Source organism: Eutrigla gurnardus (assembly GCF_963514095.1).
Source record: "Eutrigla gurnardus genome assembly, chromosome: 8".
Classification (NCBI taxonomy): domain Eukaryota; kingdom Metazoa; phylum Chordata; class Actinopteri; order Perciformes; family Triglidae; genus Eutrigla; species Eutrigla gurnardus.
Genome location: NC_139922.1, coordinates 10704704 through 10847027, shown reverse-complemented (window position 1 = coordinate 10847027; position 142324 = coordinate 10704704). Strand labels below are relative to the sequence as shown.

At 42.3% G+C, this 142324-nt stretch overlaps 10 protein-coding genes across 21 annotated transcripts; 5 read left to right on the top strand and 5 right to left on the bottom strand.

The window, feature by feature from the left end:
- Positions 1–14560: 14560 nt before the first annotated feature.
- slco4a1 (solute carrier organic anion transporter family, member 4A1) lies at positions 14561–37075 on the bottom strand. 3 transcript variants are annotated; one of them, XM_084015192.1, is made up of 13 exons: positions 36957–37075; positions 22625–22858; positions 21762–22593; positions 20473–20563; positions 20114–20235; positions 19913–20024; positions 18649–18803; positions 17973–18243; positions 17188–17350; positions 16163–16338; positions 15441–15505; positions 15185–15333; positions 14561–14746 (listed from the first exon to the last, which is right to left on the bottom strand). In XM_084015192.1, exons 3-13 carry the CDS (start codon positions 22561–22563, stop codon positions 14576–14578), a joined length of 2277 nt encoding a protein of 758 aa, XP_083871318.1. In that variant the 5' UTR covers positions 22564–22593; positions 22625–22858; positions 36957–37075; the 3' UTR covers positions 14561–14575. The 3 variants fall into 3 exon arrangements, with proteins under 3 accessions (XP_083871318.1, XP_083871316.1, XP_083871317.1); XM_084015190.1 differs by having other exon boundaries at positions 21762–22858; XM_084015191.1 differs by lacking the exon at positions 36957–37075 and adding an exon at positions 24496–24615 and having other exon boundaries at positions 21762–22858.
- Positions 37076–43306: 6231 nt separating this feature from the next.
- dennd2c (DENN/MADD domain containing 2C) lies at positions 43307–62514 on the bottom strand. Of its 2 annotated transcripts, none has more exons than XM_084014643.1 (19): positions 62254–62514; positions 58354–59450; positions 55579–55703; positions 54747–54820; positions 54403–54561; positions 53224–53302; positions 52860–52904; positions 52189–52376; positions 51577–51686; positions 50833–50902; positions 50126–50203; positions 49592–49732; positions 48980–49128; positions 48036–48213; positions 47751–47792; positions 46594–46702; positions 45926–46168; positions 44204–44290; positions 43307–44128 (listed from the first exon to the last, which is right to left on the bottom strand). In XM_084014643.1, exons 2-19 carry the CDS (start codon positions 59235–59237, stop codon positions 44097–44099), a joined length of 2793 nt encoding a protein of 930 aa, XP_083870769.1. In that variant the 5' UTR covers positions 59238–59450; positions 62254–62514; the 3' UTR covers positions 43307–44096. The 2 variants fall into 2 exon arrangements, with proteins under 2 accessions (XP_083870769.1, XP_083870770.1); XM_084014644.1 differs by having other exon boundaries at positions 52189–52373; positions 62254–62513.
- Positions 62515–64122: 1608 nt separating this feature from the next.
- On the bottom strand, positions 64123–76170 carry ampd1 (adenosine monophosphate deaminase 1 (isoform M)). 2 transcript variants are annotated; one of them, XM_084016539.1, is made up of 15 exons: positions 76134–76170; positions 73113–73278; positions 72745–72907; positions 71661–71826; positions 71334–71553; positions 70867–70996; positions 69445–69639; positions 68992–69123; positions 68342–68505; positions 68029–68155; positions 66464–66627; positions 66196–66316; positions 65509–65682; positions 65134–65244; positions 64123–64526 (listed from the first exon to the last, which is right to left on the bottom strand). In XM_084016539.1, exons 1-15 carry the CDS (start codon positions 76153–76155, stop codon positions 64371–64373), a joined length of 2211 nt encoding a protein of 736 aa, XP_083872665.1. In that variant the 5' UTR covers positions 76156–76170; the 3' UTR covers positions 64123–64370. The 2 variants fall into 2 exon arrangements, with proteins under 2 accessions (XP_083872665.1, XP_083872666.1); XM_084016540.1 differs by lacking the exon at positions 76134–76170 and adding an exon at positions 73997–74015.
- Positions 76171–81524: 5354 nt separating this feature from the next.
- On the top strand, positions 81525–83712 carry rassf11 (Ras association domain family member 11). Its single transcript, XM_084015465.1, has 3 exons — positions 81525–81588; positions 81832–81944; positions 82026–83712. The coding sequence occupies exons 2-3, from the start codon at positions 81842–81844 to the stop codon at positions 83333–83335; spliced, it is 1413 nt and encodes a 470-aa protein (XP_083871591.1). The 5' UTR covers positions 81525–81588; positions 81832–81841; the 3' UTR covers positions 83336–83712.
- A 95-nt stretch (positions 83713–83807) lies between these two features.
- On the bottom strand, positions 83808–99599 carry csde1 (cold shock domain containing E1, RNA-binding). 8 transcript variants are annotated; one of them, XM_084015456.1, is made up of 22 exons: positions 99443–99599; positions 96205–96888; positions 94936–95192; positions 93579–93767; positions 92728–92926; positions 92435–92601; positions 91536–91622; positions 90992–91089; positions 90825–90906; positions 90255–90383; positions 89968–90093; positions 89630–89845; positions 89312–89482; positions 89062–89226; positions 87651–87758; positions 87226–87404; positions 86832–86944; positions 86431–86550; positions 86147–86325; positions 85861–86024; positions 85621–85753; positions 83808–85376 (listed from the first exon to the last, which is right to left on the bottom strand). In XM_084015456.1, the coding sequence occupies exons 3-22, from the start codon at positions 95059–95061 to the stop codon at positions 85329–85331; spliced, it is 2799 nt and encodes a 932-aa protein (XP_083871582.1). In that variant the 5' UTR covers positions 95062–95192; positions 96205–96888; positions 99443–99599; the 3' UTR covers positions 83808–85328. The 8 variants fall into 8 exon arrangements, with proteins under 8 accessions (XP_083871582.1, XP_083871583.1, XP_083871584.1 ...); XM_084015457.1 differs by having other exon boundaries at positions 89342–89482; XM_084015458.1 differs by having other exon boundaries at positions 92492–92601.
- A 797-nt stretch (positions 99600–100396) lies between these two features.
- Positions 100397–103908, top strand: sike1 (suppressor of IKBKE 1). Its single transcript, XM_084015291.1, has 5 exons — positions 100397–100785; positions 101459–101564; positions 101905–102047; positions 102183–102296; positions 102843–103908. Exons 1-5 carry the CDS (start codon positions 100627–100629, stop codon positions 102972–102974), a joined length of 654 nt encoding a protein of 217 aa, XP_083871417.1. The 5' UTR covers positions 100397–100626; the 3' UTR covers positions 102975–103908.
- A 404-nt stretch (positions 103909–104312) lies between these two features.
- On the top strand, positions 104313–107678 carry micos10 (mitochondrial contact site and cristae organizing system subunit 10; the record flags this gene model as incomplete). Its single annotated transcript, XM_084015339.1, has 4 exons — positions 104313–104376; positions 105703–105750; positions 106133–106239; positions 106358–107678. 4 exons carry the CDS (start codon positions 104313–104315, stop codon positions 106367–106369), a joined length of 231 nt encoding a protein of 76 aa, XP_083871465.1. The 3' UTR covers positions 106370–107678.
- A 1559-nt stretch (positions 107679–109237) lies between these two features.
- Positions 109238–113955, top strand: htr6 (5-hydroxytryptamine (serotonin) receptor 6; the record flags this gene model as incomplete). Its single annotated transcript, XM_084015943.1, has 3 exons — positions 109238–110152; positions 111806–111940; positions 113599–113955. The coding sequence occupies 3 exons, from the start codon at positions 109238–109240 to the stop codon at positions 113953–113955; spliced, it is 1407 nt and encodes a 468-aa protein (XP_083872069.1).
- Positions 113956–114098: 143 nt separating this feature from the next.
- On the bottom strand, positions 114099–122168 carry tmco4 (transmembrane and coiled-coil domains 4). The gene is made up of 14 exons (XM_084015942.1): positions 122078–122168; positions 121319–121469; positions 120948–121122; positions 120827–120854; positions 120598–120727; positions 120338–120435; positions 119919–120062; positions 119648–119767; positions 118425–118589; positions 118186–118322; positions 116947–117031; positions 116607–116724; positions 116292–116409; positions 114099–115593 (listed from the first exon to the last, which is right to left on the bottom strand). Exons 1-14 carry the CDS (start codon positions 122118–122120, stop codon positions 115075–115077), a joined length of 2031 nt encoding a protein of 676 aa, XP_083872068.1. The 5' UTR covers positions 122121–122168; the 3' UTR covers positions 114099–115074.
- An 11297-nt stretch (positions 122169–133465) lies between these two features.
- vwa1 (von Willebrand factor A domain containing 1) lies at positions 133466–142137 on the top strand. Its single transcript, XM_084015944.1, has 6 exons — positions 133466–133805; positions 136958–137515; positions 138957–139283; positions 139908–140183; positions 140479–140754; positions 141154–142137. Exons 1-6 carry the CDS (start codon positions 133721–133723, stop codon positions 141180–141182), a joined length of 1551 nt encoding a protein of 516 aa, XP_083872070.1. The 5' UTR covers positions 133466–133720; the 3' UTR covers positions 141183–142137.
- Positions 142138–142324: the final 187 nt, after the last annotated feature.

Genomic DNA, 142324 nt, shown 5'->3' with positions numbered 1-142324 from the left:
TTTTTTTTTTTCCCCCGACAGTGGCCCTAATACGCCGTCGTAGAATCATGTAGTTGATGAATCAAAATTAAGAAATTTACTTAAGAAACATTCTAGTAGTTCTAATTCCTTGTTTTTCAGAGAGCATACATATGTGCATAATGCTGGATGAAGACATGTGCCCGTTAATTACACTAAAACACAGTAGAGACTCTCTGTTACGGCTGGAGACGGGTCGGACCCGGAAGCAGAGATGCGTAGGCGCTTTAGAGGAACAGAACAAAGACAGCGTCTCAAAACAACTGGTAAGAGGCCGGCACGGCCGTGGGGTAACTCCAGAGGAAATGTGCAGAAGTAACAGGCGCTGAGGCGAACAGCTCGAGGATCCCGGGTGACGAGGCAGCAGGAAAAGCGAACTGAAAAACACGAGAGAAGGTACGTATCAAAAACACGATCAAACAGTACGGAAACTGGACTGTGTGGGAACGTAAGTCAGCACTACCGACGAGACGGAATTATCTGGCACCGGAGCAGTGTGCGGACCAAAGGCTTTATGGAAGATGATGATGAGATGAGTGGACGCAGGTGTGCCTCGTCAGCCCCGCCTACCCAGCCCTGCAGAGGGGAAGAAGGAAAAAGGAGGCGGGGAAAACACAAACAGCAACAAAACACACTAAACCCTCACACTCCCAACATTTTTTTCCCCTTTTTCAGCTTAGGTGCGACGACAAACATTTATAATGTTAGCGAAAACATACATTTTTATAAATTGTATCCAGAGTTTGACAAATTCCACAGAATTCCACGTTCAACAGTTGATTCCATTTTCATTGTCATCGCGATTCCATCCGCATTTTGAACAACATGAACAACAAGATGCTTCAACCATATTTTAACATACATGAAGAGTGTCTTGCACTAGGAAGAACCCCGGACCCACTGTAGCCTACCAGGAGAAACCCAGGACCCACTGCGCCAGGAGGAACTCAGGACCCACTGCGCCAGGAGGAACTCAGGACCCACTGCGCCAGGAGGAACTCAGGACCCACTGCGCCAGGAGGAACCCAGGACCCACTGCACCAGGAGGAACCCAGGACCCACTGCACCAGGAGGAACTCAGGACCCACTGCACCAGGAGGAATCAGAGACCATCTGCAACAAGAGGAACTTGGGACCCACTGCACCAGGTGCTGAGCTGGAAGACCAGGTCCAACTAGGATGGCAGGCCCTCATGCCACCTTCATTGAGTCGGTTTTTGTGACCATTTGGTCAGAAACATGGACTCCAACGTGACATTTCTGACAAACACGCAAAGGGATGACCAATCACAACAGAGCTTTTAATTGTTCTATTGGGGAGGGAGAGGAGCGCAAACAGAGCAACACTGAGGAGAGCTGCTGCAAGGATGGACAAGGATGGACAAAGTTTTTGAGCATTGAAGCATCCAAACATCTTCTTGCAACCTGAAATACAAGTGTTTGTTACGGGTCCCAAGGTTGGTACCACAGCAACACAATACAGATCTGTAAAACACAGAAAGTTTTAAGAATTAAGACACGGAAAACACGGAGCATACTATTTTTTTTTTTTTACCTGTAAACATTTAGTGTGTGAGCTTGGGTTTAAAAAAAAAAGAAAACGATACTAATCGACACAAAAGTGGTCACTATTTTTGTGTGTACCACATATGCACTAGAAAAGGAGCACAATAGAACTTAAATATTCACTCCAGCTAGGTTTCAGCACGCTCAAAATCACCATCTATGAGAAAAGTCAAGACAGCCAATAAGTATCAAAGGGGCCTAAAGACCAGAATTCCTGCCAAAATGAGGTTTGCATTATGTCAAGGAAGGATCTGAATACCAGGGGTGTGAAATTTCCTGCTTCAATTAGGTGCACCAAGCTGCTCTCAGTTCCTAATTAAGAGCCAGTCCCCACATCCTGAGCAACAGGTGCTGTGAATAACACTCCAATCAACTCAGTGGAACTCAGCTGATATAAATTGGAAAATGGAAATGACAGCACACAGCCTAAAGGTATGTTCACACCAACCGCAAAGTTTTTTTTTTTTTTTGCAAAGATGCAAATAAATGTGAATACGCACCGGGCAGTGCAAATGCCATGAATGGCGTGAGTGACTAATGACTAATCTTTGTGAACAAGCAGTTTCCTTTAAAGACTTTTATTTTGCATCTATTGTAATTGAAGTTCTCCACATTAGAGTTATTAATTGTCATTCGTTAAAAGAGGAGATGCATTTTTGAGTTTGGTTGTGTGTTTTTCTGTTCCTTTTTAAATGTAAAAATGTGTTTAATGCAGCTATCTTATGTGGAACAGTCAGCAGGTTCCTGCCTGAGGATCTCGGGTATCATACGGGTTAGCAAGGGGCTTGAAGTTCAGCCGTACTTTCTGGGGCCATGAAGGGCTTTAAACGTAATACGTAGCATTTTAAAATCAAGAGTGAAACAAATGACTCATTAAAAATTGGAGTAACAGTAGTCTTCTCGTTTCTTGGTTTGTCTTAGGAGCCTCGCTGATGCACAAATGTGTAGAGTCTAGCGATACAAGGCCAGATCATTCACGAGTATCAAGTGCTCTTAAAAGACCATTAGTCACTCTAATGCGCACAGTCTCAGTACTGTGATGCAAACCTGACTGAAATGTTCCATAAATGTAGTTTTGCCTCAACACTTGGAGGAGTTGTAAAGGAGTTCTGCAATAAAAGGACATTTTTAAATTCTGGGTTGTAATCGATGCATTATGATGGATCAAGGCCGGGTAATCTTAATGAGGGGTTGCAGAGGGGCAGTCTTCCAATATTGTGAGACGCAGCCAAAGGATAAAGAACTGTTAATTATTGAGAGCAACCAAGGGCCACATGCATTACTTCACAGAGAAATGTAGGAGGCGTTATATGTTTGGGGCTTGAGGAGCGTTTGAGAGTGATCAAGAAGAGACTGGCTTAAAACTGAATGAAGTCACACGGTTGGGGCAGGGGCATCAATAAATGACTTTTTTTTTTAAATTGCTAGGGTGCACAGATTAACAAGTATAGGATTTTAAAGATGTTCCACATTGAAAGAGCCCTGGGTCTGTGCTTATTGTGAATTGTAGAACTCAGGCAGGCCACTGTTATTTCTGGAGAGGAAACACGCATATTGGACACACTCACAGCATGGTTGCTATATAATTTGGTCCCCACTGAAAGCTGTTTTTGCAATCTGTGTATCAAATGTCAGCATTTCAACCCCACAGAAAGGAGATAAGGCCATTCAGCGAAACTAGAGGCCAAACGCGCAGCCCACAAGTCCCCATTACATTAGGACACAATCAATGCATTAATTACAATTCGCTTACCCCTCATCTGCCACATTTTCCACTTGCTTTGTACTTTATTTATTCTCTTAATTTCTTATCTGTAGCCTCATTCGTTCCTGTGTATATAAAGATTCTTTATGTGAGATTTATTGACATGTGTCTCTGAAGCCAGTACATACTCATGCTTTAACGCGTTATACTTTTACTCTCACGTTTATGTTGTTTGCATACTGAAATATCTTTGTCTGCCAAGGATTAACATATAAAATGACAATGACATTAATAACATTGAAATAAAGGGTCTGTATTCCGGACATCATATTCTGGAGAGGAACGTGTTTTTCAAGCAGCCTGTTAAATGTCTTTCTCCCTGACTCTTGTTTCTCCCTCCACCCTGAAGCACTGTGCTGAGCAGCATTTGCAACAACACACAGGAGACCTGTTAAATATCAGCATGCTTTAAAACCTACGCCATCATCCCCGTCGCCCCAAAAACCAGGATCACAGGACATAATGACTACTGTCCCGACACCCTGTCTTCTGTGGTTATTTTGGTACATTTTTGATATTTCTAATATTTAATATTGCACTGTGTTAATTGTTATACAGAAGGTCCATAATGATGTTGCTCTAGGTGCATCACAGTGTAAAGCAAACAACAGGGGAAGTGGCAAGGGTTTCAAACTGACACTTCCCTTGTGGTTGTGCAGCTGCAGAAAATTCTGCTAATGCGTCTTCCATTTGGCAGGCTTCAGGACACTCCTAGTAGGCCTCCTGATGTTGTCATACTGGAACATCTGGAGCTGCAAAGCCTTGCATATCTATGAAAGTCAAAAAATATTTTTGGGAAATGTTCATTGAAAATGTTCACAAAAGCAATACTCTTCCAGTTGGACAAAAGATGCACCAGTGAAACGTGGCTGCTGATATCTGAAAGGTTGCCAACTGGGAAACTTCCAACAAAGGGTTGGCTATGCCACTGATTATACTTTCGGCAAAGCCGAGTGTGTGAATGCCACATAAGTACCCATTTGATGTCGCTGCCCATCATAGTTTGGTTTCAGCCCTGGACAGGTGGTCAAGAGCTCTCTGAGGCAGGTCAAACAATGGAGACCTTGAAACAAACATAAGTATAACATCAATTATTATAGCTTTCCAAAATCCTTTTTCAAACTTCTGATGAGTCTTAGTACCATGCAGCCAACTTATTAAACTTTCAAAATGTCTGATTCCTCGATGACAACAGAGTCAGCAGGACACATTAAGTCCCGAGCTTCAGCTTAGAACCTGAGGAACAGAAAAGGGGTCTCCTGAATCAAGACAAGATCTCTTGCTTGGTCTGAAACCAGGGCCCTTTATACGTATTGAAGTCTTTGAAACATCTGGGTTGCTGGACACTGTTGACCTGGGTGCCTAATGATGGGATCACACTGAACTCAAAGCAAATGGCATGGTGCGAGCACACAACATTTGTGTCATATAGAAATATATCAACTCGAGCAAGAACTCGGGTGACGCTGTGTTCCTAAAGTCTCATTACAAATGGAGGAATAAAATGCAGTAATCTGTGGTCACCCAGAGCTCTGCTACCTCATATGTGACCTCAGATTGTAGATTTCTGGACATTTGTAATCTTGCTTTAAAAATCCTTAAATTCATCATCCCTCCCCACTGCTTATACCTTGCTGTGAATATTCCTGTCCCACCGGGTCTCTCCTAAACACAAAATATCAATATCTCAATATTGGCAGATGGTGGGTTTGTTACTACTTGGTCACCTTGCTTTTTTCCCTGTTCCCTTTAAATAAGACAATTTCCACATGGCAAGGCTTTCCACATAAATGGAGAACAACTCATTAACCTTTTCTATGCCAACCCCCCCCCCCCCCCCCCCCCCAACACACACACACACACACACACACACGCACAGCACAGATCCATTGTCAAACTCTCCATTGCCTCTGGTTTACACGGACACGGCCTCCTTGCTCCTCTGTGAAAGGATCACATTCACCTCGACTGGTTTTGTAATAAGAAACAAAGGAAAATCACTATTCTCATTATTACAGTATAGATTAACATGGCTCCGTTGCCATGGTTGTTGCACTCTGCCTTTGTACCTCGGTTTGTTGTGGTCTGTACTCCAGACTGCCAAGTTGGTCCAAATTGTAAACACTCTCACGTTGAATCCAAGGTGAGAAGGTCCGACTCATGAAAGGTCAAACGCTATATATGCCAGGAATGATGAAGTACTGATTAAGTGTATAGGCCTATATGTGTTTGTGCGAGACAGAGAGAGAGACACACACACACATAGAGACTTCTGAGTGGTGGATATTACACTTGTCATGGTAACTCAACCTCTGGCTGACTCTCTCTAATGAAGCTCGTCTTCAATCTACCCAAATTCTCCCATGTGACCCCCCTCCTCCGTGACCTCCATTGGCTCCCTGTTGCATCCAATTCAAAACAATGACAAATGTCGCTCAGCAAAGTCCCGACTCTTCCCTGTTCATGACGCAGTTCCAGCCCCCCCCCCCCCTTACCCATAGCACTTTGATCATAGCATTGTTGTACTTGCTACTTTAGCTACTACTTTACTTAGATGAGGACCTAACACTTGTTTCTACTTTTTCGCTCTATCGGCATATGTTGTGGTTACTTTCTTTAGACAAACGTACTTACTGTAAGTCACTTTGGACAAAAGCGTCTGCTAAATGCCCTAAATATAAATATAGTGCAAGTTCAATCATCAAACTGAGGCTATTTTATTTATTTACACTTTTTACTGACTCTTTCAGTTAAACCAATCAGATTTGCCACAATATATCAATAAAAACAGCTACTCTTCCTGAATCCCTTGGTCAATAGATGCATAAAGCTCTCAACGGATAGTGTTAAAAGAGGCCGCATCTCCCCCGCAAAAGTTGGTGAAAGGCAAGCAGATCCAGCGTGGAGCAGCTGTAAGAAGATTCGCAAAAAAAAATCACAGGAAAGTGAATAAAGTCACAGATACGTACCCCATTCCCACAATCCAGGAAATACTGAAGAGTCTCTCAGGTGCTGCTGTCATCTCTCCTCTTCTCTGGACTCAATTAGCAGGTACTGTTTATCATTCCATAACATCACAAACATTAAGTGCTGATTGCCGGGTGGAGATGGACCCTGAGGTGTGAGAAGTCACAGCCTTCATCAGCTCTCTGGGTCTGTTCCCATTTCAAATCATGCTGTTTCGACTGAATACCCCAGCGACATTCCAAAGGCTAATGGAGAAAGCACTAGAAGGATTAAAAGGGGTCATCTGTGTGTATACCCATATGAAACCATCAACGTCTCTCAGTCCTGGGAACAGCATTTCTATGATCACCATGACACAAAATACTGGTTGTGTGTGGGACATACTTTGGATACCACTGGAGTTTGTGTTGATTGAGACAAAACTGAAGCTGTACAACTTCCCATTTACCACCAACCTGACGACCATACAGAGGTTCCTACCGTTGGGTATCAATGCTTTGTTCCAAATTCCCAAGCAGATTGCTGAGCCACGAAATACCTTAAAGAAAAAAGTAGTGCATTCCCTCTACATGTTTTGATACACTGGTCAATCCATTGACTTTGAGTAGTACTGGTCCAGCAGTCTGACATCTCACATGAGAAAATCTGTAAGATCGTCTTTTCACCTTGGTGACAGATCACACCACTCTTCTGTGGGTGTTTGAAACTACCATCCATCCATCATCAACCATGTATCCTGTATTCAGGGCTTCCGGGGACACCTACATGTCTTTGGACTGTGGGACAAAGCCAGAGAACCCGGAGAGAATACACAGGGAGAACATGCAAACTCCACAAAGAAGGAACCCGAACCCAAACAGGGAATCAGTTCCTTATGGGACCCTCTTGCTGTGATGTGACAGTGCTACCCACTACACTATTGTGCAGCCCTGTTTGAAACTACCAAATCACCAAATTACCTTCCAAAGATTAATGACTGCGGTAACAAAGATTTATCTAATGCACAATGTATCGATCACAAAAGCCAGCAGCCTTGTAAACATTATTGTCCTTTTTATTGGGCCCCATATTCAGCAAATCTGCAATGATTCTTTTGCTTACTTCTTGCACGTCGGACACTGCACGTCGGACAATATGGTCAGCAGCACCGGAGCACCACAGGGGACTGTGTTCTCTCCCGTCCTCTTCACCTTGTACACATCTGACTTACAGTACAACTCTGGGCTCTGCCACATGCAGAAATATTCAGATGGCACTGCGATAGTTGGCTGTATCAAGGATGGACAGGAGGGGGAGTACAGGAGCCTGGTTGAGGACTTTGTGAAGTGGTGCAGGTCCAACCACCTGCAGCTGAACACCTCCAAGGAGATGTTGGTGGACTTCAGAAGGAAGAAACCACATCTCCAACCTGTGTCCATCGAGGGGGTCGATGTGGAGGTGGTCAAGACATACAAATATCTGGGGCTGCAGCTGGACGACAGATTGGACTGGACAGCAAACATGGACTCTGTCCACAGGAAAGGACAGAGCCGTCTGTACTTCCTGAGAAGGCTGGGGTCCTTCAACATCTGTAAAAAACTGCTGCGGATGTTCTACCAGTCTGTGGTGGCCAGCGTCCTCTTCTACGCTGTGGTTTGCTGGGGAGGAAGCAGCAAGAAGAGAGACGCAGCCCGACTGGACAGACTGGTGAGGAGAGCTGGCTCAGTGGTGGGCACAGAGCTGGACTCTCTGGTGACAGTGGCAGAGAGAAGGACCCTGGACAAACTGCTGTCCATACTGGACAACACCCACCACCCTCTGCACAACACCTTCATCAGGCAGAGAAGTGTGTTCAGTGGTAGACTACTGTCCCAATCCTGCTCCACCAACAGACTTAAGAACTCTTTCGTCGCCCTGGCCATCAGACTATACAACAGCTCTCAGTGATGGCAGGAGGCACAATAGACAATAGACAATGGTCACTTGGTCACTGTAATATAGTTTATAGTTGTATAAAACATTTTATTCCTAGTCACTTTCTATTTTATATAGCTTTTGTATAGATTCTAATGTATGTTTAATGTATGCTCTGTATGTTATTGCTACTGGATGCTTGAATTTCCTTCGGGATCTATCTATCTATCTATCTATCTATCTATCTATCTATCTATCTATCTATCTATCTATCTATCTATCTATCTAGATTTCTTTACAATGAGGGATGGAGAGAAAGGTCAAGTCACTTATGTCTAACTGTCCAAAGAATAGGATACATGCAGCCACCTCCTACCACGTGTCCACAAGATGTTTCAGATCTTTATATCCACTTATTATCTTGTTCATTAAGTGGAAATAAGGAGGATATTCAGAATATCACTATGGTAACCTTGGCTACAAAAGGGAACCATTGTTCTTCCATGGTTCCTTTGATGTAGACTTCCGGCATATATGTTTACATATCTGATTATTTTGATAAAAGGTCTTCTGGTGACTGAAATTGAGGTTATTTGAAATCAGAGGCCTGAATAATAATTCATACATAACGGATAATATGATGTCAATCACATTTTTAACAGCCATTTCCCTGCGTTTGAACATTTTCAAGTAAAATTTTGAACATCTTCCATTTGCTTGAACAATGAGGAAAAAGTACAAACAAGCAGGACATCAAACAGGATTTTCGAGTGAAATTTTGAACATCTTCCATTTGCTTGAACAATAAGGAAAAAGTACAAACAAGCAAAACATTAAACACACTGATAGGATAGTGGCTGCTGAAACATTGTGAGTTACTTCCACCTAGTGGTAAGGATTGAACAATGACGAAAACTGGACTGAATGAACGTTAGTAATATCACTCTAATGAGAGCAACCATCAAAAATCAGTACTTTTACTTTGATAATACTGCCACAGCAACATGTGAAACCGTGCTGAGCTGAGACTCATCTGTCAGTTTTCTTATCCGTCTCTTATCTCCTATGATTCTCACCATTAAGCCTACCATTCAATTCAATTGTAGACTTATAGCTGATTTTGTAACACATTTTCTATATGACGTATTTGTTGTTTTTCTTATTTATAATATACTAATGTTTCTATATGGTGTACAGGAATTATACTTTAGTTTCTAACCATGAACAACATGTTTTGGCAGTACTGTATTTAATTATGGTAATGTCCATAATAATTGTAATAACAAAAGGAGAACACATAGAGCCCATATCACAAGTATATAATAATATAGGAGTTCTGCATCTCATGATATATTATCTCACAATTCAGATCTCAAAATTCTTTAAAAAAGCTCAAATTCAATGACCCACCCTAAAGCATTTATGGTCTATTTGACTCTAAATGGACCATCATTTACAAAATGAACATCATGCTGTATTGAAGGAGACTTGACACTATGGATTGAGATCATAAACTCATGTTTAACATGAGTTTATGGTCTCAATCAGTAATACTGAAATAATACATCAAGTGAGAAGTAGGGTCATTTTCTCAGACTTCCATGTAATCAAACTTCTTTTTGCAACCAGAGTCGCCACCCCGTGATGGCCAGCATAGTGAATGCACGATTAAGGCACTTCAGCCTGGGCTTCACTTTTGAGGAACTGGAGGTTTCTGCCTAAAACGACCACACAGAGACGGAGAGTGACTTCATTCTCTGCTCAGATAGACATTTCTCCACTATATCTTTACAAAGCATATTATTTGTTTGGTGCATTAGCACAACTGAATTCCAAATGTAGCACCTTTTTAAAAACGATCTCGGGGAAAATAATGCAGAAAAGAAATGTATGCAGTACATTTCTGTAGAATATATACTGTTTGAAAGCTTCAATGAAATTAACTGGCCAGCCTTTTTATTGTTCCTCTGTCATGTCTCATCCGTTTGCACTGTTTAAACCAAATATTTGCTCTTGTCATCTTCTGATGACCCACAGTTCAAGTGTGTGGCTTAATAATGCCTGCATGTTTGTGGCAGGCAGGCTTCATAAAACACGTCAGCAAGGAACCAGAGCAACAGTGGAACTTACGAGTCGTGATGCGTCAGTAGTCAGGGAAACGCATCCTCTTTATCCAGTCAGCTTCAGTTTTGGAGTGCCTTTTGCTGCTGGAGCACAAGGCAATAGTGTGGGCAATTTAGATTGGCAATGATCCAGGCAACGGAACAAGGGAGGGAGGGAGAAGACAAATGAGTATATAATATTGCATCAACTTTCAACACTTTAACATATTAGCCTATTTTAACTTATTCTCTTTAAATTCTCTTAAAATATCACATTTTTCCCCCCATAATGTAGGACATTGTTCTTCTCTCCACCAGATGTTCTTGGGGAGATCATGTGCAATCAGGTTTTATACGTATGTGTGTCTTTCTACTGGACATAGCAGCCTAATATTTTCTGTGCTTTATGACTGCATGCTCAAGGAATAATAACACTCCCATGGCTGATGTGATTCTAAATTTCCATACAAAACTTTTATACCGTTATTGAACGCGGAGTCCTCACTCCTGTAGTTCACCATTTATGGCAAGTAGCTGGTCCAAAAACAAGCTTGCAGGGCACATTTTTGGGCTTTGTTGTGGCTCAAAAACTGACATTAACAGAAAAGTGTGGACTCATTATGAATCATCATCTGCTGATTACTTCCATACCTAATGTGTTATGATCCACTAAAATATGGCATGATACCAGATGAATAATTCCCCTTTTGCTTTTTTTTTTTATATCTGTGTCGCCATCTTGGGGAAGAAGGAAGGAAAGAACCCAAAAGTTTTAAATACATTTTGTGGGTTTGAACAATGCTCGGCCACCTACAGTTTGTTCTGTGTTCTTTTCTTTCTTGTTTTGTTTGTTGTTTTTCCCGTATCGTGTTGTCATGTAATTTATCCGTTTCTGTCCTCAGAAGTATTTCTCACACACACACACACACACACACACACGACGTAATCCACTGTCCAGCCATTGTTATTAGAAAACACTTGACATCTTTGAATCATTCCATAAAAAGATAATTGATTTCAAGTCCACTGCTTTTTTAAAAAAAAAAGAAAAAAATACATACAGTACCAAAAACAAAATAAAAAAGAATAAAAATCATTTAACAGAGTGGTTCGTCAAAGCTGGGGATTGGTTAAAAAGCACAACTAGTAGGATTTACACTTCCACTTGGAGATCAAACTCGCCAACATCAGCTGGAGGGTTTCAAGGTCAATTGTTACATGAGCAGAGTACATGACAACAACAGGCAACATACAGTAGGCTGTCAACTTGCGTTTCACGATCACAAAAACAATAAAGACAAGAGAAGGAGTTTTTGTGGACAAAGGACGGCTGGAAAGCCAGGGGCAGCATTCCTTTTATCATCGCACGGTGAATACAAAAACAAAAACACAAATATAAGTGCGGAAATATTATAAATAAATTATTTGCATAAATAAGATCAATGATGAAAAAAAGGTGTTAGACAAGGCTGCTTTGGCACATTTTGTACTTACAGTACTCAGATAATTAGGTCCAAATCACGGCTAATATGTTTACTATGCCAATTGTTTGTTGCCCTTGGCAACTCCAACTTACAAGCTTCTTCCCATAGTATCCCTCTAAAAGGCAAAGTAGCACCAGTATTTCACATTAGCAGAATACCGTCACTTAATTCCTGTGGAATCGCATTTTGAATCTCATTTCATCTGGCTGTAAAGGTTGATGCCGCAAGTCATGTTTCCAATCACCGATCATAGTTGTTTTCTAACGCGATACTTTGAAATGCGTGTATGTATATATATATATATACATATATTGCCAAAAGTATTCACTCAGCCATCCAAATAATTGAAATCAGGTGTTCCAATCACTTCCATGGCCACAGGTGTATAAAAGCAAGCACCTAGGCATGCAGACTGTTTCTACAAACTGTTTCTACAAATGTAAAAAAAATTTGTGGAAGAATGGGTCGCTCTCAGGAGCTCAGTGAATTCCAGCGTGGTTCTGTGATAGGATGACACCTGTGTCCAGTCGTGAAACTTCCTCACTCCTAAATATTCCAAAGTCAACTGTCAGTGGGATTATAACAAAGTGGAAGTGATTGGGAACGACAGCAACTCAGCCAAGAAGGGCAAGGCCACGTAAAATGAAGGAGCGAGGTCAGCGGATACTGAGGCACATAGTCCACAGAGGTCACCAACTTTCAACAGTCAATTGCTACAGACCTCCAAACTTCATGTGGTCTTCATATTAGCTCAAGAACAGCATAGAGAGCTTCATGGAATGGGTTTCCATGGCCGAGAAGCTGCATCCAAGCCATACATCAGCAAGTGCAATGCAAAGCGTCGGATGCAGTGGTGTAAAGCACGCCACCACTGGACTGTAGAGCAGTGGAGACACCTTCTCTAGAGTGACGAATCACGCTTCTCCACCTGGCAATCTGATGGACAAGTCTGGGTTTGGTGGTTGCCAGGACAATGGTACATGTCTGGCTGCATTGTGCCACGTGTTAAGTTTGGTGGAGGGGGATTATGGTGTGGGGTTGTTTTTCAGGAGCTGGGCTTGGCCCCTTAGTTCCAGTGAAAGGAACTCTGAATGCTTCAGCATACCAAGAGATGTTGGACAATTCCATGCTCCCAACTTTGTGGAACAGTTTGGGGATGAACCCTTCCTGTTCCAACATGACTGTGCACAAGGCAAGGTCCATAAAGACATGGATGAGAGAGTCTGGTGTGGATGAATTTGACTGGTCTGCACAGAGTCCTGACCTCAACCCGATAGAACACCTTTGGGATGAATTTAGTGTGGAGACTGAGAGCCAGGCCTTCCCGTCCAACATCAGTGTGTGACCTCACACATGCTCTTCTGGAAGAATGGTTAAACATTCCCATAAACGCCTTCCAGAAGAGTTGAAGCTTTTATAGCTGCAAAGGGTGGACCGACGTCATTAAGAATGGGATGTCACTTAAGTTCATATGCGAGTCAAGGCAGGTGAGCGAATACTTTTGACAATATAGTGTATGTTAATGGGAAGATGGTTACAGCCGATGAGCTACAACTGCTTCGTCCACTTGGGACTTTCTCCATTCCATCGCAGCACCGTAGAGACAGCTTGAATTATTCATGGCTCAAATTCTAATGAGTGCAGATTTCCTTCAACCCTACACGCTGATTTCAGCGATTCTAAAGAAAGTCGTTCAATGCGTGGCAAACTTTTGCCATGTTAAACATTGATGTTACCAGGCCTTTTTTTTTTTCTCTCAACACATACTTTCAAATCTTCTCAGTGCTTTGGTGTTGTATTCGTTTTAAAGTGCAGCTATGCAATTGCTATGGAAGAGAAGCATCAAAGCACTTTCTACTAAACTTCGGCAACTAGAGCCCATATACAGTATTATTAGATCTATTTCATGTAGATCATCGATGCATTGCGCTACTATAGTAATTTTAAATGCGAGCCAGTTAATGGTCACACATCTTGTGTCCAAATGGCAATCAAAAATACACATGTGCTTTTCTAATTGAAAATATATTTGTGCTGCTTTACTGTGACCAATAGACTATATTGACATCATTTTAATATAAGTGCCTTTGGATACTCTCGGCTTAAAATATGACATATGAAATGAGTTGGCTTCATTATTACTGGCCAGGAGATCTCCCACAGTATACATGGCTTCATCTCTGGGTGGAAAATAAAGCAGTGTAACAATCTCTACCCCTGTAATGGGAGGCGAACAGAAGGATAGGATGGATATAAATATCCCCCACATCATAAATGCTTCATACGAATGGCACATAATATACCACATAGGTCTCAGCTTTTTCATGGTCTTTTGAAGGAAAATTACATAAAATATGGAACATAAATGTCATCAGACTTACATTCTAAAATGTCATTCGAACTGATTCAACACAGCATTGAGATATCGGTAGAAATGCTTGTGTAAAAACAGATACACACACGTGTCGTCACAGCGAGATGTTCTTCCAAGAGAGCAGCAGGTTGGAAGTCATCATGTACTTTAGAAGGTTGTATGCTTTGTGTGTGATGTGCATGAAGGCATCCTGTTTGTGTGCGTGTATTACAGTAATCTTAGTCTGTTTGATTGAATGTTTCGTCATGCATGCATGTGTATGTTAGGGTTGGCGTCATTATGGCTGAGAGAAGGCTGTTGGTATAAAGGAAGAACCCCCCCCATTCACCACCCAAACACACATTCACATCTACACGCACACAAACACACACACAGTCAGACGGGACTCAGCAGTCGGGGGGGTCTCGTCATAACCTAGCGTGTAGGTTGACGATGACGCCGTCTTCAGGCAGGTCTTTGACAGGCAGGTCGCTCATGTCTCCTGCTCCATGGTCGGTGCTCTCACAGCTGCTCTGAGGCGACTCAGGAGGAGGCTGGTACAGGATGCTGGCTAACAGGAAAAAGATTGTCCCCAAAACCTAAACAAAAAAGAAGGGGGGGGGGGGGGTGATAGTAGTGAGGAGGGAACGTCAAAAATCCAGATAAATTGTATAAAACAGGCCTCCAGCCAGGAGGGAAATTCCGATTCATTCACTCCACTGACATTTTTAGACACATTCTTATAAAGAGTTTTAAACCTGCAACTAAGTCAAGCAGTTATGAGATGACTCGTCACCATAAAACATTTGATTCAGAGGAACAACAAAAAAATGGAAAAAAACATATATATATATATATATATATATACATCCTTTCACAATCATACAGCTTATGGTAAGTCTACCTTTAATGCTTACAACATTATGGCTAATAATCTAAATCCTCGATTCATTTCCATCTTAAATCTCCATATTTTTCGAAGTACAAAAAGTAAGGCCCTAAAGTAAATGTCCTGTTACCCTGAGTGTCGGTTTTACCTTATAGATGATACCAGCTACTAGTGTGTACTGGCTCATGGCTGAGTTTTGATAGAGGTAGCAGGAGCCCTGCTCTCCACACTTGTCCTGCCACAGTAAGCAGGAGATGTCAATGACAGAGCCGAACGCTATGGGTCCTGGTATACCACCTGTGGGGGAACAGCAGCACAGATAAGATTGTGATCTCTGTGTGGAGAGAAGTAAGTGACTGGGTTGTCATTCAGGAGAAAAATAAAAAGTAAACTTAGTGACTTACCAAGTGTGCGCACCACAATCCACTGGATTCCTAGTCCAAAGGATCTTTGGCTGTCTGGCACACACCTACACAGAACACAGATGGTCAGATATGGATAAAGCATCTCCAAGTTCACTATGATATAAATGTATATATTCTTCAGCTACGACAGTGCTATGATGATCTAGCGGGGCATCCGGCGATCTGGGGAGATACTGTCAAATGGTTAGATTACATTTTTTTTTAACTTAACATTGGTCATTTTTTGTTCTTCAAAGAAAAATACATTATTAAAATTGATGATTCTATAGTGGCCAGCGGAGTTGACATGGTCACTCATTTCTTCACATCTACTAAGAATATTATAAAAAGGACTTTCAAAGCATTTCTTCTGGTTGGATAAGAATAATACATTGTCCTCAAATTAAACAAACATTATGTTGCTATTATTGGAAGTTAAAAACACTGCATTGGCCAGAGGTGAAACCGAGGATGGATTGTATCAGTGTGAACACTTTCCACCATAGGATTTAGTGGACTAGCATTTAGGTTGAAGGCTAATAATATCAGAAAATATCAAGTCATTCACAGTGTGTGTGTGTGTGTGTGTGTGTGTGTGTGTGCACACAAAGTATTTTTCACCAGCTGTGTATGTGTAATAAAGTTAATATCAGTCCCACTGACTGCTCTACAGCAATGCAGTGAGTAGGAAGTATGACTCAGGTTTCACTGTGGCCACTCACCTGAGCGTGGCGGTGAGTGCTGGGATGCTACAGAGGAAGGTGAAGGAGATGATGATGAAGAGGAAGGAGAGGAAGGCTGGCATGTGGTGGCAGGAGCTGCCACACTTCCCTGTCAGAGCGAACCCCTCCTCACCCCAGGACACATTACCCACCACACAGCTACAACCAGAGTACACCTTAAAACACACAGACACATGTTTTAACCATTAACAATAATAGCTCTTATGGCAGAATGGGTAAAAAATGTTTTTATTCCACTGTGATTTCCCCTCGATGACGATGTAAGCATGGTCATAGTTTTGGACAGTGGAAACATCCCCCTCGCCTTTATTATAATGAAACATCTTGGACAACTGTGATCCAGTCGTCCTTTGATGGCGGGGTTGCCTGCAGCCTCTTCCGTGTGATGGCTTTCTTGCTTGCAACCAAAAGTACTATGAATAAGATATATTCATCCTGGGCCATGTGTTTTTCCAGGATTTTGATCAGATTTAATGTGACAAAAGAGTTATTGACTTCCATGTCAAAAAGGCTTTTAATTTCATTGTCAATCTCCTGCCAATATGGATGGATTAGAGAGCAGGCCCAAACTATATGAAAGTAGTTTGCTATTGGTTGACCACACTGCCTCCAACATACTGGCCTTGAGAACCCTGCTGTGGAAATTTAAATGTTGTCTTTAGTTGACAGAGGAGGTGTAGAATTGTGGTAACACTGCAGTTTATACTAACGCTGATAATGTAAATGACTAGAGCTGCATTTAATCAATCTGAATGCACCGTTGCATCTTGACACCTTGGGTTGTGAAGTTTATGAAAAACATCTTGAGACCCAGAGGTAAGTATTTTTTTTACAAGAGGGAAAGCTTCAGCATACTGGAGGATATATGGGAGCTGCTGTCCCCTGTATTTGGCACTTTCTTCCTTCATTGCACTTGAGTGCCCAAATGTCATCAGATCAAAGTAAATCAAGTGTAATCCCCCTCTAGTCAGGGCCAAATGACAGGGCCAGTGTGTGTGCCGTACCTGTTTGCCTGTGGAGAGTTCAGTGTGGTTGATGGAGCTGCAGCCAGCGTGGCAGGGGGAGTAATACATCACTCCGTCGGCCCCACACACCGGGTTGTAGAGCTCCCTGACACAGCTACAGCCTGCATTACAGCCCACTGTCAGGTTCTCCTCTAACGAAGAGCTGCAGACACGAGGTAGAGGAAGACGAAAATAATTACTGAAATGAAATGTTAGATGAGCACTTCCAATCACGTTCAATTCAGCCCCGATTCAAACGCGAGTGTTATGTATAAAGGACTAACAAAAGGACAACTGTGAGCCCCACCTGCTGTGTTAATGCAAACAATGATGAAAACTTTTCTTCCAGATTAATTATTACCATAACTGAAAGTCTTGATACATCTGCAGAAACACACATCCTTAGCAATGCAATGCTTGCTAAAGTTACCGGTTTAGCAGGGAAACAAATAAAAGATTGATCTCATAATTTCCTCTACAATCCCACTGAAAATTAGACACAGCATGGACAAATCACATAAACAAGGCCTGCACATTTCTAAAATTGTCAAAATGATAAGCTAACGTTAACACCAAAGCTAACACAACTTTATAAAGGGCTGTGGGTGTAACATCAATGTTACTTACAGGCTGTTGGTGGGAACGACCAAAGGAATATATTAGTGAAAGTAATATTGTTGTATCTTTTCTGAAACAAAAGTCAAACATGTAACTAAAACTAATACATTTTAGTCAAAACACAAAGAAAAACTAACATTAGGCGCCATCATATAAATCCCGCTCACCTGTTTTTGAAGCGCAGCTTGCTGGGCGTGTCATACAGCTCTTTATACTGGTCCAGTTGCTGTTTCTCCCTCAGATCGTACTGGTATGATGCGGTGACGCCGGCCATGGGCACGTTGGGGCAGTGGACGAGGAAGATGAAGATGGCCAACAGACTGACCATCGCACACATCATGCAGAAACGGATTATGCCTCGACAGCGCAGGTTTAATCTCTTCACGATGTAGCCCCCCAGGAAGGTGCCGCCGCCTCCAGCTGGTACCACCATGTACCCTGGGAGGGGGAGAAGAACGGCACAGTTAGTCCTCCTAATCTAATGTCCATCCATCCATCCATCGTCTACTGCTTATCCTGTATTCAGGTTCGCTGGGGGGCTGGAGGTGAACCCAGCAGACATTGGGCGAAGGCAGAGTACACCCTGGACAAGTAACCAGTCTATCACAGGGCTGACATGTAGAGACAGACAGGTAACCAGTCTATCACAGGGCTGACATGTAGAGACAGACAGGTAACCAGTCTATCACAGGGCTGACATGTAGAGACAGACAGGTAACCAGTCTATCACAGTATTGTAGAGGATGGCATGGAAATATAAGGTCAATGGAATTAAAGAGGATAGCAATAGTCTGTCTTGGCATCATTTGTTGCATGAGTTTTACCTCCCTGTCAGTCACTCACCGAACCATGTGGCAGCTTCAGATGCACTGAGGCTGAACTGGGACTCCAAGAACTTTGGACCGAAGGTGGACATGCCAGCGATGAGCGTGGCCTCCGTAGCCCCAGCCAGACACAGGAACAGGAAGGTGGGATTCTTCAAGAGGAGCAGCACAGACCTGGAGACAGAAAGAGAGCATAGAGTGAAGGGCGACGGCTAAACTTTAGCTCCCTTTTTAATTAAACCAAGCGGCTCTAATCTCGCCCGCCTGGAGACGCTCCTAATACAGATAAACACTGGATCCAAAGACACATCGTCATGTTACATAACATGCCGTGATTATCGGCGTACTCTGACCGCGTAATCCCAAGTGCTCCAAAGCAGACGTACTCTGGGTTGCCGAGCTCATAGTAAACACAGTTGTGAAGTGAAAAGAGGCAGGGCTCTAACTGTGAGTCGTATCGCGCCCGTCTAAATAGAGCTTGTATTTTGTTCCGGCACGTCTTTCGTTTAAAGACATGAATGGCGGTTCTGGCTAGCCAACATCCTGCATTAAACTCCAATGAGAAATGACAGCTGCCAATTTTACAATCTAGTTTGGAGCGGGACGGTGAAATGATTTCAGATTTGACATTGTCATAGTCAGGGTCATCCTGGACAGGATTACACAGGAAATGTCAGCGCATCCCTGAAGCAAAACATTGATTTAATTTATGACCGTTTAAAAATGGGGACATTTTCGATACAACATTATCCTTTTGAGCTGCTTTTCTCTGTAAAATAATGAATATATGTCAGCAGAAATCCTAAAATGTTTGGTTGGTGATGGTTTTATTTGGTATATAAAAAGGAAGAAATTATTGCTGATACCTCATAATTTGAGTCTTCCTTTCATCCTTTTTGATACCGTAACAGCACTAATAGACGTGCATTATTAGCATTAAAAAAATGTTCCCACTCCTTGCCATTACGTTAAGAGCATCTCCATACTCTAAGGATATAACAAACACTGCCAGGTTGTGTTCAGGTCTTCATGTGATATTTTTGAAAACGTTTCTATTTTCTATCTAATAATAATACCAATTTTAAAAATACCAATTTCATTTACTTTTCTTCACATAAATTAATGAAACGCTTAGCTGTAGGCCAGCTCCTGAGCATACAGGCAGCTCAGGAGTTTTTTTAGTAATTGTGAGACAGCAGGTGAACAGAGTTGTCGGAATCCCATAGTTACATTCGTTAAGCTTCCTGTCCTCGTCCTAACCCTTATGGAAGTAAGTGCACTACCTTGGCATGTCTTTGACTGATTTGCCAAACTGAGGGTCTGATGCTGTGGTGTGGCTTCCGTCCTTGAGCTGGTGGGCCTCAGACACCCGCATGGCCACGTAGTCCTGAGAACCTGCAGGAAGTTACAAGGTTTTACCAACACTGGGTGTCTAGTGTTGCAAGACGAGTGTGTGCACGTGTGTGTGTGTGTCTGTGTGTTACCCGGTAGCTGTCGTGGGTAGCCCAGGATGGGGAATGCTACCAGTAGAGCTGCTGCTCCTCCTATCAGGAAGCCGATCCACCAAGCCCCGACCCACAGAGGGTTCTCTGGAGTCATCTCTGTCCTGTGACGGCACACGCACACACACAAAAAAATGTTTTAGTGTGTTCTATTATATTATACATACGCCTGTCTGTTCTTTTCTATGATATTCTATTCAAGTATATTTTGTATTATTATACTCTATTTTAAAATACCCCAGTCTACTCTATTCTGGTCTGTTCTATTCTTATATACTATATGTTCATTCTGGTGTATTCTAGTCCATTCTAATCCATTCTGCCATCCAAAGCAGACTCACGTCAGGTGGATCTCGGAGTAAATGTTGAGGAAGTATCCCCCCAGCAAGTAGCCTGCTGCCGGACCCACAATGGCCGCTGTGTAGAAGATCCCTGGGGAGAGAGAGAGCACAGGCACAGAACCAGACCATGGGTGTGTCAGTACAGTGTCTACTTCCTGTTTCCTACAGGTTAAAAGGGCCCCATTGTTCTTCACACTGTGTCCACAAAGGTAATGTTTCATGAGAAAAAAAAGGGACTAGATGTCATAGACTGTGCATATGTTTGTGTATTTCGGCGGGTGCGCTTCCTTGAGTAGTTTACACTGTGCTTGGTATGCGAAATGGGCTTAATGATGCATAATGATGGTGAAGATGGCTGATGACTAGAAACCCAGACAGTCATAATGACAGGGCTGGCACTCGGTTTCTGTTGATGGCAACACAATGATGAATACCATGACAAGTTGGATGTGCTAACCAAATAACCTTTCATGTGTGTGTGTGTGTGTGTGTGTGTGTGTGTGTGTGTGTGTGTATGAGGTGTAACGATTCATTCGATGCATCGATGAATCGATTGTCAGTCCTATAGATTCAATTAAATCGATCTGCTAAAATAAATAAATAGAATGAATCGTTTTGGCTTCACCAATAATCGATATTAATGTGTTTAATTGTATGAATCCTGATTCTTAATTATGCTTAATGTTTTAATACGTTTAAGACACTCTCTCCCCATCCAGCATGTAGTCTATTGAAAAATGTTAAACATAACTGAGCAATGTTTAATTACATTTTTGTATTCAGCATAAAATATTATGCAGGACTACTTTTTTATAGAATAAATATGTTATTTTTCACCTTTCAGAAGAAAACAGATAGTCTCACTCGCATTATTCCATGTTTATTTCATGGATATAGAATTTTTGTTACAAGTTACTGAATCGAATCGTGGTTTACAGAATCGAATCATTGCAAAAATAAATTGCCATTGAATCAAATCGCCAACTACTGTGTCGTTAATCGAATCGCTGTGAAGCCAAAGATTCACACCCCTAGTGTGTGTGTGTGTGTGTGTGTGTGTGTGCGCACAGAGGGCAGATTTGGTCATTTCAACACAATAAGCCCATTCATCTGCATCCAATTCTCCTGATAGAAGTACATCAGAACAGCAGTACTGTGATTGGTTTCTGGATGGCTAATTAGACTCATTATAAAGTGTCATTAGACAGAAAATGAGAAAATTGTGCTCATAGTCTGCGATTACTACTTCATACAAAGCAGCAACATGCTGAGCCCAATGAATAACTCACCAATATAAACAGGTGCATAGTTGGACTTGACGTTCTCATCCAGGTATGTGACCCCTAACGTGTAGAGAGGCGTAGCACCCACACCGTGTAGAAACTGGCCCAGCATGAACACAAAACGATAGCTGGACAACCCTCCGCCCTCCTTGTCCTGACACGGGCTGGTACGGTTGTCGGAGCACATAATTGTTCGCTCGGTCAGGCTGACCTGGTAAGGGGGAGTGGTGAAGTGAGGCAAGGCAAACACCAGCGAACCAAGCGCCATGATCAGCACCCCCCAACCCAGCCAGCGAGGCTTGTGTCCCGTCCCGCCGAAGTAGCTGACGAAGGCCAGGCAGACGCAGGCGGCGATGTCGTAGGAGCTGGCGATGAGGCCAGCCTGGTAGCTGCGCAGGTCGAAGCGCCTCTCGATGGAGGTGACCACCGTGTTGATGAAGCCATTGATTATCATCCCCTGGAGGAAAGAGGCCACGCAAAGGAAGAACAGCACCCAACGAGGGGTGTTGAAAAGCTGGATGGCTTTCGGCGTCAGAGCCCCCCAGCCACATAGCTTATCCGAGTCTGGATGGGGTCTTGTTCCCACCCCATACAGCTGCCCCGGTGTGGAAGCCCCAGTAAAAATGTGGGGTCGAACGGGGCCGTCGGCTCCGGGGCTGCCGGGGCTTGAGCCTAATGGGCTGCCTGTCTGGGAGTCTGGGGGGCTGGGGGTGTCCAGAGAGGGGCCCACACTCAGAGGGCAGTCCTGAAGGTCCAGGAGCTCCTGCTTGGAGCTGAAGGAGGCGTCGGCATTGAGCAAGACGGGCATTTCCCCTCTGAGGGGCACTGTGAGTGTCCTCTGGCTCAGAAGGAGGGTAGACTAGGTATACGAACTGGGGAGAAAGAGTGAAATCTTTACAGCGTAGAAAAAGGAAACATGAATCGGCCGAGGCTCGAGGTGAATGCGTCGTGTTCAGGATCTCGGTCAGGCTTGTCTCTTTAATGATCTATTCTTGGCCTGTGTCATGTGCTCCATGCGTCCACAGTGTTCTCCAGGTGCTCTTGTTTACCTATCTGTACAGGGTTGTAAAGACTGCTTCATACTGACATCGAGTAATGGCATCCTGTGGAGAGCAGAGAGAGAAAGAGAGATTTAATAAGTGAAGAAATCGGTTCAAAGGAGCCAAAGCTTTCAATGATTGCATGAATGGATGATGCATACAAATCTGAATGGTGACAGTTGATAAGATACATCACCAAGTTAAAAAGGAGTTTTTACTTGAGAACAATACTTGTCATACTGCATAGCCTAGGCTTTTACTTTCAAACAGAGATTATTACCCCAGAATTAAACTCAGATTAGCACTAGAGTCCTCTGAGTCCTGGGTTAAACGTTAACATTCTAGAATTTCAAACAATCACACTGTTTACGTTATCCCTGTTTTAGACTGGCATTTAGCATCAAGCTTACTTGATTTTCAGGGGACAACCCTGGAAACTTGGTGCTAGCTGTGGAGCAGGGAAATAAACTCTGGGCTAAAGTTGTCCCCCTTAACCCTGGACTAACGGTCCCCTTAACCCTGGACTAACGGTCCCCTTAATCCTGGACTAACGGCCCCCTTAACCCTGGACTAACGGCCCCCTTAACCCTGGACTAACGGTCCCCTTAATCCTGGACTAACGGTCCCCTTAATCCTGGGCTAACGGTCCCCTTAACCCTGGGCTAACGGCACTTTTAACTCTTAACTAACAGCTCCCTTAGTCCTGGGCTAGCAGCATCCTTAACCCCAGACTAACAATCCCCTTAGCTCCAGACTAACAGTCCCCAGAGCCCTGGGTTAACAGCTCCCTTAGTCCCAGGCTAACAGCAAGATGTACCTTCTGCTCCAGCAAGCACAAATACAGATCACAGCTTTCATTCACACCAACATAACTGTATGTTAAAGCTTAATTTAGAGCTTAAAATTAGTGAGATATAACCACATTTCTACTGCAAAATATACTCATATAATAATACATTGAAACCCCTTTATCAATGCATACATGCTGCATCATTGCAGATTAAAATATGATTATTCAAATAAAGTTCCTTTACCCAGGAGTATGGCTGATGTTGCTACATGCTTATAACAACAGAATAGACATTTGTTTACATCATGTATCCTCTCATACCAGATACAACTTGACAGCCATTTGCACGCTGTGTCCCTTAAAACATTGATTTATTAACCTTCTGGTAATCTCAACAGTATTTTAAAATGTTTGTCTCACATAACCTGACCATAACAATCCATGAAAGTGAACGACTGTGAAACTGTAACAACGTCAACAACTTAAAGGAGAAGTAGAAAGCAAGAGTACTGACCCAGTGAGCATGTTTGCTGATATACAAACTTCATAAAGCAGCACACAGGTGCGACTGGTTACTCTCTACTGAATCATGTTCAAACAAAAGAAAAATCAAATGACGTTTTTTTAAAACTTAGACATTGCAAGACTAAACGTCAGTGTCGTAAACTTTTAGTTTATAAACATTAAAATATAACATAGGCATAACGATTGCTTTCAGGTTGCACTAGCCTATGTATATCCACATTATTTAAAACCACATATTAAATGCAGCATTCAGGCTGGAAATAAGATTATATTAACTAGCAGCCTGCATTTATACAACATAATCGCCCACAACAATTCTAATTCAACAACCTCTTAAGATACAGAAATAAATCAAATTATGAATATGCTCCATTTAGCCTCCTACCTCCATTCCAGCTTACGATAATCAACAGTTCTGGTGACATTTAAATGAAACAATTAGACAGAGATGGAGTGGAAGAGAGAGGGGACATAAAGATGGAGAGTCAGAGCGTGTCCATGCCAGGTCCTAAGCCCGTCTCTCAAAGCCTCTTATAGTCCAGCGCTGAGGCAGCACATCCGCACATTCACACGCCCCATCAGTGGAGTCCCGGAGGGAGGGAAGTGCCCCCCTGATCCACATAATCCACCCGAGTATAACTGCTATCTGATACCGGACGAGCTCTGCTGCCTCCTGCTGGAGGTAAACTGTGGTGTTTGATAACTTGTACTTCCCTCTTTTCCACACACAGCTCCAAAGCAGGTTAAAAGAAAATCTGCTTTGGTATTATGGCTGTCACTTTTCATTCAAATGTGCTAATCTGGGGGGAAATAAATATTTAAATTGTAATCTGTTCCGGTCAGTACACTAGGCTATTGTTGTTCTCTTCCGTAACACAAAATGGAGAAAGTGTGTTTTACAAAGAGTTAACAAGGCAAAAATATATTCTGAGTATGTTGTGCACCCATTGAACAACAAAAGCAGACAAATGACAAAGAATCAATTTTTGTTTGAAAGAAAAACATAAATGTTCAACCAATAATATCATGACATCATCCATCAGTCAATTTGAGATTTCTAACTGCATAGAGAAGGTCATGAGCTCGTTATGTACCATTTCACTCTGAAATATGTCATGATAGGGAAGATAGACGCTCCTCAAATGTCATTTCAGCTCGATTCTAATCGCCCTTCATTGACAGTTTACGAGTTTACTTTATTTATATTTCAAATGTAGCAAAATGCTTGCGTGCACTGCATTCTGGATCAGGTACTGCTGGCACGGCCGCAGCAGTAGAGATCAGCTACAATACAGCCCCAGCTGGGGAATCTATTTCTTTGCAATGATTGGACATCCACATAAAAAGTGGCACATTTTCCCTTTGGGAAACAGACTACGTGTTAGGACAGCTAATATTTGCTACGGACAACATGTCTATGTCCACTTACAACACTGGGTTTCCCTTAAGCATCATTTTCAGTGTGCAGGGGTCCAATAGACTTCAACATGTGGTTAAAAAAATCAATGCAAAATTAAACTAAGTACATTTGCTACGTCAATATTTTAAGCATGTGACTTCAGTTAAGTACATGGCGTTAAGGTAACTCAACATGTTTCACACGGGACACAAATAGCGGCCTCCTGGGTGAAAGTCTTGTTTTTGTTTGACCCATCCAACCCGACCTCCCGTCAATGAAGACTTTGGGCCCTAGTTTCATGGCGCAGCCTTGCGCACGGTCAGTTTGGCAGTTTGGTGGATCGCCTGCGCCAAGATGGGTGTGGCGGCACAGCAGGGGGAGGCGTCACAGATTCAGCTTGGTGCAGCGGAAGTTTCGTGGCAAAAAGCCTCGCCGAGACTTCGCCGAAAGCTCGCCAGCTCCAACCTGGTGTACTCTTGGCGTAAGGCGAAATGGCGGAGTGGCAGTTTGGCTGACGGGCGCGCAGTGCGCACACGTCACCAAGACCTCACAGGCAGGTTTCCACAGTTCCAGGCACATTTAAATGCAATAAATAATCACAACAAACACTATTTAATGCAACTAATTGAATCAACACGTGAATTTATATCTTTATAGATTGTCCCGTCACATCTGACGTCAGATCAAAGGCGGATTGCACGCCTAACGGAAACTCAGCCTCTCGGACCAAAACATCTCCCTCTCTCTCTCCTGTTTTTCATATCTATCCACTGCTAATAAAATGCGTCTATGCCTGAAAAAATCTTTAAAAAAAAAATACAGCAGCTCGTGACTGGTCTGAGGTCTTGCGCGGCAGCCTGTTGTTCGTGGAGAGTCGTGCAACTTTGCCCCAAGCTGGAACCGGAGTTGGGGCTGCAGCTGGTCTGAGCAGCACGCAAGGTCCCAATGTCCCGCCTTTATGGTGTTGGACGGGGAATCCGGTGCAGCTGTGGAGCGCAGATGATGAAGACGGTGATGATGATGAATGGCCCGGCCGGCTCATGCAATCACCGGGTTCTCGCCCTGTTTTGTGATAGACATGCCTAAAATGTGCCTACAATTTCTATAGTGATACAATATCGGCATTATAATTATTATGACTATACGCACGCACAGCGCGTGGTGGGAGCGGCGGCGCTGCTTCTGTCATTGGGTTGTCAAGTGACGAAACCTGCACTGAACCTCACCTGGCGCATTAAAGGTGAGGAGAGGAGCTCATTTGATTGGTGAAGATCTGAATCGGCTGTGTTAATCCCAGTCCACGCCTCGTCTCCTCCTCATCTCCCACTCACGCCTTCTTCTCCTCCCTCTTTCCCACTTGCGCGGGTGGGAGTGACGGGAGGCGTGCCTGCGCGAGCCTGCGCGGTGCACGAAACTTGCAAAGTCCAGGCGGACACACCCCGTCGGCGTGTCGCAGGTGCGCTGCGCGCTGACTGCGCCTGGTCTACGAAACTAGGGCCCCTTTGTCTCTCTTCATACTTTTAACCCCCGACTTCCTTTTCACCCATCATACATTACAACCACTAGAGGCCGCAGCTCTGCGTGACATTAGCAGGGTACGTTGACAGAGGCAGCGTGGATACACGCAGCAGCTGTCTTCATTGTCCAAATTGTGCAATAATGCCTACAACTGGTTGAAACTGCATTACTGTACCTTTTTTTCTCTGTGCAATACTGTTTTAAATATAGCTCCCAACCAACTGTGCAATACACTTTTTCTCACTTTTTACTATGCGCTCACTTTAGCAACTTTTACTTGCACATCTCTTATCTCCTTCTTTGTCTATTTTTATGTCATTTATAAAGTGTGTATGTATGAGTGAACGTTTCGGAGGTGCACAGCAAATTTCGGTGTTCACTGTGCAATTCTATTTATAGTTTGCCTCCAAGGTGCCACTGGTTGGGAGTGAGAACGTGTTGCCACGGCTCCTTTACGAATAACCAATAACTGCAGTTTTTAACAGATGAAATTAAAAGGTAGCTGGTGGCAAACTACCCCAACACATTATTCAGCATGATCATCACAGAGCACAGAACACCAGAGGGTCCCGACAAGCAAAGCTGCTTTCTGAACAACAGAAAATGAATAGGACTATTCAGCCCTGCTGCTGTGAGCTGCTGTCTATTCAGCTGATCGCTCATGATAAGTACGAGTAATAAGGTTCGGGAGGGAAGCCAGAACTTACAACCCAATTAAAATCGTATTATATTTAATTGACTGGTTGATGGATGGAAGTAAGACTCCCGTCCTCAGTGGGGACAGAGGTGAAATCACCAGTATAAAGTTTTATCAAGATTTGAAGGAATTCTTGAGGTGAGTGATTGTGAGCAGGTTTTTAAGAGGCAAGGGCCCCTCCCCTCACTATTAGTGGATCACTATCAGGTGAAGCTATGAGCAGAGGTGGGAGAGTTTTTGAACCGGGGCACTCTGTTAACAATGCACTATGGTTGACGTAAAACCCCCCTGTTTGTTTTTCTGTTCCTGGCTGCTTATGAACCAAACAAAGCAGAAATTGAAAAGCTCTCACTGGGTTATTTTTTTTTATTTCAGTCCTATCTAATTCTCTATCTCGCCCTTTTTATTTCTGTCTTCAAAGTGAGATCAGAGCGGGGAGTTGTAATATTAATAAGCACCAGGCTCTGCCCTATCTACCGGGCCCTTTATCTTCACAGCAGAAACGTATTTGCTTTGGACTGGGAGTCTTTCCTCCTCTGTGGTAAACAAAGGCTTTTGAAATATCAAGGGGAAGCCTCTCATGTGGTTAATACACATGGACGAAACAATAGATTTTAGCAGTCAATCACACCATGTACAAGACACCACACTGCTACAAGAGGTCACTATAATGAAGTGAAATCTGTTGGGAAGGTTATTTAAAAACTATCTGGCAAAAAAAAATGGTAACGGAGATCTTGTGAGATGATTGAAGCTGTGATTCAGGAAGTCAACTGTGAGAACAAGTAAACCTGTTTGAACCCAGCACTGATGTTATTCCAGGAACCAGCTCTTTGAACCTTCAATTAGAAGAGCAGAAAGCCTAAATTACACTCCAGCATTGGAGCATTGTGTGTTTGTCCTTGTTGACCCATGCATGATGGGAGGCTAATACCACATATATCTAACCATTGTTGGAAGGAGAGGAGATAATCACAGTCTTGATACCAACCTACTAGGAATATGTGCTCTGATCGTCTCCCCTGTCTGGACTTGGAAAAGTAGATTTGTTTAACTTTTTAAATGTTTTCTAAATGAAGAGAGAGCACGTTTGCAACAGCATGGACACAAAGAGCTGCAACCAGCATCTTTTTTCTGAGTTCTGTGTCTTTTTGGTGTATTCAGGATGGTAGAAATCTTTCAAAATCTTTCAGCACCACCTCCACCTTGTTGAAGGTGCACAACGGCCAGAACTTCCACACTCACAGAAACTTTGAAGCGTGTTCACGCAAACTCTGAGGGTTAAGGCTGTCCTACAGTCATGTGGATCAGGGTTCTCTCTCAAACAACAATTTTTGCCAAAAATCCACATTTCTGCAGACTTTACCTGAGGGAATTACCCACAAATCATAGCGGGGGGAAGCCCGGAGGAATTAAAAAACAAAGAAACAGGATGACACATGAGCGGCATATTACATTTACACAGAAACATTAACATTTAAGTGTTAATATGGAACATCACTTGAAATGGGCTATATCACACCACAATAGTAGATGTTTGTGTGTCACCAAAGTAACGTGACACGTGCTGTCTCATCAAGCCCTCGCAGCCTCTCACACTCAACCATTTACCTGGTGACGTTTGTTCCAGTGCTCCCAGCAATCTAGTCGCTCATCTTACAGTAGGGCAGTGTAATCCAACCCTCCGGGCCCCACTGTCACTGTGGGGAATTTATGGGAGGGGACAAAGTAAGCACTGACCCAATAATGGTCTTCTGCTTGGCTGCAGATTAGAGAGCAAACATCAACTAACCCCACAGGCAACAGGCAGCACTGCTCATCTAACCCTCACCTCTGTCAAAAATAAGTATCTCTACTGTCTGCTGCTCTTTCTCTGCTCTCCATTCTTTTTTATGATGCCACAAAAACAAAATGACAAAACAGATACAGATACGCTGGCTTGCTCAACATTTACATACCATTTTTCATACATATATAACATTTCCTGGTTTAAAAATACACGTATCAGGTGATTGTTGTGAGGAAGTGAGTCCATGCAGTGTGATCGTAGATAAGAGCTGTATAACCTGTCAGAGCCCCGAAGTAAAGCCTGCAAAATGTTTTTTGTCCGACCAGTCCACAAATAAAAGATGCTCAGCTAACAATTATATAAAAGAGAAAAAATCAAGTAATTATCACATTTGACAAGCTGGAATAAGAAAATACTTAGCATTTTGCCAAACTGTATGACTCATGAGAAAATGTTAGCATGCCAACATGCTAAAATAAGATGGAGGACATGGAAACATTAACAGCCTAAAGGTGCTTCGATCAATCGGACAACGATCATTAGAGGCTGATATTCATATTTTATAGTTTGATCGGTGGTCTGCAACATCACCACTATGCTGCCAAATCATACACTCATACACATAATTAACCTGTTAACCGTCAATGAGAATGTTGACAGATTAATGCTTAGTTTAAAAGTGAAAAGTAAGATTACATTTGAGCTGAGTTGGAGTTGTGCTAACTTCGGGGCTAACCCCGTTCACAGTTAGAGTCACGCTCCTTCCAGTGGATCACTCTGGGAAAAAATATGAGGTAATCAACGATGATGTACTTCACTGAGTGGTTTCACAGAAAACATACCAAACAAAAACGCTCCGAGTGTGTAATCTATTTATATAGGAATACCATTGAGAGGGAGGGAATAGGGTTACTGGAGGCACAGCAGCTCAGTAACCCGGCCATGTGTCAACCTATTTAGCATGTCATTATTTTTAAGTTTGTCCAAACATCATTTACATATCATATGTTTGGCGTATTCTATAAATGATGCATGAGACAAAGTTGATGTTTGAATGTGGTATCTTGACCTCCTGTGTGTTGGAAGAAGTAAAACAAGACGCAGAGGTAGACCCACGCATCATCCCCTGCCCTACGAGCCAGCCAATAAGGAGCTCATAATCCAGACGTCGTCGTCTGATAGGGAAACTCGTTCAAGAGGAGACATCCTTGTGCATGTGAGGTTGAGACCTCGAGAGCAAAGCTTGGTGCCCCGACCATCTGCTGCGCCTGAAGCTGCACTTAACCTCACAGCACCTCTGACTTTCAAGGAATGATGGCGGGTAAGAGGTAAATAAAGGCCACCAGAGAAGGAAAACAGCGAAGAGTCATTAAAGAACATGATTATGAACGGGAAGACGTGTGGAGCGCAGTAAGAAACGCTGATCTCAGAGGTGCATGGTTAATGCAGCTCTGTAGTCTAGACAGGATGTTGGCGAGTCACTAAATCACTCTTTCCAGGTAGTCGCCTCCTATCTCTAACATTATTCCGCATGACCAAATGACAGCCGCGTGACCGTTTCCGTCCTGTTGAAACTCATCTGCATCGCTCTCGCTCTTCGTCACATCGACTTGTTGCATACTTTCCATTACATTTTTTCCCCCCTCTTTCTCGATTTTGTTGTGTTGGGTGAAATCAGTCTCAACTACGCTGTAATAAGGGGTCGTACAAGTGTTATATGTGGGTCAGGTCATGATGAACAGTCAGAGCTACGATTTTCCAAATGTTTAATAAAGCAAATAACTGTCTGTTATTAATTTCCAACTCTGGAAGAGAACTAAACGTCAGAGCATTCCGTTTGGTTCACTCCAAATGTCTAGATAAGAAGCGTTTTTAAAAGCCTAATTAATGTTGTGTATTTAGTATTTGTTTTGAGCTGCCCTTTAATATAGACTATTTCCCACCTAAAATAAATGAAAGAGGGTTCCAAGGGAATGTCGAGGGTTCCACTGAGTTACATGGGGAACTCAGAATATGTCATTATGTCGGGAATTTGGCTCTCTTTCGGACTGAACAAGAAAACCCACTTACAGCACAAACATCTGGCTTTTGTCTTCAGATGGAAAAGTTACAAGCTTAGACAAGTGACCCAGCAGTAGTCACATGAATTGTTTCTGATCAGCAGTGATGCAAACATGACCTGAGTGGATTCGCTACATCCTTAACATCCTGTTTCAGGGGCGTTGAAGTGAATATATGATACATCAAATCAACAGGGATGTAGACATTTATTATAATTTCTTAATGTACAAAACAGTTAATATGCTCTCTTTAAAGCCACCAGATAACAGAGAGTAACAGTTATTGTATCTACAGTTATAAACACACTTAATTCAAACACAACAGGAACATTACAACTGTCTCTGTTAAGTCTTTCTCTTGTTCCAACAGTCACTAACTCTGTTTGAACGAGTGAATAAGTAATTCAGTATTAAAAATCAAAGGAAGTAACCATAATAATATTTTAACAAACCCTTCTGACCAGAAAAAAACCCACAAAGGCCAGTTCAACATCCTTCATTTACTTGGGTGGGAAATGAGCTTTAGAGTGACTTCCATGAATATATTTTGTAATATAAGAGGGAGGGTCTTTGTTTTTGAATAATGGTTCTTAATGTATTTGTCAAATGATTTCAGCACGACTGAATGAGGCCGATGAAACCGATTTGAACCCAGCTTGCTGCACTGCAACAGGCCCTGACTTGGCGGATGAAACAATGCAAAGACTAATAGGTCAACAGACAGTAAAGCTAGCTACGTTAACACTAAACAAGTGCATCGCCACTTTAGTGCAGGACACTGCATGTGGAGCGTTTGAGAGTCCTTGATCCTGCTCTGTCTGGATCCATCTGCTTCTGTGAACTGGGTCAGAAAATCTTTTCAAATTAAACGGCATTAGTTCTGCACAGTGATCATCACCACAGTGATAGAGCATGGCACAAGACTCACAATCAGTGGGATATAATACACCTCTGTCGACAGATGACGGATGCCTCGGTGAAGTTTAACCTTTGATGAGGGTACCGTTAGGTCTCTTATGGCTTGACAGGAAGTGCTGAGTCATTACTGTGACAGCCCACACACACAGAGAGACACGCTCTGACTTAAGTGAGGTGCAGTGTACCGTTGCAAACAATGACTTTTATGATAATGAAAAAGTGTACAGCATAATTGTACCTCAGACTGTAAAGGAAACAATGAACACTGAACAGCCAACTGGTAATAAGTCATAAGAACGGTGTTCAGTTCAACTGGAATGCAGTGTTTCTCTAATATTAAGCCTCATTTAGTGACATTTTACATTAGTCAGTAATGTAATTGGTCATACACACTCACACACAGTCTCAGTAATTCCTTGACATTCACAACACCAGTTGATAACCAATGGCTGCCCCTGGTGACCTTTATCACCACCCCTGTCTGCCAGCTGGATCTCACCATAGTAATATCCGGAAAGGGACAGTGACTATGACTCATAATCAGAACCATGCTGCCTCTGTGACCTGAACACATATGAGATACATTTTGAGAGTATCATTATGCTGCAGACGGATCTGAAAAGTGAAGCCAACATTAGAAGTGCCTTTAACGTGCATTCTCTCTGCTGGCCATCAGGGGGCGACTCCTTTGTTTACAAAAAGAAGTGTGAGAAAATGTGTCGATACCACTGCCTCGCAACTGTGGATAACACACTACCAATTCAATTAGCTTCTAAGATACTTCAACACTTGTTGAACGCTGTAAAGTTGGCCTTGAATTATGAAGCTAACTTTGTTAACAGCTTCACAGCAGAAACCAGATGGATCCAGATCCAGTAAGGTTGCTGCTCGGGGTGCCGCTCAAGTGTTCATCAGATCCACCTGTCACTCCTCCGCAGCCCAAATAAAATATCCAAGATGGCGACAAAACCGGGGTTTCAAAACTGTAGTCCACAAACCAATAGGTGACGTCATGACGACTAGATCCCCTACGGTCTACGGCTGCAGCATTAACATACTTAATGATCCAGTATGCAGCATTAAATGGCATGTGGCATCAAGGTGGTGAGGTTGCAAGTAAATTAATCTTCTCCCGTGTGCCAAGCATGTCGAAGAAAACTAGGGTGGTGGACGCAAAAACGGAAATGTGTTTGGTTTGTCCGTTCTCCTGTGCTACTGTAGAAACATGGCGTTGCAACATGGCAGACTTCTTGAAGAGTACCCGCTCCTATCTGGGCAGGGCCGGCTCTTGGCATAGGCGATATAGGCGGTTAAAACAATGAAAATAAAAATGATTTTCTATTCCCAGTCGCCCTCATTTTTTGCTGTTTGCCGTTGTTGTTCAAATTAAACATGTGTGATTGTTCATTTGGCTGGTGTAATTCGTGTGTGTGTGTGTGTGTGGGGGGGGGGGGGGGGGGGGGGCACCGGAGAGCAATCTCGCCTAGGGCACAAAATTAGGTAGAGCCGGCCCTGTATCTGGGTATACAATGATTCTTAGTTTCAGTCAGGTGATTGACACACCTGAAACATTGCAATGAGCACATCAAGCAACGGTGCCCATTGTTTCAGCAGGAGTCAGGAGGACTCGGAGTAACTCACACTATTTTAAAGTTAACAATATACATACATACAGAAAGAAGACCCCTCAATACGCTGCAATCACACCGTTTAAACGGACATTTGGTTTGCGGCATCCTTTTAAAAAAGCATCCTGGTTTTGTGGAACCAGAGAGAGTGTGACGTGTAACACAACGGCGTTGGCGGAAGTGTGACCTATTAAATAAACGTTGGAAATGCAATAACCTCTAGCACACCAAAATAACAATGGAAGGTGAACTGAGAGTTGAGTTTTTTTTGCTCGCCTTTCAAATTTACATGACAAGTGCAAGTGAATCATAATGTGAAACTTCTTCTGCTGAGCTTTTTAAATCCCCTGGTGGCGTTTTTGTCCAAAAAAGGTTTCCACCAACAATCTCATCAGACAAGTCTAAGTTCTTCTTCAAAAGACAAATGTAAGTTTATCTTAGATGAGATCCTGGTTTTCGTGTTTATCTTAAGGATTTTGAGATTTGGCATAATAAAAACTTAATGCCCTCTAATCTTCGTTGAGTCCATCCGCATCTCTTGGTTTTCGGACTGAATCGAGGATTAACTTTTCACTTTTATGTTTGAAGAGTATCCCAAAAAAATGAAATGCATGAAACTGAATGCTCCTCTCACCGCTCACTCACGTCTAAGTGACAACTAAAAGGCCTACTCTATACACAGACTGCTGTGGCAGCTGTAGCTAACATTTCCACTGGTGATCCCGATGAGCACCTTAATGAAAATCTGAGGTAGAAGAGGTAATGTTGCAGCGCTGTGTAGAAGTAACTTAATACACATCTGAAACAACACAAGGAGAGCAAACAGGAAGCAATGAGGCTAGTATAAAGTCACAAACATTAAAGCTGCATTGTTTCCTGTGAAACATTCATGCGTATGTAGGTCATCTGATTCTAGCATGGGAAAGGCGGACTCCGCCACTAACAATGAAAGCTAGCCGACTCGGCTAGTGTGTTCGCTACACAGTAGGGGTGTAAGAAAATATCAAACATATCCAACATCAGGATGTTATATTTTGTAATAAGGGAGAGCGGGGTCAGTCAGGACATTTTTGTATCGACACCACATGAGCTTCCTTTACTCGGGACAGTTTGAGCAGAAATTAAATTAAGTTTGATCCCTGAACAGGTTACAGTTATCTGCTATAGACATGAGACGATATGAAAATGTCATGTCGAGATTTTGCTGCCAAAATAATTGCGATTCATGATATTATCCTGATAATCATCAAAATATGCTTAAAACTTATAAAACACACTGGAATCATTTTACCTTTTACTGAGAAAAAAACATTGTGCCACCCATAACATTTTATTTTAGTGAACATCCTTTTTTAGTGCAAAAAAAGTAGTAAATAGTAGTAAAATGTTCATAAATCACAAGGTGTCCTTAGAAATAAAGTATAATGTTTTTTATCATATATATATATATATATATATATATATATATATATATATATATTCATAAATCACAAGGTGTCCTTAGAAATAAAGTATAATGTTTTTTTTTATCATATATATATATATATATATATATATATATATATATGTGTGTGTGTGTGTGTGTGTGTGTGTGTGTGTATGTGTGTGTGTTAAACTGGCTCTATTTTTCACTCAGGCAGCATTTAAGTCACTCTTGACGATATTTACGATTATTCCATCAATAGAAATTCACCATGATCAACTTATTGTGATTGTGAGTGTTTCTTATCGCGGCCCTCAATAAAATCTAACATCATCCCATCAGCAATGTATTATGTGTTTTTGGGGCCCAACGCAAACATTAAAAGCACATATTTCTAAATTGTATGCAGAATTCTGCCTCCCTGGGACATTTGGGACAGTGTTGGGGACGGTTGGGACATCTTGTTGGGCTGTTATTATTATTATCTGAAATAAAACACATTACAAAGGACTATGTTTATGTCTTACGGTGGCTCTTTAGCAATGCAAGTTTATTCACTTTAATATTAATGTAAAAGCCATGTATATCTCCACCACAATATGTGGGCATCAATAAATCCAACTGAATAATAATAGCTTTCTCCAGAGTATAAATCATGAGGGTGGTTATGATGGCTCTCTGAGATCTATAGCTCCTTGCAGTGAGGGAATTCCCGGATCAGCGCGCTGTGGAGCCGCGTACCATCATGATCGGAAACAAAGCGTGCGACTGCGACGCAACAGACCGATTACAGCAAGTAATGTTGGGCCTGCAGGCTGCGGTTTACACGTGTTGTTCAGGAAGCAGATGCAAGAAGCCCTAGATTTTTCCCGCTGAATGTAACCGTCTGTCAAAGGAACACCATCACACGATGAGGGGTTTACATAGCAGCTGTGGGACCCCGTCACTGGCGAACAGGGATAAACGCTGTAGCCGACAGGAGAGTGATCGATTTAAGCGATTGGCAAATCAAAGGCATGTGGCAGGGATTAACGCTATTGCTTTTCGTCCACTAGGCCACGGGAAGCTTATAATATATTCCGTGAACACACATTGTTTTGGATAATACTGCGGACATCTCCACAAATGACATGATTTCCACGCTGCGTTGCATGTGCGCGCGAGGATTAGAGAAAGCTCGTGCCTTAATGCAGCCGGATGCTGCCGATGAACAGACCGTTTTTAATACAATAAAAAGCATCTGGAAACGACGGAGAGAAGCTGCGTGGCGGTAAACATGTTGCAGGTCGCGCAGTAGACGTGAGTGATCCAGCATGAGGAGCTCCACGCTGCTGATGCTGGGCAGCGGCCGCGCACGAGCGCATCCCTTCACACCAGCAGCAGCGTTGCACGTGAAATAACAACAATGGCTTACCTTAAAGCGCTCCGTCATCACCTCGTCTTTCTCGCCGCGCGTTCTGTCACCCGAGCCGCGTCTCGCGCGTCGACGCTAAAATGAGGAAGATCTCGTTGCACCACGTCGGGTTAGCGCCCTTCTCGGTGCACGCGAGTTGTAATCGCGGTGGAAGCCCCTACTGTATGGAGGGTGAATGATGCCGCCGAAGAGAGCAGGGAAAGTCATATGGCTAAAAATAAAGTAAAAAAAATAAGTAAATGCATGTTATTATTATGATTTAATAAAATTGAGTAAAAAAAAAGACCATGATGCATATTTACATTGGCTACTTCCCCCCACCATTGTATTATAGCTGGCTGTATTTCCCTTTCCACTTCCAGCTGGCCTCAAACTCTGCATCATCAAACAACATTTAAGATAAAGATTTACAGAGAGAGGCATCAAAACTGGGGCCATAAATGTCTGCCATACAATGTAACCCACCTGAAATGAAACTGCCTTAATGTAATAGTTTTCCATGATTAAAAACAAATCTGAAACCAAAAGGGAGACATTTACCTTTCATATTTTTCATCATCACAGTCTACCACAAGGATATGATCACATGTTTTATTATGAGTAAATTGTCATCATGTTGTGTATGTTATTCTATTGTTGTTGTTATTGTTTTTACTGTGGACTTGCCTCAGACATGACATGACAATGTCTTAGGCACCGGCCCAAACAAATTTCCCCATGTGGGATAATAAAGTTGATCCGAAGCTGGTACTCACCGGGATGTTTCCTCACATAGCCCGGCAGGTCCCTCCTCTCTCCCTACGTGCTTCATCCAGAGCACGGTTCGGGGAAAGGACTCCGCCTGATGCCGACATTTTTACTTCTGTGGATATCCTGTATCATAGAAACCAGATGCAACTAAATCTCTCAGCTGAAAAAAAACTGCACCTCCAAACCGCTCTCAGGCGCTTCCAGCCTGGCGTTTTCATGTGGGGAAACATGCTTTGGTGGACACAGCCCCTAATATACAATACAACACACTGTCTGTCCATGACAATTGAATTGACATATCTACTGTTCCCGACATCTGGTCTATATTCTCTTTATCCCACGAGCATTAAGATGATTTATGATATAAATTATCTGATTCTGGTAAATGATTCAATTTCAGGCGATGAACCTGGCGTTATACCTTTGTAGTTTTACTTAGCCTGAGTTTTGAATGTGGAACTTTTATTTTGAAAATATATTTTTTATATTCTGGCATTTGTATTTTAACTTAAGTGCAAGATTTTCATGGGGGCCCAAATATTTAAAATATTGACTGTCAAAATTGAAAAATGTAGTTAAAACAGACAAATGTTTTTTTCCCCTTTCTCAGGAGAAATTATGTTGTTAACAACAGATGGTTTTTTTTTTATTAACCTTCGTCTCCTGATTTTTGTTGGGCACAAATCACCCCCTATACCTAAGATTCACTGAACTCCATCCTCTTGTCCAATGATGTTCGCCCCCTGTGGTGCTATCATCTCTGGACCAATGAGCTGAAGAGTCGGGCTGAGCAGACTACAGACAGGTTACCTCTATGACTGATGAGAGGATTTGTAGCTTGACCGTGGCCTGAAACAACATTTAACTGCTGATCCAATCACATAATAACACATCCCTAACTTCTTTTAGGGGCTTTGAATTTAGCAATGACAAAGGCACAATGACACTTATGTCTCAACTGCCAACATGTCAGTCAGACACTCATAGTCTGGAGACACTAAATAACGATGATTTATTTACTGCAAAACAAATAGGTGGGAGGACTCTGTGAAGTCAGCAGTCGGCTGGATGATCGAACATGCAATCCTGCTGAAAACACAACCTCCTTGGAGGCAGTTATCCTATGATGTATTTCACAGGTCACATGCTCCCAAAAGCGTGTAAGTGAAGGAAAGGGGCTTTGGGGAAATCTTCTCCGATGGAGGCGTTTGTGACGGCCTCTCTGTTTGGTACACTCTGCTGTTGTTCTGCCTGCCGTCTCCAGGGCTGAGTACCTGAGGGAGGCTCACCAGCAGCACAGGACTCACCTGACATGCCTGTTTCGTGGCTTTCATTTCCTGTTCTTTGTTTGTACAGCAAACCATCCGTGAGCACAATTTCACCCACAATAATGCCTTTACAGACACCTCACACCTGTCTGTTTGCATTTTAACTACAGTAAAACCCACAAAATACACTAGTTTCAATCATCATCAAATGCTTTAACAATATCTACTACACCCTCAATCCAAGGACTGTATGTACTTTGTATTACTTGCAACTGGAAATGGCAGCAATTCCAATCTATCACCACTAGAGGGTGCCAATATATTTGTGGCACACTTCATGTCATCTTTTTGCTCATCTATTTTCCTTCTTGTCGTTGTTTTACTGAACAAAACTGGGGATCACTTTTAGTTGCTTTGAAGCAAAAACAAAGTTTCAAAGTTTATGAGCCTCACTGAAACTCAACCACAACCAACTATGTGTATACTCTATTTTGCATGTTTACATGTTATTGTGAAAACTGTTAAAATTAGGTGCAAAACAGGTGTATTATAGTAAAAAATGAAGATAAGCTGTAAAAAAAAAATTTAAATAAAAAAAAAAAAAATGTTTAAAACATTTAAAAAAAAAAAAAAAAAAAAAAGTAAAGTAAAGTAAAACTAAGCAGAAACCAACCTGTAAATAACTAATGAAAATAGAAATAAAAATTAATTTTACTCATCATTGAGTTTTAGTATTTGAATATATCACTACCGGAAAAAAGGAGACAGCATGAATTTCCATCAACTCTTGTGACATTAAACCACAGAAAATGAACAGACATGCCAGGAGATGTGCATCGCTGCAATTACATCAACACTACAAATTTTTTTACTTTTGTGATTTAGCCTATATTCCTTGCTCAATTTAAATTTCGGCCATGATAATGAAGTGACATTTTTCACCAGGTTGTCCACATTGAACATAAGATAATCCTTATTAGTCCCGTGGCGGGGGCACATGCAGGGTTACAGCAGCAAAGGTGCAAAAACATCATCAAAAGCAAAAATAGAAACATGCAAATAATTAAATATATTCACCATATTTCACATAGAAAATATTGATAACCTCTGCGAGTGAATTGTCAGTCTTGGTGTGTGCGGTCTACTGCAGTGTCTAATGATGTGTGACAGCAGCTGGAAAGAGGACCTGGAGCTGTTTATATAACCTGCATGAAACAACACATGCCTTTTGTAGTCCATCTTTAGCAAATTGTAGTTTCACAGCAGCAGACCCACATCAATAGCATCCATTGTTCACAAGCCTGTCCACACATGTGTGCATCACCTTTTACTGTCCCCTGGAAACAGCTTCCTTTGTGTTGTGAGCTTGTTGAAGCTCTTTATCTAAATGTTGCTCAGATATCATCAAACTGATGTTTTACTGTGTTGTCAAGTTGGTCAATGTTTTCAAAATACTACGCATACGTTTAGTATGGGTTTGCTCAACCCGTCAAGGCTCATTCTGTTTATCAGGGAAGCTATGATCTTACTCTAAGTTTGTGTGTCTAAGTGTTACAGTTTACCTAGATCTCTAACAACTTTCTTCTTGAATTAGATTATGCTTGGTATTCTCATAATCTCCACTAGTCTCCTCTCCCCACCTCCGGGTGATCGAACAGTTATTATTTAGTACTATAAGCTATTAGGAGCCATAGAGACTGCAATGTGTTAGTCGGAGTTACGCACTGATACTAACTAGTGCACTTGTTGTCTATTTCTCCTCTATTTGGCATGTTTCCTCTTGTCTAGTGAGATCCCTCACACGTATAGATTCTAGATAGTCCTCCATCCCCATCAGAACTTCTGAGCCAGTTATGGACTTTATTGTAATCAAACAGTTGCATTTACTAAGGCCCCCTGCCAAGTTGCATTTGTGGGCAGTTTGCAGGCTCGGCTTCAGGCACACTCTGGTCTGGGTCCGGGTTAGGGGCTACTGCAGGATTATCTCACACATGTCTACTTTTAACTCATGTTTTTTATTTCAACCTTTGATCATGTGATTTCCTAATTAAATAGAGCCCCCCCCCCCCCCCCCCCCCCCCTTTTTTTTTATTTGTATTTTTTGACTGTACAGTTAGTTAGTTAGTGCATTCATTCCTTTGATTTGAATCCACATATTCTCTCATCTTCATCTTAATCAAAGTGTTTTGGAGAATATCATGAGTTACTCGCTGCATCGAGGCCGAGGTGAAACCAACAATACAAATAGCGCTAAACGCCTCCTACCTATTTGCGGCCGCGGTGTCAGAGTCGCCCAGAGACGCAGCTTCTCTTCTTCCGATCCGGTTCGTGACGCCGATGACGTCACGGTCCGAGAAGTCGACGTGCAGACGAGGCCAAACTCGGATGTGTGAACTCAACGGCGGTTTACTGCAGCAAACCTCTCCGAATGGTTACAGCAGTCGACATTTATACCCTAACCCGTTCACGTAGCACCACGCACAGCAAAGACAGTCGGTGGGAATTCACTAGGAGTCGACACACGTCATGATTAGATGGTCTGTGTATCTGTGGACAACATGCAGAGTAGACAAGTCCTTGGGAACACACACCATCCAGCAGGCCTCCTGTACAAGTTGTACAGCGTACAGCTGATATCAGATACAGATATTAGACATATAAGAACAAAATATAGTGATAATAATAATGTGATTCATGCAATTTCTACATTCAGTAAACATTCAATATAGCCTACTATAGAACTTGTAGGTCAAAATGCAGAAGACATGTCAACTGTACATGTACAGATAGTGAATATTGCATTACTATGATTACTTTTGAAAAGCAAACTTGGGAAATGTGTGATACCAATTGTAAAAAAAGAAAAAGAAAAGAAGAAAGAGATAATAAAAACAATAGCAGTGTAGTTAGTGTATAATGTAATGTTTCTGTTGTCAGTGTTTTTTCATTGTTGTTATTGTAAAACATGTCGCCTGTGTTCCGGCACAACATTAATCCTGTGTATGAAATGTTTTGTACATTTTGGATATTAGATCACATGACAGGCCTCGCTGCACGTCAATAATGACAACTGTATTAAGAATTCTGAACTCTGCAGAGAAACGTGTCACCAGGAGTTTCAACGTCTCACCACTAGAGGGTGATGTCAGGCTAATCTATGGAGGGCACCTGAGACCGAGGCTGACTGGTCCTTGGAAATGAAGTGATTAAAAACACAGTCATTTTGCTGTATTACCGTGTTGTTTAGGGTAGTTATCCGGCTATGACCACTAGGAATCACTGTGAGTGGTACGTGGGTTTGGCTTTTACAGCACAGTTAAAATGAGGAACGTTAAACTGATAGTTAAAAGCCAAATCAGTGAGTCTGGCAGAGAGAGGAAACAGTCATGGTGTTTAATTTTACCGTTCAGAACAGATCCAGTGACTCTTCTCTGTGGACAGAGAACGTGTAGTATGAGAAAGTCACAAAAAAAATCATAGTATAGTGTGTCAAAGACAAGTCAGTATAGTTTGTATTAAAAAAAAAGTACTACTCTACCTTCAGACCCTGAAACTAGCTGTTATTATCATTTTATAGCATGAGTCAGCAAAAGTCATACAAATGTTCATTGTATGCTAAAAAAATATATAGTAGTCATAGTATATTTTAAAAATTAAGTATATCCTAAAAAGTCATATTGTAGTATAATTTCGCAAAAAAACAAGTAATAAAAAAATAATTCTATACTATTTTTAAAGTCATATTAAAGATAGAAAAAATAATTCTGCAGTATTTCAAAGATAAGAAAATCATTGTGTATTGTGTACTGTAAAAAGTCAATGTTTAGTGTGTTGAAAAGATAATAAAAAACAGTGTAGTTTAAAAAAAAAGCCATCTTAGCTTGTTGACTGGCTCTGATGAGCCCCGCTGCCCGCCTGTTGTGTGGGATGACCTTTGGGGATGCGTTAAGCTGGCCGAGTCCACCAGGTTCCAGAGTTCAGGTGGGAAAAACCTTTTTCCTTCAATCGGATGCAGTCAAATGCCAAACCCTCCGTGGATGATGTCTTGACACAGGATTGTTCCATGATCAGGTCGTCTCCTACAGGTAGAATCCGTCTGGTAGAGGATTTGACATTACGAATCTCGACATGGTGGTTTCGAAGAGGACTTCAAACCACTCAATGCCCAGCTTTGCAGACACTCTCATAGAAGCTTCGTGCAGGTCCAAGCTAGCATCCAGGTTTTGGAGCTCAGCTGCACATCCCCAGCCATCAGCCAGCTTTCAAGCCGGAGGAAGGATGAAGTTACCGTACAACCACTTTTCTAGAAACATACTCAATCATTAAATGCCGTCCTTGAGACTCCATTTATTTAATGGAAGACACATCATATCATGCGTTAATACAAAAATATTCCAAATACTGTACACTGGTTCTCAACATTGTGCAAAATAAAAACACATATTTACAACTCCAGTTAATAAGGAGAAAGCCAAGGACATAAAATAAAACGAACCAAATTTCCTGAAGATGTAAATACTAATTTTGATTGATGCGTTTGAAGCTGGAGTCTTAACACTTGAAATGTTCCGATCAGAGTTAATAGACCTACTTGATCTGAAATGCAAACACATAGAAACAGTTTGTGCTGAAGGAAAAGCAACATGGATAATTGAGTCACATAAAAATGTATAAAAACATGCATCCGATTGGAACCATACGGATCACTTTCAGTTGTAAAATATTTACAGGATTGAAAGTTGACATTTAACTTGCATTTACTGTAAAATGCACATTGTGCGGCGGAGCTGAATCTATGTGTCAAAGAGCAGATAGTTACAACCACACATGTTCAGGGTGAGAACTGAGGTTAAGTAGCTGGAATGTTTTTGGTAGGTTTCCTTGTCTCGTACTCCAGGTTTCATAAAACTATTGAAGAGAAATAGCTGTTCCAGTTTTCCTCCGATAAAAAGTGCCCTGCTCTCAGACGTACATGGAAGGCTAGAAGGTAAATGTGGTCTTCACTGTCCCATTCACATCTAGAGGCGAGTCTCCTCCGCATTCATTTCCTCAACAAGTCCAGCAGCAACAAGTCTTTTGTTTGTAATCACAAAGTCTTTCATTTAAAAGTCAAGGTGTGTTTTCATTTCATCTGTAGGAGCTTCATCTTGTTTCCTGAAGAGAGAAAAACAATTAGCAGTTGAGAATGAACCTTTGAAAGTGAACGTTTGATAACAGAGCGAGGCTTACCCAGTCCTTTGAGGAATTTGTTCACACCGCTTGGCTCCGACTCAGGGTACGAATCCAGATACTCGGCCACTCTGACCTCAAAGAGACCTGGGAGGAAGATTCAACTGTTGAGCCATCGTGACAGAATGTGTAGAGAATTGATATCTAACTATAAAGCAAGGAATCTCTTTCCTTTGAATATCTAAAAAAACACTCATCCCATCCACTGCACACTTGGCAGGTATATGAAGCCCTTTTTTCTGAATTTGGTGCATTTTAGGCAATGTTAATAAGCTTTGACCAAACAAGGACACAGCTTTGTGCAGCAGCGGGGGCGGAGCTTCAGGACTCTAACCCATCGACTGCAGTTCACTTTTGCTGTTGGATCCTGGATATGATCTGCTAATGCTACATGAATGCTGGATAACATTACAACCAAACGAGCATGAGCGGATAGCCTACAGAGTAACAGTGTTTCTCTGTCTTTGCAACTCAAATTGTGTACGTTTTTGTCATATCAACTTATTATTAAGACTCATTATAGCCTTTATTACTGTAGTATTTACTTTGAAGCAAGCAACTAATATGCCTATTTCTACTTTATAACACAGTGGTTGTGGCAAAGAAATTTGAAAATAACCTCCATTAAGTGTATTTCACTAATGTTTCCGACCACGAGGAACCCCGACCTGGGTGTGTTTTTCAGTTAGTTTAGTTATTAGTTACTTTTCATCCTTTCTCTTACTGGGAATGTTGGTATTGGCAGTAGTAGAAGAGTACTCAAAACTGTTTCTAAAGTGAAACTGTTTTCTATTTAAAGTTGAATTATTTAACCCCCACAGTAAAGGTCAGAATTAATGAGAGGCATTATCAAGACATTGGACTTAAATGTACTAAACGTCTGTTTAAGGTGGAGCTTTCAAGTCTAGTTTAATAATGTAATTAATAATGTATCGTATTTTATTCTTATATTTCACAAGTCAAACCTGAATCTGCAACGTAACAGTAACTTTTCTCTGCCAAGTAAATGTAGTGCTACATTGTTGTCCTCTGAAGTAGAAGTACTAGTACATGGCTGACTAGAATTTTGAAGTTCTTTGGGGCCTTTTGTAAGTTATTTAGGGAAAGTTGCTGTTTGTGGCCCTTTCCTTGCAGAATGGTAACGTCTGGTATTTGTTCTTGTGAACCAGCCTGTAGGCCTATTTCACTGCTGTTTGTTTGTATGACGCTTCTGGAGAAAACTCCACCAGCCAAGCGTCCTGGCCGTTATGAACATGCATGTTGTGTACAGGCACTGCCCTAGTTCAAATGAACAAAGATTCTCTTCAAATGCAACATGGTTCATTGTTCTGGTATTTGCATGCACAGAGATGATCTTAACCCTGTTTTTAGGTCAGTGCATGCCATCTCATTAAGTTGGGTCATGTGTCTGCTTTGGTATGACTGAATTAAACAGTAGCAGTGTAGATCACAGGGTGCATCCACACTCCTCTTCATACTTCAAACACCGAGTATTGGTTTTGATGAGCTATACTCTGTCACAACTGAGTGTGAAGAAATGTAATCTTTCTTAGTCTTTTAAGAATTCATATCAGTGCACCTTAATGGAAACAGAGAAACTAGTCCCCACTGGTTAATCTAAACAGCTATTTCATAAACTCATGTAGAAACACATTTTTCTTTATCCGTTTTTGAAAGAATCCACCCTCATGACTATTGGCGCTGCTGCATCAACACATGTACCTCTTCCTCCTCCCTTGCGTAGCTCTTTGTCCTGAATAAAGCCAGCAAACATCTGAGTATCCATGAAGAGCTGCAGGAACTGGCGGACTCCGCGGGAGGGGTGAGATTTGCGGAAGCTGTCACGCTGGACCTCCCTGCTTCCGTTGGAGGACTCCAACATGTGGAGAGGATAGTGGCCCACCAGCTCAACGAAGAACCGCACAAAACCCTCCGATACCAGAGAGCTCAGGTCAGCCTGCTGACCTGGAGGGGACACGTGGTGGAGGGTTAATAAAAAACTAAACACACACATTTTACATCAAGAGCATGATACAGATATATTTTCATTTCCGCTCGACTTTAAAGGATTTTACTTACACTATGAATTAATATTGAAGTGTCTTTATTGTGGTACACAAATTGATGCACTGCAAATGATGATTTCATAAACAACCTAACTAGTTCACAAGTGAACATCTGATTACGGTTTCATCTGCCAAGTTAAAAAGAATTGAATAAACTAAAGACTCTGCAGGCATTAGCTGTCCATTTCTCATCATAGATTGAGCCCGCTAAACAAAAGAATCAGCTATACTATTATTATTGTAACCAAGAAGAGAAAGTAAGCTTGTCTGGTGATGATATAACAAGGCAGCTGTAAGATGTACAGTGTCTCTGTTTATACCAACCTCCAGATCTGGCTCCATCCTCCTGTCTCAGGATATCTTCCTTCTCCTCCAAGATCTGCTGCAGTGCTGCCTGCAGTTTACTGGGCAGGATGCAGTCTTCATCGCCCAGCTGTCACGCATCACAGGAAAGGTCACGTCATTTACAAACATACATCTGAGCCGTCTCGAACACACAATTAAATGATACATTGTTACTTTTTTGTGACCTGTATTTTATTTTAAATCAGGCTAATGTTTTCATTTCTTCACCATAATAGAGCTAGACTGCTTGTTCACGTCACGCATGACAATGTTTGAGATTATACCGATAATGAAAAGTCACCACAATTCATTTATTGTGAGTGATTTTTAATGCGACCCACAATAAAATAGTCCCATCCCTAACTGTCACAACAGACATTACTGATAGTTTTTGCTTCAGTGGGAATCATTGCCTGACCAGTGGACTGAAACATAACACTGTGTATTCTTTAGTGATGGGTGGCCCATGTGTTGATTGATGATGTTTGGCCAATCAGTTTGGATCCATTATGTCTTGTGATGCACAAAGGATGATTTAAATCATCAGGCAATCTTCCCAAGTATTTGGGAAATTACCCATTTCAAATCTCATGTGCTTCAGTGGCAAAAGAACAGAACATAATTCTAAATATCTACACTTTGCATGTCAAATCAGCTTAAGTCCTTTTATTCAACAATCATGTCTCATGCTGAGGAGGGAAGTTACATCAATGAAATTAGAGTTCTGTATATGAAACAGCTAATGTTGAGAGGGTGGCAAGTCGATCACTGCACATTAACTTGTCGTTAATATAGAAAGAGACATAACGATTGATGTCAAATAGAAACCCAAATTAAGACACACAGAAAAATAAATACAATAAACAAATGTGCTGATCGGGATCTGAATAAACTCAGTACTGTTGACAAACCTGCGGCTGCAAACAGCCTTCCTGTCTGCATCATGACATGATTCTAGTCTGGACTTACATCCTATGTAGTTTCACCCCTGCAGCACTTTTGAGTGTAACATCATTTTCTCCCTGTCACCCTCAAAACTATTCTGTGTGCAAACAAGGGACAAGTCTAGGCAACGCCATATTTCCCTAGTGGGACCGCGCCTATCACTCCCATTATACACTGCTATGTGTACAAACCTGAACGACAAACTTGTCTGCACATAGATCCACTATGAGCACCTGGGAATGAGAAGAAAGAATGACAGTTACTGACTGCAACAGTTCACTATTTCACAACAAGAGCTATTAAAAGCTTGGGTGAGCCTGAACCAGAAACTTGAGGGTGTTTCACCACAACTACTCACACACAGTGGAAACCACTGTGCAACTCACGGCCCAAAAACCTTTACGCAGACAGACCTTTATATTTAGACGACAAACTGGACAAAGATTTGAAAACACTGGACCAGAGTTGTGACCGACCTCCTCGATGGGCAGCTCCAGCAGCTCAGGCAGGCAAGGTGCCAGCACCCCGATGAGGAACGGGGTGGGGGAGCAGCTGATGTCCAGCATGCTGGCCGGTAGCACAGGCACAAAGGTGTGCTGCCAGGTGAAGGGGTACAGCAGCGCAAGCACCGCATGGCTACACCGAGACAACACACTACAGTCAACAGGGGAGAGAACAACAAAAACAGGATTCAGTTCTCACACAGATCAAATGACTCAAAGATGTAAAACAGAGCTTCCCTGATAATATTGTGCTCACGTTAGGTCATTATTTTCCAACCGCATCTTCAAAGTGAGGTTTTCTTTTAGCAAACGATGAGTTTGCGATGCAACTGATCCATGCTAATACCCCTCATGCAGTATGGGACTCCTTGTCCCTTTACAAACGGCTGCTATTATACGCCTCAGATGGAATTTTTAATAACTTCAAACTGATGTTTCAATTAACATTTCTTCTCCAAAATCTGTGGAATGTTAATATCCTATCTACTGTGAGATTATTAGATTTCTTCTCTAGGGCATAAACTGACTTAAAGAGGACCGATTATGCTTGTCCCTTTCTTTAAGTGTGTTATATGGTTTGTTGTGCATGTAAAAGGTCTCCATAGTGATACTGCTTCTAAACTGCTTGAAACTGAATTAAAATCTTGCCTTAAATAAAGACAAAATGTCCCGCTAAATAAGGACATGTTATTGTTGTTGCCCTGTAGAGCCCACTGAGACACTGTCAGTGATATGGGGCTGTACAAATAAACCTGACTTGACTTGCTGTTTGGACTTTGCCATTCCTGAGCATTGAGGCCAAGGTACACAGACATACATAACACTGGCCCTGGGCCCAGTGTGCTGTAATCAAGCATCAAACACACAGCAGGCACGTATCAATGGGTCTAACATTTTCAACTGTACCACGGACGCACCTGAGTTTGTCAGCGATGAAGATGACCCGCCTCTCGAGCAGAAGGGAGGCAAACACCTGCAGGAGATTCCCCACACTGAGACACTGCAGCAGACTGTCAAAGTCCACGTGCTCCAGTCTGGAGTCCACTGGTCGACACAAAGTCAGCACCTGGCAAAGCAACAAGAGTCTGGCTGAGTGCAAATTCAGTGGTGTAACCTGTAGCCGTTTACATCAGCTGTTCCACGTTGACTGTTGGGTCAGTGCCTGAAACCTGTAAAGACTTTAAAATAATCTTAAAATACATCCAGGTGGAGGATGGAGCTCAGAAATGTGAAAGTTGGCGTCTTAAGAGTCACCCAACTGCTGAAAGAGAAGAAAGCAGTGATTTTGCAGCAATTCATCTGAGTTTTGGGAAGGGCCATTTGTTATTTTGAGTATGCGAACGACTAAATTGATTATTGTTGAGTGTTGTATTTAGCTGTCCCAACATCAATTCTTCAAGGCTGAAATAGCTATCCCTATTGTTTACACAGACGACCTCTTCTTCTGACTCATTCTGCGTCTGCAGAAAGGAGCGGTTAGTTGCAACTAAACTACTAATTAACATTTCCCCTTTTGGTTTCAGGGTTACCTCATTCCCAGAGCCAGGGAGGAAGCTCTTGATCGTGACTGTGCGTCCAGGAGCTGGAAAAGGGGCCTCCATCACGCTACGCATAAAAGGGTAAACCAGCGCTGGGGAAATCTCCCTGCGCCTCTCCACCTCGTCCAAAATCTGGACAGACAGAGGCAGACAAATCACAGTGTGTCCTGAAAGAACTAGTGTTGATAAAGTCGAAACGACAGAACAGAACCACGTAAATGACGTTTTTTCCCCTTTGACCATACTCACACCTACTGTTACTGTAAATTTCCCCCAGCCAACAGGAAAACGGGTGTGACACAGCTACTCATTTCTTTTTAGGAATAATAAAAAAACACACCCAGGGATTATCTTCTAGACAAGCCTCATTCCACCCTAATACATACAAGAGGTTTCAAGGCAGCAGCTTTCACACACTTCAAGTAGACTCCCAGTACATTTTAGTAAATCCAGCTCCATTCATCTCCCTACAACGGCTTCTATTGGCAGAAACAAGGGAGCGGAAGCATTGTATGGTTGCCTTACCTTTGCAAAGAGGCTGAAACAGCCCAGTTTGCTGACAATACAATGCACCTCAGGAAGCCTCTTCCCTTTTCCAATGGGCTAAAAGACACACATAGTTTCATATGTCATAAAACAGGTTACAACAGAGATATCTTTGCCTCATCACATATTTACATTTTACAGAGTACAATTAAGTTCTCATCAAGAGCCGATTTGACCTTTTATTGAGTTTAAAAGTATTTTTCAATGACAACAACTAAACAAATTAAGATTCTAAAGTCCAAACTTTTATGATAGTAGCGGTCGGCTTATCTACCAATGAAAACATAAAACTCGTCATGTTAGGCTTGGCCTAATTATCGACACTAAAGATAGAATAAACACAACGTAGTTGAAGAGAGCCCAACAAGACGACCACAGTATGTTCACAAAGAAAACAGAAAAGGCATATACCGGTACACACCACATCATTTCAAGCTTAAAAAGTGTGTTTTGAAAAGTGTCTTACAAAGGCCTAAGAACTCTCCTTGTGAGGCAAAGAAAGGGGAAAATGATGAAATACTTCTTGCTCTCTGTCACTGATTTGTGGTTTACCGTCTGTTATTCACATATACTGATTCACATTTCCTCAGAGATGGTGAGTAAGCATGTGGCGGGCTGCCATGTCATCACACGAGACACACAAACAGTCACTGATTCACATGCTAATGTTACTCAGCCGCACTCACCAAGATCTTACGGCAGTAACAAAACCAGCAGCTGCCGTCCTCTCCAGTCAGGACGAAGGAGAAGGTCTCACTGTGAAACATCAACACACACAAGTGATTTTACTTGACTTTTTACTGCCTAAAACATATGTAATAGACATAGGAATGTGTACTTCCTTGTATAAAGAGGAGATGGGAATTACTTATGGTTGATTAATGTCAGGACTGTTTACTCTAAGGAGATATGAAGGCAGAGCACACAGGAAAATGGACAGGTGTGTCTTTTTATTAACTTGCACTACCACAGATAAGTATGTAAGGTCAGGGAGGCATTGAGATCATGACTCAATTTACAACAATGAACAATACCCGGTTGTAAAAAAAGAAAAGAGAGAAGAAGAAGAAGAAAGCCTCTGAGCACTCAGACATTTAATTAGATCAGTTGAAATCTTAAGTATCCCTGTGGGGAATTTGAGTTGTTGCAGCAACAATGTATGGGTTTCAGCTGAGGATATAAATAGGAAATGGTGGTATTAAACATAATGCAACTGATAATTACCATGCTTGCAAATACTGTACAGGAGAGAAAAGTTAGAATGCTTATTAGAACAAATGAAAGATCTGTGTATAAGGACAACAAAAGAAAGAACCGATATAAAGGAAAAGTGCATCATGTAACCACTGTGTCATTTATAGCCTATAAGATACAGTTACTTCTGTATACATCTAGCATGCTAACAATATTACTGTAGCGCATGTGCTGACCTTGGCATATGTGCGGAGGGCTTCCAGTCCTGTGAGTCGGGGAAGCAGAACTTGGGAATGACCTTGAGCTGATCCTCCGCCTCTCTGGAGAGCCGGGATGACTTCTCAAACTGAAACAGAGCAACTCCAGTTACAGCAATGGCGCTCCAAAATGTCTGGCCCATGTGAAATCTGTCATTTAATTGCATTATATGATAATTTAATAGAACTCATTTTAATTGAGCGTGAGGTATTAAAAGGAACTTCAGTAGGGTTTACTGTCTCAAGCATATACATAACCTCTTGTTCTCCATCGCCACCAAGTAACAATTAGTACCGTCTAATAAAGGTGCCTGAGACCAAACCTTCGCTCAACATTTAAAGCGGCTGAAATATGAATAAAAATGAATATGGAAAAACTTGCTTACATTAAAGCTCTTGACTGTAAACCTGAGAAATTCCCCTTGAAATAATTGAATCATGTTCCTTTAATTTTGCCAAACAAGATTATATTTTGGACATGACCTTGTCCTAATTGCAGAGAATACCACTCAGTTAAAGCACTATAACCAAAGTAAAGTTGTGTGCTTTGCCTAGAAGAAAGGTGAGCTCATGTCAAAAGCTCCATCTCACCAGTTTGGGGAACTGCTGCGTGATCTCAGGGGTGTAGGTTTTTCCTGGGGAGCCTTTTCTCAGCGACACCACTACGAAGATCTGGAAAAGCTGCTGCTGCTGCAGCTGGATCAGGTCTCTCTCCAGGGTGCGGTAGCCTGGCCGGCGTTTCAGTGTAGACTGGATGTAAACTGATCTCCTGGAGCCTGCTGGACACCACACAATGAGACTATAGAGTAAATGCTTGTCCTGGGACATATACCATCCAGCACGCTCATGCAATATGAGTCATTTTAAATATTAACAAATGTACAGTTTCATTGTGACATTTATTCTTAAACACACAGTATCCAGAAACCACTGAGCGCTTGGCATTTTTGATTGATAAATGACTTATTATTTCAGCACGTCATGTTCCCATCATGTACAATTCGGTGGTCCCACTATGGTTGTATGTCACTTGATTGGACAGAAAAATGCAACATTAACTGGCAAAGAAGAGCGATAATAAATTCCCTGGAGCTAATAAATTCTTTAGAGATTCTATGAATGTTTCTTTTTTGACGCAGCCCTTTGTTTACACTTGGGAGTGTCGATGATAAATACTAACTGAGAAAATTACAATTTCTTACTTAATTCATAAAACCTGTTTCCAGAAAGAGACACAGTAGACATTAATTCCATGGTGATACCTTTGGCGATGTCCTCGGGGTCACTCTCTGTCCCGCTGGTCTCTTCTATTGTGGATATGAATCAGAGTAGGGACGATTAGGGAGAAACAAGGGAATGGAAAAGACTTGAGAAGCCATAATTGGATGCAGACAGTCGGCCTTTGTTACACAATCAGGGGCTTCACCTGCACAGCTGGCCTTGTGTGTACCATCGAAAAGCTGGGTATTTCCCCCGAAGAGGCACGAGCTAATCTTATTGAAGTGTTGATGTGAGTGACATTTATGACAATCTGTGTGTGTGTGTGTGTGTGTGTGTGTGTGTGTGTGTGTGTGTGTGTGTGTGTGTGTGTGTGTGTGTGTGTGTGTGTGTGTGTGTGTGTTTTACCTCGCATTGAGACTCCCTGGTTCTTTACCCTCTTCCTCCCCCGCTTGTCGTCAAAGATGGTCTCGATCTTGTTGACGTACTGTGTAGTGGAACACACACAGGTACTTGTCAGCCCCATAATTTCACAGCCATTATAGCATCGTGATTACAGAGAATCTTGATATAACAGCCACTAAGAACATGATTATATTAGAGATTGTCAGCATTTTTTTTACCTTACATTCCTGCATTCTTCTGTTAATGCCATGAAAGAACAGAGTGGAGTCGTGGAGTCTCGTCAACTAAATAACGTCCTGCATTTCTACACAGACTTGTGCTCAACACACAAACAAACACTTACAGGAAGCTAAAACTTATCTTTAACGGGACACAACACACTGCCAGTTCAGGAAGCCAACTTGAATGACAGTGTATGGAAAGAAAGTAAAATGCCCCGACTACAATAATGGTACAGCTGTTAAGCAGAAAACGCCATAATGAGGTGTTATCATGTCTATGCCCCTTTTGATTGTTTGAACGACATTTTCAGAGATGTGATCTACAAGAGTTTCAGCGCAGCACAACGCATCTATGATAAATGTTACGAATCAGTTTATTTGTTCCAAACCTTTTGTTATTAAGTTCCATAATGGAAAACAATCCGGTCAACAAAGACATACTGTTTATAACACCTTCCTAAAACAACCTTCAGTGACATTTGTTGAACCGGCTGGTCAACACAACACCCGTGCCATGTGGCTTCTAAAGCTATAATCCTTTTCCAGTTATCACCTTTACATATATATGTCCATACATTAGTGCGTTTCGTTACTGTACCTTACTGCTAAAGTTTCTCCACGTCCATGCTCGGCCCACTGCCATGAGTCGTATGTTTGAATAAATGTCTTCTGTCTGAACTCTCATGAAGTATTCCCGCATGTTGCTCTACGACTATCTATTTCTCTCAGCGTCTTCTCCTTCCTGCTCAACAAGTCACACCCCCTTCTGTTATTTCCAACATGTCGCACGATTCCCCATTAATCACAGCGCATACCACTTTGTTTGTCTACAATAGGGCAATTCAAAACCAGAATTACTGCCTTGCGGTCATTCCGTCCGGCCACAGTCGTCACCAACGCGAAGACATAAAACCAAAACACGTCCGTATCAATCACAATGACACACTAATGTAGGATGTACCTGAGGTGTCCTCTGTATTTTTTGAGTGACTGCACGTCGGGGTGTAGCTGGTTTGGGAGTATTTGCAAGTGTTGACGATTTGGATGGTGTCGACGTTTGGAACCTCCTCCTCTCCAGTTTGCTAGCGTAGCCTTGCAACGTTTGGGGTTTAGGAGGCAGCTGGAAGACAAGTGTGGAGTCATTGCTTGGTCTTAGGTAATAACATGGTATCAAAGTGCAATACTTCCTACTCCCTCCCTTAGTATCTCAGGTCAGGCCAGGCTCATTTTATGCACAAATTCACAACTAATGAAAACTATTTCCGAAGTGTGAAAAGGAGGCATGAATTGTGTGTCTTCCATTACCTTTGGCTTTGCAATGGGGAGACACATGGGAGATAGCTTGACATCCTCATAGGGGGTATCTCTGGTCATTTCACCTGGGTGAGGACAGAGTGATGGGGGAGAAAAGACAGGGTGACTGGATGTTTCAGTAGCTAAACGTTTCACCACACCTTTCAAGAAGAATAGTATAAAAGCAGATAAACAACTACACTGCAATTCATATGGATACAGAAAGGGCTGCAACTAACTGTTATTTTCATTTCAAAACATGCTGTGCATCATTTTGCAGGTTAATGGTTTAAGTGTTGAACATCTAGATACAAATACTTTTCATTTCACTGCAGAACCTGTGTCTAATTCCTTCCATTGGAGGTTACTTAACTGCAACAGCTGATGCAGAAGTATGAAAACAATGCCTTTTTACTACCTGTCCCAATTTATTACAAATCACTACATTGTACAATTGTGCAGTATTTCAAACTTCAATATAACTCTCAAAATATCTTAATATTCCAGAAACTAGAAGATCTGTGTGAAACCAGTAGGAAACGGGAATTTTCCCCAGTTGCTCTTTTTCCGGATTAGTTCCTGTACAACATCCCTCTTTAACAGGTTCTGTTATGGTAATATAATAAGTTATAAAGGGGTAATTTACAACTGTAAATTCAACCAATGACAGGCACCCAGCAGTCTTTATAACATCCTGTCTTTGTCTCCTTTTAAACAAAACCAGTGCTAGGTTAAGTGGTTTAAAATACATGACAGTGAGTGTAACGATCAAAAGCTACAGAAATGCATGCACAATCAGCTCCAATCATTTCTGAGTTTATATGACAAGGGGGGTTCGACATACAAACAATGTCCTCGTAAATATTGTCGTCAGAGTAGGCATGGTACAGCCCCGAGTGTCGCTCCTCGCCTCCCAGAGTGCCTTGCTTTGCCGTCAGACGTGCAGCATCCTCGTACTCAAATGACTTCCTGTGGTGGGGAGGGAAGGGAAGGGAAGGGAAGGCAGTGTAAAAGAGAGGCCTGGCTGCTGTCCTAAAGATAGAAGCCATGCTATTGTTCACTCTTTTGTCTAATGTTAAGTCAGCGTCCCACCACAAAATTCCTTATGTTGATATCAAACACAGCAGGACAGACAAGAGTGTGATAAACTGTCTTGACAGGAAACGACTGAGCATATGGTCCAAACGTTTAGAAAGCAAAACAAGGAAAAAGACTCACTGGATTTGGACAGATAGCAGTTGGCACTATGACAGCTGTCATCGTAACAATTAGGTCACAACTTTCCTCCACTGAAACGTTTAAAAATGAAGACGAACCTGCACTGCTTTACACTACATGTCTATTCACACACATTCATACGGATACAGAGGAGCCACCTGCCCATCAGGATCTAATCTCACTCATTTGCACACAGCCTTCGAGGCAATTTGGGGTTCAGTATGTTGCCCAAGGACACTCGGACGGTTTGCTCTACCTCAGAGCTGCAGCCGCTGCTTAGAGCAGATTTACTTTCATATAAAGTTTGGGTATAAGTTCAAAGCAAGTTTCATGTGATCATGTTTTTCCATATACTTGATTGAAGGTGCTTTTGTAATGTGCTGAAACAGAGAATACAGTCATATGATTCATGGTTCAGTGTGATGTCATGCCGAACCCTATGGAGGAATCTCATAATGCACAAGAATGAATGACAGCTAATGGCTTCCTCTGAAGTTGGTAAACAAGAAGCCGTGTCAAACTATTTTCACCGTGTGCAGATAGGACAGGAGGACTACAGGTAAGAGACAAGTTATTGACATAATGACTACAATTATCACAGTTGTTGTTTTGTTCATCATTAGGTGTACTGTTGCAAGATTGGGCTAGAATTTAGCTTTCATCCCACTAAACCAGCCACAACTCTCCATGTGTAACATGACTGAGACCGACAGGCTACTGAGATAAATAAATGAGAACTGATGTCCAACAAAAAAAACAAAATGGCATTCCACTTTAATTCAACTAGGCTGCATTTTTGTGCTATTGACATTATTACTTGACTTGTGACTGAGGTGAAATGCAGCGTTGTCCAAAAGATTGCTATTCTAAGTATGGTTTTGAGTTTGCCTCATAATACATGAATGGCTGCATGCCTTCTTGCAATAAATGTCACCTTTGTCAAGATTAAGATGTTCCGTTCTGTTTATTAAACTTTTTGAGTTTGTGGTGCCGTCTGTAAAACAGAAACAGGTGTTTCTTTTATTTTGCTCACCCCATTTATATCAGTTTACGTTATTTACATTTTTAATAACAATGTGAATTTGTATTCATTACAGACTGTCAATGGGCAGTGTTTAGGGCTGAAGCCGATCCCAGCTGACTTTGGGCGACAAAGGGCCAACATTTAGATACATACTCGCATTCACACTTACTGGACATTTAGAGTCATCAATTAACCTATCCCCATCCTGCATGGAGAGAACCCGGAGAGAACCCACGCTAACACAGGGAGAACATGTAAACTCCACACAGAAAAAACCCGAACCAGGAACCCTCTCGCTGTGAGGCGACAGCGCTACCCACTAAACCACCATGCAGCCCGTCATTTTTTTCACTCTTCTTTATATCTTTGTTTGGTACATTTTTTGTGGCTTTGTTTTATAGTTTAGTTTCCTATGTTTTAGCAGTTTAAAGACGCTGGCCTGATCCTCTTATTTCACTTTCAACTGGATTCTGTTTTATGTGATCGGCCTACTGTAATCATTTTTGACCTGTTGGCCCCAACAATGAAAACTTCATATCCTTTCCAAAATAATTTAATAACATACTCCCCCTGAAAAAATATATCTCTACATAATTTATATATCAAAATCCAATAAAAAATGTTTTTTATTCCTGGGAAACAAAAAGCGAACCATGCTTATATAGGCAAGTATTAAGCAATAATATCATGACATCCATCCATCAATCTGAAACTTTGGCTCTGCACAGTTAGAGAAGGTCGTGAGCTAATCTTTTCAAGGATCAAATCAAATTCCTATCACGTTACATCCCGCCTGCCTGTCCTGTTTCCCTCAGAAATACTCTTTAAATAAGATCATAAATCATCTGCACAAATAATGGATAGCGAGCTGGACAGCTTTTTCAAGTCACATATAATGATATTTATGATTATCCCGATAATTGAAATTCACCACGATCAAGCCATGATAAAATCTTCTATTGTAGCATCCCTACTAACATCTTATCTTGTGTTTTGCTTAGCCTTCAGTAAATGAGAAAAGGCGAGTGTGAGAGGGTGGGTGTGTGTGTGTGCGTGCCTAATGATGATGACGCCGAACCATTGGCTGCGTAGGAACTAGGTCACATCCAGACAATAGAGAACAATGCTGCCAGCTATCATGTGACATCACACCTGGATGCCAGCCAACACTCTGTATTCTCCACAAAACTTCCCCAAATATGTCGCTGCTATACAATAAGATCTCTGTTTTAGTCTAAAGCAGAATGTTTAATGTGCATTTGTGAATTTCCATATTCTAATCAGCTGGAGCGGTTTTCTTGTGAAACATGAATTAGATCAAAAACAGCACTGCAAGATATCCCATCCATTTAAACTGCTTTTATTGCATTGACTCACCTGTTCTTTTTATGCCTTGATATCCCATTAGTCTTAGTTGCTGGACATGGAGGAGGTGGGAAGCTAGGTGGGTGGGCTACTCTCCTACTCCTCACTTTAGAATGGTTGATATGAGGGGATCTGCTGTCCCATCCCGCTGTGTGCCCTGTGTTGTTGTTGTTGGCTCCCCTATACTGGAACGTCCGCAGCGGTTTGGGAGGAGGCTGAGCTTCACCTGAAGACTCCCTGCCTTTCTCCCAGAGCAGCCTGTCCCCCTCCAGTTTACGCCAGAAACCGCGTGACGTGTAGAAGTTTCCAGCAGGCATGTTGTCTCCTTGGTCATCAGTTGATAGAGGTAGTAGAAGTTTAGAGACTACTTCAACATCCAAGATGCGATCCTTTTTTTGGTCATCGTTGGCAGCGCAGATTTGTTTACCTGTAGAGTCAGTGGAGTTAGCCTCCACTTTGGGAGAGGCAGAAATGTGTGCTTTGTTTCCTTGGGTTGGGGTTGAACATTCAAAGGAACATTTCTGAAGAGGTTCTGATTTCCTATTAACTGCATCATGTCCAGTTTGTGCTGGGGATTCCCTAAAATCTAAGGCCAAGCTCTTAGATTTGGAGAGGCTGGGTTTTGCGTGATGCCCCTCTCTCGATCCCTCATGTGAACATCCGTTGCCCAGGACATCTGCAGACAGAGTTCGGGATACAGTCGGAGGATGTGCTTTCACCCCGGCATCCTGGCTGCGACCTTCCCACTGGGAGATCTTCTCCCTGATGGTAATGCCCTTCTCATGAGAAGGGGGCCTCCCTGACTGGCGGCCCTGCCAAGCCACGGTGGCCCCTTTCTGCAGGCGATCAACCTCACCACCCCCTTGCCTGTCCTGCTCCAGCCTCAGAGCCAGCATGTTGAGAGGGGGCAAGTGAATGCATCAGGGATTTCCTCACAACAGACAGGCAAAGCCACGTAATCTGTTCTCAATTAATCCAGAAATGATCAGCGAAAAAAAGATGAAACGCAGGAACGCCGCAAGGTTTATGGTTGTAACTGATCCTTTATGTCTTGCTTCGTCTTGTGTTAGCAAATTGTCATTTCCCCCTTGCCTCCTTTTGTAAACAACCTAAAAAGAAGACAAGACACAACAATTACTCATCAATCACTGCACTTCAAAACAAGCCCAGACAGCAGTCCACAGGGTCAAAGGGATAACGCAGGAGAACACAGTTACTTTTGAAACAGCAAACATCTGACACAGTCCACAACTTGTAGGAAGAGACGGAGAGACGTTCAGGAAGGACATGCTCCTGTCAAGGTCGGCTTCCAAAAATAAATCCAGTAAGAATAAGAAAAGACAGTGACAGGAACACGTTACCGCAGATTTTAGCTGCTCTGTGGCCGTGTCTTGAACCGCCTCAACACCCTCCTCTAGCCTCAGGGGAATTCTGTCTTCTACGTAAACCTCTTCCTTGACCGCAGAGCAAACTCAACTCAAAAACAAAAACTCAAACCATAGCTGGCCAAATATGAAACGCCAACGATAAAGCAAAGCATTAAATCCAATTTAGTGTTCTTGCAACGCTGTCTTTGAGATCATGGGGAATGATGTGCATTGGAAGGGATTTAGAGGTAAGAAAGCACATGATTCTGCATAAAGAGCCAGTGACAATTAGGGGGAATGAAGGAAAACACTGTAACCACACCTATCTACACAGTGGAATAAAAGCTTCTCAAATAGTTTAACCATTTATCAGATGCTAGATACAAACATACAGGACTGTAGAATCCAATAAACTGATGCCTTTGGCCAAAGATTAGAATGTGAGTGGTATAGAGCTCTGATCTGTGCTCGCTCTCACCCACTGCTATCAAACACTGAGACTTGATGGAAGGCTCTGCAGCGGCATCCACCCTGACTCACTCCTTGAGTCGACATCAATGCGGTCACTGTACACTCTTGTACTGCAGCTCCTGGCTTGCTGGAACTAAACCATTTGGACACGTTGCACATCAGGACCGAGGCTGAGAGAATGTGGAGAAGGGGAGACATGGTAAAATTCCACTGCACAGCTCATGAACATAATAACTCTATGAGTCTGCATTCCATGCAGAGTTGTACAAGAGGGGGGGGGGGGGGGGGGGGGGATAAATTTAACTAGAGACAGTTGGTCAGTCAGTTTTGCAATGACGCCTTTGTTCATTTCGACCTAAATCAAATGTATGTGTGTGTGCACTGGAATGCTGCTCAATCATTGCCAGACCACGCAATGACAATGCGTCTCCCGAACTGACCCACTTGCATTATTTCTCTGTGTGCGGTATGCAGTGCAGGAAGGCATGAGTTGCACTTCCTGAGCTGCAGGAAGAAGGATCAGCCGACTGTCCATAATTATGGTGCACAGAGATTTGCACCCAGTTGAAACCACTGATTTGAGCTATGTTTGGATCATCTATATTCAAACCCTGTGATGGTAATCAAACATTGTCTTTGACACACAGTAAATCTAGAAATAAACCAGCTACACCAGTTTGGCACGCGATTAGATGTTGTGATGTCACATCACAGAGCCAGAGTGTCAAAATGAACCTCGCTGACATTTATTAGGCTGCAGAAAGATATCGTTGTACTTCCCAGTGAAACTCACTGGCTCATCTGTGTAGAAACCAGACAGGAGACCCGTGAAGCTAAAGTACCCCGTCATCATGTGGCAGCTAAATCAAACCTAATTGCACCTTCAAAACCACCACAAAACACCCTCCCAAAGGAGCACGACATGACACAGCATGTTGTAGGTGAGGTGTTGCTGCACTGCGGTCAGCCATCAGCAATGACAGCTAAAGCTAGAATGTAAGAATAATGTGGGTCTGCCAGCGTAAATGGATACACCAAGATAAATTGCCTGAAAATGACTGATCCATCACCAGCCACCAGACCAGTTTGTGTGCAACTAAATATTCATTTTGACAGCACCGGTGAAGCTACACCACTTAATTTGTTGTGGATACCATGTTAAAAAAACAGCTATGATATAAAAAAAAAAAGGGGTTAGAGCAAAATGAATGCAAATCAATTCATTAACAGTGGTCCTGATGGTGATTTGACCCTTTTAAGTGGAATATACATCTCAGTTGATTTCAGTTGTAAAGTCAGTCAGTTGTTAATTAACTCCACTGCTTTTCCTAAATATGACAACACCTGCAGAAGATTTCCATACAGTAGCTACACTTTTGCATCAAGGTTCAAAGACCTTTAACATTGTTAACGTGTGTAGATAACCATATAATGGAAGGGAGAGAAAAAACCTATCCCTCGTTCTGTTACACGAAGAAAACATCCGAAACTCCCTTCAGAACTATCAAAATTTAAAATGTCCTTCCTGATTGCAACGCCTCATTCTATTAATATGAATTCAATCGCACTCGGGGTTCATAAAGATCTTTACTCTGTAAAACGGCCGTAACGAAAAGACAAATAACCTAAAAGTAGCTGCTTCACATGGTTCTCTTCCTATCACCACGTTCAACTTCTTCTTTTTCTGCTGGAAACGATACAGGATACACGTTTTCGTAAAATATGAAGATTTATATTGCACGAAAAAAGCACCATTTAAACGATTGGATGCACGCCGAATGGAACATCAGGATTCATTGATTTAGAAATACATATTTGATACTTTAAAGTTAGCGTTAACTATAACTACGACGTATATAGAGAAATTCGCCTAAGATAACTGATTTACACACTTCTACGACAGCTAATAGGTATTAGCTTACTGAATGCAGCACTCTTACGTTAACGCGTGTAACGTTTTTGCTAGCTTTAACTTAACAGTGATGTAGTCGGAGGAGTTGTGATAGATAGATAGATATACAACCGCCGTAACAACACATGGGAAGATGCATAAACGTCATGCCCCGTGACTTACCACTGGCAGTTAAAAACGATGAGCAAAATCATGTTCTTTCCTAATTTTTCTTCCGAGAAAATGAAAAACAAATAAAAAGCCGAGTCCGCTCGCTGGCATCGTTCAAGCCCGGAGCAGCTAGCAGTCTGTAGAAGTCCAGCCGTTGGAGTCCACGAACAGATAATGGTAGCTTATTAGAAAATATACTTTTATGAAGTTTAGCCCGTCTAATAACGAATAACTGCACACAACAACAAAGAAGATATCCACATACTGGAGAAAAGTAAAGCAGAACACTCCTCGCCCTACTTCTCAGGACAGTTAGTGTCAAGACAGACACACAACTTTTGACTTCCGGTTAGAACTTTCAAAATAAACTCCCGGACAGCCGCCAACATGAAGTGAATTATACAATTAATCAATGTTCCACCATAACATTAAAACGCTCCGTTTTGTGTCCCCCCTATGTAGCTATATGTTCAGTGGTATAATTGTATATGGGTTTTGAAGGCAAACGTCTTTTTATCAAAAACTGCAGGAGGTTATGTTTTACTGTTTTCGTGTCTATGTCACCGAAGTGTGGAAACGCCAAAAATTCTCATATTGAGTCAAAAAGGGGGAAGGAGAGGAAGAAGAAAATAGCATTCCAGTCTTTTATATAACAGTCAATAGAAGATAATGATGTATAGCCTAGTAATTACTAGCCTATTTACCAATTCAAGGTAAATGCCGTAAACAAGCGGTGGACATAGTCATGGTGAATTCACCCAGTGAGAGCATACACTCATGTCTATAATGTTTACTGAGATCATAAATCAGGTGAGAAGTAGGGCCATTTTCTCATAGACTTCCATGCAATCAGACTTCTTTTTGCAACCAGAGGACAGCCAGTAGAGAGAATGCAAGTTTAAGGCATTTAAGCTTGACTTCACTTTTCAGAACTGGAGGTCACCGGCTGCTAAATCCACAGTTGTTAATCCACACAGGATTGTTTGTCAGAGGTAATCTGTCAAAAACTGTCCCTCACTGACCCGCATACCTACTTTGCTCACGTGTTTCCCCCAACTAAATATTAATTCTGTTTTTTTAGACACAGATACACATTTCATCATAGACCGATTACATCTCTATTTTTTACAATTTAGTTGAACTTATTTTCCAGGCAGGTCATTTTACTTCCGGTTTGACTCTAGGTGTTTCTGTCACGCTTGACGCAGCTGTGACTGTGAGAAAGTTTGGTTGAATCCTCCCGGTCCGATAGGGAAGACGTCATCACATCAACCGCTGCAGCTGTCAACGATGAATAAATACTGTTGTCTTCAAGTGTCCTGGGAAATACGACCGCTGTGTTATGAGCTGCACCTGCGCGACCCCACAAGTTCATAAATATGACTGGGACTTTGCTTTCATTTATGAATGAATGAAGACCTTCAACACCCTGTAATGTTGTGCTTTAGACGTTCAAAGACTTCAGGGAACAAGGTTTAGTGTAAACGCAGTCCAGCAAAGATAAATGTCATGACGTCACGGAGGCTCGGTTGAGAACTAATAGTAAAAGGATGCATTATGCAGCAACCAGATCAATGACATGGCTGATACATCCCCCCTTTCATTATGCAGCCACAACTAAATGTCTAAACGAAACATCAGAAAACTACCTTTGGTACAAAGAGTAAAAGAACGAGGTGCTGCCAAAAAAAGACTGCATATCATGTCTCATTTATAGATCAGAGCTGAACGAGGAACGTCTGAAGGCAGCAGCCGATCTGCCAAGTCACAAAATCAATACAAGGCAGGAGGATCCTGCAGGCAAGTAAATGTTGCAATGTAATGCTGATTCACGTATGAAAAGGCAAAGAGCTATATGGGGCAAGTACCACACAAATACACTTGTTATTTCACATTTTATTCCCTTTCTTTCTCAAACACGATGTTCCTCCACATGGAATACTGTGGTGTACATGATATACAGGGAAGAGCAAAAAAGGTTTCTTCCTCCAAAAGAGAGAACATCAATGTCTAAGAAGGTCCGTTTCTTTTAAGATTCAGTTGTTTAAGAGTTGCTGTGAAAAACAAAATGTAGAAACGGTTCTACATCATCATGGAGATGAGTTTGACCAAGTTGTATGCAAGCCTCTTTATTCAGCCTTCAGGCCCTCCTTGATGAGGTTGAGCTCATAGCACAGGGTCTCATAGCGATATGCCATACGGATCTGGGGCACATTGGTCTTGCGGATGTCGTTTCCCTCCGGACCCTCGTCGAGGTAGTTGGGGCCCAGGAAGTGGCTCTTCTCCTGGAACGCAGAAGAACACCACAAGCATGTTTTGGTGCGAGTATAAAGTAATCCATGATGTTTGAGCTCTTTGATTTAAAGTCGAGCAGAAAGGAAAAATGCCTTTTTGATCTTTTTTAGATCACATCCATACTGCACACCTATTTAAAGAGGGTCTTTTATTTTTCTGCTTTACCCCTTCCTTTAGTGTATTATATAGTGTGTTGTACAGGTAAAATGTCTCCAGAGTGTCAAAGCCCAATGTCTATTTGCATAGTATCTGCTTGTAGTTTGTCACACCCTCAAACAAAGTGAAGAGTGGAGCTGAGCATGAGTTGTTGACGCTGTTTTCTACTGTGAAAACACAAATTACCATTGTATGGACTTCTAAAGGAAGAGGAGTTGAAGAACAAGTGGCTGAAATACATTTTTATCACTATTCCTCAGGAGTACAACACCTGTTATCTGGTTATAATGAGGGGCGTTTCTGACAAACACAATAACCGTTTTGCATCGACGAGGTCACCAATACAAAAAAGAAAGACACGTCTTACAGGTTATCTATTAAATGTGTTGAAGAAGTCAACCAAGCGCAACCACATTTAAAACTCTCCGTCAGGTGTGTTACCTCATGAGACATGGCGCTCTGCAGAACGCTGTTTCTGGAGATCTCACACATGTCGCAGGTACTGAGCTTGAAGACCTGGGCTGCAATGGCGTACTCTTCCATCAGGGGTTCCTGCATGTGGACGTAAAGACTTTCACTTTGATATTTGGGTCACTCCTACTCAAAAGGACACAGCTACCACCACTACCCACTAACATTTTCCAAAGGTAAGTGTGTATTTGAAATTCACATCATTAAAACAGCAGATCTACATGCTCTACATACGGCATAAAGCGGTTTATATGCTGCAAATGTATGTTCTACTGTACAATGGACCTGTGGATGTATAATACAATAGCTATTATATCCAGCACAGCATGCACCATGTGCTCAGACCTTGGTGTAGTGGAACTGCATGGGGTCGTCGGTGGACAGGGAGACCACCAGGCCTTTCTTGTGGAACTCCAGCAGCGGGTTCTTGGCGTATTCCAGGAACAGGCTGTTGTTGCTGAGAGGGGACATGGCGATGGGGAGCTGGGTCATGAAGTACAGGTACTGCAGCACAGGACTCTGGGGGTGGAAGATTGGTTGATTAGATTACAGGATCAGGTTCAGTCAATTCATAGGATTATTTGTCAAGGCTGGGAATTTTTTTTTTTTATGTTTTACCTTTGTTTTTGGTGATAGAGCAGGCAAAAATTCTTAACGCGCAATAAGGTATAATCGTGGGATGTAGCGTAAGATTGCTGGTCGCTGTCCTGTAGGATATGTGGTATACTGCAACACAGACCTGATTTCATCGCGATACTTGATGTCGCTGCCTAGCTGCTATCATAGTACACAAATTTAAAAAAATATTGTCCCGTGCCTATTCCTGGATTGTTTATTGGATTCTTGCTAACATCACGCATTGACAATTAGATACACGTTACCCACTGCACACAGGACAATGGAAACCTTGTGATTCCTTTACAGTGCCTAAGTCTGGAACGGGTGATCGATCTTGTGTGAGTGACTGTACGCAGGAGTCCTGCTGAATCAAAGTGTTGATTCGCAGTTAGTGGAGATGAAGAGAGGACTGACCTTCTTGAGGTTGAGGCCGTGAGAGATGTTGTCAGCCGTCATGAAGGCGGCCAGCAGGTGAGTGATGGCACCAGCCTCGCCGCAGTGAGGCCTGAACGTGAACGTGTTCATCCCCCTCTCTCTGGAAAAGCAGACCAGAAACAAGTAGTTTATTATGGAATTGAAACCTGCTCTTAGAGGAAGGATTATACACACTGACTGTGAGCATTAAAGAACTAGCTAATACTAAATAAAACAAAACCGTCTGTACGGAGAAACAGTTACTGACCTGCGTAGCTGGTTGAGCACTGCAATGTTGGCATACATGTAGTAGATGTAGTAGGTGTAGGAGGGGTTTTTGATGATGTCCCACTCTTCCGGTTTGGGGCTCTTAGTGCAGAACATGTGACCACTGTGCTTGGACTCGTCGTCCACGCTGTCGAAACCTGTCACCTACACACCGGGAGGAAAACAGTTGATTATACAGGTAAAATATACAATCTGGTATCTTGTGTCTGAGCTGATGTGATCGTCCTAGTTTCCGGCATTAGGATGCAGGAGGGTCATGCGATCGATCAGTGAGTGAGTGAGTGAGTGAGTGAGTGAGTGAGTGAGTGAGTGAGTGAGTGAGTGAGTGAGTGAGTGAGTGAGCCCCTCTGTGTCTGTCCTCACTTTATCACACATTCTGCTGCAGCAAACTGCATGATATTTTGGTTGGCCAGTTATGACTTCATGCAAGATCCCATGGTTGCCTGTTTATTCTGCCATTGGCTTCCTGCTGAAGAGTCACTCACTATCTTAACCGGCCCCCAGGTAGTGATAACACAGCTGAGCGTGTCTCCAATAACAGTTTGTGGTGAGGTTGGCTAATAGCTAACAGAACTGCCATACGCACACTGCTGAAAATAACAAAATATCACAGTATGACGTACAGCGGTGCTAATGCAGCAAGGACATCACTTGATTGTGATTGAACAGTGTTGCCATGGTGACTGACTGGTGGGCTGCAGATTGTAGAGACAGTTTGAGTCGAGAGAGAGGTGGATTTCATTTCATATGGTGTTTAACAAAATAATTGTTGAGTTGAGAAGTTTGACTTATCTGCAATTAGGCACATTGACCAGACACTGTCCAGCCAGATACGAGGTTTCACCAAGTCTTGTTTACAAACTGAGCAGCTGAAACATCTATCCTGTGTGAATTCTCATGTGTTTCTTTACATTTGGAAGAGATTTGAATTGTTTCTTACAAACTGAGCAACTGAAAGGTCTCTCTCCTGTATGAGTTCTCATGTGTAGCTTTAATTGATCTCTCCATGTGAAAGTTTTCTTACAAACTGAGCAGCTGAAAGGTTTCTCTCCTGTATGATTGAGGAGAAACCTACATCACCCCTGGGTGATGTTGGGACTTTGAAATTGTGTTGACTCTTGAAATTTTGAGCGTATTCTAGTCCTGCTCAATGTGTTAAGTGTCCTGAGATGACTTCTGTTGTGATTTGACACTATAAATAAAATTGAATTGAATTGAATTGAATTGCTTCATACCTCTTGGTCACTGTGGCTTTTATTGTTGTATGGTTTTATGGATCCTAAGATGTATGTGTATTATACGAAGCCTTTGAACAGTTTGCTTGCATACATCACCGCTTGTTTATGAGTCAGAATGAAGTGTGTTTTATGACGCTTTGCAGACCATTCATTGCATAGATAACGGATTTATAGTTGGCTAGTTTTTATGTTTTGTACAGTGCTGTTTAGCTCACAGCTAACTGCTAACAGCTAACAGAACTCCCAGTACAGACGGTGCTGTACATCTACCGAGTGCAGTTTAAAGTTGTGACTCTTTCTGACTCACATGCTGGAGGAAGATGCTGAGGTCTGGGTTGGTCTGTGGGTTGATGGTGGCCTGGAACACGGGAAGGAAAACATTCTCCAACATCTTGCCGAAGTGGGGCACAAAGTCCCTGCCCCTGAAAATGTCACTATAGAAGAAAGACAAAACAAATTCATTAAAATATGAATTAAATCCATCTTTCACGCCTTTTCAGCCACTTTTCAAGCTTACAGAGGTTTATAAGTTTTAATAATATCCTAGACCAATTCTAATTTATCCACAACAATAAATGATTCTCCATCTCTCTCAAGAAGAATCAAGCTAGAAAACTTACTAGATCCTGGGTATTTGAATCATCCATTTGAGGTTTGGGGAGAAGACTCTGTGCTTGACGAACCAGCTGGAGAGCTTTTCCCACTCACTGGGGTTGCAGCCATAGATGGACAGACGAGGCTCAGCATACTGGTACTTGGCATCCTCCAGGTCATTGGCTACTTCCTGGTTTACACAAAGATCAAATCAGGCTCAGATCACATGGGGTCCGGTACATAATAGTTGTATAATATCTCCTTCCATGATGTTCATGTTACAAGTGTCAACTGTCCAAATAGGGATCATCCATCCATCCATCCATTGTCTACCGCTTATCCTGTATTCAGGGTCACGGGGGGGCTGGAGCCGATCCCAGCTGTCATTGGGCGAAGGCAGGGTACACCCTGGACAGGACGCCAGTCTATCACAGGGCCGACATGTAGAGACAAACAACCATTCACGCTCACATTATCACCTACGGGCAATTTAGAGTCATCAATTAACCTATCCCCATCCTGCATGTCTTTGGACTGTGGGAGGAAGCCGGAGAACCTGGAGAGAACCCACACTTACACGGGGAGAACATGCAAACTCCACACAGAAGGAGCCCGGGCCGACCAAATAGGGATCATGACAATCAAAATTGATTTTTCTTGTTATATAGAAACTGACCTTGATGATGGTGGCAAAGTACTCTCCACCGATGTGGTTCTCTGTCTTCATGTACAGGTCACGCAGCTCACTGGCTCCTACTGGGTTGTACTTGGCGTTGAACTTATCGAATCGCTGGAAGGTTTGTCTTCCCTTCAGTGAAACAACCAAGAGAAGAGATTTAGAGCACGGAGGGTTGACAGAGGGGGCACACCACAGGATTGATGTATTCTAAATGCAAATCTTGCAATAATAGCAAGAAAATGTGGATTATAAATCATTTAATAAGGAAATAACATTTGAAAGATGTATTTTAGATGTTTAAATGGTTTTGTTATTCTTGTAAGTCCATTTTGCCCTTAGATTTCAATATATACAAAATCATTGATGTATGAAGTCAGAGAATGGCAATGTATCATGTTTCATTTTTATCATTTTGTCTGTTCACAATGTTCCAACAAGTGGGTAACATACAGCGTGCACATCCAGGGAGTCCACAGTGAGGTCATAAGGGTGCAGGTTAAGGCTCTGGAAGAGCTCCTTCATGGTGACCTCTCTCCCTTGAAGTTTGTGCACGATGCGGTCAGCATCCACCCGGTAAGACCGCTTGATGAAGCGCAGCAGGTGCTTCTGGTTCATGCAGGCGGCAGCGTGGATGTGGGTGTCCACCTGGAATGGCAAGAAGAGGACAGAGTGAGGACAGCCTGGACACTGAGAGGGGCCATAACAGGCAGATCTGGATCCCTAAAACCCACTGCACACAACATATGTACCTGTACCAAGACATCAGAGACATATACATTCCACATAACAAATTCACAAAGAGATTTCAATAATGAAAAAATTCCATACGTGCTGGGTGAAATTCAGCGATGTGAAAACACACCATCAAGATTTGTGAGGTGTTGTGAAGGGAAAAGATGTCTGATGTTATAAGGCCCCTTGAATTGAGTGGATCACTGAGGTGTGTAATAACTCTGCTTGATCACAAGATGGAGCTAAAGAAACACATTCAAGGTGCACGGCAGCTACGAGAACATCAACAAACTAGGAAACAGAAGTTTAAATTTTATAAAAACTATAGAATAATGTCTTTACATATGAAAACATATACAACAAATTCAAAATTTAGAAAATGTTTGCCTTCACTAAAAATATTGATATTCATTCTGCTTTTATAAATGTAAATATTCAGTTTTATAAATATGCAGACTCTTGAATTACTGTTTTCAATGTTTTCTGTATGAACATAATTTGAGTTTTGAATGACACATAAAATCAGACATTTTACATTTTTGATCACTCTACAATATCTCTAGAACCAGATCCTTCTGGCAATCAAAAATGAAAGTGCAGGCAAGAGAAGGGTAAGAACAAACAGTGGTAAGTAAATCTGTTAGGTTAATTGAATAATTATGCCAGGGTTTTAATTTGTCCCAGCAGCAGAAAGATATGTTAGTTGTCAATTCAACCGCAAGCTAGCTAGCGGCTAGTGAGCAGACTAGATTATTGTGTCCAAACTATTATACTATTAATGCATGAACAGTAGATGGTATGGCTCTCTCTTAGATTTTTTTTTTACAGTGTACAATAAACATAAGATAGGGTGTTGGATGACATTAGGTTGCTTGGATGGTGTTAAGATATACTAGTATGTTGGCCGGATGGGACCCAGAGGTTACTTTTGCCCGGCCCCAAGACCATCTAGAAACGCCCCTGAATTAAGATAAAAATGCAAAGATTCCACTATTCCCTCATCTTAAACTCAGTCTTTGTGTGAACTATACCTAGTGCATGTGTTTTTGTTAAATCCCTTCATAATAAATTTCAAAAAGTAGAGTTAGTTGCGTGGCATTTCTGTTTGAAAGCTCAATCAGAAGCAGTGTTCATGGCTACCTTCCTGCAGTTGTAAAAGTCCCTGTGGGGGTTCTGTTTCACTTCTTTCATCTCCTCCATCTCGTTCAGCATCTCATGCACGTTGAACTTGGACATGAGGAACTTCAGACGACGGTGAGTGTAAGTCTTACTGCAAAACAAAGAGAAGCACATTAGCACCGGTGCTGTACTGTGAGGTGATAGATGTGCAAATAGCAGAATGAAGAGTTTGAGAATAGGAAAATGTTGATTTGAAGCATCTCGTCATTGTTTGTTATTTTGTTGGGAACCTTGCTTGAAACCTCTGAGAACTTGGTCAAATTACATAACTGTCAATCAACCCAGGAGTTACTTTCAAAATAATTTTAGAAGACCTTGGTTGTGCAGAAATAGGATGTGAGTAAACACCTTTGAGGGGCGACAGCAATAACTATATTTCAGTTCTGAACTTCAAAACAGAGCAATTAACACATTTCATAAGGACTCACGTCGGGCCCTGAGCAATGAGAGCAATGAGGAAGTTCATGTCGTCGATGAAGGTGTCGTAGTCGGGGCAGGGCAAGTCTTTGGGCTTGTGTTTGTCAGCGGCTGCTTTATCATTGTATACGTAGATGACACCATCCTTCATACGAGCAACATATCCCAGATTCTTAGGCAGGTTCTTGGTATCAAAGGGATCTTCCCCATTCTTTGGAGGAGCTGTGAAGACTGATGGATGGAACATACAAATTAATCACTTGGGATACCCAATGGTACACAAAACATCTCACATGAGCATACACTTTTGACAAAGTTTGAACTCTATTTCTCCTCACCTGGCTGCACCTCATCTTCACCTTTGAAGGTCTCTCCCTCGATATCACGCAGGTACTTGGAGGCTGTCCGTGGGAAGCGCTGGAAGGCCAGCTTCATGTACTTCTCCCTGATGGTCAAGGCACGGTACAGACCCCTACAGGACAGCTCAAAGTCATCCATGGTCACCTGGTTGGCAGATACAAGAGATTTTACGGATTTTGAAAGTTACTAATACCTTTACAAAAAGTGTATCCTTACAGTTACATGTGTCCATGTAAACACTTGAAGCATTCCTTTCAGAAACAAGATGAACCACCAGCTCATCACTGCAAACGCCTCAATACAAAGTTTCATTAAGAATTTGTATTTGTTTGATGGAAAGGCTAAAGGCTTGATTGTTAAAAACCTTTTGAAAATATTCTGTATACTGTTAAAGTCAACCTTTTTTTCTGAAATGCTGCATTTCATTGGTGACCATTTGCCCTGTGTGTGTATTAACCAATATGTTTTATAGTCAGTGTGTATATATGTAACAAACGGGAGGTTTTGAGTTTGCTGTGGAAGAAATAATCAGTTCCTCTAACGTGTTTCTCTTTCTGTAAATGTCAAACCCACAGTCATGAAACCTAAACCATGGCCTGCTCTCAGAGGAGCTCCATTCATGGGCTTCTGTTGGCGAGAGGCCGGCTGTGAGGCCACTGACCCCGAGACACATGTAGTCAGTGAAATTCAAAGTCATCCATGTCAACTTGACCCAAGTCCAGTTTAGGAACCGGTGGACCGGTAAATAAAGGGTTAGACACTTTAACTAGTGGAAATCAGTGAACTCAAACTTTATAATTAACATCTTAAAAGTTATGTTTTGTTCAAATTAAAGGAAGTGTGACGTGCTAAGCTAACTGTTGGTTATCATAGCCTTACATTGAATGGACAGACAATCATTTAATGCTTGGCAAGAAAGAGAATAAGCATATTCAAAAATAAACTTGTTCCTGATCAATGAAAAATACATTGTGATGAAGGATAATCCCATAGCTACATTTAACCAAGTCAAACTAAGTTTTTTCCCCTGTCAATATAATTGGGAGGAAAGGAAAACAGTACCCCAGAGGCGTAGTCTCCAATGATGGCCACCCTCTGGAAGTCAGGCACTTCCATGTAGGTGGGTGTGTCCACCTCCACTGTTACTACAGGGGCAGTAGCTGCATGGGCAGCGACTGCAGCCGCCGCAGGTACAGTCATGGTGCGGCTGCGCTGGAGTCTCTTGCTGTGGATAAGGAGAGCTGAGGTTAAGTGGTTGCCTTCATCCCGTGTAAAAATGTCTTAAATGACTTGCTGTGAAAGTCAAACAGTAAACCATTAAACCTAACTACAAATATAAAACCTCCAAACATCTTTCTTCGTCACCATGTTATGGAATAATTTTGTTGCGCCATGAGCATAAGCCGACAACACGTAACCTCCTGTCTCACCGTTTCTCAGTATTGTCCTCGGTATGCAGGTGGTGGGCCATCTCATGGTGCATGATGGGACAGTCCTCATCCACATCAAACATAGAGATCTCATCGCGGATGTCCTCGCTCTTTGTCTCAGATGCGAAGACCTGTTCCGCGAAGGCCCGCATCTTATCATCGGTCTCTGTCGGGCACAGCAACGGTTCTGTTCATAGCAGGAATCCATTCGGCTCCAATCACACCATGCAGAACTCAATCCGACTTCTTGACCTTTAATCTACGCTGCATGAATCTGACTACAGAATGTAGATTCATGAGGAACGAATGGTGCAGGACATCCTGACATCCATGACATTAAGCACATGCAACGTATACATGACCAATGCTGACTCAGCAACTACAAGTCTGCACCTCCTACCTCCAGTTTCATCCCATGCACACAGAGGAGCGACAGCGATGAAGTGCTAGGACACGCTGCTGGCTCGATTCAAATCCAGACAACATGGTGAAGCCTTTTTTTATGCTTTTAACCCCAGACCCAGTTTTCTTATCATCTCGTTATTATTATTCAAACTCCATCAGTCAGGATGGACGTGGCTCCATGGGGATGTAAGTGAGATTACTTTAACCTGAATTGGTCAATACGTTAGGAAAATTACAGGAAAAGAGGGTCAAGGTATAGGATGACTTCAGTTATGAACCAACAGTCTTTCAACAAGCGTTCAAGAAACACGATGATAACACACAGCAGGAGTGGCATTACTCGATGCTTAACCACTCTCTATACTGATTACATGCACTTACAAGAGCCAAGGCTGCCTACTCTAAGACAACAACTCCAGTACCGGCACATACGACGATAGTCATTTGAGGTTTCTGCGTCTCTCACCATCCATACTTACTATGTTGACCTGATTACGCCCAGCAAGAAAGTAGCGCCACCAGGAATAAAACCCAAAAGAAGAGAGAATGTTAGAGAAGTAATGCTGGCACACAAACCAAACCCTTTAGTGTGTTTTATAGTACAAATAACAAAATGTAGTAGTTATCAATACACAATATTTTAGTGAGAGAGGCTGTACCTGCAGTATAATATCAGTTATTTATAATAATGAAATTAATGAAATACATGCAAATGTAGATGTTGAGGATATGAGCAAGGAGACATTCCTGAATGGATAAGTGGGATTAAGGTACCATACAGTGTGAGGATGAGAAACATGACTGTTACATTCAGTTGCTTTTGAATTAACAGCAGCCGGACACAGATTTTGTCACTGCATCTTCATGACACATGCAGAGATGATGTCGTGCTCTCGGTGCTTCCAGTGCCTTTTAAAATCAGTTGATTGTGATTCCATTACTGCACCGCTGCCATTCTAAACAACATCCGTGCAAGAGAAGATGAATTTCCCATGCCTCCCTGGCACTGATGGTTCAAACAAGACTGAGATTCTTGTTTGTGCGTTGCTAAGCATTCCCCCGATGGAAGTATCATCGAGCTACCTGGGAAAAGTCATTTATTGATATAAATGTTCACAATCAGTTCAGTTCTGATCGATGATGCTCTGTTTGTAAAGCATCTGATACAAACTGATATAGAATGTGAACAATAGATTAATAAATGGTATCTATTTCCACTATATCCCATTTCATATCATAGAGGTTCGTTAACCAAGAAGGTTGCATTCAAACGGAGAAAGAATATTTGGTGATGTGACTGTCTCACATCCATAGAGTAAACCAACAACAACCATCGCACTATACTCACTTCCTCCCTCTGTTGAGTAAGCATTAAGTCCCAGGTTCAGGTTAGAGAGAAACAAAACAAGTGTGGTTATGTTATGTCTCAAAGGAAGCAAGTGAGAGAAAAAAAAACTGTCCGCAGACTTGCCCTATTATTTTTGGACTGTTCCTTTAGTAGAAAGTAATCCACAGGTGGTTATATTGATTACCTACACTTTTCTTGACATTGTTAAGTTTCATGTGATTTTGACAAACTGGCCCTTTAAGACGAACCAGAGTTTCATCAATGTGGTTGTTAACACTTCGTCTTTAGCTCTCCACACCTGATCCGGCAGGTCATAAAACCGCTCTGCGTGGACCACCAGACAACGCCGGGTCAGATCTCTGCAGTCACATCGAACACATTCTGCACCAAAACCTGCCAAAGCACTAGAACCCCCCAGGTCTGCAGACTGGAGGTGGTTACACCATCGCATTTCTATTTTTCGCCCTTTGAAGAAGTCATAATGTGTCACCATATTTGCCAGATGCCCAGTGCCTGGCGGAGGTGAGCCTATAATTAGCAACGATTACAACAGCATTTATAATAGTAGTAATGAAGTGATGGTTGAGGTTTTCCACATTCCGATCATGGGGGGGGGGGAGGTTGAATTTAGCATGAGCTGAACTCCTGTCACACTCGTCCTCAGAGAATCTGCTGGCTAATGATATTGATCAAACATCCTCTCCATAGTGACTCACTTTATTCTGCTTTGAATCACAACCCTGAAGTTTTATGATCTTAATTTAAAATGCCTTCAATTAATCTCAAGAAAGGTATTTGGACGTTGAAATCACACAAATCAGAAAAATGTGTCTAGTCTGAGAAGACAATGACACTTTATTATGGATTTGTATGTACTTCATATTGGAATTATATATATTTTTAACCCCAATGAACCTGTCATTAAAGCTGTCAGTGCCATCCATTAGGGTGGCACTGCACCTCCGGCAAATAAATGGGAATTTATTACCCTAACAGCTGTTGATATTACAGCCTGTGACCCTTTGGAATATGCATTCAAAGAATATCTGCAAAGTTTTCTCCATACATCTCAACGAGCAGACATGAGGGCGACCTTTTGACAGAAAGGTCTAGCTTTTTTTTTTCATGTGTTTGCCACAATAGTTCATGTGAAAGCATGAACAAACATGAAAAACGAATACTCTTCAGGTAAAGGCTTCCGCAGTTCATCTTTATAGTCATGTGTCAATGTAGAGCTGAGAGTGCATGTTCATTCTGCCTATACTCACCTGGCACTAAGACTTTCGGCATGGTGACGTTCTTCCAGTGAAACGCTCCCTGAGGACTGGTGAAAGGTGGTCAGCCACAAGCCCACTGTAGAAGGGAAGTGTGGAGTCCTGCGCTCGCTCGGTGAAATATTAAGCTCCTTCTACCCCTCACGTGTAACCAGAACCTTCTGTGCCTACGTGGGACACGCCTAAACATAACGGGGCAACTCATGTGTGTCCAACTCTATTTTAAGTCGTCTATGTGCACAACTTCCCAACAGGCACAGTGTGTAGACAAAGAGACGGGCATGTGTGTGTTTGTATGTGTGTGAGAGAGAGAGAGAGAGAGAGGGAGCTTTGAATTATATAACACCCTGATAGCTGCACAAGTGGCCCTGCACATGCCAGGTGGGTTTTTAGATGGTGTTAATCTCAGCACACACTATCCATGACAAACGCAACAGGTGACAAAATTAAGTTACTGTTAGGTGAAAATGTAAAATTTTCAGGAAATAAGAAAAATAAAATAATGTCATTGATGACAGGTCATTTTTAATACATGCTATTAGATTTCTCACATGGTGCCTTTGGTTTGAAAACGTGCAAATCCCCTGGTCATGTGATCCTTGCACTTCACATCAGTAAAGTGTCCAAGTGGTGTTGTACTGTTGTATAATACCATTTGATTACTTTTCAATTTGCTTTTAAATGAGAAGAAAACAGATCCATCCATCTCCGGGCCCGTGACATACCGTACTCGTTTCTGCATGTGATTTTACTGGAAGTCACTTTTTCAGCAAACTTTGTGGTCTAGTTCCCATTAGTGCGGCTCTGTGAGGCTGAACCCAGTAAATTACTGAGGCACTGTGAGCGTTGAGCTTCATACACACAATGACAATGCTAATATACTGGTGTTAAGCAAGCAGATTCTTAGTTTACCATGTTAGCATGCTAACATTTGCTAATTAGCATCTGTCTAGAAACATTTTGACCAGCTGATGGAGCTGGAGGAAAAGTCAGGGTGGTTACCAAGGCCAGAAGGAGTTATCCTCCTGGGACCACAAATATTTGTTCCAAATTCCATAGCAACGCATTCAATAGTTAGAGATACTTTAGCCTGGACCAAAGTGGGAGGCCATTAATGTGGCTAAAATGTGGGAATTCTTAATATTCACAGGACGTAGGCTACAGGCCTTGTTGACAGGTGGAGGTGACATATATATAGCCTTATAGAAAATATAAATCTCAAATTAAAAGTTTGAAATGTCCAGAATTAGCTGGGCTATCCTATAACTATATGCAAAAGTCTTTAACTTTATTCTCGCTTTAGTGTCACTTTTTATATAATCAACTTTAAAGCAAAATCAACAGCAATTGTTTATGGAGGTAATATTTATTATTATATTATTGCTTTGAGCACCACAAACTAGTTATTTTGGGTTGTTGACATCATCGCACAGACTTTGCCGTTCACTTGTGTTGCACACTTCTGCTTCTCTGAGCAGCACCAAGACACTTAACAAGCAATCTATTTTTAGGGAATGTGATCCTAAATGTCAACGGTCCCCTCCGAGTGCAACTAGTGAGAGAGATCTGGTTAGAAATTGGCAGTCAGTTCAGCCATTAGAAATAAAAATGCCTGACAGACTTTTTAAGGACATTTTGTTAATGTATACTGTATGTTCCATAGGCATACTTTTAAAATATTTTAAGATTCCAGTTCAAGCTACAGTTCATGATTTATTGGTTACTGAAATTAAACTGGCAAGAGGCGCATCAACAGTATTGAAACATTATCTTGAATGCCAGAGATGAATTGAATCTTCTCATGTCTTGGCTGGACAGCATGTTCTCAATTTAAAAATATATTAATTTTAACAAAGAAAGATTTAAATTCCATTCAACAAATTGTGGTTTCTGACAAATGAATCTTCAGTTGTTCATCTCTAAATATCTGATACATTGATTACAAGGTTCCACTTTGTGTGTGAATGCTTTTGTGCTACATATCAGCCTTGATCAAGTTGCCATGTGAACGTGAAGGAAAAGCATCAAAGGCAACAACTACACGGGCAGACATGAATGAACATTTCTCTGAGGAGTTTCTGTTCAGGCCTAGAGAGATCTGACTCCCCCTCACCATGAACCTGAGAGATCAGCAGCTGGTTTACATGGGTGAAAGGGAGCAGGGTGTCCAAATATCCCTGTCTCATATTACTCCTATCATCATCACCCGGACTGTCAGACTCTACCAAATTACAACAGGTGCTCTTCTGTCCAGGTCATAGGTCTGGCTCCAATCTGCTGTGGTTTTCACTTTTAATTAATTTCAAAACGGCACATAATAAGGTGGGAGACGCAGCAAAACATGCCGTGAACATCAGAATGAAACAACGGCAAAATTACGCTGGGGGGCGTTGGAGGTGAGGTTCGCCCAGGGCGTCATGAAACCTAGGACCGCCACTGATATTTTCAATATAAATAGTCCAAGTTGGGGTCATATAACAATGTTTTCTCTGGTATTTAATATTACTGGTGTCAGGTGAATTGGTGATTACAGATCTGCGCTGCATGTGGGAAGACATCTGAAACTGTGCTTCTCCGACAGCCAGACAAAGAGAGAATCACTCTGCAAATGTGAACCGCAGAGATAACTACATGCAACGATTTCTTTACAGTAATTTAATCATGCAGCTGTTCCAATGAAAGACGAGCAGAGATGTGCACTCGTTAAACATAATTGAAAATCAAGGTCAGAGATGCGCTCAGCTGTCTTATCGCTAGTGGTCCCAACCAGTCAGGGCCACTAGTGATCCCAACCAGTCAGGGCCACTAGTGATCCAGTTAAGAGTATTGAGTGAGGAGACAGCCAGTCAACTGCTGTATAAAACTGCCAACAAAAGGTGTTTTGGTAAAGTGAGAGTGACTACAACCATTAGCATGCTGCCATAACTGGCCACCCAAAATATACAGTTTGCTGCAGCAGAATGCAAGATTAGCTGTGGAAAGACACAGAGGTACACAGTCACACATTAACTAACGGACGCACACAAGCCACCGTTCGCATTATATAAATGTAAAAACAATCTGTATGAAATATCCCTGATTTTAATAAATAGACATTTTTGGTAGGCAAACCAGGAAGTTAGCGTTACACGAGTTACCTTAACAAAAAATTACATTTTTCCAATGGATTTTGGATTATTGCAGAAAATATACTGTGATCCCTTCACTTTTATGAATTTCAAAGTATGAATGTAAACGCCAGAAGTTAAAGGCTGTAGTCCCTAAATAAAAAGGGTGTAAAGGTGAACTAGTTGGTGTGATGAAGTTTTGAAGTCTCATTTAGCCACAACCTGTTTAAAATGTAAAAGCCTCAAAAACGTCACATGAGGGGTATTTGCATGCGACAGGGGCAACTGTACGCCCCTGACAGCAAATGCGACAACGCCACTCTGGGAATTTCACCCAGAGAATACCCACTTTAACACATAAGTTCTTCTGAGAAGAAAGGAGCAGAGACAAGAGTTTCTAGTTTCAAAATCTATTTTAAAAAAAAAGCTAAAAGATGTTGCCACACATTAAAATGATCACCAGTGCAGAAATGGGGTGCCAGGAAAGGCCACAGGAGGGAGCGAGTGAGGGGAAGGAGAAGAGTTGGCAGCACACACTGTAACACAGGACAGGTTAGGTTTGCATAAACGGCTGCCACAGTACTCAAGCTCCTGCACACCTGTACAGTCACCAGGGAGGAACTCAATGAATGAGCCGACAATAGTTATGACAGACAATACACCATTACATACCTTCGAAGTTCGTATCCCTAAAGCAAAATGCAGCATCTGGCCAGAGCGATACACCCTGCTGCTGGCTGCTCACAACTACCCTTAAAAGGGGACCATGAGGTGAATAAGCATCACCAGGTGCCAATCACTGATTGCAGGGTATAAATTAACCAGGAGGAGGAGGGTAGAAATTCTACCTGTCAATCAACTGCAGGGTGTGGCTTTACCAGGAGGAGACAGGGGAAACTCTACCTGTCACACATGATGTAAAATCTCTTAAACTCCTGTTAACTACTTACCAAAAAAACATGCAAAGTACCGACTGACTTTGAGACAAACATGCTAACTAATTCCCATGCAAACTAAGTTTTAGGACTCATTCCTGCAGCACTCTAAGTAGTATTTATCTGCACCGTGAGGGATGAGTGTCTGCTTGTTAGTAACAGTCACTGGGGCAGTTTACAAGTTCAACGTGTTTACATGTTCTGTTGGGATTGTAATCACGCTTCCTGTTGAAGATAAAGAGGAACACCCAGATCTAAAAACAGCACGTATACAGGACCTGTTGTCTTTTTCTCAGCAACAGCAGGACTTTACTCCACAAAAGGCACTGCCTTCAATACTACTAGGACCTACAGATAATTTCTTCAACTAGACTGAATATTAATTCGCAAAAGGAGCAAATTCACATTTTAAATCTGTCGATATAATAGTTTATGAGAAATTGTGGTTTGACTGACCTCCAAATGGTGGATGTTGGGTGTGTTAACATCTTAACATCATAACTGCCCCCTGGATTGTTGGCTTCTTGCCTATCTGTGCTGCCTACGAGCCCTGCTCAGAAAGAATGCAAAGCTAATTTCAGAATTCAGATGGAAAAGACGCTCCACATACACACAGCCAATGTGTCGGTTACATTGTACATTTGGTATCTAGACTGTAAATTTGACATTGCACATATACGAAGGCCTCATCATTAAACTTCAGAGCATTGATTGTTATGTGGAGGAGTTCTATGTGGCCTGTATAGTGAGCTCATCTGTGAAATGAAAACAAACGCTTTCGTAAATAAGCCGTTACTAATGTCACTGCTATCGCACAATTAAAACCAAATTACAAACGTACCTTTTGTTATTAATACATAACTAATTTGTTGTAAAATTAGTTCCCCTTGTAAACAGTGATGCACCTTGTATGTCTAGGGCTTTTATTGTAAAAGGTAAGAACTAAAGGAGCAGTATTCCATTAATAATAATAGCAATAGTATAGTATATTTTCCCAAATTAATAAATACATTAAAAGTTGTGACTGTGTTGTGATTCAAAGCTTTGTTTTGCTCTTTCCACTCTCAACTGTCTGTCATTTTTCCTTCAAAGCAATGTATGATGGTATATAATTAGTTATAGACTATTTTTCAAGATGAATTGTGGGATACTTTGAGTCCTATATATAGGCTATAATAATTCTCACTAAACATGTTGACAGCACTACAACATGGTTGCTGTTTTGCTGTGTTTTTTTAGGCAAAATGGAAACGATAGTGGATGGGTGGGATCATAAACTATCCTCCAGTGGTAGGTGACTTCAGGAATTTTAATTGCTCTTAATTGCTCAAGAGTTCCTCCCAGCCACAATGTCCCCCGGAGCAGAGAGGTCCAGACATCTGTACTACACGCAGGACAAAACAAAGGGTAGGTGCTTCTAATATTTTCTTTTGTTGGCTTTCTGTTAATTTATTATAGTATTATGGGGACAGTGTAGCTGTAGACAGCCTATAAAATGATTTAAAGTGCCCTCAAGCTTCACCAGCACATGATGGGCAGACGGATTAGACTGAATGTTAATGGGGGTCTGATTGCTCACTTCCCCCAACGCAGAGAAAGTACTCTGCACAATGTTCCAGACTAATCTTTAACATCCTTTTCAAATAACAGATTGGAAGTGATGGAAGTGAAGGTGATGGTGGACGGTTTCCCACGTGTGGTTTGTGGCGTTACGGAGGAAACAACATGCCAAGAAGTAGTCATAGCCTTAGCTCAAGCCTTGGGTATGTACATGTCTAGCTCCAGACAGCAATATGATTTATGTTCCGACAGGCTGACGACAACAGTGTCACCCTTCTCTTTAGGTCAAACCGGGCGCTACACACTACAGGAGAAATTCAAAGACTTCGAGCGTTGCATGGTGCCCAATGAACACCTTCTGGAGACTCTTGGGAAATACGGTGAGCAGGCCAGGGAGGTCCGGCTCACACTGCTCCACAACGGACCCTCGGTCTGCGATGAAATGAGCAGAACCAAAGTTGGCAGATACCAGCCCTGGCCGCCTTTGAGAAGAAAAGATGCAGGCACCAGAATACGTCCAGGGAGTGTTCCGCTAACTTTGCAACGCCAAAGCTTGCCACCGCTGTCCTGTTCAAGACAAGAGGCCGAGCAGAAAAAAGAGGACCTGAAGAGGCCTAAAAGAAAGTCCCTGACACTCATGGAGGAGGCCTGGGAATGGCTGGAGAGTCTGGGTAAAGGCAAGGTCTATAATGCTGCCCGTGAAAAGGAAAGCAGTAAGAGGACAGAAAGGAGGATTCGTAACTCTTTGGGGGTTTCTCTCACTGTTGAAGAGGGTAACTCGGGTCACAGTAGCAGAAGCAAAGTCAGTGGTCAGAAAGGCTTAAAGTCAGACATGGATCATCAAACGTCCTGTTGCATGGGAAGTCAGAGGGGTAAAGAAAGCAAATGCTCAGAGAAAACTCGAGATGACAGTGCAAACTGTGCTACGACCGAAGATATGAAAAGCAGCCTAACAGAAACCATAATATATCAGCTGAGCTGTTTGCAGGACTTACAGGTCCAGATAGCATGCATGGACAAACAGATTTTGGAGTTTGAGGAAAGACAGAGGGCTAAAAAGGCTGAGCAGGAAGCCCAGCAGAGAATGGTTGAAGAGGAGATGGAGCAGATCCAGTTTTGGGAGAACGAATTAAAGGCAGAGGAAGGTTACGAGAAAGATTTGCAATGCCAGTTCCTTGAGATGAGGGCAAACGCTGCGGGCTGCAAGGCCAAACTGGAGGAGTATAAACGCAAAATGAAGGGGCTTGATTTCTTTGCCAGGCAAAGTGTTCAAGAAGATTCAGAGAGGCTTTTAAAAGCGTGTGGAAATGCTGCCACGGAGATTACAGATGTTCCAGCCGAGGAGCTAAATCACCAACGATCTGATCCAGATGGGGACGGAAATGCTAACAGGAAGTTCCTGCCCAGACAGGACTTGAACACTCCTCATGCCCTAGTTCCTCCAAACCAGATAAAGGAGCGACGGCCCACGGGACCTACTGAGCTGAGGGAGTGGTGGACACGCTGGTCTCAAGCCCAAACCCCTCAATCAAAGACTAAAAGGGCCATTCACCGCTCTGAGCTCACTATATATCTGGGCAGCACCAAGGTTTAGAATCTAACAGGAATGCTTTAATGCACTCCCGCTGTGGGAAGTGCTTCTTTAACATTTTTAAAAGTGTAAAAAAATAAAATGTATTGACAGTAGAGCACTGCAGCAGGCGTTAACCCCAAAGTTAGCACTGCACTGGTTCCCTCAGCAAAACGGGATTTCTCATTCCTTTCCATTGTGAGCATTCGGTGTCAATTGTGGAATATATTCTGGACTACATGCTACACCCTCAGCGATGTGTACATTTGGTCATCTGCTGAGATGTTGTTTCTGTGTATCACTCGCCTATTTATATGCACTTTTGTCTTTTTGTAACATCTATTGGCAAAACTCTGCAAATGTGGGTTTTTTTTAATTAGGTTATTTCTTGTCCTCGGGTCAATACGTGAGTGCAACATTGGTGAAAATGATTTTTTGTTTAAATTCAGTCATAAATAAAGCACTCTCTCTAAAATGAGACAACTGCAAAAACACCTCATGATTTTCATAAAACTTTAATTCAATTGTTTCATTCAAGACCATTAACAAAAGAACATGGAGAACCTCTGCTCGTGGTTCAACTGAAACCCAGTGATCTCCAAAATTGAAATTAATTTAGACTGTAACTTAATGTGCAGAGGCACAAGAGCTCACCCACCATGTCTCCAGCGCACAATAACTGATTCTTAATGCTTTTTTTTTTTTCTTTTCTCTCTTTTAAACTGAATTTCTAATACTTTACCTTTCTCATTAAGTTAAATCTGTTTTGTTATATCTGAAGTTTCAATGAACTTTCACTAAGCAAAAAAAGCACACATTACATACAGTATAGTTCAACCCACAGGTCTGGGATGCATATCAGTATATTTCTACTAGAAAAGAAAGCCACCCTAAGATTGTTCTTGATGTTTTGGCGGTTGGCTGGGAACAGAGGACACATCTACTTTGTTTTTTCTTTTTTTCCATTTCATTTTGCTTGTAGTTTTTAGGCACCTTATTCTTACTTTATTCATTAGCAGATTGAGTTTCAATGGAGAAAAAAAAAAAAGCAAAAATATGCGCATGAAAAAAAAAAAACTGTATAAAATAATTGCAGATATAAGATGCCACAAGGAATTCTGCACCTGGGAAAAATTGCTTTAGTGGAGCATGTGAATACCAAAAAGGTATCTAAAGGCTCCAGATTGGTAAAAGTAAATCCCATTAGATTAACATTGACATTCACATACATCACACACACCCACACACCATGCTTTCACTTCAGCTCTTCAATAAAGCGTTTTAAAAACTGCTCAAAAAAACGAGCAGAGAAGAATCCTCAGTTTAAGCTCGCACATGAGAAATATGATCCTCCTTATGGAGGGAACTTTGCTTTGCTTTAAGCGTCTTGTAGGAAAGCATACACTAGTGGAAACGACAATGAAACCATTTTAAGTTTCCATGGGTAAAAGGAGCAAAAATATGAAAGAAAAAAAAAATGGAGCAGATGCTCAAAAAACATGACGACCCCAGGCAAACTACTGGACAGATTACAGGTGCAGAATTCCAGACAAAGCAGATTCAAAATATAGGGGCATAGACAGCCACACAGTCGTTGCTCTGATTTAGAGGGACGAGACCCTCAGAAACAAATACCTCCGTTACACACACACACTTTTAATCACTTCTAGGATACATCACACACGCACGCACACACGCACGCACGCACGCACGCACGCACACACACACACACACACTCACTCACTCACTCACTCACTCAGAGACCCCATGTACACTGCAGTGTGGAACTCCATAGCAAGTACATCATACATGGGAGGCAGGGAACTGTGGAATGAGAAAAGTTCCCTCGTAGGTATCGATGGGGACAAAGATTACACATGCCGATTACTGTGTGTGCGGATGTTTCGTCTATGAGTTTGTGTGTACAACCATGTGTCCAATCCAATTCCCTTATCCCCTGCTGTCACCCTACGGGACAGCATCCCACCAACACCAAACAGCGTGGCCTGTGTATTGCTCAGTCGATGACGCCGGGCTGGCGAGTCTTGCGCTCCACATTGAAGCCCTGTATAGAAGAGGACAGATGGGATTAATGTTGTACGTATTTACTTGTCAACTATATACACTTCAATCCACATATACAGAATATAATCAAGCTAATATGTAGTGACAGGATCTTTCCTTTGCATTTATAATATTTAATTAAGAAAAAAGTTAAATTGGTATATAAAGTATTGATTTCGATTGAATTACATACATACATCAGATCAAACTTAGCAGCTACATTCACAGCACGGGCTTGGTCATACCTTTGAATTGTCAGGACCACGAGGCTGTCTTACAATCACCAGGCGAGGAGCACTGGCGTCGTCAAGAGTGATGCTCTTCAATCGGTTCACCAGACGATCCGGACGCGGAGTCACCACCGGTTTAGGCCCCTCACTGGAACGTCGGTACACAACGGAGATTTTAAGATCAACATTGACGCCAAAAATCAAAAATTGTAATCAACTGAACCAAAAATGTAAAGTGGGTTCTAGAGTTCCTACCTGACTCTGCGTACGTTGCAGGCACTACATTTTCCTGTGCGTTGATTGAGGACGACTGAGAATTCAACCTCATCCCCAGTCTGGAGCTCGAGGCCATCTTGCACTTCTTTTACATGGAAGAACAGCTTCTTGCTCTCACCAACTTCATATGTAATGAAGCCAAACTGGGGGGGTGGGGGATACAAATGCGTCAGGATACAAAAGAGGAAGTCACCCACTCCAGCATAACCTGTGCAGTAGTAGTGGTAACTTATGAAACTGTGAAAAAATAAAAAAAGATCACTACCTGGTCTTTGACACATTCCACCAAGGCTCTACGCTGAGGGACTACATTACAGGCCATCTTCTGTCCAGTTTGGGATACTGTGCAAATCTGGAACTTCACAAGTTCTCCTTTCTGCAGACAGTCGGCCTTGTTCAACATACCCATGATTCCAAAGGGATAATTTTGGCCTTTAGTTGCACCTGAAACAATAAAGAAGGGAGAAGTGGGGACATCTTAATCTCCCCAAGCACAAGCTGTGCTTTAAAATGCCGGCTAAACAAGTCGCATCGTAACTTGACACCAACCTTCCTCCGTGACTTCGATGAGCCCTTGGTATTCTGTCTGGGAGGGGTCCACACTGCGCAAGGGACGGATGACTTTCCCCATCATCGCTGCCACACCAACATCCTCACTAATGCCATTCACTAGAAGTGGAGAACAGTGGATTTCATACACCTTTTATTTGTAGGTGAGCAAGACGCCTCACCCTAAATGCTCCTGACGAGCTGGCTGTCGCCCTGCGTGGTTGACTCCGCCGTCGGTGTGTGAATGTGTGTATGAATGTCAGTCAACACTGTAAAGCGCTTTGGATAAAAGCGCTATATAAATGAGGACCATTTACCATGTATTTGTAGGCTTTACCACCTATACTGCCACATGAATGATACAGGTGTAAATAATGTGCATGAAATGGCTGGAATCATACCTGCAGCAACTTTGGTAACCTTTTCAGCACTGACTTTGTTTCCTTTTCCTTTAGAGAGCGTGTACTCCACCGTGTCGCCCAGCTCCAAGTTCTCCAAGTCCCCACACATTTCACTGTCAAGAAAACAGATATACACTAAGAACTGGATTTAAATAAGATTGGGGGAGCGCTCCAGTCATTAAAACACAACACTTCAAATAACATTTTAGATATTATTGACATATGTTGTCACAAATTCATTCTCCACTTCTTGAAAAACCTTAAATGTATCATTTTGGCCATAGGGTTAGAACATGTAGCCTAAAACTTTGTAATCCTGGGAACAGCAGACATGAGAACAGATCTTTGGATGCCATTAACAACAAATCATTGAAATCTCAGCTTAAATCTCTACCTGTAGTGAAAGAAAATCTCCTGGTCATGATTCGCTGTCTCAATGAAGCCAAAGTTGTCCTTCAGCGTGGCAACAAATCCAACCAGTCGCTTGGCATTGGAGGCATTCCGGTTGAGGACCCTAATGTTAACAGCACTCTGCAGGCCAGTTCGCTTCACTTCGTTGATGGAGAACTCCACCTAGAGGACAAACATTACTACGTCACACACAGAGGGTAGACGGAAAAAAGAAAACACTACAGGGCTACAAGCTTGAAGGATCAAAATCACCACTGCAAACGCAAAAGTTGGGTAATATAAGCAGCATTATTCTGCACTCCTCATATGACTTACCTCTTTATGAGTCTGAGTTCATTACTTTTCATTTTACTTTTACTCTTTGGACATCTTCATTTGAATCTCAAGCAAGTGTCACTCAGTTGCTACCTTGTCTCCAGCCTGTGGGTATCCTCCTCCCTCGAGGTCCTTGTTATGGTATGGCACAGTGAGCTTCACTCCACAGTCTTCATATGCAATCACTCCTTCCTCAGCTTCCTACAGAGAGGGCAACAAATCACATCATCTTTCCAGTAACGAGCATCCAGTCAAGAACGATAGCTCCGTCAATGCTGCGCCTCGAAGCTGTGAAACGCTACTGATGTCTACAATGATTCAGATGATGTAAGAGTATGTAGTGTATGAGAAGATGGTGTGTAGACGGCCCACACGAGCATGTGAGAGGCAACAGTGAGTTATTCTGCAGCAGCCTACTTGGTTAGCATTAGCCTAGCCTACTGCAGCAGCTCTGAGTTACAGCAAACCACAAAGGGCTGCATAACTACCCATCAGTATTGCAGTTTCAGTGGAAACACTTCTGCAGTATTGACATTTATTCTCCTCTGCACTGTGATTGGTGCAGGCAATTCTGCAGTCTACTGGCATTATCAAGGCAGGCATTTAATCCAACAAAAGCATTAGTACAAATTAACCTTGCCAGTCTGATTGATCACAGAAAACTAGCAGACTATTTTCTTCTTCTTAGTCTGTTGTGTTCATGATACATCTACTTTACTTTTACTGAAATTATTTAGACTGCAAAAATATTTATCAAATCTTTATTTTAAGTGCCAAAAAAGGAAAGACCAAAAGAAAACTGTTGTCGTTGAATTATTAATTTGTTGCTAAAAGACACTTGACAGACTGTTCCAGAAGACCATACTAGAAATTGGGACTATGGTTTCATCATTAAATGTGTGACCCTAAAACTAACCAAATCCGTGAAACTAAAAGATTGAGTACATTTTTCTAAAAAGGTTAATTGGTGATCAAATATCATGCTGTCAACTAAAGAGGTAAAAGAGGCAATCAGTAGGCCAGAAGCCTGCAAAGACCAACCTTTTCTACAACTTTAGCCTTAAAAAAAAAAAAAAAAAAAAGGAAACAGACACCCATTAGACAACACGGCTCGTCAACTTCAAACTTGTGAATACAGTATTCTTGCACTGCATTATCAACTTTTAGCCTGACTATATAAATAGGTCTAAGATATTTAATACATCGACTACAGCAATGTGTCTCTATACATCTGCCGAGAACTCAAGAATCTTTATCACTTATTTGAGAGACTAAATTCATGCAGAACGTCTCAGTCCTACCTTGTCTTTTTTCTAACCAACAAGGAGCATGAACAGGAGGTCGTCATTGGACGAGAAAGGAAAGAGGAACATTAGAACTAAAACAAACTGGGAAGAGAGTTGATGTGATGTGGTTTGGGAGGCACCACAAGGCAATTGTTTTTTAATGCACTGTGTGCATTATTGAGTACAGTAACGTTTGTATTAGACGTTCACTATGGTACCTTTTCCTTGGTCTTGGTGGGACTGGCATTCTTGGAGTTGGCTGCCACAACTTCCTTCTCCACCACACCGTAGAAGCGCTGCTCAGACTGGGTATGGAAGGACACGGTGCCCTTAGGCAGCTTCTTGATGCGCACTGCATGGTTCCTCTGAGCAGACAGCATATCCTGGCAACCACAGCATAGTTCATTTAGCTTGTTATTACAAAATAATTTAAATGTGCCCGATTAAGTAATAAGACAGAATACATACTTTTGTGAAAAGCTTATAAACAGGACCTACAGGCACAACAGTGAACTCCACTTCATCTGAGATGTGCAGTTGGCTTTCCTCCAGGACTTCACTGAAGTGAAAGAACATCCTGGCATCCCGATCCACACACTTAATGAAGCCAAAGCCATCACGTATCGCTGCAATCACCCCCTAGGAGAAGATTGGGTAGCGAAAGGTTAATGTCTGGAGGGGATGTCTACATGCATTGAACTGAAGTGAATACCTATTTACAATCAGTCGTTTCTTAGCTCTACATGATGCATTAGATAATCACATTGATCATTTTGTCATGCCCACCATTTCGCGGGTCTCCTTGGTGAAGTCGAAGGTGTCGGGGAGGATGTCGATGTTGGTAGCCCTCTCCAGCTTGTCTCTGCGGTCGGTGGAGATGTTGAACTGTATGTGGTCTCCCTCCAAAAGGGTCACCTTGGACTTTGTGTCTTTCTCCCCAAACGGCAGCTCTTTGTCAGCGAAACCAATCCGGGAACTGATGCGGCCTGGTAGAGGGTCGCTCTGTGGAAGCAGGGAGGAATGATTTGTGACAGTTGTATTCCTGGTTTGAGTGTCACAGTTCCATGCCTGCTTTAACAGCTTCTCAAACGCACAATTCAACTAGGCAGACATGTGTTACTTGCCTGGTTTTTAGTGGGAACCTTGGGAATGACCTTGACAACGGTGCCTTCAAACTGCTCAATGCTGATATCCTCAAAGATGACTGTTCCTTGAGGGAGCAGCCTCACATCTGTGGCTACCTCTTTACCCTATGGCCACAAGAAAATAACATGTAAAACAATGTTGCGTGTCAACATTCAGACATGTTATTTAGGAGGGTGGGAGGTGTCAAAGCCGTTTCAAATCCTTCATAAGTTCAAAAGTTACTCAGGTATTTCTGGACGCTCAAATTAAAAAGATTAACGCCTACATTTCTGTCTTTGATGGTGAACTCCACGTCATCTCCAGCCTGCAAAGCCTCAAGATCACCCTTGAACTCGCTGTAGTGAAAGAAGATCTCCTTCACCACATCTGCTCTCTCAATGAATCCAAAGGCCTCCTGAAAGACAACACATGAACCACATGAAGGAGATTCCGCCTCAGGAGTTCAGTGGGTTATGGCGCTGTAAACGGGAGTGGCTTTGGTCTCGATATTAGCCGATCCTTGTTTTAAGATTCAGTGTGTGATGCATTTTAGTCAACATATCATCATTACATCCATCTGTATGGTGAAATTCATAGTATGGAATCACATAATCAATAGCATATACATATATTGCTGGGCAATCAAACATATCTAGAACCCTGTGATGTTACAAGCCTGCCCCTTTTGCAAAGACGCTAGTGGTATGTAAATCCTGGGCTGACAAGCAACAGCTACTTCCACGATTATTGTGGATAGTGCATTGATTATTTTAAATCTGCTGCCAAAAAGGTAGCCATACTATGTCCAATTTGCTCAAAAAATATATACATCCATGTAATGATAAGCGGCCCTTACCTTTGTAGCACACACCACACCCTGGCACCTCATTTGCTTTTTCTTGACAAGTTGAATATTGCGAGCACTGACTGCACCGGTACTGTAATACAAGAAAGGTTATATGTAAAAAATCCAGGGCAAGATGGCAATCATTAAGAAAAGACCGACATCGTGTAAAGACTTACTGCTTGTTGGTTTCCATATAAAAGCTGACTTTGTCACCCGTGTCCAGGTGGATACTTCCCTCAACATCATCCGGGGAGTAGGTAAGGTAGAACACTTCCTGTGGAAAGTGCAGCAGTGTTCAACTTTCTTTTTTTTCTCTTTTTTTTTACATAAACAGGTTATTCCTACCATGTAACCATTAGGCAGAAGAAGAACTATGCATTTAGCAAAGACCGAGCCTCGCACAAATAATTGAGTGTTGTCAAAATCCCCAAGAATGAAAGGATGACATCTGAATTACATTAGCATTCTGCAGTTCATTGATCAACCATGCCGCTGTACAGTGCGATGAATCAATTTTACTGATTGAAGTTAATTAATTTCACTCTAGAAAAGCACATTTTTTAATGCATCAATTTAAAATATTGATACACATTTCGACCGTCACCAATTACGGCTCAAACCTATTTTAACAGAGCAAAATGGAACTATGAACCGCATTAAATAATGAAACTCTGTTGTACAATGACAATGAAAAGAACCGCTGTAGTCCATGCCTCTTACCCCATTTCTTTCATAGCAAACACTGCCCGTGGGAACCTGGCCAGGAGCTGACTTTCCATCCAAGTGCACTGGGATTGATGAGACAACCTGCAGAAAAAGGGAGGAAATGATGCCAAAGGCAATGGTCAGTTGAAGATCGTGTGGAATTACATAGCCCAATTAATATATTTATGGACATGTAATGGATGAAATGGTTGAATTTCAAATGTCACAGTAACAAGTACATCAAGTGTCACAAATGTGGTACGGCAGCCTAAAGTAAGTGTAGTTGCTTGTGCATGATTATGCTTCAGTGTGAAATCTGTATGCGCTGCCAGGCTTCCCAACAACCTTGAGCACATTGACCTGACTTTACTCAGTGAATGAAGCCATAAGCTTGAGTGTCCCATTGTGCTCTGCACAGAGACCCAGACGCATTATGTGTATGCATTACAAAACCAGCGGCATCACTTGCATGTTATGAACTGTGCATCAACAATGAGCCAAGCAAACGTCTGCCATGACACTGCCTTTCCCTGCTCAGCTCAACTTGATGATGCAGCAGTTCTTTACAGCCTTGTACCACACTGCTACATGCAAGATTGCCCACTGCACTACACTAGCTGCTGTGAACATTCACAGAGAAATTAATACACCCACTGGGCAGTTACATTGATCACTTAACCATATTCTATAGACATTCAGTACCTCCATCAAACATGTCGGTACAATATGCTATTTTCAACTTCAAATGTATGGGAAACCTAATGGGAAAATATGTTCTTCAATTTAGAAACAGGATTAGACGGGTCATGGGGGTTAAAATTAACAACGACCCCTGCCCAAAATACACAACTGGCCGTAAAAATGTTAAATTGACAGACAACGACAGAACCAAAAATAAAATGGTGTTCCTTAACTGGATGAATATAACCATGCAGCACAGTAAAGGGATAGGCGTGCAGGTCTGGCCCCACCTGGCCCGAGATGCGCTCCTCTGGCAGCACCTCTGGCTTTATCTTTAGCAGCTTCACTGCTATGGGCTTGCCAGTGCGCCTGTCAGAGGATACCTCAAACTCTACATCATCTGAGGACAGAGAAGCAGGGGAAAAACAAACACTTGAGAAAACGAGAAATGATACAGGGTGAACTTCAACGGGCTCTCTTATCAACAAGGTCAATTCTACAAAGTGAAGAATTCAAGGACTCTCACCTCCTATTTTAAGGTCCTGGAGGTTGCCATTGTATTGGGAGCAGTGGAAAAAGAGACGAGCCTGACGTTCGGAGCACTGGATGAAACCGTAGGAAGTCAAGAGTTTCTCCACCACACCAGTCTCTCTAATTCCAGGCCCTGTGCCGTTGGCATATGCAGTGTGTCCATTGTTATGGAGCATGCCTGGGTCAAAACTCATCTGGGGAAGAAAAGAAGCAAGTCTTACAATGGATCCAGTAGTGGATATATAAATAAAGCAAATACAATTTTTTTTTTTTTTTTTTTTTTTTAAGTAGGTCACACTTTAGTGCAGTGTTTGATGCCAACCTTAAAAACAAAAACACTTCATACATGCAGATACAGCAAACTTCAGGAGGAAGTGAGGGGAGGGAGGCAAAAGTAAAGCTACAACAGAGTCTTCTGGTGCTATCTGGATATCAACAGAGGGGAACACATTGATAATGCCTAAACAGAATATCAGAATAATTCACACCATTGACTAGGAAAAACAAATGGGCAAATGCAATAACAAGACTGTGTGGTGCTACCGGGTAGTTATGGGTCATGCACATAAAGTTTAAAAATCACTGTATGAGAATTTAGTCCCAAATCGCCTATGCACGAACAGAACTTCCATGCAATTCTGGTTAGACAGAAACATTGAAAAACTGTTCCCTTCCCCCTACCAATCAACCACCGATTAAAACTCAGTCATCATAATCTGCCACTACACCCTGGTTAAACTCGCTTTTCACACACCTAAAAACCATGCTGTTAGCAAAAGTCACACCACAACAGCAGCTCGTGGAGCTGACAGGTCAGTGTGGGCACCACTGAACATGCCCGCTTACTGATCTCTGATACAAGGGAGTCCGCTTGTGTTTTTTACTTCCTGGGTGGGGATGGCATGAGACGGAGGAGGAGCGGGGGATAGGCATGGGACCAGTAGAGGTAGATGGGGCAGCGCCAGTGTTGCGAGCCACTGGCGGTTCAGAGGAGCCTCTTTCCATTTCTGACACTGGGGCTAGGACTCGGATATGCTGTTGGGAGGACGCAACAGCTTTGTAAAGGAGCATAGACAGAACTTTTTCTTTCCAAAGCCCCCTTTTCCAGGTAGCACAATTTTTGTAATTACACAAAACCAGTTGCTGTCCATCATTCCGTTATAAAATGCTTGATCTTCTAATCCATTTAGCTAATGTGCCGTTATTTCATACAGTGTTTGCCCAAGCACCACTATTTTGGACCCAACCCTATATACAATTTTGCATGTTCTTGTTCTTCAATTTTCCCATATCATTACATTTAAGCTCATCACAACCACCAACACTCAAAACCTGTCACAAATAAACCAAGCCACAAGGCCACTCACAAACAATGAATCTATTACCATGACAACCTCACATTACAGCATCAAACATTAGCACTAGTTGAAAACGCTAACATATCCAGACAGGAGGACACTACAGAAAAGGCAGACTAGATCTCTTTGCACAGCCAGTTACAGTGAAGTGGATTAAGTGCAGTGTTACTCAAGTAAAATAAAACTACTGAAGATGAAGAATTAGAAAATGCAAATGACAGGTCAAACAGCAGTGTGTCTGCAGTGGACAGAGTTGGTGATGAGTTATGAGGTGGGGGTCCCAGAGCAGCCTCTTCTGTTAGGCCCTGTACTGCCCTACCACAATGAGCTACTCTTAACAGACTAAAGACATGACGTGTATGGTCTCTTGAAAGACCCGACTACAGGGACCGCATCCCTGAGCATTTCATTTGGTTGCCCGTGAAGCAATAACGCCAATAACAACCATATATAAAAAAATGTTTTGGTCTCAATGTATGTATTTTTAAACTACATACCAGGACCAACTGGTATGTAGTTTAGCTTGTACTAGGTGTTGCCTTGATTTGAGCGAAGCTACGGCCCGACAAAGGGTTTACCGGTTTATGATGCAAAGTAAAAAGAACGAGAGAAAAAGAAAACAAAAACGCTCCGGGCCTTGTGAAAAGTGCCAAATTTCTACAGTTTAAATCAGCAGAACACCTCTCACCCTGCAACAATATAACTGAGTAGAGGCTAGTCTCGGGAGCCCAAAAATGATGAAAGAGGTTAGGCCATTCACAGCAGAGAGATGCAGGGCAAGGTGGGTGGATGGGTGTTTTGATGGGGTGGGGCACGTAGAAAAGAGGTGGGAAGGTGGAACTTACGGATCGGCCATATGGCGACAGGCTGAGTCCGACAGGGGAGGTGCTGCTCAGGTCAGCGCTAACAAACGCGGTGGGTGGCGACGCAGGCAAGGTAAACTCAACAAAGCCTTTCCAGGGGCTGCCCATATTTTCCCATAAACTCGGAGCAAACTTGCTTGAGCAATTGATGAACTTGATTACTTGTTTGAAACTTTTTTTTTTGCTTGACTGTTAAGTTATATTTTTATGTAACCACCCAATGATACACCGCTGGATGTCTGCAAGGGTGAAGAGAGGAACAAACATAACGGGTAAGGCAGATAGGTCAGCCAGTGTGCCACAAGTGTCACAAACAAAAAGGAAAATAGCTGTGGGCTTTTATCCCCCAGGGAGGGATTTGAAAAGGCAAAAATCAGGGAGGATATGACTTTAAAAACGACAATAAGATAAAAAGGTGCGGGCTGGGGATCAAATCATTCTTAAAACTGAATTAAATAACAAGTTTAACTGTTTTGGAGGTGGTGGCGGTTCAGTGTTGCTGGCTCGTCTTTTTTTAAGAAGAGTTATCTTTTGCAAATAGCAATGTAGAGGTCACTGACATGATAGAATCAAGCTTTCAACTCAGTATCACTTATGCACTCATTCCCCATTAGGAATGTGCAGTCACATGCAGAGAAGAATGAATACACAATGTTCATTTCGAACCAAGCACTGCAATGGCTGCTTTCACCGTTATGTCCATCTCTGTGGTTGACGTTGTGCTAATCAGTGAAATCAGCTGCTGCGACCAAACGATCAAATGATGCTACCATTTAAAAATTTAGAAGCCCAAACTTTATATCATGAGGCTACAAATCCAGATAGCATCAATAAAAGTCATAAAAATAGTAGCACACGCTTGTTTGCTTCAACAACATCCAACTTTGACAAAGAGCACAAATGCACTGTTTTTTGGGTTCAGTGACAAGAAAATAACCTCTGCATTGCTGAGCACAGCTGGCCAAACTAAAATCAGAATTGAGATTGTTGAACAATCTGCATTCACATCGGTATATTAGGCTAATATGTACAAACTGAGAATTTTCCAATTACAGCTTCTGAATTCCACCCAACTTACAGTATGAATTTTTTTACTGAATCCGATTTCTTTTACACACAGAAATATTTTCACAATATTGGGGAGGAGGAAATCATTCAAAACATTATATCATAAGTTACTAAACATTTAAAAATTACAGTTGTTAACATGAGGTGTCCCGTTACTAAAATGGAATAACAATTGAGACCCACCTTTATTCGTTGTCTTGAATCTTGTTATTCTCAGGATCGATGACTATGCGGTTCCTGCAGATCTCTTCACGCACACAGTTGACACACACACACACACACACGTTACAGGTTTCTGGCACAAGTTCTAGATGGTTGCATAAAGCAAAAAGGGGGAGAAATCTAGCGCAAAAAAAAAAGGCAAACACAGGTGCAATAACACTACTCAGAAAAAAAAATACAGTGAAAACAGTGGGAGGAGTAGAGAATTGGAAAGATGGAGGGACTATGGGGAGGGAAATAAAACTAGCAGATAGCAGCCCACTCCACACACCGGTGGTGAGTCGGTGGTGTGGTGAGGATGAGGAGGGCTAGGAGCAGCGTTGGGACGTGTGCTTGTTCAAAGCTGTTGAGTAGGCACAAACTTCTGGTTTCAGATCAGTTAAGTCTTCTCAGAATATGCTTGGGCATAGGATTGCTTGTCTTCTGTGTTTCAATTGGGCTGATGTGTGTCTTCTTTGGTCGTTTCAGGATTTGGTTACTTTTTGCATTTTAAATCCTTGAAGTGATCCGTTTTTTTTTTTCCAATGTAGTCTTCGGTGTTGCAACTTTGCTTGTTTTGGGAGGTTTATCTTCAGTTTTGTTGTGGTGATCTGAACTTGAAGCAGTTGCGGATGGTACAAAAATTCAGTTCCGTTTCACTTCATACTGTAGGGAAAAGCACATTTCGTTAGCTGAACAGAAGTGATGACTTTCACTACACTTTCATTAGCTGCAAAAACTTAACCGATCAAACATTTAAGTTTAAACAACACAAACCCCCTCAAGGGCTCAAATTTTCTAGAAATAAGGCATTAGATTATATGCCACCAGATATGCATGAGAAAAATGTTCTCCTCAGATGACTCCCACATTGCTGGCTAGGTAACTAGCAAGCAAGAACTGTGGATTAACAAGTATGTTTGTGCATATGCTCACTTCAGGCCATGGTATTTATGGCACCATTTCTGACCAGGGCCCTCTGTTTTGTAACTCAATTCACAAGTGTTTTGTACACTTGTGTTCAGTGTGCAGCTGAGGCGCACCAGGCAACCAAGATTAATGATGCGTTAATGATTAATGTGTGTACCATGTGCGTGAATTTTGCTTAATTTAGTTAGAAACACAGTAAGTTAGAGCAAAGTGTTGTTGACCTAAATACATGGCTATGAAAACAAGCTGGGTGAGCCAACCCGGGGACACATGATAGCCCGTCTGCTGCGAGTGTGTCGAAATGCCTCCCATCCCATGTACTTCCCGGAACATTAAAATACAATGTTGTAAGAATGTGAAGGGGGGGGGGGGGTTATTGAAGGTGCATCCTCAATAGGCCAAATGTCCCACCAGGATTAACCAACAGGCACATTTTGTATTTTTGTTTACATCTACAAGGCTCTGATTAACCCTAGCACCACAGGGGCTAAAGCTGTACATCCTAGTGATAGCACATATAAAGAAGTCAGTGAAAACAATGGATTGCTTAATTGTTTTAAAGGTTATGAGCTATGCACATGGGCGACTATTCAGTGAAAACAACCTTGGGGGGGGTGAGCGTCTCTGTTCGGGATTTGATGACGCAGAAAGAGACAAAAAAAAAAGCAGTCCACCCACTAAACGACCAGCCCCTATTGGCCGTCAGTGCTTCCCAATGAGTGTAAGGATACTGGGGTTTCGGTAATCATTAAACAAAACAAAAAGGGCTAGGAGCCATACAGACTACCGCAGTTACGACAGAGTGGCTAACAAACCCACGATAAAGTCTGTCGTCTCGCAGGCTTGAACACGACGTTGCTGCCCCGGTCCGGGCCCGAACAACAACCGCCCAGACTGCACCGACCATGTGACTTCCTAGCAATCCGCCATACTCAGCTGGTGCTGCTAATATGGCCTCATCCAACACGTTGCAGCACTTCACGCCGTCGAAAGCGTCACATCTTAGCTAGCCAGCTAATGCACAACACACCGTTAAACTCTAAAACGTGTGGCTACACAACCGAAGACGGTTTGGGTTTCGTCGCTTTGTTACTCGAGGGTCAAACTAACGCCCACATTAACGGTCAAGTACCAACAAATCACATCATCTTAATGACCTTGTGTGGACAAACACAACCGGGCGAATTAGCACCTTGCTAATGCTAACGTCGTAAACAGCCATTACCCCCCGGGCGTTTCTGACTTTTTAAATCTAAATCAATTCCCTGCGACAGTGACATTACGCCAACCGTTGGCTACATTTTTAACGTGACTGGCATTTTTTTTTTTTTTTTAAATCACGAGTACGTGGCGTAGGTTGGAGTCTGAAAGTTCACGGAAAGTAAGCACACAATGGTATTCTTGTAGACCAAGAGACGCATACCAATGTCCACCCAAAAATAAGCATGTTTAATGGTGTATGGTTTATGTTGTATGGATTCTAAAGCGTATCCACGTTGTAGGAAAATATTTGGGGTGTACGAAGAAAGAATTGGGTGTCGCGACGAATTCGGAATCCGTGTTATAAACAAGAAATTGATGTATTACAATCAATTCTTGTTTTTAATAACTGCGCAAGAACACGCTCTCCCCTCTGACACACTTTAATAGACATTTGTTTTAATGGACAAAGTGAGTTTGGACTGTGACTGCCGACAGAAGGAGTGGACCTTTAACATTACCGTTTCGTTGATGGTGTAAACGTATAACTAGCGAATCGGGGTCAGAAAACATCGTCAGTTACTACAGTAACGTTTGGGTTTCAGTTTACGCTGTACATATAGACATGACAGAAAGATAACGTTGATGGAGCTAACGGCACGAGGACGGGACAACAAAGAAGCCACGACCAACAACCGGAGGCTCGCACTCAATTCCACTCAATTGCCGCGTCTGTCACTGATGTTTATCGCAGCCATTTCACACGAGTGAGGTCTCGTCGTGCGCGATTTAGAAATGGCGAATTAATTGTGTTTATCGTCACCGATGAAGCTAGGCCGTTCAAATGCTAGCGGCTAAAGTTAGCTAACACGCTGCTGTACTGCTTGCTTGGTCCTTGTGTGTGGTGATTTATGGTGAAGGAAAAAACACGGCTGCCCCCCACCCAGGCCCGAGCTCTGCGTATGACTAACTGCTGGATAACCCGTTACATTTTAAATACCCACCGGATAGGGGAGACAAATGTCTTACTAACGCAGTTCAAACAATTGTTTGAATCGTCCTATAAAATACAAAAAATAATAAAACTCACCCCAACAGCTTTCAGCACTGTCACCAGCGCCGCTAGAAGCAGCACGGCACATTACGTAGTGATTATGGAGGAGCTACCGCGATATTTGACAACGTTAGAACGTCCAAAGAGCCTAAAAGGTGGAGTGACCCACTGCTGCGAGGCTGCTGATAGCTAACCACCATTGTGGTCTCGCAATGATCCATGGGAGACTGTTTTCTCCCTCTATCAGCTCTGCTTTAGAAAGCGGAGCCTTGTCCACTGCTCGGCATCAGCACAGCATTCACTTGTTCTAGATAACTGAGTTGTGTGCCTCAGTTAATCCCCTGATAGTAACCTTTATCCTCTATAGTAGAGTTTCTGAGGCCACAAGTTGCAGCTTCGGGTTGTGTTCAATAAATTAAAAAAAATCGTCCAGGAAATGCCATAGCATACCATCTTTGCGTAACTAATTTGCGTTACTTGCTCGTTTGATTGATCCTTAAGAGACCTTCTTGAGTGCCGCTAATAAAACTCTCAAGTAGGTTAATTCGATATTTGATGGTTGATTAAACATGTCATAACATGTAGGCTATTATTAAATGCATCGACGTCTCAAAAATACATTGTATTTGAAATTTGTATTGACTTGATTTTCAACCATAGGACCATATTAATACCATAGCGGGACCTTATTAATAAAAAACATAGTCAACGATGGCCAAAACACTCTCTTCATTACAGCTCTTGGTTGTAAGGACGTGTTGATCATGATTAATAAAAACAGCATGGGCATTTTTTTCTGGAAAAATGGTAATTGTATTTCAACTGGACGGCTTTTGAAAATCTGAATTTCCCTAATTCCCTTTTCTTTAATCGCCTTTTTGAGTTGCTAGTGTCAAACGTCCACCTAAAGTTCCCAGTAGATGGCGGTATATTCGCCAAGTTTGGTTTGCGGTTCGTGATACAACGCTTTGTGGAGAAGAAGAAGCTACGGAAGTGACGTCAGCGTTCAGTCTGACACGGAAACGACACACTTGTCAACAAAACACAGCTGTGTACCGACAATTATATCAAAAAAGCCCGCAATAGTTTGAACACGTTGCCGCCGCCTCGGCGAACTAAGGCTCGGTGGCCAGCGTAAGCTAACACTGCGAGGTATTCAAATCCAGCTGGTAATTTCAAATCGCTTGTTTGCGGTACATAAAGAGTTGTCAGTTTCCAGTATGGCCTGCACTTTGGAAAAAGTGTTGGGCGATGCCCGGACCCTTCTGGAGAGGCTGAAAGATCACGACACGGCCGCCGAGGGACTGATAGAGCAGTCCGGGGCCCTCAACCAGAGAGTACAGAGCATGAAAGAGGTGGGAAATGCCCTTCCAGACAAGGTAAGGACAAGTAGCGTAACCCAACAGGGAGATTACGTTCAAATGCGGCACTGCTCAATTGCACACACACAGGAGTGATACAACGGGATTTCTGCATTGAGCTCTTAAATTACACATGTATTGATAAATAAATGTAGCAAAGTAGAATTTACTGCCCCACATTTCCACAGTGGAAACACGTGAACACATTCTAAAAGCAGGGATCGTGCTGACATGAAGTGGTGGGTTACTTCTTTGCCCAGCATACATAACATCCTTATATGCTTCAGAATGATTTGCTTAAATGTTTTGTGTATGTTGGAGATACCTATAGCACACTCTTGAATGCATTGTTGAATGCAGTTTGACATGCCATGAAGTGACAGAGCTTTCATTTGATATATTGCATGACGTCCTTCTCCCTTCATGCTTGTTAATGTGTGTATTTGCTCAAACAAATACAATACTGGAATGCCCATTGATGCTTAGTTTGAGTAAGTGAGTACGTGAATATTTTTCCAATTTGTACCATGAAAATAGAAATCAGGACTCTCTTTTATGAATGAAACAATGGCTCTGATCTATCACACATATTTCCCAGTGTTGTGGTTGAGATTTAACGTTAGAACGGATCAACACATCTTTTATATTCTTTAATTTCTCTCCACTGCCCTATACTGCTCTCTCCTCTCAGAACACAGAAGACACTTCAGAGATTCAGGAGCTGACAAAGTACAAGCCTCATATCCTTCTGACTCAGGCAAACACTCAAATCAAGGAACTACAGCAGGAGAATAAAGGTAAGAACTTGTAATCTACCCATAGTGTGGACATAGCAGCCAGTTACATTCAAATGTCATATTTATTCCAGCACCCTTTGCACTCTGCCAGACAATGTCATTGTCCTGTGTTTGTATATATACTTATAATTATACCTGTACATAGGAGTCAAATGTTTATTAATTTTGTTGTCATTGTTGTAGCTGAAGGGCTATTTTTCCATGTATATTGAGAGTGACAAAAAGCCGGAGTCAAATTCCTCGTATGTGTTCACACTTACTTGGCCATTAAAGCTGATTCTGTTTGTTGTCAGGCTTGGTTTTATATCTTTTCTCACTGTCTCATTCATTTTCTCTGCAGAACTATGGCTGTCTCTTGAAGAACACCAGTACGCGCTAGAGTTGATCATGGGTCGATACCGCAAGCAGATGCTCCAGCTGATGATGGCGAAGAAGGAGCTGGACACCAAACCTGTGCTCAGCCTCCACGAGAACCACGCAAAAGTACACAGGCTCTCTTCATGTTTTAAAGCTCTTGGTCATTCGTAGGTTAGGGGAGAATTTTTGTCCCATTCATTATTGTACAGATGGAAAAAAAATGTACTTAAGGGAACGTTTTGTTTTGTGACTGTTCTCCAGGAAGTGCAGAGCCAGGTGGAGCGGATATGCGAGATGGGCCAGGTGATGAGGAGAGCAGTGCAGGTGGACGATCAGCTCTACTGCTCTGTTCGAGAGAGGCTGGCTCAACTAGAGGTGAGCACGCTGCTGAGTGGAATCTTTAAATGTAAACTGCTTCCAGTATGTTTAAGTGTAATTTAAAAAAATGTGAATCATATTTTGATGATTATCGGGAATCGCAATTATTTTGGCCAGAACAATCATGACACAAAATTTTCATAGCGTCCCATGACTACATACAATTCAGTAAGGTGAATGGAATTACATCTTTTGGCACTCAGTATTGAAAAACTATAATTACAAGGACTGTTTGTTTGTTTTTCAGTAGAAAATGGTCCCAGTGAATTCTGTAAACTGCAAAGCATTGCAGTTATCCAGAGTTACAGAGGCATTGTTTCTGGAAGTAGGTCCAACTGTAGGATTTTTTTGTTGTTTTTTAATGCTTTAAGCGCCACAAATATAATTCCATTGCTGTGGAGGCAGAACTTCCAGAAATCCTTACTGAACCAAAACTTCTAGTACTACTACTACTACTACTACATGGCTAGATGCCATGAGAAGTAATTGAGAAAATATGTGATGTCCCCCCCCTAAAATCTATGGCTATTCTGTCTTGTTCAGATTGAGAACAAGGAGCTGCGAGACCTCCTGGTCATCAGCAAGAGCTCCGTGAAGACGGCGAGAGAAGAAACTAACCAGCCCGCAGCAGCACAAGAACAAGAACAGTCAGTCCCTGAGCCAGGGTCCTTCTAGTGATCAGAACAGATTCAATGTGAACTGTGGTTGGGGAAACAAGTCCTTTAGGACCAGGAGACAGGATTGATGATCTCTTTACACTATGTCCACCACATTATTTCTTTCACAAAAGATGGATTGCAGTTAAACCACAGCATCATTTAGTTTTTGTATTGAAGGCCACTTCAAACACACCGTTCTGGCTATCGGATGCATTTACCTGCCGGTATATGTGGATGATAGCTATTGTTTTCATATGTACAGTATGTGTATTACCACTGTAGTTGTGTTGGAGTGACTTTCACGTAAATGTGTTGTGGTTATCGCCAACAAGAATACAGTGGTAGCGCAGAAATAATGTACTGGAGGAAAGAGTACGAGCAAAGGGGCGATTTATTTTGTTTTTGGCCAAAGATATATTTACTCTTCAAGTACACAGTTTCTACCTCTTTGGTGCCCCTTTGCTTTTAACACACTCACAAGCTGTAAAATACTCATAACCACCCTAACCACGAGCTCACCTGAAGCCCATTAAGAAGCCAACGTGTAGTGTGCACCATTTTAAGAGGCTGTGCTTTACAATCACTCGGCGAAAAGATGACTTTTAGCTGTTCTCATACAGCTTGCCTGCTGAGGAGCGACAGTGAATCATTTGTATGTGATTGTCTATCATTGATTGAATTTGATACGTTTGTCAGTCTGTTTGTAGAGTTCATACATAAGGTGTCCCCAGCTGATGGTACATCTTTATTTAATGGTAACATTTTCCAAACATGCCAAGTATTTGTGTAACAGATATCAAATGTTTGTGCACTGTGTAAGAAATTGTATATTGTCATCTCAGGAAATCAGTGTTAATACAGTGAACATGCTGTAATGACTTCATGACAGTGTACTGATTTGTGTCAAAGAAATTTCACTCAGAAAATTTCAAATAAATTTGCAATAAAAAGTTGGGTGAATATTTTTCTTCTACCATAACACAACATAAATACCGAGTGTAAGAAGGTAAATTACTCTTCCATCCTTTGCCGCTGGGTGGCGACATAAATCCGCTTTGCTTTTTAATGCATCGCGAGGTTTGCAAGAGTAATGTGATGCTGCGTTCACGTGAACAGGTATGGACGAGTTTTGGATTGTTCAGGAGTTTCCCCCCCACATATATCGTATCAACAACATCGCGCCAATAAACTAAGATTTAACTTTAGTCTGACGAGCTAAAATCCACTGAACTCTATCGCGTTCCCCTGTGTGCAACGCGAAAGATTGAATATTTCCGACAGCCCGTGAACGCTGCACCCTCCTCCTCCGGAGCTGCGTTTGACACTTCAGCCGCAGAGAAGCTAATCGTTCAGCATGTCTGAGAAGGAGCTCGGGAAGAAGTGGGAGCGATGCAGGGCAGACGGTGCCATTAAACTCGGTAAATATCTCACATTAGTCCAGTGTATAACGACATTGTAATAAGAATAAAAATAAACAATATTTATTTTAACTGTTGTCCATAGGTGTCATTTAACGTTCTTGGACGGGAGGCTAGCTAGCTAGCCATAAAGGGCTAATAAAGGACAGCTGAATGACATTTATTTTGATAGATAAATATGAGGGTTAATTATGTAGTTCCATCAGCGTTTGTATTAACGCCATTTGTGCATATTTGCGTCAAACTATGTGGGAGGGTCATTCAGATAATTATATTTTGAGGCTTTTTTGCTAATGGATACAGAACACTTTTGCTAAGACGTTAATAATAATACGTTTTACGAGGCAACAGTGCGCACTCATAAATTCCGCTCACATGCAACACACCATTTATGTTAATACCACGTAGACTTTACGTCGTCTCGGCTTATTACCAGAGTTTTCCAGCAGGAACACAGCTAACGTTAAGTAGAAGAGGGGCGGGTGAAGTTTGAGTTTATTTACCACAGCTTGGTGACACGCTGGTATGATAGACGAGTGGTTCCTGTAATCTTGCTTAAAGTCTTCGGTCATATATACGTAGAGCACCATGAACTCGACAGACAGACCACTATACAGACTACATGTGTTGTTTGAAACAGTGAGAGAAAGGGACACCGTATTATTGACCAGTAACAGCTAAAATATGGGGGACAATACAGGTGGCAACCTCTGGCTCTGAAAAGTGAAGAACACTTAAACTTGCATTCTCTCTGCTGGCCACCAGGGGGTGACTCCTCTGGTTGTATGGAAGTTTATGAGAAAATGACCCTACTTCTCACTTGATTTGTTATCTCAGTAAAGAAAGTAAACATGCGTTTATGGTCTCAATTTCTAGTTTCATGTCTTCTTCAATACAGCATGATGTTCATTTAGTAAATGATGGTCCATTTACAACCGAACAGACCAAAAAGCAGGGGATGCTTCAGGGCGTGGCTTGTGATTGACAGGTTGCTACTATGCTACCAATCAATTAGCTACTACGATTACTTTAACACCTAGCTGTAAGGTTGAGCTTGAATTTTGAATTTGTATTAACAGCTTCACACCAGAAGCCAGTAAGGTTTGCTTCTGTTCACTGGTTGCAAAAAAATGGAAGATGGCAACATAATGCCACACTTGAGTCTTCAAAACTAGTGCACAAACCAATGAGTGACGTCACCACGACTATGTCCAGTTCTTATAAACAGTCTATGGGACAATATTGTAACGCTACTTCCTGCCACCCTACTGTATGAATGAGAGTCTATTAAATTGTCATGTCATAGCTGTTTTTGTTTTTCTTCAGGCACTGGGCTGGGTTTGGGAATCGTGTTGTCTGTTCTGTTCTTCAAACGTGAGTAGTCTCATTGAGCTGTTGCTGTGCTGCATCTTCAGCCTTTTATTGAACTCGGAGGCTGTTGACAGGAGGAGAAGCTGAGCCAGGAGTGATTCTCCATAGCTTCTGCAGCGTATTGCCTTTTGTGAAATAACGTTCTTATCTGACTCAACACAACGTTCAGCATTATTTTCTAATTGAGGGTAGTTAGTGCTTTTATTGTGAGATGAGAATCAACAACATGCATGTGAATATTAAAGTTGAGCACAGGAGGAGGGGAAAAAGAGACGAGGTGTCTCCACAAGAGTGTGAAAAGGATTTCACACACCGTCTCTGCTGTGTTTTTAATAACACTGACATGCTTGAGAAGAGAGATAACGTATAATGATTTCATCCGCAGGGCATACTTGGCCGATTTCATTCGGCTCAGGAACGGGACTTGGCATGGCGTACACCAACTGTCAGAATGACCTGAGGTCCTGTTATTTGCTGCACAGAAGTGAAAAGGTGTGTGTTGTTCAATAAAACACATATGGACCGAATAGCAACTTACAGAGGTCTCTATTTACAGAATAACTGTGTCTTGTTTATGCGGTTTATCTAACTGATTCATTCTTTTCTTCAGCAGGAGCAGTAGCTGCAAGTCAGAGGGACTCTTCTTTTTTTTTTTGGAGTTCTTTTTGTTTTGTGTTGTCTGTGGGAGAGTCACCATTTGCACTTAGATCCTCGTCTCCGTTATGACTCTGATGATTTGTATGTGCCTGATCAGGACAGTCTGTGTATATTTAATAAAATAATCAACAAAAACGTATGCCCTGCTGACTATTTATTCTTACTTACATGATTTATAATGGATGGAAATCATTTAAAATCAAGTCACGTCATGAATTAGAACGGCTAGATTATACCTCATACACTCCAAGCAGTAATTGTAATACTTGAGGGACTGAAAGGAGTCAAGTGTTGATACAGCTTTGAAACGGTGGGTTTACAGTTTATTCCTGAATGAGAGTGGGATGTGATTTTTTTTTTTCTGAAATGATGTAGTGGAGGAAGGTGGGGAGAGCAATTCAAACGCCATCCCAGAAGGTGGTGGGTGAGAGGGGGTCAGGAGGTTGGCAGCAGCTGATGCGATATCGCAGATGACAGGGGCATATGATGATGGAGGAGATTAGTCATCTGAGGTGGAAATTGGGAGCTTTGCATATTATGTTAAGTGTTTGACAAAGCTATTGAAATGTTGGAGTGCATATGATTTTACCCCACGAATGCTTTTGTTGTTTGTTTTTTGTTATATTGAAGTACTCCTGAAGTGATCAATGATGGTCGTCTGCATTGAGAATCCTTTAGGAAGTTGAAGTGACTTTATTGTTTTACAAGTTGTCAAAACCGGGATTGTATTTTTTTTTTTAATAATTGTATGAGTCACTGAAAAATAATTCATGAGCTTCACCCCAAGTCCGCTATTGGTGAACTGGCCCCTTATGTATCTGTGGGTTTTAATGAACACGTTTAAAAAATATGTTTTTATTGTTTTACAACACTGAGTCACTGTGAAGGTTATTACTTTTTGACCCTGACACAAAAATGAAGACAAAGCTTCATAAATGTATGTAAATGAAGTGCAATCATGCACAATGCAGTTACTCTGGTGCGCCTCAATCTTCATCACAGTCACAAAACTGTCACGTAAGATCAGTGAGATTGTATGGAGATCACTTCACATCACTGTTCAACGAGTGATTTAAAGTGAAATATAGTGTATATCTGAAGGGTATAAACAGCAACAAGAGCATTAAGTTAAAAAGTATACACATCTGAAATAAGGTTATTGTATACAAGAATATTTCCATGGCATGTAAAAAAAATAATGTACATTTGCAAGAATTTTATTAAAAAAATAAAAAATTAACAAACATTAAAATGTTATGTCTTGTACCTCAAGAGGCAGTAGTGAGTTACTAGGCTATAGCATCCGTGTCCTCAGTCCAGTATGAGAGGACGCAGAATTAGAGCCATCCTGAGGGCTTATCACTTTTAAGGTACAGGTTTTTTTTAAGTGTGTTTTAAGTGTGTTAAGCGCTGGCTGAATGCTAGTTGCTACAGCTAACGGCTAAGTGAACGTCCGTCTGCCAAAGTCATCCCAACCTCAAGATAAAGCAACGATACAAGTCGTTTTCTTGTTTCTGCCATTTTGGATTCACTTAGAGAAACAAACTATCAAAGCATACATAATATAAGTCTGCCTCGTTATTTTGAACGGCTCTCAAAGTTTCAGCCGTTTGGTCATATTCTGCTGTTAGCTAGTTGTTTTTTGTTGTTGGTTTTTTTTTATAACTGATGATAACTGATAGTAGATTTGAAATTCTGCCCTTAATTTGTTTAGAACATGTGGCCAGATGTTACACAATGCACCTTTAATCATATCCAATGTGAGTAAATGATTAAAACAAGTCAGAGGGTGACTTCTTTTTATAAATATACAGACCTTGCTGCTACTGCTCTAAAAAGGAGAAAAACCCAAATGATAACTCCTTTAAAAGATCTAACTCTCAATATGTCTGTAAATTATACAAATGCAATGAAAACAAGGGAGAATACACAACAGCAAAATAATTGTATCGCATCTAATATTTATAATGTCTGACCCAAATGCCATTATAGTTTTACCTCAGCAGTTAAACTCATCATGACCAAACACATTAGCATTTCCTGGCCGTGATGGTGGCATGGTTATGCATTATCAGCTCAATGCTTTGACACGCTCCCTCTCTGAAGCCGTGCGCTCTGCCTGGGAGGCGCGCTGGAGTGGCCGACGCGGGGATTAACAGGAGCGAGGGATATAAAGGCAGCCTCCCAAGGATCCTGATACCTGTAGAGCACTTATGAACACAGCCTGGCTTGCAAATGACTGCGGCTCAGTTCTTTGTCGCTTTCGGCTCCCCTACGCCGTTTCCGTCAACAAAAGGACTTGTGAAAAGGCAGCCGAGCTCCAGCTCACCAGAGGACTTGTGGAAGCTAGACAACACCACTTCTCTGAAGCGAGGTGTAATTCCGAGAACTGGTCCTTCCTCGCTTCATCTTCAGCAGTCCCTCTCACCGGCACGGCTCTCGTATGCCTAGACAAGCTTCTCTCTCTCTGTGTGTGTGCCCTCCTCCACTGGCTGTCATCACTGTGACATGCTGCTTCGAAAGCCTCTGTCAGCCATCGAATGGCTCATTCTGGCTCTTAGCTGTGGATGAGGCAGCGACTCACTGGCCAGGATGGAGAGATGAACAAAATTAAAACCCGGGGCGCCTGGATGTCACCCTGCCAAGAGAAGATGGAGATATTTACCCATGGAGAAGAGTCCGCTTAACCTCCACAGGAACAGGGTTGTCAACACAAGACCTCAGTGGCTTCTTTTTGTTCAACAATGTCCCTAAAGAGAGAGCTTTGGCTGCAAAGGAGAAGTGGTTCAGGCGTGTAACCTGAAGAGGAACCTTCTCGTTAACGACCAGCACCATGGCTGACTCGCACTCGTCTGGCTCCGGAGGAGGCTACAACATCAGCTCGGCCGCCACCAACGCTTGGAACATCACTGGCAGCGGCCCGTGGCTGCTGGCCTTCATGCTGACTGTCATCATCCTCATGACAGTCTGTGGCAACATGTTGCTCATCGCCGTCGTGTTCGCCCATCGCTCTCTGCGTTGCACCTCGAACTGCTTCCTGGTGTCCCTGTTCCTGTCCGACCTCATGGTGGCGTTGGTGGTCATGCCGCCGGCCATGCTCAACGTTCTGTGCGGCGCCTGGGTGCTGTGGCCCGCCTTTTGCCCCATTTGGCTCTGCTTCGACGTCATGTGCTGCAGTGCCTCCATCCTCAACCTGTGCGTGATCAGCCTGGACCGCTACCTCTTCATCATCTCGCCGCTGCGCTACAAGCAGAGGATGACCCCGCCTCGGGCGTTGCTCCTGGTGGGAGCCGCTTGGGGGTTGGCGGCGTTGGCCTCCTTCCTGCCCATCGAGATGAAATGGCACAGCCTGGGACATGGGAGCGGACACTCGTCGGTTCCCGGGGTCAGCAGTAGCAACATGAGCTCCTTCTCCGACACGCTGTACCCAGCATCCTACTTCCAGCTGTCCCCAGCAGGAGGGGTTTCCTTCCAGTGCCGCATGGGGGTCACCCTGCCCTTTGCCCTGGTGGCGTCTGTGCTCACATTCTTTCTGCCCTCCAGCGCCATTTGCTTCACTTACTGTCGGATCCTTCTGGCAGCGCGGAGGCAGGCGAAGAGGGTGGCAGCGCTGAGTCACCCGCCACACCCACATCTCTCTCTAGGGGAACCTTCCAGGCCTCCGTCGCCCGGGGTTGCAGCCGGACAAGCTCAGCAGGACGGAGATGACTGCAGTCACCAGGAGCCTCCTGCATCACAAAACGTACCGGTAAGCAAGAAGAGACCAAACAGGAAGACAAAGCCGACAAAAATCCAAAAAACAGCAGTGATGCTAAAACAGTGGAGTGAGTGGAGACCGTAATGAGAGTGGGAGCTCCAAATGTCGAATCTGTGACTGGAGCAGGTGGCACAAAGTTAATAACGTAACTGCAGTTGTCCATTTATTGTAAGACTTCTCAAACCTGAATGCCATACCCTTTAAATGGCAATTATTCCATTGAAATGCAGTTCAATGTCATTAATTTGCAGCAATTAGATGGTAATTTTATAATAGTCCATGCTTCACATAATTAAAAAAAAAACCTTCAAGAATGCTGTTTGACAGTTGCATTTGCATTTTTTTTTATCTCTCCTCGTTCAACATTCTGAGTCTAGAGCCATTTGTTTCTCCTGATGTGCTTGATTATAAAAGTACTTTGGAGTTCGTTTTGTGTTTTGTGCAAACTACTTTGCGTTTGACATCTTAAAGGTTTAGATCCTCTAAAGAGGCTATTTAGTCTGTTGTCATGGTAAATACCATTATTCATCATTATCAGACTATAAAAAGTGACACTGCAGTAATAATGTAGAGCTGGGAAATGTTTTGCTCTTCACTTATGAAAGAAAAGTAGACATCTGGTGAAAGGGAAGAGGCTTAAAACCTGCCCCGAAATCAGTGTCAGATGTGCTGCTCCTATCTGCAAGACCACACACACACACACACACACACACACACACACACACACACACACACACACACACACACACACACACACAGTTCTTTAATTAATTCTCAAGAACTACTTTTGCCATTAAGTAGCTTTAAAATCATCTCATTCTTCATTCATTCATCAATATTCTTTGAATTGAAGAGAAACATAAGCAAAACATCCCATATTTGCATCTGACCAGTATTAAAAGGAATAGTTTGGGGAACTTTGGGAAAATGCACTTTCTTTGCCAAGAGTTAGTTGAGAGAATTGATGCCACTCACATGTTGGTGTTTTAGCTTTTAGCTACAGCCAGCTTTAGCTTAGCATCAAGACTGGAGACAAAATAGCTTCACGGTAAAATCAAACTTGTGCTTTTCAAACTATTATAGAGATAATTTTTGAGTGGACGATACGTTTACGATTGGGGGACAGTTAAAACAAGTTAAAGCAAGATATCTTCGTAAATCAAAATGTCTTGTTGTGCTTTTGGATGTCAGAATAGTAATGGAAAAAACCTATCTTTCATCACTCTTTACAACTACAAAGAATATCTAGAGATTAAACACAGTCAGATATTACATCAGTTTAAGCTTTAGAGGAAGCTGGTACCTTGATAGTTTTTTATTGTTGATTTTCCTTCACAGAACCAGGCTAGCCATTTCTCCCTGTTCTCCCAGTCTTTATGCTAAGCTAGGCTAACTGTCCGCTTGCTCTAGCTGTATATTTAGCACAGAGGCATGAGGGTGGCATTAATCTTCACATCGAACTCCCAGAAAGCAGAATACATATTACCCTAAATTACTGACACTTTCATTAATTAAAGTAATGTCATTATCTTAGGGGTAAAGGGAAGCTTGTTCAAAATGCTGATGCAGGGAAGGCAGATTTACATTTCCTATTTCTATAGAATTCCAGGATTAACCATTTCTCTTGTTGTCTGCGGTCCACAGCCGTCAGTGAACAGTGAGCGGCGTCTGGCTCACAGGCATGGTCGGAGGGCACTGAAGGCCAGTTTGACGCTGGGAGTCCTCCTGGGCCTCTTCTTCAGCGCTTGGCTCCCCTTTTTCATCACCAACATGGCCCAGGTCAGTAGAGGGACCAGACGCTGACTGCACTGGAATGTTGTCAATGAAAATTAAAAACACACTATGACATGTTAGCGTCCATCTGTTACAAAAAAAAAATATAATTCTTGCAATCACGATCAGACGAGCTGGAAGGAGAGAAAAGCTTTCCTGTTCCATATAACTGATTCATATTTTCTGTTTCTCACAAAATGTACGTGCATTTGCAAAAGAAAGAAGAAGGGTAATGAAAAAACACTTGGATACCAGTCTATTTTTGTATTGGCCAGCCTCGGCGTCACAGCCTTGCCAAGTTGTCCAACGAGTGAATAGATTGGCATTCAGCTTTCTGTGGCTGACTCATATCAACACCCAGGAAAGACAACACACGCACCACAGTATCATTTATAATTGGTATTCCTTTTTTTAAGTTGTTGAATTTGATTTGATTAGACCGAGCAGATACACTCAGTCTGCGGGCAAAAATCGGCGGCCATGAAAATCCTGGGCGAGAGTAAATGAATGTTGGAAAAACAGCTTAATCTAAATTGGTAATGACACTAGTCCTGTTTTTTTCATGCTTTCAACGATCCAGTCATTTTAATTTCCCATCTGTGCCCTCTCGCTTCCCCCTTTCACAACACGGAGCACAGAGACTCCACTGTGGCTGCATCTCCTTCCGTTTCACACTCAATGTGGTGTGTGAAACGCTCCCCTCCGCTCCATCCTCTTCCCACCGCCTCCCGAACTCATCTTCATAGTATTGGAGGCTCTCCTCTAGCAGCTGCCTCCTCCTTCACCATAAACCTCGTGGTTATATTCAAGATCAGGGCTTTTTAACGGCCAAATGCAAATGTGTTTCAAAGTTCTCCTCGGGGGAGATTAGTTGCTGTCAGGGAACAGAGTGCAGCGTACAGCTAATGAGGCGAGTAAGAAGGAAAATCTGTCTTCTGTTTGTGATGATTTCAGACTCTCATATTCCAAATTCATATCAGGTCAAATCTACATTATTATTTTCATGATTATTTATTTATTTATCTTTTATTTATTATTTTTATTCAATTTGATAGATTTTAAATGTATTTCTTAATGTACTTATGCCTGAATTAATGGATTTATGTTTATTTATTACAGACTTGCCTGTACTGTAAATTAACTTGCTTTTTGATGATTTCCCAGGGACACAGAACGTTTATATATATATTAGGAAATACGGTATGAACATGCACAATAAGCTACAGATAAATAATATGCATTTTTAACAAAAGGGATGAGTAAATACATGGATGGGCAATACATACATTTTTTTTTTTAATTCTCCCTAAATGTTAGGTGCATGTCCCCGGGACCTAACAAACATGCTGAATGCATTACAGCACATAAAATAGGTCCATTATGAATTGTTTCAATCTATTTTTCACATCCTAGTGCAGTTTTGAGCTTCCCTTAATGTCTACCAGCAGCAGCATGAATGTGTTACTTGTGAATGCACATTACAGACGAATCGGGGGCCTCTCCTAAAAACATCGCTCTGTGACACTGGGTCGAAGACTTTAGGTCGCCTTTAAGGTTTTTGTATATATTTGTGCAAATTCTTTTGCTCATTTCTGATCTGTTTCTGCAATTCATTATTTTCACCCTTCTTTAATGCCTGCAATACTTCTCACGTTGCCATTCAGGCGGTGTGCGAGTGCGTCCCCCACGCGCTCTTCGACGCCATCACGTGGCTGGGCTACTGCAACAGCACAATGAACCCCATCATCTACCCGCTCTTCATGAGAGACTTCAAGCGAGCTCTGGGGAAGCTGTTGCCCTGCTGCTCCTCGCAGTCACCCCGAAGGCCTTCCCCTGCACTCTCCCTCTCTCTCCGCAACTCTGGAGATCCTAACATCAGCAGCAACACCCCTTCCCCGCTGGCCTCTGACCCCACACACCCCCCCGCCACCGCCACAGACGCCGTCAACCTGCTGGATGCCGAGCACGCTGGCATCGAGTTGCCTCTGCTTCTGCCCAATCAGGTCGACACCCTGGACTGAATAGCAATTATGGAAATGCTCATATATGACAGGGTTTATGGTGGGCAAAGGGATTCCAGCATTGAGACTCATAACAATTCTTGATTGACTCGCCATGAGAAATTAAGGCCTATGAGAACATTTGTTTTGAAAAAGAATCCAAATATTTTAAATTACAAAACATTTTTTTTTATTGTCAAACAAATATGTCCATAGACACAAACTCAGTAAGCTCCACCTGTGTTTCTTTCTAATAATAAAGGGGAAGAAACCGATATAGAAGCATTGCAAAAACTATTCTAAGAACTGTATTAGGGCCATTTTAGATAAAAACAAAACAAAAAACAGAGCTGGGGAGGAGGCAATATTCTGAGAAAAAACATTATTTTCTACATTAAAGTTGTACATTTACATTTTTGTTTCTTGCAAATGTATGACTTAATAATCAAGTAAATTTTTATTCTCGTAATTTGACATGTTTCTTTCTCGTAAATGTATGTCTTTATTCTTGAAAAGTCTTGAGTATTTTCTCAGAATATTGCCGCCCCTTCACTGGGGTTTATTTTTGAACCTGCAAGGACCCTAATATGCTCTTGTAATGATCAGTGCCAGAATACTGTATACGTATGTGGAACTTAACCATGACACTCTATGGTAAGCAGCGCTTCACATTTGTATGGGTGGAATAGAGAAAAGAAAGGCCTTGGAGAAATTCCACTGAATTACACTGGGCCATATGGAAATTAAATTGCTGTGATAATATCCATAGCAACCAGGCCAACGGATGAAAATTACAAGGACGAGAGGAACAGCGACATCACATTTTGTAGCGTCATCTGCAAAACACATGTATTTTTTTTTTCAAATAAATTATGACACTATTTACAGTTTGTGAAAAAAAAGAAATACTTCATTTCCATCATTTTAAATTTCTATTGAAAAAAATCCATTAGTCTAAAAACAACCAAACAAAGCAGTTAAAGCAGGGAATTTTCACTTGAGGCTGCCATTGACTCTTCAGCCGTCTCTGGCATGTGTTGTCAATGGAATGAATATTTTCTCCAACAAAGCTTCGATGCTGACAAACAACTTGAGAAGATGGGATTTTGCAGGGAAGCAGCCGGTCCAGTAACATGCTCTTTACAAGTTTGGCTGCCTTTTTGTGTGTGTGTGCTCTCTAGTCCAGTCTGTGTCGTCCCAGCTCCGCCATACGGGTTCATGGTCAGGGTCGGCCTCCTCTGCGATGTCACCATGCCCGAGCAAAGCAGATGCTGTGTCCTCTTTAGTTGCATTCGCCTGAGAAGTAAGCGGTGAATCGTTGCAGTCCGATTCTGTATCGTTCAATGAGTCCAGCAGGTCTGAAATATCAGGGATATCCCAACCGTCGCCTGTCTCCTCTCTCTCTGCCACCTCCATTACCTCTTTCTCCTCTTTCCCGTCTCCACCTTCGTCTGTACAAGCCTCAGCCTCCTCAGCTCGGTTTTGCGTCTCAGTCACTTGTTGCTCATTGGGGGTTTTGTCAGCGATGACCACTGTCCCTTCTGTAATGGTTACAGGCTGAGGAAGCACAAAAGAGGCTCCTGGGACTTCTTTGGTGGGAACTCCTACTGCCACCAAGATGGTGTCCATCTGACGCATGTAGTCCAAGTGACCTTTCACCTGGGAAGCAGAAACATAGTGTTACTGTCTCCGACCGAAAGAGAAACATGTATTTGTGAATGAAATGATACAATGTCAGTTTACTTCTTCATCACATTACATGGCCAGGTTTAATCTTTGTACCATTATTTGATGAATGTTTGTTTGAAATGTGAAACTGCTATCGCTTTAGCTAGTTTTGTAAAGCATCAACTAGTTTGGTTCAACCACATGTTGAAGCTTCATGTTGATCTACAGGGAGGCAGAAAGGCATTGCTGTGAATTGAAACAGACCAGCAGGGGCCTTATTGTTTTTTTCTTATCTTTTAATTTGCTTTAAGCAATACGACTGTCTCTTTTAAAATGCAAATAAACAATTATTAAACAAGCATTTAATCAGTAAGTCAAGTGTCGCTAATTTTATTTTACAGACTCCAAGATGTACTGTAACTCAGTACTCATGTTACTGTAATTGAGTAGCTTTTTGTGTACTTGGAGTATCTTTCATTTTCCTCATACAAGTAAGTTTTAAATTAAGTAAAGTAATTCATTACATTTGAGCAGATACACCACCAGAGAGAGAGAGAGACATACACATTTTAGAGACATTTTCTGCTTGAAAACAGCCAATTTGAGGCGACTGCTGCATGTGATTTTTTTGCTCGAAACGTGAAATCCATTAAGGAAGGAGCCTGATTTGAATAGAAGCTCTGACTCACCACCGAGGAAAGATCCACATTGATTATACGTCGATCCTGGATGTTGATAGGCTGCAGCCCAGCAACACACAGTTGTGCAGCTGAACTTCGGTACAAGAACCCCAGGAGCCAGTCCCCTCTGATTAGTGGACAGGTCAGAAGGTCAGTTATTTATAAAAGACATTAAATCACAAATCCTGCTGCCTAGATAGTAGTTTCTGAATCTGCTGCAGCCAAACACTGAACTTCAACACAAACAATCATTACAATGACTAAACCAGGAAGCCACTGAAAGCCTTTTCCATAAAAATGTAGGATCCAGCTCTTTATGATTACCTGCAGTAGCCGTTGACTATTTTGCCAGCCACTACTCTGGTCATTCTCTCCCAGGCCTTTTCAGAGCCGTCCACAGGGGCCCCCAAGAGGACTACATCCTCTACTACTCCTTCACAACCTGAGGAACCACAACAGCATACCACTCAACTGGGTTGTCAGAACAACAATTTGGTTTGATTACAAAAAATACATCCACATTCAAATGCTTAATATTTAAGGGCCTAGCCATAACAACTGTACTCTGCTTCACCGGTGTTGAAGCAGAAAAGATGAGCGTGGCTTTTAAAAGTAAAGTCTTTGATCCAGGAACGTCTCACATAGAACAAAGACGTGTTCAGACCTTTGTCAGTGGCCAGCTCCTGTAGACAGTAGTAGATAACTCTGGCCCCGAGGCTGAAACCGATGAGGCTGACGGGCCGCTTCCCCTTCAAATACAGAAAGAGAGAGAAGAGACGCACAATCTTGAAGTAGCTCTCATCGTCCGGGTGTTAACTGCACACGCAAATTATTCTGTCTGAGGTTAATAAATATAGCATTTCACCTCAAGTTTTATTCTCATGTTCTAGGAGTGAAAAAAAAAAATGAAATATCATGTTTGGGTATGCTAAATAGGTGTTATCTCATTAAACATGTGCTAATTTGCATACATTTCCAGAACAGAAACACTGGTACGTTGTTTAATTTTATTGACATATTAAGATTCAAAGGTTTTTATAGAGGGAATTTTGGATCTCTCTTTGCATCACTCCATCATCAGCCATCAGCCCTGTGAGACCCGGCTGACATAATGTATTGAAGAGGCTGTTGCAGCTCAATCTTTCAGCTGCAGTGAAGCCACTAGTATCATATGGAACTAGAAAACTTGTGAATGGGAGGCTAAGTTGTCAGCAAGAGGGCAGAATAACGCTTCAAATTTAAGGTTAAATTTAGCGAGGGAAAACTGGCATGGCAATTTTCAATAGGGGGCCCCTTGACCCCTCAATTCAAGATGTGTGAATGAAAATGGTTTCTATGGGTACCCACGAGTCCCCCATTTACAGATATGCTCACTGTATTCCAACCTCATGCACTTTGGGTCATGTCTGTCAAGGTGAGACTCATGGGTACTCAGGATATGAAAATGGTTTCTATGAGTCTTTAGCACAAAGTATGTCTATAAATGGAAGATCTCACTGTATAAAATGACCTGTTGAGACCTCTAGGATAATCACAGTTTGATGAAACTTTACAACCACAAACGAGAGACCGAGGACATTCAGGCGACGATGCTTTACTAAATATATTAACAATAAGTGTGTTTGGAGACTGAATGCTCGCCATTCAACCGCCAAAAAATGCAATTCTTGCAGGATGTCAAAGGTTTTAGGCACAAAATCACAGCCTGAACGTTTCTATGGTGTTCCTCAAGGTCTTGTCTTTCGTGTATGGTACAAAAATGTGACATTTTTTATGTTTTCTTCCCAGTAGTCTGAAAGAAGACATGATGAGGAGCAAAATAATCTCAAAATATGCCAGTGCATGAAAAAACAAGAGTGTTCCCTATAGTGTCCCGCCCAGAGGTTAAGAGGCAGTGCGATACCTGCTGTCGGCTTCTCAAAACCTGAGCCAGGTGTTTCCCCACTTCAGCTGAGCGGTTCAGACAAACACACCAGGGGTTGTCGATGACGCTGGCCGCTGCCAGCAGAGACGCGGGCCACGTCAGAGCCGCCACGATACCTGGACAGTGTGATGGTGGAAGAGACGTCTTAGCAAGTAAGGCTCAGTACAACAAACATCCACTGACTAGACCGAGTGCTTCCTGCATGACCATCCTCCTACCTGAGAGCACCGTGTACTTGAGCGCCTCCTGGGCCACCATGCTGACCAGCCCGTCCAACAGCGAGGCCATGGCTGAGCCCAGGTCCCTGAGGAAGCGGGACTCCCACACCAGGCAGAACTGTTCCCCGCACTCACCCAGGCTGCACCACGGCGCCTGGAACGAACCTGGAAGACAACACATTTGTTGTTGGGGAAACTAAGCAGCACTTGTGAGTGAAGTGTTTTTTTTTTTAGTCATTGTATGAGAAGGGGCTTGAAGCTTGTAAGCGAGCGTGTTTTTTAGTGGGGGAAGAGAGATGCATCAATTTATGTAAAAGAAAACGTTTGGTCTTTTTTGCATAATCTCAGGTCGACACTAGCAGTTTTAGAACATTATGTGCTGAACTGTTGCCCAGCAATCCCATCTCTGTTCTTCTTGCTTTCTCTTTAATCTTCACAGTCTTCCTTGTCCGCCCCCCCTCAACGTCATTCAACCTTCAAAATGTTAGGCGGTGTCTGGTGGTTTTTTGTGTCTTCCACACTTTTCCAAAAATATTTTTTCTCTTTCATGATGTTTTTTTCCCCCAATTCAACTCCTGTGAATTAAGTATTTTTCAACCTGGCCGCTATTTTCCAATGTTTTCATGTCTAATTGACTAAAAGGACAACAATTTGTGTAACTGGTCCAGAACCAACTGGTGAGAACAGCAGAGGTCAGGAGGTGGTGGTGTTCCTCTGGGTGCTGTGACCCTGTAAGACCCCACAGAGAGAGAATGTCGTAAAGTGTGGGACCTGTTGCTGCCCCATCTGAAAGGTAAACCACTTATAATAACAACCAGAGTCTGGCAGCAGCACATAGAAGCATTTTTAGTGGACGTTACTTAAAACTGTAACCAGCAGACGCTGAACAACCTGCATCAGTGTTATCTGTCAATACTGGACCATTTTCAAAAATTGTTGTCCCCATTCAGGCAGAAAAACATGGAAAATGGGTTGAAAAATACAGACGTTACTCTTCCAGAGGCTTCATCGCACACATTAAACATGTACACGGTAGTTCTCTGGTTAAATTCAGTTGTTATGGTGCCATAATGTCTGATTATTACCAATGCAAAACAGACAGACATGCTACACCCTGATATATATTGATGTCGCCATGTAAATTAAAAGATATAATGACAGAAGATGAGCTCATCTAATCAGTGGAGTATTGTGGTTGTAGTGACAGCAGAAGCCATACTTACTGTATTTACCATTGCAGAGCCAGCCTGTCACTGCAATGGTCAGGTGAAGATGCTTCCCGGAGCTCAGTGGCAGAAATTCAAATTCCTCTATCGCACCAACGCGCTTATTCATCTTATAGCCTGGAGGAACAACGTGTGAAAAGGAAACAAGGGGAGAGAAGAGCAGAAATCAAGATAAAAGGTGAGAACCAGTTGGGACCATCACAATTATTTATCAAGTTCAGTGAAAATACTAATGATTACGTCTTTCCGCATGTCTTCCAGCACTTACCAGTCAATCCAGCTCCAGCTGCTCCAAACAGGGAGGCCATGATTGCAATGCCAGTGGCTGATCCCAGAGCAGCAGCCCCTCCGGCCCCCAGCACAGCGCCGGCCCCGGCTGCCACCATGGGGGCTGCCAGCCCACCCGTCAGACCTGGCAGATGCACAAAGAGTGCAGTTAGAACAGAAGAAAAAGCCAACATCTGTACTTCTAAGTGTGCCGAGGAGAAAATGCAACTCTTCGAAATGTGTGGTCAACGCGTGCAAGAAGCGATCTTCATTCGTTTCTCTAATTGCCTGAACCATCTAGGGTGATTTACCCATCGATTGATCTGCTCATCAGAAGTCTCTATGTGTCCACATAAGAAATAAAATATTTTGAATGTCCATTTTAAACTTTTCAAAAGCACTTGAAGCTGGAATAATCACCAATCACAGTTCCTCCGCCCACGGTGGCTAGTCCAATGAGGAGGTAGCGTCGTAATTTCCGCCCTCTTTCTCTCCTTAGCCGCCGAGAGGACTCCTCTCTAAAGGAACCAGTCAGACAGATCATCCTTAGCAGCTGAAATATGACTCTTCTCACGAGTTTAAGATAACATAATAACAACAATATTGCTATCATTTAAGCTTTATTACACTAGTCATATACAGACCTAAGACTTTATAAATGAACTGAGGCACCAACTTACTCGCTCTCCTCTCCTCCTTCCCTCAGCGTCTCCCCGAGTGTTTCCTCAAACTCCTCCAGCTGCTGTGGAAAGACTCGTAGCAGACAGCTGACGTGACGGATGAGAACCCTCGATCTGGCATCATATTGGCCTGAGCACATGACAGACCACGTTAAGTTAAAAAGTAACAGGCCTATATAGATTTAGACCGATTTATAAGTAGATCACTACATCAGCAAAGGATTCTTACCGTCATTGACAGAAAAAGACACCAGGTCCTGTCACACAAAGGGAAAGCTGGTTACAGTTTCATCATCATCATCATCATCATCACAGTTTGCATGGAATAACAGAGCTAGAGTGAGCAACACCTGTATGACGGGGGCGGCCCCAGCAGCCAGCAGGGGTTCGGCATGTAGAATGGAGAGGAAGGTGTCAGAGCCTTCGAAGCCCAGCCCTGACAGGAAAGCCCCCATAACCGGCATCACCGACTCGTCCAGGTCCAGCCAGCAGACCAAGCCCTGCAGGTACTTCTCCCTGAACACACTGAGAAACATGCATCTGCTCAGCTCCTCGGCATCACAGTTCCCTGGTGTTAGCAGCCTGGCTTGGAGGTTATGAGTGCATACAGATATTATATAAGTGGAAGATGAAAAATAGCTTTTAGATAATTAAATAAATAGCGATAATAAATAAATAAATGGTCAGTGAATGGTGACGTCATCCTTCACGACGCTGCTACCTGTTTTCAGGTCCAGGAAACAACTGGCCCAGGGAGACCCCACACAGTCCAGCATAGGCAAACCGGCCCTGTTCGCTCAGCTGTCTGCCGATGATTCCCTTTGGCCCGGGGTCACGTGGGGCACATTGTGCTGTTCCTGCCCCCCCTGGGTCTATGGTGAGAAAATGGACAACGCTTAATTATTAACTTGACGGAGGCATTTTGATTTACCCCATAAAAGTGTCAGATAAGGCATATTAAAGTAGCATTACCTCATTAATTGCATTTAGAGGGTGCACAGATATTGTGTAAGAACATTGTTTAAACGCTGCTCGGTGAAGTCGACCCCAATGAATGATATGAGGTCTTATTATGATACACACGATACGCTACTGTCGTCTGTGATAAACGCAGACTCAGTTTTTGAACGTTGTTCCGGAGGACGCTTCGTTGGCACATAGCTACACGGAACCGGGTTAAACAGCGGCTAACTTTGTGCTTCTCATCATGTTTCTGATTCTCAATTCAACACAGAGGCTGCTCGAGTATGGCCTACATCACTTTAAACATCCCTTATGTGGCTTTAACTTCAAAATAATACCAGTGTAACGTCGACAAGTGGATTTCAACAACACTTCCGTTAGCTGCTGAAAACAGCTGGTTGACAGCGTGACCGTTAACCAAACTAGGAACGGTTCACTTGTCAGTTTTCATAACGTCGTTAGTTTAAAAACGTACTCACTTACTGGAAACAAATAATAAACTAATTGTATGAGTTACCTGGCGCAAATGTGGCGTCCGTATGTCTCTTGTTTTCCTCCATGGCCACTGAGATCTCAACTCTTTACGCTAAACTTTTGTTGCCTTCACGTGCTCCTCGGAAATTAGATAATTAAACATTATTATTACGGCAGCGACATGTTCTTATATAATGTATACTTTTCATGGTAAATATTCAATACTCAACGCAGCAAAAACATTTCTTTGATATTTTAATCATCGATGTCAACCCGCAGATTTGTGCTGTGTTTTTTTAAATAAAGAGGGGAAATGGATATTGGAAACATTGTTGATTACGTGATAATTGCTGTATTACTTTGTAGTTACATGTATCAACGTTAACACCCAGTAGCACGGCTTCAAAACGCATATTTCTGTTTCACAATAAAAAATGAATAAAACTTTATTGGGTTATTCGTGCTTGCTCATATTTAAATGTTAAGATTTTCGACTGTTTTGAAGCCATCATTTGTTTGCAACATTTGAGTGACGTAACGTCCACGTACTCCCTAAAACGGAGCAGGGGCGTGTTCACGACAGACACGTTTGGGAACGTTTTTATTATAGAAAACGATAGTAAGTCGATGAATGTCACGTGTTTGAGTCAGAAACGGCAAATTCTAGGTCAAGAGTGCCTGTTTTACTGAATAGCGCCGCTTTACAAAGACAGAGGCAGGAAACCACTGAAACCCTTTCAGTGACACAAGATCCAAAGTCAGAACTACAACTGATGGCCAGCAGGTGTGAGTGTATACCCACATACATTTCTGCAGTTCTGTCTCCACCACAGCCCTGATCATTATCGTTATTCACTTTAGTTAACTGAATGGTAACTCTTTTCATGATGCAGATTACCCTGAAACCTAAAGGCCTTTAGCCCGTGCCTTTATTTCATTGGTTCACCTTCTATTCATGCATGTTCAGAGTTGTTCCAAGGTATTACATCAGCACAGTGGCCGTTGCCTGCCAACCATCTTCACTCAAGGGCATGCCATGGTCGCAGAAGCACTCTGGAATAATTTGATAAGATGTTGCCAATGGCTGAGAATGCAACAGAAAGCACCATTGTTCAGTGGTGTGTGGTTAATGTGGATTTTTATAGTGGCATGGTCACAAGAGAGAAGAGCAAGACACACTTACAATAGACCAAGGATATATGCCCTATGAGTCATACAGTAGCCTATCACACACAGTATGAATAGTATTGTAGTATAGTATAACATAGATTTGAATAGTATTGTACAAAATGTGTAGTGTGATATGGTGAAGGCCATAGGTCCGACACTGTGCCATTGCTGTTTGAATGTGTGTGTGTGTGTGTGTGTGTGTGTGTGTGTGTGTGTGTGTGTGTGTGTGTGTGTGTGTGTGTGTGTGTGTGTGTGGGAATGGCTGGAGGTGGAAACACATGTAGTGTTCAGTGCTTTCAGTCGGAAGACTAGCAAGGTGCTCTATAATTGTTAATTTACCATAAAGGAAACAGAAAGGTATGAGCGAATAGTATAATAAAGTAGGCCTATAGTATAGTAAAAGTATAATTGTGTATAATAATTGTGTATAGTAAAATTATTGTACAACATTTGTATATATTATATATAGTAGACCTATAATATAATATAGTACAGTGTGTAGGATATAATATGTTGATTATATATACATCAGTACAATATGTGGAGTATGGTATAGTATAGTATAGAACAATGAAATACAGTACAACTACAATATGATGATGTTATTATGAAAGAGTGAGGGTTAAGGGTATTTTTTTAACATAGTCCAATTCACTGCATGTCAGTGACTCCTTGATTCACTCTTTATTTTCTTGCCTTTTCATTTATACTCTCTGATCACTGTTATTTTCATCCCTCCTCTCGGGTATTTTCAGACTGGTCGGCCGCTCCTCTCCCACTCCATTCCCATTTGCTTCCTCAGCTCCAATTTTTTATGTGTACACTTGGCAACACTCCCATCTCCTCTCCTTGTGTTTTCCAGCCTGAATTCTAATGACAAGAGAGTAACACCGGAAAACGCGTGCAGGGGCGGATTAAACTTTGTGTGAAAGAACTGTTAGTACAACGTGACTACTTTGTCAAAATAATATCCTGGCCTTGTCACATAGGAATCTCAAATCTACGTGTGCTGTATTTTTCTGTCCCTGTAAGGTATCTTGTTTATACTGCCAAGCGGACGGTTTCTAGTGTATCATAAACAAGACTTTATATGTAGCAAAGCCATCACTAGATTACAAATGATATACAACAGTGCACATCTTTATTTGTGATGTCTGTAATGCATAGTATAAAAATGATTACTACCTTAAACACTGCAAGTGCAACATATACAACTCACTGCTATGAGAGAATAGTTGAATAGGACCCATATGACGTCTCATTTGACCGACTTGCCTGGACTTGTAATCAAGGAAAAAATCAAAGCCCAGAGTCTGACTCTGAAAAGCTTCAGTGTTGAAACGCAGTGATGGATGAGATAATATCAAGTGAACTCCCACTGTGCTTTGCATACAGTTCAGACTATTTGTAGACAAGTTCTCAACCTTGGTAAACACTACTCTTGTGCTATTAGCAGCCCATTGGCTAAAGTATGTGTGGGAGCTTTAAACTCACCGTTTCTACAATCCGTAATGTTACACATCACTACTGTTTTGCATTAATTTACCACTGTGTTGGTTTTTAACACTGTGAAAATAATTGTACACAATTCAACAATTAGTCAATTCATCCATTTGCCAATCACAAAATAATTATTTATTAGTACCTATTTTAATAATCGGTTAATCATTTCAGTCATTTTTCAAGCAAATGGGTTTCACCTTCCCAAATAATGATTGATGATGAGTCAATGGTTCACCATTAATGAAGCTAAGCATTAGTTGCAGTATTAGTTGCTTATCTTATTTGCAAATCCATAAATCCCTTGCCACGCCACACCCTTGCCATGTGCAGAGTCAAAAAATGTTTTGCATTTGGCGCCTCCAGTGGGAACATAACTGATTAGAGATGTTTTCAACAAACAAAAATATTGAAAACAGATTAAGTTAAAAGCTGATCTCATCACATACAATTTGACACATAGTGCATTTAACTCTTCAATTCCCATGTTGAGCCTCGATAGCTACGTTTATCTTCTCAAAACTGTGCCATATTCAAATCCTTAGACTGCTCTCCTAATTGTTTTCTTCTGATTCTGTGACATTTGTATCAGTCATGGCTTTCGAATGTACCATCCTAAAAATATTTCACCGTCCGTTTAATGAGAAAAGAGACGTTGCTGGTCGTCTTCTAAATGTCAGTGGAGTCCTGCTGAGAGGATTTTATAAAGCATCACACTGGTCCCCTCGACAAAAACCAATAGGATTTTAGATTATTCCAAAAAATAAGCTAAGCAAAAACGTTTAATGATACTTACACATTTTGTTTAGCAAGATAACGAATAACCTTTTTAGGATTTTGGAAGCGTGCTTACAATCATCAGAAGTAAAAAGTTAACGGCTACAACAAAACTGTGTTGACCACAGACCTCATCGACCTAAAAACCCATTGAAAAAAGAACATCGAGTTCAAGACGAAGGAAAAGTGCATGACGTTGGGAGGAATTTGATTTGAAAAGATGAGCTCACAACCTTCTCTATCTCTGTGACAGATTGATTGATGGTTTGAATGTCATGATATCATTGGTTGAAATTGTTTGGCACAAACTGATGTAAACTTGCGTCTTTTTTGTAAGAATAAAACAGTGAATTTTGATATAAAAATACAAAGAAATGTATTTCTTTTGGCACACGTTATTCAGTTGCACAATATGACGGCCAATTTGATCTAAAAGGGTAAAAAGGGCATTTTGAATTATAGCTCCACTTTAAATCAAGTTATGAGGATAAAACTGTCTTCATAAATGTGTTTTTTGCATCACATTAAATCAAAGATTGATACTCCTCTCAACAACCAATATCAGAACAATTGTATCATTACTGGGCATACAACGACATTTCTTTTTTGTAATTTTTTTCAGCATATAGTGTTAAATAGGTGCACAATATGGCTGGGGATGTGAAATAGAAATGGCGTTTTTTCAGCTCGCCTTTAAAGTTGTGTGAAGCTTTGATAATTGTGGGTATAGTCTACTTTACTGCTTCACAGCCAATACGAATACTCTTTTAAACCACGGAAGCTTCAGCATATTTTCCATATGTTAGACAAACTCTTAACCAGCCTCCACGTCTCGCACATCACCCATCGATCTCCCTTGGGCTAAAACTCCTCTTCCATCTCCTACTTGAGCTATGTCACACAACCTGCCCGTGTGTGTGTGTGTGCTCTCAGTCTTACAATGGATTACTCATTGAAAAACAGACAGACAGAGCTGAAGGCAGACAAGTTCAAACACAACACCCCCCACCACCCCCCATACCATATCACTACCAGACAATGTCAGGTTTCTTCTCCTATCTGTCACCTTGACACTCGACAGGAGGGGAGCTGAGTGAAACCGAGACCGAGTGGACTATGTGACCCGCGGGGCACTTCGGAGGGCGTGTTTTGTGTGCGTATGCTGTATAAAGAAAAGAGCAGGAAGAGGGTAACAGATAACAGAAAAAAAGGCTGAAACTGTGAGCGCGTGTGGCTGGAAGTGAAAGGCATCTCCTGCCTTAAGTGGGGAGGCAACGGATGTGGATGACAGGTGATCGTGTTAACAGGCAGGATGGGCCGGACTGCAAGGCTGTCATCTTCCTGTCATTAGAGGACGGTGGGATGTTCAGCACACCTGGTGAGGCGTTGCAGCTTCTACTTCTCTGATGTCTGCAGCACACTTCTCTCTGATTTAACCATGTGGACTGATTGCAACTTTTAGATAACACATGGGCCATCCTTTTTATTACCTTTCTTATTTGCGTGCTCCTTTAGAGTGAGCAGATGCGAGAGAGGGGGTGGTTTGTCTCCCTGAGAGCTTTGAAAGGTTGCCAGGTCCTCCCCCAACTCAACCTGCCCTGACAGATTCCACTGCGGATGCACTTGTAATTACAACACATCCTCGCCTCTTTAGACTTTCATACATACCACGAAAGTGACTTCAGCTGCCCTTTGTGTGTGCATTTATACAGTGTATCTGCTGCGCATGCGTGTGCACCTCTGCCTGCGTACGTGTGAGGGCCTGTGTGTGTGCGTGTCTGTGTGTTTGTACAGTTTTTAGGAGTGTTACTAGTGCAGCTGGGACCACTGAGGTGGGAGTGCGTGATAACGGACAGAGGACTCACAAAGCGAGGACACAATGGAGAATCCAGCTGCTGTCCACTGTGGCCAACACGCTTTGGAGGACCAGTGGAAAGGAAGAGGGTGAAAAAAAATAAGGACGCTCATAGTCCTGTTTTATTAAAAACAGACAGCATCCTCCGGTTTTGCAAAGTGATGCCAATGTGGAAGAAACATTCTTTCTAATCTAAAAAAGACTGGGATGAAATAATTTTGGACCCCCTGCAGTAACTCTGTACTCCCTAGGGATCACAGACCCCCTTTTAAAGATCTCTGGTATAGGAGTCTCCGAGAAAATCTCCCTTCTCCATTGAGCTGTTAATTCAGTAAATGGAAAAACATGATGCTTTAGGGCGTGGCTACCTTGTGATTGACAGGTCACCACAGAGGCCTTGTTACCATCACTAACAAGTTACAATACAATTAGCTTCTGAGTTTACTTTGACACTTAGCCGTAACATTTGCTTCGAATCATGAAGTTCACTCTGTTAACAGCCTCACACCAGAAGCCAGATGGAGCCAGATGCAGTAAGGTTGCTGCTCTGCTGCTTGTCTTGGTCAGACCCATCCATCGCTCCATCGCAGTCCAAATATGGTCACTTTCGTTCACTGCTGCAAAAATTCCAAGATGGCGACGGCCAAAATCCATGAAGGCGATGGCCAAAATCCAAGATGGTGACAGCCAAAATGCTCGAGGCTCCCAAATCATATTTCACAACCCAATGGGTGACGCCATGATGACTACGTCCACTTCTTATAGACTCTACAGTCTATGATTGTGATCTAAAATATCTTGTTCAGTGCTTGGCTGTACTTGGCTCAACCAAAAAACTAACTGGCAATGGCCACAATGCCAAAATCCCTAAACTATAGTCCCCAAACTGATGTGGGAAAGAAAATCAAGTGAGGATGAGTAGAAAAAGGACGAGGCACGAACAAGAAGACAGGATTTATTAGAGTCCTTGTGATGTGAATACAGACACAAACACACTTCAGCACAGTGATGGATTGTGGTCGTGTGAGAAACGCTTGTTACACGCAGCCAACTGGAGCCTACCATCCTCCTTCCCACAGGCTGCATGAGTGCAGCCACAGTCGGACTCTGACATCCATGAGTCACCGCCGCTGACCTTTCTCCTGTGGTTTCTGAATAAGTGGGACTTTAGTATTTCTCGCATTATAGCGAGCATTAGCGGTTCTTTTCTCTGAACAGTGTGTGTTTGGGATGGAAGACCTTCATTTCATACATTGCAAGAAGAGCACTTGGGGGCACACTGGGAATGGAATTTTTTATATTGCTGAACTATAGTCAACAAAGCCGAATTATTAGTTCCCAGTTTCTCTATTTAGATGTTTTGGACGCACCCAGAGTCTTTCCAGAGAACTCCAGGCTCATTAGGGGTAAAGTTTCTCACATGCCACTGGAGTCAGGCCCTGGGCTCTTAAAATCACCCATAAAATATTCTTTTAGTTGGCTTCAACATAAATCACAGGACTCTTTTTCCTTACGTGGCAGATGCCACCTTGTCATTTTTGACAACTTTTATGTCCAACTTGCCACGATTAGTTTGTATTCTGCAGTGTGCCAAAAAGATGAGTAAATCTGTCCTTTACCTATGACTGTATCCTTTCCTGCCTCACCTCAACACAATAAGACCATTGTCTGAGTGGACCTCTCAAGAGGATCTGAGCCAGCTATAGAGAGAGAACCTCCATCGACCCAATTTGGCACAACCAGCTTGTGACATTTCACTGTGGAAACTTACAGTGGGTGTCGGCCAGTGTGGCGGCTCACTGATGTTTGCGAAACAGATGTGCTAACTAGCGAGATGGATACCCAGTTTTACTGCAAGCCATGAACAGACGTGGTTGCTTCTGTCCAAACTTAAATAAATATACACTCCTGATGTATTCCTGTGAAAATGTGATCCTGCCTCGAACCCAAAGGTTGCTTGTGTTTAATGTAACTTGTCATATTTGTTTAGGGAAAGCAGAGATTGAGCACTTCCCTGGATGGTGTTAGCTCTTGGGTTCTTGGAAGACGGGGAGACAGCAACAGGTTGGTGCAGAGGGAGCATCTTACCCAAACAATGTTCAAAGGTTAAACCCTGAGGAGAGGCCTTTACAGACACTGTGGACAAACAGGATGCAGATCAGAGGAGGCAGGAAGGTACCGCTGACGCAGGACCGGCGGTGTCAGCAGGTTTCAGGAAAGCAGTGGGCACAGTTCTCGTCTTCTGCACATCCCGGTGATGGGAAGTCCCTCCGACGAGTCTGTCTGTATTTTTAGTTTAATGGCTATATATGTGTCATGTTAAAATCCCCTTCAGGTCAGGAAGGAAAGACCGGTCTGAGCTTGAGCCTCTTGCCTGAAACGTCCAAGTGTAATTAGAGTTTAATTCTTGTGCAGCATCCCTTTACCACTTCCACAGCTGCGTCACCTTTGGTCCTGTCCCTAAAATATCTCCTCTTCTAGCTTTTGATGTCTTTGTGACGCAGTTTCTTTTACTGAGAGACATTCCTGCTTTTCTTCCACAAATCTGCACATAAAGCCTTGGTTTGTTATGAACCAAACCTCACATACCATAGAATGGCAGAAAGAAGGAAAATGCTGGCAGATATAGAGCTGTGGAATTCACTAAACTACTGACAGTGGCATTCCAATATGTAGCCTCGGCAAACCAAAGTTTAATGGGTAATTACAACTATACGCTGCTATTATGGGCCAAAGTTACAAGAGGCAGTAACTCAGGCATCAACTCTTCCCCCCTGAAGGACGGGTTGTTTTTCTTTTACCATGTTATCACACCCTTGGTGATGCGATGAGTAAAGTGTCTACACTCTTCCGATGATGACATCTCTCTGTTTTCGCCTCTCCTCCCGTTTCCTCCCCCTCTGCTGCCGTCTTGCCAGCAGCTAAAAGTTCAAGTTTACAGCCCATTTCCACCTTTTCCCTCCCTTACAGGACTTTTACTTGTCATCCTACTACGATGGTATGTGAGAATGAGCAGAAACAGATCGGGTTGCATAATCTGACATAATGATTGAGCCGGCGACCTCAGCGGATTTCAGCACAATGTCAAACGTGAACCGGAGCTGCACCTTGTGTGCTTGACACATGTTGCATGCAGTCTGTCATTGCACAACTCATGCAACACTTGGCGTGATGAAATGCATACAGAAATGTGTTCAGGTGCTCACGTAGCACTGAGAGCGTGCCCCGTGCATAATCTGCACGTTCAGCTATTTACTGCTCTCACACACGGCAGCGCCAAGTTGTGCCAGGTGGTATGTGTGTGTATCTGTCTGATTTACAGCTTGCTGACTGAGCGATAAAATAAATAAACCACTGGCGGAGGACTTTCATCTGTAGTCATTTACCAAACAGCACAGTGCCGTTGACCATGGGGCTTCGGGGCCGCCGATGTGCATGTCAGAACTTGTTTAGCCCCGGAAGGGAGGTGCACCAGAACCACAGAGAAATTAATGTTGCATGTCTGCTGTACAGTTAGAAGCAGGGTGTAAATGGATCATGACGCAGCAGAGAACTTGACATGCCAGACATTTGGATTTCAATTTTAGCAACAGAGCATAAAACAAGAATTTTCAGAAACTGGACACGGACGTAAATTTTGATGGCTGCCAAAGTCATTATTGCCAAATGCGCCACTAGCATAAATGTTTAAAGTATAATGAAGTGTCTAATATGTGATGCCCTTTTTTTTGTTTTTGCGTGCATCAATATGGATGCATACAATGAAAATATAGGTCAGACAGAGCTATCGTAACGTGTCTCAGTCACTGACTGCACTGTAGTCATAGTGTTTAGTTACTGGGTGTGTATTGAGAAGGGTGTGTTTATTGTCAATGTGTTACTTGAACAATAGCAGCTTTTGGACACAACACATCACAGAGGAATTCAGGCCTTTGAATTCTTGCATCCTCTCCCATCCATTTATTCCCTCCTACCCCCTTTGTTCCTTTATTTTTCTGTCTGACAAACAAATACACACACACACACACACACACACACACACACACACACACACACACACACACACACACACACACACAAAGACACACAGATAGACACATAGCGAGACAGAGTGTCAATACAGTCTCCATGCACTCTTAGAAATAACGGTTCCAAGTGTTCTTCCTGAAAGGGACCATTTGCCTCTGAAGAACCCTTTTTGGAAGAGGGGTTCTTTGTGAGACGAAGTGTTCCATTAATAACCCTTTTCAGGCTGTGTTCTAAATGAAACCCTTAGAATATAAAAGGGTTCTGAATAGAACATTCGTTCTTGATATAACCTCCAGAAGGGGTACATGGTGGAGCCAGAAGGGTTCTGGAACCTTTCACATACAATGGTTAAGGAACCAAAGTAGTTTCATCTATGAGGACAAGCCGAAGAACCCTATATGGTTCTAGCTAGCACCTTTTTTTAAAGAGTGTTCAGTTGGTCCTGTGACTCCATGCGGCCCACTTACGTCACATTCTAGTTTCTACATCTAACTTTATTTAAAAAGCTGAGTGGTTGACCTCAGAAAATAGCTGACATGCAAAGCTGTTGACCCTTTTCCACTCCGGGACTTTGCGCTGTATAATTTGAAGATGCACTCCCAGTGGTTTGTGTGCTGCAAGTATTTGTGGTGCCTCTCGGTGAACCAGAGGTTAATCTCTTGGATAGCTGAAATTCTTGGTTGTCTTCACCAGACAAATATTGATAAAATAAGTTAAGTCTTAAGGTAAACTGAGAACTTTTACAAATGTCTTACAAACTCTCGACATTAGCTACTTCCCTAAATAAAGATATAATAAGGATTTATCAACCAAAAATATAGTGAGCCTTTTGTGACGCCCCATTAATATCCCTGCTAATCGGGTGACGTGAAGACTTAAATGTTAGTGTGGCTGGGATCCAGGATTTGGAGGAGACGCCTGTGTGGTGAACACCCTATTTACTATTCTGAGTTACTGGGGAGACTGGAGGAGGAGTGAGATACACAAGACAGTGAGATGTGTCAAGACAGACAGAAGCAGCTCGAGGGAAGTTAAAACAGCTTTACCTTCAAAGCAAAGGCCTCAGTTTTATCAGCCATTTTCAGTATGTGTTGCTCTGGTTTCCATCTTTAAGGACATCTTGACTATAATAAGCAGAGATTATTCTTAGTATAGTGTGGTACAGCTAAGTCCCCGTGTCAAGTGTTTCCGTACACTAAGCTGAGTCAAAGTCACTGAATATAATCATGTACAACCAGAACTCAAGTCTGTTTTAAATCTACTAAACACAGTGGTGTGGATTACTTAGATTCACTAAAATACTTAACTTATATGTATTTATATTTTAATGCTACTTCAAACTTCTACTGCAAGCTTTCTCAGGTTATGAGCTAGAGTTACTTTGCCGATTAAAGGTACCATGTGGAGTTTTTTGTGAGTTGCCGTTTTATTTGTTATTCACAAAGAAGGAAATACATTCAATAATTTTGTTATGCCTTTAGAATAAACAAAATGCATATAAATCCAGATGTAAACAGAAATATTTTTTGATGCATCAATAATAATAATCAAACACAGCATATCTGATAGTCTATAAGTAGGCCTATGTAAGGGAACGTACTTTGTACATTTTGAATTTGATAAGTGAAATTACTTACTTGTAATTTTTCATTGTGGTGTGGCTGAAATAAATAATAATATAACCAGGTCAAAGTATTGTATTTTGACATTTCAAGCTGAAATGATAAATTCCCCTTAAACCCTCCAGTCATATTGTAAAAAAAACACAATATTTCTATTCAAATCCAACTATTGTTAACTGTTGAAAACAGAATGATGATCATGCTTACATCAGCTAACGATTTCAACCAATAACAACAACTATAATAATCATGACATCCATCCATCCATCTTTGTGAGAGGGTCGTGAGCTGATCTTATGAACAACCAAATCAACCATGACCCGCATGCCCATCCCGTTTCACACGGAAAGACATTTGTGTAAGCAAACGAGAGTTTTATTTTGAAAGTATATCCCGGAAAGCTCGAATTTACCTCTCGCGTGCTTGATATCCTTGGCCCCTAGCGCGAGCGAGGAGGCGTATTTGCATTGACTAGGAGCGCGCGCCCAGACGTTGCGCACACGGACTTTAGTTTGGAGTTTAGTTGAAGTTGAACTTCCAGCGTGTCCAGTCTCTGAGTGCGCGACCATGTTCAGGGAGGAAGAGGGAGGAGAAGCCGAATAAAGAGCCGGACGGACGATGCTTCTGACTGGAACTCACTGAGCTGGGAATGCGCTCCTCCGGGCCGCGGTGGATACATTGACTCATTTGTGTTGTAATTTACTTTCGGGGGAAGGAACTCGTAACTATCGTGATGGAGAGCCACGCGTTGTTGACATGGACGCTGTTGTGTTTGCTCCTGCGGCCGTCGGCCCCGCAGAACCCCGCACCTGAAGGAGGTAAGCCCCGCGCCCTCTCACTTGGATGTGGACCGAGTTCATCCAACGCAGTCCAAATTACATTTTAAAGGGGAAACGGGACCACGACTGAAAGGGGAAAAAAGAAAATATGCCAGAAAACGAAATTAAATTGAATAGATTGTCTATATAATATGTCTATATTTGAGCAACAGGTTATTTACTTTTAGATCAATATGAAGCAAATCTTCACGGTCTTTATGCGACTTTGTCAGCAGTTAATAAGCCTATAAAGTGATTAAATGCATAATATTAGATGCCGTGACTTTGTCATGTGAAACTGATGCTGCTGTAGGAGGTGGAGGGACCGTCCGCCTGTCTGTCTGTCTGTCTGTCTGAGCTCAGGGTGCGGTTGATATTACACCAGTGCTCTCAGCGAAATGGCACCACTCCAGGTATTGAATAGTCTGACGATAACATCCCAACGCCCGAGGCAGTGCTTCCCAAAACGAGAGGGGGGTGGGAGGTGGACCACCCAGGGGAAGGCTCCAGGTGATCCCCATATAAAACACACACTGAAAGGGTTGCCTTCCCACATTATTATCTGCTGATGAAATCAGATAAAGTGGGAAATATTTCAATCATTATGTCATTCACCCAAGAAACAGCAAGAAAAATCTGCCGTTTTAGTTTTTCCTGCTAAATAACATCAATGATAATATGATTGGAGATGGAATCAAGTCTCTTACATAGATACTAACACACCTGTCCGATAGTGATCAGCTCTGATCAGTGAACAGATTGGCAGGTGACTCAAAACAAATGTTACCTCCCTGCGGTGAAGCTCGTGACACGTCTGAGAGGCTAAACTTGGTGGTGGCGACAGCGCCCAGTCTGTCAGTGAGAGCAGATCTTTATGACTGTTCACATAGTGGCCTTGTGAGTGACATGCAGTCACTTTGCCATGTCCAGTCATAGGGGCCGGATGAGACTGAACCCATAGAGCTCACAGTAATTGGGCTTTTTATAAATGCACTTTGCTGGTTTTAGAGCTCCCGTCCCCAGAGACACATATACAGTAGGAACATGTTGCCCAACAAATGGCTTATTATGGTTTATAATTCAAATGTAATTAAGGCTCAAGAATATTTAACTTACGCATGGGACAATATGAACATTTCCTGTCAGGGTTATCCTCTCTAAAAATAATTGTGATTCACGATAATCTATATGCATAAAATCCTTAAAACGACATTAAACATGCTGGTGTCGCTTTAAATTGAGTTAAGAAACAAATATTGTTATCGTGTCACAGATAAGACACTTTTTAGTGAAGATCCTTTTTAGTGAAAAACAAAAGAGCCATCAAACCATGCACAAACATATCAATGCACTTCTTTATTTCCCTAATTCTTCAATAAGTGTAGAATCAAAGAGACAAGATTAGAGACAGGCCTATATGAGCCAAGGCCCCACTCAAATAATCTATAATAAGATGATCGTAACTCATAAGGTCTCCCTGCATAAATGAATCATAAATACTAAATATTTATTTTCTAAATCAGGCTCTGCCATAATAGTTGGACAGCTTTTTTCAAGCCACTCGTGACGATATTTAAGAATATCCCGATAATGGATATTTACCACGTTCATGAATTGTTTTTATCATAGAGTGTTATGTCATCCCAGCTCTTATCTAACTATTGTGTTCTTCACTGAATGTTAGTTTGATTATTCCTCATCCTAAATTCAAATCCCTTTAATAGCCTGCCACCACATGCTTTAATGTGTCCTCACACACTTTCTGCACACTCAGCCCCCGAAGCCCCAACTGCTCAGGCTTGATTGTGCATGTGTCGGTACAAGACTCGCTGTTTGCGTTCCCATTCGTTCAGCAGGTTGCTCTGCTCTCGTCCTGTTTTACGCTTCATATTTTCATCCATCACATCACCCAAGTGCCGGTAGTCCAACAGTAAATCCCATTTATTTTTAAACATGTCTTCTCTAAAAATAAACAGGGTGGCGGCTATCTCCAGACGTCAACATGTGGTTTTAAGATAAAGACATACCTGCACACAGGTGGAGGAGGAGGGGGCTCAGATCCCTCCCCCCTCCCTCCCTGGTCCAAAGTCCAAACAACAAGACAGATGTGAGGAATTCCTTAGGCTGATGGGGAGAAAGGCATCATGTGCACATGTTTGATTTGTGTGTGTGTGTGTGTGTGTGTGTATGTGTGTGTGTGTATGCAATGGTGTGTTCTCAGCTTTCACACCTCAGAGTCTTATCATGGGTTAAATATTCAAATATTGGAAAAAAGAAGAGTCGTTCCAAGGAAAATAAGAGTTTCCAAACGTGTCAATGTGTCTTGAGCTGATGCTGAAATTGCATTCTTATTAAATCACAGTAACCCGGAGGCGATCGAAGATCTTCCTCACTGCGTTGCCTTTCTCTTTAACCCTTGCTTGCTTTTAGATTCTCTTTCTTTTTTTCTTTTTTTTTTGTTCCGTTGCTTCTCTGTTTCTCTCTCTGCTCTGTATATGGCCATCCAACATTCCTCCTCGTCTCTGACATGGAACTGCCAGTACACCCCCCTCAGCCTCACTCGTATCCTTTTAACGCCTTTTATTTCTCCATGTCCTCCTCTCTCCACTCCCTCTCCCTCTTCAGCTAAAGCCCAGCAGCTACTGTTCTCCCTCCACCCTCCTCTCCTCCGCTCTCGGCATTCACTTTTAACTTTGCTTCTGTTACAAAATATGGAACATTTGCTGGAGAAGAATAACAAATCAAATGTCTGGCTCAGTGCTTGAATGCCTTTAATCCATCTTCAACTTCTGAAGTAATCGCAACAACGGCATCATTTTGTAGTTCTTGTGTTTATTTTCATTTCCTTTAATCTTCACCGTCATTACTTGCTTCTGATTCTTTGCTGCTTTCATGTTGACAGGATCCCCTATTAAAGCTGTGTGACTGTTGTTCCGAGAAGGTGGAGGGAAAAAGGGAGATTCCAAGTGTGCGTGTGTGTGTGTGTGTGTGTGTGTGTGAAGCCCGAGGGGGGAGCTGTGGAAAAACTTGTGGGAGTAAAAAGGAATCATAGAGGGAGTTCATACATCGCCATGGAAGAGCAATAGGCCTGTGTACTGATTTTGATGACTTCCATATAAATTCCTGTATTCATGTTTATTTTTCCTCCACAGTGCTGAACTGCTGCGAGGGCGACGTCCTCTTCTTACTGGACTCCTCGGGGAGCGTGTCCTCCTACGAGCACTCGCGCATGCTCACCTTCCTGTCCGAGCTCCTCCGCCCCTTTTCGCTGGGAGAGGACCAGGTGAGGGTCGGACTCCTGCAGGTGGGTACCCAACCACGCCTCGAGTTCGGCTTTGACACCTACAGCACCCAGAGTGGCCTCCAGGAGGCTCTGAGGAACACCAAACCTCTCAGGGGGGACACTAACACAGTGGAGGCGCTGAGATTGGCAAAGGAACGCGTGCTGAGGCCCGGAGCGGCGGGAGGGGCCCGGGCGGGGCTCCCGAGAGTGCTGCTGTGGTTGACGGATGGGGTAAAACCGGGCGATGTGATTGGACCAATGGCTGAGCTGCAGGAGGAGGGCGTGGCTGTGCTGGTGGTCTCCACTGGGCATGGCAACTATCAGGTGTTGAGGCAAGTGGTGAGTCCGCCTGTGGAAGACCACCTGTACTTTGTGGACATCGATGATATGAGTATCATCACAGATGACCTGCGGGACGCCATCATTGGTGAGTGTGGTATCCGTTAGTTGCTTTTGACCAATGACAGCTGAGTGGGCTTTTTGGAAGGGAGGGGCAGGAGGTCAATCAGGGCGTTTCAGAGAGAGGCTGAGAGAGCTGCTGCAGCAAAGCCAGGATGGAAGAATAAGGTGTTCTTGTAGTAACCTGATATACAAGTATACACCGGAAAAGAAGCATAGTAGTTCCTCTTTAATAATTATGAAATTATTAATTCATATTTCACAATTTTACAAATGTTTCTTTGATTTCACCTTTTTGTCATTCAGTTCATGAATGTGTGTACCAATCATGTCTTTAAAGGATGCGTATTTCTCATTCTTGTTAACGCCTGGAGGGAATTTCCTTAAATTTGTCCAGCATCCACTTGGACTCCAGGCCGAACTGATGAGAATTTAGCAGTTCACTATGACCTCACAATCATGTGTTTGGCCACAACTCATGAATTAATATGCTAATTATGACCATTTCACACAAATATCTAGACGGATAAAATGATGACGTGACAAAACAAGAGGCATACAACCACGAGGCTGTTACTTTAGTTTGAGTTTTTAGTTAGATGCCTGAAATAAGGTCTTTACTTCTCTCATTTGCATTTATACTTCAGTGATAAAAAAGTGGTGTTTACTTCCAAAGATTATTTTATTTTATGGCATAATCCAAAAATCCAATGGAAAAATCCGACTGTCTATATATTGTGGGGATCAGTGCGATGCTAACTACTGGGTAACCTACAAAAATACATCATCCCCCATCATCATCATCATTTAAAGACCGCCACTCATTCACAGATGTATCGCATGTCTCTCTGCTGCTCCCTAATTCCATACATGCTCCTGAAGACAGAGGGGATAAATGGGAAGCCGGGACACTGAGAGTCTGTGTGTAAGAGTTACTGTAATGAGATAGGACAATCTATTAATGGATTAATGATTCAGTTTCCCTTTCTGCATCTTACAACACTGTTAGACCCAAATACACACACATATGAGTACATATACACAGTATATATAGACTGAGGGGATCACCCACTGCTCTAAGTAGATTGGGTAACTGCCATAACACTCACAAGGGACAGCTCAGCAGTTATACAGTATATATATTGCAGCTGTAAGACATGATGCACAGTATAAATTAGGCAACAAGGAGAAATGCACCAGTCCTTACTCAGCGCCGACCAATGCCTCTGTGGTATCTGTTATTTTGTTGCAGGGCCTCACTGGCTACTTGGCTATTTCAAGTTGTCTTATTGCAAGGGCTGTGAATGCACACAGAAACCCAAGTCTGGCTGTCTATGTGGGTGGCTGTCTGAAGCGGAGGCATTTTTAGCCTTGTTCTCTTCCCTGTCACCATCCTTTTCTCTGTGCAGAATTACAATTTATTTAATTATAATGCTAACTTCATTCATATTTTTCTCCCGCCTCCCCAGAGATTATCAGAGCCGAGCGAATCACCGTGCGTGACGTCTCTGCCAACTCGGCCATGCTCCAGTGGCGACCCGTTCTGTCCGGTTTGACGGGCTACTACGAGATCCGCTTGGGTTCGCTTACAGAAGCGGGAGACGGCCAAGGAGGTGGAACTGGGACCAGTCCGAGCACCAGTGGTACTCATTACCAGAGAATAACCCAATCTGCAGATTCCAGCACTGCCAGGCTAACAGGCCTGACGCCCGACACCACCTACACCGCCACACTGACGCCGGAGTCCAACGAACAAGCGTTTAACACACTCTCCGTCACCTTCACAACCAAGCCAGGTTAGGTTACATCCTATCTACACATCGGGTCAGAACCCAGAACTCTGCTAGCTTTACCTCCTTAGCTACCTATAATTCACTGTTGTGTTGTATTGTAAATTAAATGGTTGAGGTTTAGAACAGTTTGACAAACATTTGAAGATGTCACCTTGCACGTTTGGACGTTGTAATGGCCATTATTTATTATTATTTGAATTTATTTCATAAGGTAACATTTTATTTTACAGGTTTAAAAAAAATCAGTCAAAATCATTGATTGGAAAAGCTCATTTCAAACAGAAGTAATTAAAAAAAGAAAGATGTATCTTTTATTGGAAACAATTGGTTTTAATATGTTTTGAATTTAGACGTGGGATGATATGTAAAATGGCATGTCACGATTATCCTGGCCAAAATAATTGCTTAAAACTCTCAAAATGGCACTTAAACACTCTGGTATCACTTTACATTTTGTTAAGAAACAAATATTTTAATAGCGTCACAGAATATCATCCCATCCCTAGTTGAGCCCTGACTAAAACACTTGTAATTAACTGGTGACTGGACCAATTAAAGTCTATCTTCTCTTGATTCTTGTTATAGTTATCCTCATATTATCTTCTACTGACTCATTTTTTTCACCAGAGGTGCTGAGCCCAGCTGTCCTAACGATCTCCGAGTCGGGGGAAACCAGTGTCCGGCTGAGCTGGGGTCCTCCGCAGCCGGAGACGGTCACGAGTTACTACCTTGAGTACTCCACCCTGCCCAGCGGCAGGCTCCAGGCCGTCACCGTGAGCGGAACGCAAAACTCCACGCTCCTCAGGGACCTCCAGCCAGATACCACGTACCTGGTCACCGTCACGGCCCGGCATGCCTCGGGCACGAAGAAGACCATGTCTGTCAAAGTGTGTACCGAGGAAGGTGAGCTACTTGAAGAAAATGCAGGGGATCCATTTACTGCACACTTATCCGTATCCAACACAGCTTACTCCTCTCTGCATCTTACATTTCAGATAATTACTAACATTTACATTCAGGTTTGACCACTCAGTTCTGAGCAGCTAGAGGAGCTTGAGCCAGTTGGTCGCATTTTCATACTATACATTTGTTTTCCTTTAGCTTCTACTTTTTTAATCCTCTTCTCTGCACTGCTCTCTAAAATCTCTTCGTATTTTAAATATACTCAGACTAACACCTTTGTGGTCTTCATTGACAGTGACTCCAGCCCTGGCAGACCTCCAGCTGACCACAGTGGGTAGTGACTCGGTGCAGGTCGACTGGAAGAGCAGCGTAGGCGGTCTGAGGGGCTACTGGCTCACCTGGGAGGGACAGCAAAGCTCTGTTCCTGGCCAAAGCTCCTTCCTCTATTTGCCTCCCGACTCTTTGTCAACGCGCCTCACGCACCTCCCCCCAGCAACCAGAGTGTGTGTGTCACCCATTTACAGAACGGCACGAGGAGAGGGACTGTGTTGCACTGCGCAGTTCCATTCAGGTGAGCAGGGAAGCATGGCCATTTCACACCATGACGTGAAATATAATTTCACGTCATGGTATCAATTATATATATATATATATTCCAGTTACAACAGTTAATCCACAAAAATGACATATTCTGAAAATGTAATTCTTTATTGCTGTGAGCAATACCTCTATTTTATTGGGGTAGAAATCACAGACACAGTTATCTCAAAACCCATAAAATCTGACTTCATGTCTACATAACACTGGAGCTAAATCAGATATATGTCCTTGTAATTTGACTGAACGGACAGTTTAATCTGAAAGAGGTTTGTGTTGGATGACTTCCATTCGATTCATAGATATGAGAAGATTCACATAAATGTATTAATGTCAATGTCTCGACTTCTGTCTTCCCCTCTATGCCCTTTAGATGCTTTTTCATACGGCTACCAATCATAACACCCCCTGAGCTGCGAGAGCACCTTACCAAACATGGAGGGTCGATGGCAAGAAGAATTCAGACTTTCCTCCATAATTCTCTTCAGTGCCTCTCCCTTTTGCTTGGATATCATCCAGGAGAGATGTGTGGTTTGGATACTGAGCACTTCTGTTGAAGCCATAGACACTTGAGAGTGGCCTGGGACAATATGGCCACATGTTGACTGCTACAATCTGCAACACAGGGGACTATTTACTTATCCGTTTGTGTTTGTCTCATCTGGTTTACACCTGCAGTAAATGTTTTATGTTACAGTTTAGAGATGTGAGTGTAAGAAAAAAATATTTCGTGGATCTGTTTTGCAGCTACAGAGCAGGGCACGCTGGGAATATTTTATGTGGCTTGTTCCGGAGAAAGGCTTTGCACCATATGTCGGCATCATGCCCAAATCGGCATTTCTTTTTTTCCCTCCCAAATCCTGCTAACACACAGAGAACATCTGATAATGAAAATCTATAATGAATACTTATTACTTAGTACTTAAATGACTTCTCTTTCAGCACATGCTTGATACTTGTGTGTGTGTGCACGCTGGAGTGCAGCAGGGGAACGTCAACATGAGGTTCCACATAGCAGGATCTTTGACCTTTCAAGAAGTTATGAACAGAGCGTCCACATGTCAACACTAGGGAGATACTGCATACGATACAAATATGTGGAACTGAGAGTAGATTTGATCTGTGGACATAAGAGTCATCACTCATATTTATTAATCGGGAACAATGTAAGTTTCATAATAAAGAGCATAAAGTATTTACAGGTAAACTGTTTACATATTAAGACTGTTACCTTTTTTTAAGAGAGTCTCTGCTGCCCCCTACAGGTGTATAGCGGATCTTCTACTGCTGCAAAATGTATTGTTTGTTGACCACTATTGAAATTTAACATGAGCTTGCAATAAAGAACTTTTAATAATTTTGTTTATACTAATTGTTTTACTATAGTACAGTCTAGCATTGTGGACTGATATTAAGTGGTAAATATTCCAACGAATAGCCTGATTAGGGGCAGATTTTACTGAGTAGTTCTACTGAGTCAGTGAAAACCGTTGTATGGTGTGTTTGTGGCCTTGAAATGATTATTTAGCAGGTGGAGTGGGTCT

What these genes read in the sequence shown, in the direction of transcription:
- rassf11 (XM_084015465.1), top strand. Translation starts at nt 81,842, where the DNA reads ATGGAAGTGAAGGTGATGGTGGACGGTTTCCCACGTGTGGTTTGTGGC. An exon ending in AGCCTTAGCTCAAGCCTTGG is followed by an intron (nt 81,945 to 82,025) that starts GTATGTACATGT and finishes CCTTCTCTTTAG; the next exon opens with GTCAAACCGGGCGCTACACA.
- ampd1 (XM_084016539.1), bottom strand. Translation starts at nt 76,155, where the DNA reads ATGCCGAAAGTCTTAGTGCCAG. An exon ending in ACTCCCTGGATGTGCACGCT is followed by an intron (nt 69,124 to 69,444) that starts GTATGTTACCCA and finishes GTTTCACTGAAG; the next exon opens with GGAAGACAAACCTTCCAGCG. An exon ending in TCAGCATCTTCCTCCAGCAT is followed by an intron (nt 66,628 to 68,028) that starts GTGAGTCAGAAA and finishes CCCGGTGTGTAG; the next exon opens with GTGACAGGTTTCGACAGCGT.
- dennd2c (XM_084014643.1), bottom strand. Translation starts at nt 59,237, where the DNA reads ATGCTGGCTCTGAGGCTGGAGCAGGACAGGCAAGGGGGTGGTGAGGTT. An exon ending in GTTACTGCCGTAAGATCTTG is followed by an intron (nt 50,204 to 50,832) that starts GTGAGTGCGGCT and finishes TGTGTCTTTTAG; the next exon opens with CCCATTGGAAAAGGGAAGAG. An exon ending in CAAATTCCTCAAAGGACTGG is followed by an intron (nt 44,129 to 44,203) that starts GTAAGCCTCGCT and finishes TTCTCTCTTCAG; the next exon opens with GAAACAAGATGAAGCTCCTA.
- csde1 (XM_084015456.1), bottom strand. Translation starts at nt 95,061, where the DNA reads ATGGGCAGCCCCTGGAAAGGCTTTGTTGAGTTTACCTTGCCTGCGTCG. An exon ending in TTTGCTATGAAAGAAATGGG is followed by an intron (nt 91,090 to 91,535) that starts GTAAGAGGCATG and finishes CACTTTCCACAG; the next exon opens with GAAGTGTTCTACCTTACCTA. An exon ending in GTGTGGTGTGTGCTACAAAG is followed by an intron (nt 90,384 to 90,824) that starts GTAAGGGCCGCT and finishes GTTGTCTTTCAG; the next exon opens with GAGGCCTTTGGATTCATTGA.
- tmco4 (XM_084015942.1), bottom strand. Translation starts at nt 122,120, where the DNA reads ATGGAGGAAAACAAGAGACATACGGACGCCACATTTGCGCCAG. An exon ending in GGGCGGAGGAACTGTGATTG is followed by an intron (nt 120,063 to 120,337) that starts GTGATTATTCCA and finishes TGCATCTGCCAG; the next exon opens with GTCTGACGGGTGGGCTGGCA. An exon ending in ATAGTCAACGGCTACTGCAG is followed by an intron (nt 116,410 to 116,606) that starts GTAATCATAAAG and finishes TCCACTAATCAG; the next exon opens with AGGGGACTGGCTCCTGGGGT.
- sike1 (XM_084015291.1), top strand. Translation starts at nt 100,627, where the DNA reads ATGGCCTGCACTTTGGAAAAAGTGTTGGGCGATGCCCGGACCCTTCTG. An exon ending in ACTACAGCAGGAGAATAAAG is followed by an intron (nt 101,565 to 101,904) that starts GTAAGAACTTGT and finishes TTTTCTCTGCAG; the next exon opens with AACTATGGCTGTCTCTTGAA. An exon ending in TCCACGAGAACCACGCAAAA is followed by an intron (nt 102,048 to 102,182) that starts GTACACAGGCTC and finishes ACTGTTCTCCAG; the next exon opens with GAAGTGCAGAGCCAGGTGGA.
- slco4a1 (XM_084015190.1), bottom strand. Translation starts at nt 22,563, where the DNA reads ATGCCCGTCTTGCTCAATGCCGACGCCTCCTTCAGCTCCAAGCAGGAG. An exon ending in AAGCTGCGCTTCAAAAACAG is followed by an intron (nt 17,351 to 17,972) that starts GTGAGCGGGATT and finishes TCGTGTCTGCAG; the next exon opens with CTCTTCGTTAGAGGAGAACC. An exon ending in GCACTCACCGCCACGCTCAG is followed by an intron (nt 15,506 to 16,162) that starts GTGAGTGGCCAC and finishes TGTTCTGTGTAG; the next exon opens with GTGTGTGCCAGACAGCCAAA.
- vwa1 (XM_084015944.1), top strand. Translation starts at nt 133,721, where the DNA reads ATGGAGAGCCACGCGTTGTTGACATGGACGCTGTTGTGTTTGCTCCTG. An exon ending in GAACCCCGCACCTGAAGGAG is followed by an intron (nt 133,806 to 136,957) that starts GTAAGCCCCGCG and finishes TTTCCTCCACAG; the next exon opens with TGCTGAACTGCTGCGAGGGC. An exon ending in CCTGCGGGACGCCATCATTG is followed by an intron (nt 137,516 to 138,956) that starts GTGAGTGTGGTA and finishes CCGCCTCCCCAG; the next exon opens with AGATTATCAGAGCCGAGCGA.